General features: G+C 39.3%; 2 protein-coding genes and 1 long non-coding RNA gene across 3 annotated transcripts; 2 read left to right on the top strand and 1 right to left on the bottom strand.

Moving 5' to 3' along the window:
* The first annotated feature begins 19,243 nt into the window (after positions 1–19,243).
* TYRP1 (tyrosinase related protein 1) lies at positions 19,244–28,762 on the top strand. Its single transcript, XM_005441033.4, has 8 exons — positions 19,244–19,408; positions 19,905–20,378; positions 21,756–22,078; positions 23,368–23,572; positions 24,518–24,685; positions 26,208–26,387; positions 27,749–27,895; positions 28,459–28,762. Exons 2-8 carry the CDS (start codon positions 19,997–19,999, stop codon positions 28,662–28,664), a joined length of 1,611 nt encoding a protein of 536 aa, XP_005441090.1. The 5' UTR covers positions 19,244–19,408; positions 19,905–19,996; the 3' UTR covers positions 28,665–28,762.
* A 24,215-nt stretch (positions 28,763–52,977) lies between these two features.
* LURAP1L (leucine rich adaptor protein 1 like) lies at positions 52,978–77,417 on the top strand. The gene is made up of 2 exons (XM_055699754.1): positions 52,978–53,537; positions 76,651–77,417. Exons 1-2 carry the CDS (start codon positions 52,986–52,988, stop codon positions 77,023–77,025), a joined length of 927 nt encoding a protein of 308 aa, XP_055555729.1. The 5' UTR covers positions 52,978–52,985; the 3' UTR covers positions 77,026–77,417.
* A 109-nt stretch (positions 77,418–77,526) lies between these two features.
* LOC114016339 (uncharacterized) lies at positions 77,527–119,301 on the bottom strand. The gene is made up of 4 exons (XR_003560747.2): positions 119,206–119,301; positions 118,809–118,901; positions 117,185–117,220; positions 77,527–80,804 (listed from the first exon to the last, which is right to left on the bottom strand). It is a non-coding gene; the product is annotated as an uncharacterized LOC114016339 (long non-coding RNA).
* Between the last annotated feature and the right edge of the window lie 24,878 nt (positions 119,302–144,179).

Raw genomic sequence — 144,179 nt, forward strand, 5'->3', positions numbered from 1 at the left:
AAGTTTTCACATTGGAGTGATATTCACACACTACATGGTCTTTATTAATTACATGTCAACACTTTTTCATCCTTTTCATTGATTTCTCTGCCCTACCAAAGAAAAGCTAATTTCCTTCCCTTCAAAGAGCCTTCTGTCCCTATTTCCCACCCTGCTGACCATGTCTCATTCACTACTGAAAATGACCATGTCATCTGTTTTTATCTGCTCACAGGGTCAGACATAATTTTCCCTTTTTTGAATGCATTCTGCTTTTCTTTCAAATTTTCCTAGCTGCAATGCCTACTAAAAAGACAAGCAATAAGTAAGTGTTTTTTCTATTTCTGTACATATACATTTTTATGTCCAGTTTGATTTTGTTCTGTGTTTTTTACAGTATTTGACACCATTAATTCCTAGGCACAGCTTCTAAATGCAATAATAATAAAAATTAATTGATCAATTTATCAATGAACCCAGTGTCACTCACACCCTGCCTTAGAAATGCAATATGAAATGTGATTGATGCACTTGCAGTTTTATGGGAAGAAGCAGCATAGATTAAACAGTGAAGTGAGAAAGGAATTTTCATCTGGAAAATGAAAGACATAGTACCTCCAAAATACTATAATGCATTCAAAAACCCTAGAAAGTGTGAAGAAACTGCAACATAAAGAGGAATCTTGTTCTTCTCTTTTACTAGTAGAAATGCCTTCTTTGTTTACTAGATTAAATTTTTCAGGATTCCATCTTTCATTTCTTGTATTTGACAGTATTTGGTTAGAGGTGAGCTCATTGTTTTCCCTGCATTCAAGTCTATACCATGAACAAGAAATTTTCTTTATATAGGCTGAAAAGTTGTGCAAAATGCATGCAAGCAGTACAGTTCATTGAAACAGGATGTTGGCAGTGCTGAGAACTTTGCCAGATTCAATAACAAATAGGGATTGCTATTAACAACTAGACTGTACATTCTGAGGGATCATTTCTGTTTGAGATTCCAGCAGGCTGGAAGTGTGCTGATGGTGAAACAGCATGTAAAAAAAAAAAAAAAATGGGGCAGGGGGGCAGCGGGGATGACTAGGCTGGTCAAATTCACATAATCCCAGGGGAAAAAAATAGGGAAAATTCAATAAAGTGTCTAGTTAAAAGAAGGTGAAATAGAATTATTGGATGTCTGCATCTCTGTATCAATACCATAATCTTAAAAAGAGGAGAATTTTTTTCTTCCACGAGCTACCACAAGCATATCAAGTTCATTTAAAAAATGCAGATAGATGTAAGCAACTATGGCTAAATGTTCTCTCATTTATGTCTGACACAAAATCAATAAAAGAAAGATTATTACCTAAAAAGATCAACTTACTCTGAAAAACTGAAAATGCATTTACAGTAATAACCCGTCTTAGGCATATTTCATTCATCAAATAGCTCAGCAATGTCTGAAGTTATGTATGTCTGCCCTCATTACACACATATTTGCCCTAAATGCTTGTTTGATCCTCTTGAGTTCTTTGCTCAGCCATTTTCTTCAGAAGTTATCACAGGGCTTTCTAGTCAATATTATGAAGTTTTAAAGCATATATGTGACATACCAGTAAATCTTTCTTCATATTGGAGCCATTAGTGCTCATGGCATTTAAAAGTACTCTGTGATCCATGCCTGAAATGCACACACACAGTTTTGACCATTAGTAGTGGAATCAGATTTCATAGCTGATTTTCTGTGAAGTGAGATCCCCTAAGGTTTTGCTTTAATGTGTCCTACCTCATTTTTAAATCTACATTCAGTTAAGGGTTTCTTAGCAACTGGTGACAGTTTCACCCTCAAAAAGATTTCATCATTTTGTCTCTTATTAACTGCCCACAGAAAGGAAGGTGAGTTAGCATTTCTTTTTGGTTTGCTCAGAAAGGTTTTGTTTTGAAATACAAGCAAAATAGAAACCTAAAACTACTTAGACAACACTAAGAAATGGAGTAAACATGCAGAGAAGTTAAAACTGTGTTCCTAGCTTGTCAGATTTTAATGTGTAGAGTTTCTACTATGTTACTGGTGGCTGATATGTTTTTATAAAAGAAAGTTTTTTTCAGGCAGGTATGATAGTTCATAATATACAGTAGGGGATAATATGAATATCCTCCACAGATCATCAGGTACATCAAGGGCTTAGCTTTGATCTGTGACCTTGATTCTACCAAGTATTAGTGAGATTTTCGAGGACTGCTCAGTAATGAAAATTCCAAGGGCTTTAGTTAGAGTTATGGGACTTAGTACTCCTTTAACATCCATTCTTAACATATATCAACTTCAGCCACAACTGGAATGAAACACTGCCCCATTTTCAGAATGAATGCCTCAGTAACAGCACCATAAAACAGTCTGCATCTTGAAACGAAGAGAACTATCCTATTGGTCTGAAAATACTGAGACATTAAATGGGTATAATGCAGTTGTTCAGACAATCGTTGACCAAGGACCCCATCATTTTGTTGCAAAAATATGTCACTAGAACTTAGATATTCATAAATATCAAATATGAACTTCAGTTTCAAAATGGTTCTGCAGATATTTCTTCAGTAAGTAAAGATTCAGCACTGTGCAGTGGCAAAGGATAGCCTTAAAGGACAGACTTCCACTGTTATGTCATTAACATTTTGACTGAGTTGTGAGACCAAATCTACAGTAGCTGTAAAAATGCAAAATAATGCTTTGTATGGTAATACATGGGGTTTATGTATTATAATAAGCACTTCTTTTTCCTCTAATAATTTCATTCATGTCTTTTAGTCTTCATTTCCAATGCACCAGCATCATCTTCTAACTCAGCAACTGAAAATACTTCTAAAGCTATTGGCATGACAAAAAAAAATATCACAAAGTACACCAAAAGATCTTCACCCATTTAACCCATAAAAGGTAAGTGGTTTTCATCAAAGCTATTAAGCTAAGGCCTAAAGCTTGGCAAAAGGGATTTAATATTCTGTTTCCTAGAGCAAACCACTTGTGGTTGAGTTTCAGGAATTTCTGTCAGTCATGATAGACCTGGTCTACAATCCAGCAAAGGCAAAAGAAAGGCTGCTATTAATTTCAGTGGGCTCTAAGGAAAGCATTGACACTGGAGACAGTAGCTATCAGTTAGTTGTGTCTTCTCTATAAAAAAGTTTAGCAGCTTTTCCTGCACCAAGCTTCTGTTTTCCACCTACTTCGAAAATATATTAGTACTTATTCTTTAAAGATAATTGACAAAGCAATAACATCTTAGCTTGGTACAATAATTCTCTACAAAGTATTTTTACCTGTGAAACTTAAGATATTGATCCTTATTACCCAGTGCACTAATTATTTGCTTTACATAAGAGTAATCCAGGAGGTCTTTCACCTTCTAATACTGGAAGATTGTTTTTCAAGGAACAACAAAAAACATTTCAGCAAAGAGGAAAATAAGACTGAGTTTCTTAAAACAAAGAGAACTTGATTCTCACTAAATATAAACCACTGTCATTTCTTGGACATCAATGGCCGCATCCTGAACAGTACAATTTTTTGGACCTAGGAGAGTTTAAGCAATGATCCAGCCTGTTGTGCCTTCAATTTCATGGTGCTTTATAATGGACAAAATGTGTTAGGCAAACTCTACCTTTGTCCTTGAAAAGTATTCTATCTGAAAGGGTAGGAAAGAGGATACTATAAATCAACAGAATCAGCTAGCTTGCTTTTGGTTTGTCTTACTTCAGGTTTGTTTGGATTATGGGGGGTTTTGTTGTTAACTTTTTAAGCACTAGCAAAACTCCCTTTACTTCAGTAGCTCAGGGTCTTGCCCCAAAAACATCTACAATAAAAACAAAGCACGTAATGCTAGCACTTTTCATAAGTAGTTCCTCAGAGTGGAGGCTGAGGAGGAATTTCCACAACGCTGCATTGGCAGGTGGATAGAGGAGAGCATGGGGTAGGGTGGCAGGTGCAGGGCTCTGTTGGTGATGGACACCTTAATTGCTGTAAACTCAGTCTCTGTGTGCAAATACTCCCTGACCAGGCCTCATCAACTGTCATTTTGGATTCAATGACCGTATGAAAGTATATTAGAAAATTTCCTATATTAAAGTTCATTTTTACATCGCCCAGCTGCCATTGCAGTATTGCAAAACAAAACAAGATGTTCAGCATATATGCTCACAACACAAAGCGAGCTTTAATATCAGGTTTGTCCCTAAGTTTATAACCTACCTTAGTTCCTTCATCTTAGGCTGCTAAAAAACTCAGATTTCATCAACAGTCACTTACAAGTAAAATTCATTACTCCAGGTACATTGTATGCATCACTCTAAATTCAGGAGAAAAACAAACAAACAAGAAAACCCCAACAAATTCTTTTACTACTTTCTAGAAGCTCTATCCAATCTTGTGCCTTTGTCAGTCAACTGTTTCTCTGAAATACTGATTTCAAACTTACATATATCTTCAAGAGGCAACAATGTGTGCTATTTCAGAGCCATTTCAAACTCTTAGACAAGTGCTACTTATTTTCTTTTTATGCTTATCTGCAACACTTTTCCAGGTCTCACTCATTTCTCTGTAGGCAGTCATTTGTCACTTCTATTGCATCATTTTGAAACTGCAGATCTCTCTCTAGGTGTGTTTGGTGAAAGTAATAAAGACTCCAATTACTTATATAAGTTTCCCTGCTGAAGATGAACTCTTGAACTACAGACACAGACTAAATTTTCTGCACTTCAATTTGGAGAAGCCACTGTAGGCTCATTTCATCTTTCATCCATACTTAAGTGTATTGATATCATTCTAGAATACGAAACACAAGAGAATATGGAGAATATGTTCAGAATTTTTTAACATTATTATGACACACACACCTTTAAGTACAGTGGCTAAAATTTTTGTTTACTTGAACTGAACAGTGTTTAACACATTTTATGAAGTAATATGACTGAAATTACTTATTCTGGTTTAAACTGTGTGCAGCCAATGTGAGATTAATTATGAAATTTTGTACATTAAGAAAAACAATATCAGTCTAAAATATGTTATGATTATTTTTTTTAATCAGGTTATCCAAAACATCAAAGAAAAATCTTGTCCTTTGCCTTATATATTTTTCCTGTATGTGACTAATATAAATTTTCTCCCAATTAAAATAAAATTTTCATTTGCGGAAAAAAAAAAAAAAAGCAGTTAGCAGGAATCTGAAAAAAACATCTTTCAGTCTGCTGGGTGAAGACGAGAAAAATACTGCCTATAAGACAAATGACTGGTTAATGTTATTTTAATTATCATTAATCAAGATTTCACTCTTACAGTAGAATACAGTACAATATCTACTTGATTTTCTACAAAAATTAATAATATTGTTCTATGTGTGTGATGTCTCTGCATAAATAAGGGACTTTCAAAATCTGACACAACAAAGGGAAAACGTGACAAAGAGACTAAACAATTTAAGGTGTGTGTAGAAAACTCATGTATAATCCAAACCATGCCAAAAAATATTTTTATTTCTATTCTTTCAAAATGGTTTTTCCAATTCTGTAAGATTATGCTAAGCAGAGTTTTATGTTGACCACTTGTTTGACTTTCAATTCTTTAATAAAAAGGAAAAGAATATAGATTAGCACAATACATAATAACAGGGAATCAATGCAGTTTCTTTTAACAATAAGTATTACTTTTGTGATATTCTAGTTGCCAGATAAACCTGCTAAAGGTTAACATATGCATATGAGCCAAGTCTTCATTGTAATTTGCTAAGTTCCCTCAGGCTCAAAGTAATTCTGTTATTAAAACCAATGAAGCTATGTTGATTTGCATTATCTGGAACTGGCACACTGTCTCTACCACCACAGCAAATTGGTTATTTAATAGACCACTAAGGTTTAAATGTTTATAGTTGCACTCATCAATTCTAGTTGGAAGTGATTTGCTAAAACCTGAAGTTTGTGCAGCTAGGAGAAGTGACTTTTACATGCTCCTTATGATTACGTACTTTTACAATTTGGACAATAAATATCCGTAAGACCACCTTGTATCAGTATCATCTTTTATTAGCATGGGCTAATCTGAGTGAAAGATTTCCAGCAGTAAGTTTCCCATTGGTTGTTTATCCAATTATAAACAGAAATTTATATGCTTTACATCAATTAATGTCAGTGTTGTCTGTTGCCCTGTCATTTCATAATTTGTTTATAAATTCACACTCTTCTGCACCCACATGTTCTGTTAACGAAACTCCAATACCATTTCCTTGTTGCAGCTCACTCCAAACTATCAAGCTGCAGCAAAGTCTTTTACCATCTCATACCAGCATACTCTTCATGCCAGTCCCTCTGCTGCCTTCTCCTCATCTCACCTCATCCAGGGCATGCTCTCTCTTGCTTCATGCTCTCTCTGCTTCTTCCCTGGCTGCACTCTCTTCATTGGCTCTCAGCATCTTAACCAGCCACAGCTGCACCTTACCTACATCAGCCAACCCACTGCCTCTGAAGCCAGCCCACAGTTGTATATTATCAATGCTAATTAACCCAGCTTCACTCCACTACATTTCCTGAGATCTGGATAATTGGTGTAATCTCTGCTGCTGTCTACTAATGCCTTGACATAGTAGATTTTACTGGTTACTACATATTGTATGCTAGAAAAACAATAATATGATAGGCTGTTCTTTTATTATCTACACACACACACACATACACACGCTACCTTTTTGGGAAAAAAATTATCAGGTGAATTTTGCTCTCCTTTATGTTAGCCTTGCTTTGTACTGTTGGGATGCACCAGCTAAAATTAGAAGAAATAGCCTAAACCTCAAAATGTAATGTGCTTATTTAAATGTGCAGAACTGAACGAGCCTATCGTAACAAAGAAATGCAAAGAGATGGTTTATCTGAACAGTCAACCTTGTTCTGCTACATATTCCCTATGAGTTTTGTTGATAAGTATCTGCTTCCTGGCACTGACCTTTAACAATTTTTTAAGGTACTGTTTCATAGGAATTAAAAAACATGTGAAGCAATATCATTACAATCATATGTCTTTTCACATGTTCAGGAATGGAGCTTATGAATGACTACTGTGTTCTCAGACTCTAAACAAACAGATGTGTATATTCCAGCTCCAGACTTTCTGCCTGCTTTGAAAATGTACTAAAAAGCCTTTATCAGTAGGCTGCTGTACAAAAGATGAGCATTTCATCTGAGCAGTATCTTCTATGCCAGATCCAGCCTTATTTCGGAGAGAAAGTCACCTTGGTTAAGTGGTCTTGTGTAGTATTCAGTGCTGCCTTTCAGTGCTGCCTAATCTGTTGGATGATGATGATGATTCAAGATGAAAGCATTTGAGTGCAAGACATTGCAAGAGATGCTGAACTGATCCAAGATGAAAGCATTTGAGTGTAAACAGCAGACTCTTCAGAAGTCTATTTAAATTTTACAGTAAAATCTATGAAGCTAAGCAGCTGGAGAGGAGAGAAAGTGAGGAAGTTACAAATTATTTAGTATGAAGTCTGGGCTGCATTTTAGCAAGTGATGATTGGTGACTCCCAATTCAGGAGAGGTTGAAAACTTATGGTATCTGATAGTGGAAGGATTTCTTGTCTGCCTTGACAACTTAATTTTCACAACTGTTGTAATGTCCAAACAGCCTGGGAAGAGGAACAAACTCTGCCAGAGGAGTTTTCAGAGTCCATTGCACCTAAGCACTGAGCACAGGAAGAAGAAAGGGGAAGCAGCAGTGGTTGGAGATTCTCTCCTGCAGGGAGTGGGGCATGCACCTGTCTGTTGACCTGGCATGTTGTCACAGGTGATTTGCTGATTGCCACATGCTCAGATCTGGGATGTTGGAGAGATACTGCCAAGATCTGTCTGGGTCTCAGACTAATACCCCTTGCTGGTTATCCATGCGGGCAACAATTGTGCTGTCGAGGGACACTAGGACTAAATGAAAAGCTACTAAAAAATTCTGGAAGCAAACATAACTTCCAGACATGAGACCTAACAGCTACCAGTGGAAGCCTGAGTAGTGTTCACCTACATCCTACAGATGAAAAGGAAAGGATTGAGTAGAAAAGGGCACAACTTTTAAATTAACAGCTAGCTGAAGGGCTGGTGTTACAGGCAGCACTTTGGCTTTAATGGTCATGAGTCCCTCTGTAAGGAATGAAGACCACTAGCAACAGATGGGATCTGCCTGACAAAGTGCAGTAAGAGCACCTTCCTCAACACGCATTTCAGCCTGGCAAGAGGATTTTAAACTATGTACCATGAAGGCTGATAATAGCTGTTTACAACTAACTCAAGAAGCAGAGGTTATAGGCAACATATGCAGATGGTACGAGCATCTCTGAATGCAGTCTCTGAAAAGGGTAAAACAGGTTGAAAGGAGGTGCACTTCAAGTGCCTGCACACAAACAAACACGGCCTTGGAAACAAGTTAGGGCTCCACATGTAGTCACAGAGCTGTGCCATGACTAAAATGACTTGAGACACTCCGCAGTCATGGAGTTCTCTGATGGTGGAATACTGGTTGTTCAGGCAAGACAGGCAGGAATGACAAGGAGGAGGGGGTTTCCCTGTATGTGATGGAAAAGTTCAAACGTACGCTTTTATAATGGGATGGATTACAGGCCCAGGACAATAATGGTGACATCATGGTGGGAGTGCACCCACACAAACAGGGTGAAAAAGGGGGCAAAGCCTCCTGCAGACCACTGGAGAAAGTCTTTGAGTCAAAACTCCTGGTTGCCATAGGAGATTCAACCTCCCTGACATCTGCTGGTAAAGCAGCATAGTCAAGAAAATTTCTGTATAAGATTTCTGGATATCAAGAGTTTATGAATGATAGAGTTACTTGATGATCCAGCCAGGACTGGCACACATTTGGATCTGTTATTCACCAATAAGGAAGAACTGTTTGTGGATGTGATAACCAATGGTTGTAGCAACAATGAAACAGACAAGTTCAAAGTCCTGAGGAGAGAAAGGAATGAAAGCAGCAAAGCACAGACCCTGGATTTGAGGAGAGCAGACTTTGGATTATTCACAGAACTGGTACGGTGAGGCCCACTGAAGGAAAATGAAAATCTGGAAGGTCATGAGAACAACAACCTTCAGTCACAATACCCATCCCTCTTGATAGAAAAAGCAACTGTGACAGCAAAGGAATGTGTATAGGAAATGGAAGCAGAGCCTAGCCACAAAAGAGGAATAGAAGAAGGTACCTGCCTAGGTATGCCAGGATGGTGTTAGGAAAACTAAAGCACAGCAAAGCTGAAAGCAAGTGATATCAGGGAAAAGAGGAAAAGCTTCTACTCTCACCCTAAAGGTAAAAGGATGAACAAGGAAAATGTGTTCATGCTCTGGTGAGTAACAACTCAGGTACCAGAGTTTATTCAGGGACTTGTACTGTTTGACATTTCTACCAGTGAGCCAGAGGAGGCAACAGAGGGCAAGTACCTCAAATTTACATCTGATGCTAAAGGGTGGGCAGTCACCAGACTGAAGAGCCAGCCTTTAGTCCAGTGAGATCTGGACAGGGGGAGGAAAGGGCTGACAACACCATGAAAGTCAACAAGGGTGAGGCCAAGCCCTGACTTGGGAAGGGAAAGCCTTGCAAGGGTGCAGGCTGGGGCCAGCAGGGCCAGGGAGCAGCTGTGGGGGATGGATATGGACCGTCCTCTCTGCCCAGAGTTCATCAGATCCCCACATAAGTACAGAGGTGGCCACCAACATCGTAAATCTGGAGCCCTTGCCCCACAAGGAAAGGCTGCAGGACCAGAGCTGTTACAGCCAGGAGAAAGGACAGCTTTGAGGGCACTGACCAGCAGCCTGTCAAGGTTGGCTGCTGAAAACACAAGCCAGATTGTGGCCTAGAATAAAGACAGCCCAGCAGTGGAACTGCAGTGGGGAGAGGTTGTGCCATCTCCATCCTTTGAGTTTTCTAAGATCCAGCTGGATAAAGACCTGGAAAACCTGTGCTGAATTCAGTGTCAACCCTGCTTTGAGCAGGAGATTGGACTGATGAGATCATGTCCCTTCCAGCCCAAGAGATCCTCTCTCATTCTGTGCTTTTGCTCCTTTGGACCTAAGGTCTAGACAGCTACCTCAGCTTCTTTTGTATTTCTTCTTAAAAACATTCCAGGTCAAATCACTGGTAATATTAAATTCAACAACTGGGAGGGGAGGGGAGGGGAGTGAAATTTTATGTATTGAAACATCTTCTTGACTACCTATAATGTCTCTTTATAAATGTACAAATGTATAAATGAGTATCACTAGTATAAAATCTAACAGGGTATTAGAAGAGCAAGAAAAAACAAGCGAGTGTTTGTAAGAAATACAGATGAGGGAAAGACCTGAAAAGCAGACAGTTTTTTCAGAAAAGGATAACAGAATTAGAGACAAAGGCCTGATTTTAATCATGCTTGGTACTGTGCTTTGTAAACCACTAACAAAATCCACTGAGGTTGCAGGTGATGAAGAACCAGTGCACTGAGTGTGACTCACCACATGCTGCACCCACATGTTGTATTACACTGGCATTGACCCAAGGTGAGCCATACCCTGCTCAGAACTAGAACTAGGTCAGCGAGATTAAGTGGGGGCACCAAAGAGTGGCCAGAAAGGCCTAGGACTGCCATAAACTGAAAGAGGAAAGACATTATTCAGAATCCTTGTAAGGACAAGCAATAAGAAACAACACAAGGACCCAGCACAGATGCTTGCAACACAGAGAAAAAACTGTAGAGTATAAAAACAGAGCTTTCAAAATAGAAAGTGAAAGACAGGATACTAGAAAGAATGGAAGAGAAAGAGCAGATCTGTAAGAATAGAAAAAGTAAGTCAGCTTCATCAGAGGTCCAACTTAAATGCCTCTATGCAAACGCACCTAGCATGGGGAATAAACAAGAGAAGTTAGAGATGTGTGCACGCCTGCAGGGCTATGATCTTATGGGCATCATGGAGACATGGTGGGATGGCTCCTATAACTGGAGTGTAGGAATGGAAGGATACAGGTTCTTTAGGAAGGACAGGAAGGCGAGATGAAAAGGGGGTGTCACCTTCTATGTCAATGACCAGCTGGGGTGCATGGGGCTCCGCCTGGGGATGGAAAGAGAGCTGACCGAGAGTTTATAGGTCAGGATTAAAGCAAGGGCAGGGACACGTGACATTATAGTGGGGATCTGCTACAGGCTGCCTGACTAGGAAGACTAAGAAGATGAGGCCTTCTGCAGACAGATAGGAGCAGCCTCATGTTTACAAGCCCTAGCCCTCATGAGGGCCTTCAACGATTCCGATATCTCTTGAGGGACAACATAGCAGGGCACATGCAGGAGCGGGCTGGAAATTAGTACCGTGCGTGGCAATCAGTTACCTGAGGGGAATGTGGTCGAGCTTGTAGGTCACGAACCCTGGGAGGACAAGGAGTGTGAATAGACACAACAATTAACATGATGAGTCATGCTGAGAGAGCATAGGGGAGTGGGGGACGGATGGTGCCCAGGAAAGGTAACACCTTGCTGTTAATTGATGGTAGTTAACCACCAATCGGGGATTGCCTAGTATGCAATGCTTAGCTTAAAGAACCAATCTGTTTAAAACGCGCAGCTTCTGAAAGTGTATAAAAACTCGTGCTTCTGTACAATAAATTGACATTTGCTTGCATCAAGCTGCGTCCCGTCTCTCCATCACAGCAGGCACAGGCAATGCAGGAGATTTCTGGAATCTTTCATAGTACCTTCCTTCTCAAAGTGATAGGGAGGCCGACAAGGAGAGGTGCTATGCTATGCTATGCTGGACCTTGGTCTCACCAGCAAAGAGGGGCTGGTGGAGAATGTGAAGCTCAAGGACAGACTCAGCTGCAGTGACCATGAAATGGCAGAGTTCAAGATCCTTAGGGCAGTGAGGAGAGTGCACAGAAAGATCACTACCCTGGACTTCAGGAGAGTTGTCTCTGGCCTCTTCAGGGATCTGCTTGGTAGAGAGAATACCATGGGATAAAGCCCTGGAGGGAAAAGAGGTCCAAGAAAGCTGGTTAATATTCAAGGATCACCTTCTTCAAGCTCAGGAGTGATGCATCCCAATGAAGAGAAAGTTGGACAAAAACCCCAGGAGGCTTGCATGGATGAACAACAAGCTCCTGGACAAACTCAAACACAAGAAGGAAGCTTAAAGAGGATGGAAGCAAGGAGAGGTAGTCTGGAAGGAATACAGAGAAATTTTCCAAGTGGCCACAGACTAGGTTAGGAAAGCTAAAGCCCTGGTAGAATAAAATCTGACCAGGGACATCAAGGGCAACAGGAAAAGCTTCTATAGGTATATTGGTGACAGAAGGAAGACTAGAGAAAATGTGGGCCCTCTGGAAGGAAATGGGAGACCTGTTAGTCCAGTACATGGAGAAGGCTGAGGTACTCAACAAGTTTTTTGCCTCAGTCTTCACCAGAAAGTGCTCCAGTTACACTGCCTAAATCACAGAAGGCAAAGGCAGGGACTAGGAGAATGCAGAACCACCCGCTGTAGGAAAAAATCAGGTTAGAGACCATCTAAGGAACCTGAAGGTGCACAAGTCTATTAGATGTGATGATATCTATCCACGGGTCCTGAGGGAACTGGCGGATGAAGTGGCTAAGCCACTGTCCATCATATTTGAGAATTCGTGACAGTCCAGTGAAGTTCCCACTGACTGGAAAAGGGGAAACATAACCCCCATTTTTTAAAAGGAAAATAAGGAAATGAGGAACTCCTGGGAAACTACAGGCTGGTCAGTCTCACCTCTGTGCCTGGTAACGTCATGGAGCACATTATCCTGGAAACCATGGTAAGGCACATGGAAAATAATGAGGAGATTGGTGACAGCCAACATGGCTTCACTAAGGGCAAATTGTGTCTGACAAATTTGGTGGCCTTCTACGACGGAGTTACAGCATTGGTGAATGAGGAAAGGGTAACTAATGTTATCTACCTGGACTTGTGCAAAGCATTTGACACCGTCGCGCATGCCACCCTTGTCTCTAAACTGGAGAGACATAATTTTGATTGATGGACTGCTCAGTGGATAAGGAATTGGCTGGAAGGTCACACTCAAAGAGTCATGGTCAACATTTCAAGATCCAAGTGGAGACCAGTGACAAGTGGCATTCCTCAGGGAGTGGTATTGGGACTAGCCCTGTTTAACATTTTCGTCAGCAACATGGATACCAAGATTGAGCGCACCCTCAGCAAGTTTGCTGATGACACCAAGCTGAGTGATGCAGTCAACACACTGGAGAGAAGGGATGCCATCCAGAGGGATCTTGCCAGGCTTAAGAGGTGGGCCTGTGCAAACTTCATGAAGTTCAACAAGGCCAGGTGCAATGTTCTGCATGTGGGTCAGGGCAATCCCAAACTCAAATACAGGCTCAGTGGAGAATGGATTGAGAGCAGCTTGAGGAGAAAGGCTTTGGGCCATTGGTAGCTGAGAACCTTGACATGGCCCAGCAATGTGCACTTGCAGCCCATAAAGTCAACTGCATCCTGGGCTGCATCCAAAGAAGCATGGCCCGCAGGTTGAGGGAGGTGGTTCTCCCCCTCTGCTCTCATGAGACCCCACTTGGACTAGTGCATTCAGCTCTGGAGTCCCCAACATAAGGACATGGGCCTGTTGGAGATGGTCCAGAGGAGGGCCCCAAAGATGATCAGCGGGCTGGAGCACCTCTCCTATGAAGACAGGCTGAAAGAGCTGGGGTCCTTTAGCCTGGAGAAGAGAAGGCTCTGGGGAAACCTTACAATCAGCCTTCCAGTACTTAAAGGGAGCCTACAAGAAAGCTGGAGAGGGACTTTTTACAAAGACATGTAGTGATAGGACAAGGAGTAATGGTTTTAAACTGAAAGAGGATAGATTTAGGTTAGATATTAGGATAGAAATTCCTTACTGTGAGAGTGGTGAGACACTAGAACAGGGCGTGTGGAGAACCTGTGGATGCCCCATCCCTAGAAGAGTTCAAGGTCATGTTGGGTGGAGCTTTTTGTAACCTAGTCTAGTAGAAGATGTTCCTGCCTGTGGCAGGGGGGTTGAAACTAGATGATCTTTAAGGTCCCTTCCAACCTAGTCTATGAAAAACAATACTTTCAAAGTGAATGGTCTGGCATTAATGCCAGGGGGAGGGGAGGCAAGAAGTGCCTATGAACCAAAAAACATAATCGTAGGATCCAATACAGCTACTGTATGCTGACAGCTTCTTCCTGATGATGTAGATGCATGTGCAAGTAAGTATTTTATTTTTGACTAGTACGCATTTATCAAGGGTCACTGTCCAACAAGAAGTGTGGGAAAACCTGGCTTGTACTGTGAGCAGCCAGGCTTCATTTTTCCATCTTGGTTCAGACACATCAGGAGATATTCCTTCAAAAGTATCGCATGAAAAAGTGGAAGCTGGGGGCTGGGGGGGGGGGGGGGGGGGGGGGCGGGGGGGAGGAAAAAAAAAAAAGGAAATAAGCTTTACAATATTTGTACTGTCAATACTGACATATCAGGACCTTGACATTTACCCCGAAAGTGGCTTTAACAAGTGCTTACTGCTGTTATCAGCTATCTGTGCCATCAGTCTCTGCACGCTTATCAAAAAGCCCTGTTCTTTTGGAAATTCAAAAGTTTGGTTGTTTATTAATATATATTTTCATTGGTTTTAAAACTGTTTTGTCATTAAATTTGTTATTTTGTAAGATGTGAGATGTTGTCAATTGGTTCCAAAGTCTGTCTAGTTCATTTTGCATAAAAATCTAGATTTCTTTAGTTTACTGCAGTACAATGGAATTGTCTTATAGTTAAAATTGTAAAATCTATTCAAATATGTTTGTATCTGAAATTTTTCATTTCTTCCCAAAACTGAAATTTATGTAATTATTTTCTTTTTCAGAAAAATGCTTTTCAAAGGAACATCTTATAAAAATCAAACAAAACCCAATGATCAAAGTGGTTTGTAGCCATGCTATCTCCTGCAAAATATACTGCTAGGCTTGCCATGAAACTGGTACCATAATCAAGACATTTAATATAATCTGTGTCTTAAAATAGGATACTTTTCCTGCAGGTATGAACATGTGTTTGGTGAATGTTAAAGTACAAATCATTAAATTCACAACTTTAACCAATTTGTTTCATATGAACTCATATACCCTTCAACTACTTCAGTTATCTAACCATGCAACATTACACTGTGATGACATATATAAACAGGTAAACATTGCTCTTGAGGGATGCCCAAGCACAGCTCAACAGCGAACACAGTGCAGAGTCCCAGATTCCCTCCCTGGGTAGCTCAGAGCAGCTGTTGGGCTTAGAGCACAGTGGCACCCTTGCAATCATAGACGCACAAGGGTGGAAGGTGAAGGTGTCGGACCAGCAATAGCTGGCTGCTCCCCATGGGAAGGGAGCCAGGAGCTGAAGGTGAATGTTAGCCAGCCTGGGCACAGACAGGAACTGCTGAGCAGCTGCAACACGGCTCAGACAGGGTAGCAGGAACAGCTTCTGCTGAAAAGCCCTTCCCCTGGCTTCTGGCTTCTCGTCAGTGATAGAGAAGTCCTTCAGTTTGTGCTAATCAGCACCTTAATGAACATTGCTGAGGCTCTTAACTCATCCCATCGAGACCCCCATAGGGAGTGTATGCACTTAGGGTGTTAGTGGAACATGGAATCCCACTCAGATTTTTCACAAACATTTCAGAGGTTCTGCCAGCTTTACTGGAGGAGCTGGTCTTCCATTTTTGCCCTCTAAAGTCCTTAGGAGAAGTTCTGTAACTTCAATTGAACTCTTTCCTTTGTTGGAGGGGAGAGGAGGAGGAATGGTTAAAATGACCTTGTTTCTTTAACTTTGAATGTGAAAGCCTCATTTAGTCAGAAAAAAAGAAAAAAGTAATTTCATATTTTCCAATATGTACATCACCAGTTATCTCAAGAAATACTGACATTTTCAAGTTGAGGTAAAGGTCTGGGAGTGCTGTATGATCCGTGAACAAATTCTAGCATACCTACCATCTCAGGTAATTCCTTTCCATGAAAAATGCAAGTTTACTTTATAAAATGATTGACAAAACTATCTTTTTTCCAGTACTCTTCTCCTTACAACTTGCCTGCACTTTCAATAAACCTTATTTTATTTATGTGTAGCTATAAAGCAAAGCAAAAGTGAGTCATCTGTGTTAATAATAACAACAATCTCTCTATAAAACACTAGAACTGTATACCATATGCAGTGCATAGAAATATCATTTTATATAAAAATATGTGAAAGTATATTTCCCAGTTTAAATGAAAAGTTGACAGTGGCTTCTCATACTCATTTTAACATTTTTAGAATCTAATAAATTAAAAATCACTTTCCTTGAATTTTGGTATATAATATATACATTTTCATTCTAGAAAATTATATTTTCACATTTTCACATCTAGACACAGATGAGTATTAAGTGTCCTCTGGTAACTCACTTTTCAGAAGGAAAGATCCCATACAGCATTTGGATTCATGTGTGAACCCAAATTTTCTGAACATTTGTGTTGTACTAAGGTGTTTAAGAAGCAGAAGGTCAGTTCTGACTCATCTTCAAAGGCACCGCTTCATATAAGTGATATTTAGCTCTGCTTTTTTCATAAAAGCAGCATTATTTTGTTCTACTGGGAAGGAAAAAAAAAATCAAAACAATTCAAAGTTGGCTCTAAACTGAGGAGCTGCTTTATTTTGTGAAAATATTGACTAATGATGGTACTTACAAGAAGAAAACAAAACAAACAACACTAAAAACTTACAAAAAGAAGCTAAGGCATTTAAGACTTAGCCAAGATCCACAGGTGATGCAAATCGTCAATCAGTTTACACCAGTTGAAGATGAAGCTGTTGATTTCTAAACCCTCGGAAGGTTTGGAAACCTTCACCCTAAGACTGTGATGGTGAGGATTACCACAGTTGTATCTTCATTTCAGATGCTCATTTGTCCACTGCTAAATTCACCCACTTGACCACTCCAATATTCCATTCACAAACACTAGTAGTGTGGTGTCATCACACCAGAAGTACTACACAAATAACAGTAATAACGCTAAACTTCTTCCCATGCAACTTAGGTGAAGTCAGCAAAATCTAGTTTTTCTAGGAGTCCATGTGTCTTGAGATTGGGCAATAAAAATCTTAGTTAACTACACTAGCTCTCAAAGTACATAATAGTTTAAAGAATTTGTAAATCTTGGGCACTGAGTAAATATCTAAGGTAGCTCCCAAAGAACTGATGGTTGACTCTGTAGCTAATAGCATGAGGTGAGACAGAACCAGCACATCAGCTTTCATTATCACTCAAGCGCAAGCAGAACTGGCTACATTTTCGTAACATCCTCCAGTAGGTTAGACTATAGGCCACAGCTAAACCTCGTGTGGCTGCATACAGACCTGGTCTCAGCATCAAGAACTGTTTACACAAGGAAAACTATGCAAACTATATACAAATGTCTAGCATATTAACTAACTCTTTTTGCAGGACTTATAGTCCACACAGGCAATTAGTGAGCTAGAGGTTCACACACTGACATTTTCCGCATTATCTTGCTTATGTAGACAAGCTCTTTCTGAACAAAGACACAGAAACAGATGTTGTGCATTTGGATAATCTCCAAAGTCAAATCTTTCCAGGCACAGTAGGGGAGCAGGAGTCTTTAAGGGCAAGAATATAAAAATAAATACTATAAAAGGGCTTGCATACCGCCAAACTGTTCAGCGAGATTTCCAGCAGGAGACCCAGGGGAACATCTAGGTGCAAAGAAGGGAAATGATCCTCAGCTGCACAGCTCTAGTAGCTTGCTGAACAAAATTCATAGGTGATGGCTATGCAGAAGGCTTACAAAAGGTGTGCATCATGTTCATCATTATAAGGGGAAGTTTTATGATGGCAGGCAACCACAGTCAGTATATCTGTTTGCTCTTCTTAACTGGGGTTTTGTCTAAGGAGCTGGATTTTTCCCTTCTAAGTTTGTTATGAATTTGCTGTCTTTGCTGATGTTCATAGCTAAAATCTGTATGCTGCTTCTTTGATCTGAGAGTTCTTTTCAGATAAAATGTCAAGAATCTTTTTACTAGCTCTGGTTTATGTTCTGATGCAATAATAGTGAATTTGGGTCGCATGTTCCAAAAGACATGTTCAAAGAGAAAAGGTTTGAGCTTGGAAAGAAGCAGGGTACAGAACGGGCTACTAAAGAAGAGAAAACAGGCTCAAATGGAGAATAAAATGAAAACCAGAAAAGGGAAGAGTTTTATTTAAGGATTATCAAACATTCCTATCCACAAATGGAGAATGAATGAAAGATATGGAGAAATGTGCTAAAAGCCTTCATGCCACACTGAAGCAAGCTATAGCATGGTTGGTTACACAAGACCCAGATGGCAATGTTCACTGCTGTGGTTCATGGCAGGCTAGTAAGAATAAATGCACAAAATAACCTATTACATTGGCCTGTCAGAATTGTGTGCACTCTCACATTTTGACTTGCATATAGAGAAGCAGGAGTAGATTATCCATTTTCTGCCCAATGTGAGTTACACTGTGGCTGAACCTTTTTCCAGAAAACTTGTTGATGTGCTTTGTTGGTGTCAGTTCAGATGCTTCTTGACAAAATATCTTCATCCCTTGAAAGCCACCCTTATTGATAGATAAGAAAGAGAGCAAAAGCTTGAATAAGGCCAGTATTGCTCCACGGAGGTTGTCCTTGCAAAGAATAGAGAAGCATTTTGTTAATTTCAGATATTTTTTTTCTGTTTCTTTATTTCATTACCTTTCATAGCACCTTCTCAGAATTTAGCATTTCATTTCATACTTCAATATGATAATTGTCTTACTATTTGATTATCAAAAAAATAGTTAAACTTAAAGCTGTACATTTAAGATTGGAGTGTTTTATTTTCTAAATAATGTATCTTTATCACTTACTTTGGCCTGATCTTGGAAATGCTATTTGAAGAATTATTTTTTTTAATGTCTGTTGAATGTGAATTTCCCCAGTGTTCTTTGTCTGTTTTCAAGTGAGCCTTTCTTTGCAAGTAATTAAAAGAAAAAAGGAAAAAAAAAAAAAAAAACCAACAACCAAAAACGTTCACAGTTGTTCTGTTTTGAATTCAAGTATTTGTCTCTGACCTTTGCTAAAACTTGGAAAATCACAAGGAGATAAGCATGAAAGAAATCATGTGCTGTTCAAGTACTTAAAGTCCAGGGAAATGCACTGAAGTAGAAAGGGGATTAATAGAAGAAGGAGGGTGAGGCCAAGCCATACTGTGTTGGTAGGAGAAGGATTAGTAGGCAGACTGAACAAGGAGAGAAATTAGCAGCGCTTATTTCGGGTTAGACACAGCCATAGGACGTGCAGAGATAGAACAGGATCTCAGCAGAGGAGAGGTGCCAGAAAGAAAGAACAGGTACAATGCATGAAGCGTTGTAGCTTCACTTTCTGGTAGAGCTGCCGTTAGACAATAGCAAGGGAACACAGACGGGAACTGCTGAGTAGAGAACAAGTTACACTAGTTAAGTGCAGAAAAGAAGGGCAAGAACGGGGAAGGGGAGGGAGGGTTGGGAAAAAGGGTTCAAAAAAACTCGTGCCTCAGACAGGTTTTAGCATTTTGTGGTAGTGAAATAAATCTGGCTGGCAGATGTACAATGCAAATGAACATTTGGGAAGTCAATGATCAAATATAGCTCCGGGGTGTTATTGTCTTTTGTGCAGATAATGAGAGAAGAACATTAGTGTCTGTAGTCAGAGTTTGTTTTTTCCAGTTAGAATATTGAAGTGCAGGGTTTGGAGGAATGTTCTGGGGTGGAAGGGGTAGCCTGGTGGTTTGTATCACTTTTTTTAATTACCCTTTCTCTTTCCCCCCTGCTCCCGTCATCCCCATCCCCACCCCACCCACCCTCCAGAGGGAGCTGGGTGTCCCATTGCAGGAGAGAAGAAGTCAGCGTGTGTGGACAGCCAGCTCTTGGAAGGAGCTGGCTCTGCCGGATCCACCATCATGCAGTTCCCTGTGCTACTGCTGCTTTCCGTGCCACCGCTTCTTAGCATTCTTGGGCAAGCTGGAGCTCAGTTCCCTCGCCAGTGCGCTACCGTCGAATCCCTGAGGAGTGGCATGTGTTGCCCAGACTATTTCCCGGTGTTTGGGCCAGGCACCGACCGGTGTGGCGTGTCTACAGGGAGGGGTCGGTGCGTACAGGTGACTGTCGATTCGCGGCCCCACGGCCCACAGTACATCCATGATGGGCGGGATGACCGTGAGCAATGGCCCATACGCTTTTTCAACCAAACCTGCCGCTGTAATGGTAACTTTTCTGGTTACAATTGTGGGTCGTGTCGCCCTGGCTGGAGTGGACCTACCTGTAGCCAACGAATCAATATAGGTAAGAGCATCAGAAATATAACATAAAAATTGCCTCTTTGCAGTGCTTGCTTATAAATGTACTTAGCGTATTTCTTTTCTTTAAAATACAAAATGCCTCTTATATTTATTTAGCAAATGTATGTCATCATAGAGGTTATTAAGGCAGCTATAGATAACTTGTTTAGTCTGCGTACGAAGCACCTGCCTTTGCTACCCAATAAAAGGCAGAAACAAAACCTGTAGTCATTGCAGGATTAGGACCAAGCCCATTAAGCAATAGAACATCCAGGCTGAAAAAACTGTATTCTTTGGAATTATTTAAGAGTAAACCAATGTATATAGACACGTATGTGTGTTTGTGAGTATGTCTGGGAATAATACATACCTAGATATCACATTTAATACCTTCTAGTATATCTGACTACTTCAAGTGTGACAGAAGCTCTTTTAATTCAAAATCCCATAATTAATTTCTAAACTATGTACCCGGCCTTGTAATTTTTTACTTACCTAGTTGTTTTTGATGTCTTTAGAAGTCTTAATCCATGACAATGAGCTATTCGGATGAATCAGCACAGGGATTGATGGACCTTTCTGAGAGTTCTCCAGTTTCAGTTTAGTCCAGAATATCAGTAAAGAGATGTCTAATGTTCTTTTAAACAGATATGAAATCCTTATGGGACTGGAAAAATGTTGAATATTGTAGGTAAATTTAAAGACAAGCAAGCTTGGAGACTGATCCTTGTCAAGTCAAAACCATCTGAATGAAAAAGATTTCAGTCTTTACTAGTGAAGGTTTAAAGGTGGTTTTGAAATCCAGCAAAATCCATAATCCTCCCAAATGAGTGATGGGTTCTGTTGACATGTGAAACAACAGGTCTCTAGCACAAATGTGCAGTGCCTCTTACAGAAACAGAAATCAGCACTGACATTATTTTTAACTGACAGGAAACACTCCATGAACATGAGTTTGTTCCAGCAAGGGTTAACAAAGGATGAGTTACCAATTCAAAAGTTTAACAATAAGATTCCTTAAAAACTACTTTTTGAGAGCTGTAGGAAAGATCTTAGGTTTTTATTCATCCTTTGAGCTCCAAGAAGCAAACTAGAAAGTAGGAAGTATAACTGATGAATTGGATCTGCTAAGCCAGATTGCACCCCCTGACGCTCTGGCCTGTTCTCATTAACAATGATATTCTGATAACAATGATTCTGATAATAAATGACATTTTCAATTTACACTCAATACTCTATGATTTGCCCCAATAAAAAATGGATGAATGCTTGAGGAAGAAGGGACTTACCTGGGATTAATAGGAGCAAAATAGATAAATCCTGTGATATCAGACTTGAGTGTCTATTACTTTGGTAACTTGCTGCTTCTATATCCTGACAGTCAGGAGGAATCTTTTGGATCTGAGCGCAGAAGAAAGGAGGCGTTTTGTGAATGCCTTACACGAAGCCAAGGTGACGATCCATCCTGACATTGTTATTGCCACACGAAGACGTGAGGAAATATTTGGACCAGATGGCAACACACCACAATTTGAAAATATCTCCATTTATAACTACTTTGTGTGGTCTCACTATTATTCTGTCAGGAAGACTTTCCTTGGTCCGGGGCAGCAGAGTTTTGGAGGAGTTGATTTCTCTCATGAGGGACCAGCTTTTGTCACATGGCATAGGTACCATCTACTGCAGCTTGAAAGAGACATGCAGGTAAAGTTCACATTAATGCTGAGCCTTGTGTTCATGCTGTGTTTTGTACAGTTAAAGAGATTATCCCCATATTCCAACAAGCAAAATTATAGCAGCTCTTTCTACACATAGAAATAATTCTGCTTGAATTTCAGTAACTCATTATGTATACTGCAATCCATAAAGTACATTTTGACTTTAGAAATTTAGACTGTCATTGTTAAAGAGGTGCATTCCTTCGGAGCAATGGAAAACATAAAAGCTACATAAAAATCTCCTGTAAAAATAGATATAAATTCTTGATATATCCATAGAAGGCATTTTATTAGACCAACAAAAGTTATTGTCAGCGTTATTTTTAATATCAAGGCCACGATTCTTGATTAAGTTAGACTAATCAAAGCAGCAGAAATTCTAAAGTATTACAGAGATTGCTTGGGGATTCAGAATCACATTTTATTTGCATAATTAGTGTAACTGGTTAAAGAAATTGGTTTTTCGTTATACTCCGTTCCACAAATCAGTGATTCTTTTGTTTCCCTTTCCTTGTGTGGACCTATCCATAAAAGAAATACATTCTTTTATGGACCATCATCCTTCTTAAAGAAGAGAGAATTAAGTTTTCAAGGTCAGGATTAAACTGTCTTTGAAATCATTTCAAGTGTTTCTACTAGCGTCAGTGGCTCTGTATCAGGCTAAGGCACAATCTCCCTTCAAAAACACATTTGACATCAGTGGCATTTCATTATGTGGAAGCCCTGAGGAGTTCTAGCTTTTGGTGATTTAGTACATATTCCTATTTATGTCAGTAAATGTAATCATTAGTTAAGCTAATTTGGCTGGCCAACACATCCTGTTATATAAATATTGAAAGTCAGGACACACTCCAGAACTTTTCCATCTGCTCAGTCATTCCACAGTTGGCTTAGTTACTTTGTGTGCTATAAACACTGCTGCTGTTGACAGGCCATTAAAAATATTTGGAAAAATGGGATATCAGTATTAAGTAATGTGTATTAGTATTCATGATATAGTTTCATGGAAGAAACACTGTCTTATTTAATGAGGGAGATCTATGACTCAATTCAATAGTCCAATTATCTGTTTTGTTGAAAAAAGGCATCAGTGTTAAAAACTACCAAAAGCTTTTACATTGATTTCATGGATTTTCCATAGATTTCCTATCCTCCATAAGTCAGGACTCTAACTCTTACTAAGATGTGTTTAACCGTATTTTAAAATCCTTCTAGCAGTACATATTATAGCTTTCTGGGTCACACATGTAGTAACACCATATTTATGTGGTTTAGAACATGCTGCAGGACCCCACATTTGGGCTGCCTTACTGGAACTTTGCAACAGGACAAAACACCTGTGATATCTGCTCAGATGACTTGATGGGAGCTAGAAGCAATTTTGATGTTTCTCTTATCAGCCAGAACTCAATCTTCTCTCAGTGGCGAGTGTTGTGTGAAAATATAGAAGACTATGAAACATTGGGAACTATCTGTAACAGTAAGTATGACTGCTGACAGATATCTGGAAAGAAAATCCTTTTAATAATAAATACATAAAATACTTTACATTGGAACGGCTTTTCCAAGCCCAAAAGTCTTAAAGTGATATTTGAATACTCTTGTTCTGAGTTTCATCAGTGTTCTGAGATAGTACATGCTCATCATCTGTCTTGCACTGAGGCACCAAGCAGCTCAAAATTTGATCAGGAGCCTGTAGTACAGGAAAAGCTAAATGTTTTGACTTCTTTCTTATGCAGTATCTATTCATCTCCTATACCATAAATAATTAAATCTAGCAGTTGCATTTCTTAACTGAAGCTAAAGTTTTCTTCTGACTACTCCACTTACCACCTTTACAGCATTCTGCTCCTAAAACATCTAACAAATCCCCATGTTAACTATGTGGAACATGTTTTGAATGTGAAGAATATTGAATCCAAGCACATCTACCTCAGCTACAAGAGCTAAAAAATACCAGCGAGATTCTTGTATGGTCATCACCTTCAAGCCACAACTCAGCATCTTCAAGGAAATAGGGGAGGAAACAGGGAAAACCCACAATACTGGGGTTTATTCACCAACATAATCAACTATAGTCTTTTCCCCAGCTACTCTATCAGGATATCCTCAAAACCTTTGTCCTAGTTATCACCAAGAAATCACATTTAAAAGCTATAGAAAATTTTCCCAGAGCATTTACAGAATCACAAATTTCAGTAACAGTTTTCTAGATGTTTTTTTAAATCCTGGTGCAAAGGATCTGACACACAGGACCCCATGAAGATTCATGTCTTTGTCTGACATAAGGAACTGACCCCTTCGCTCAGTTTAAGTGTCATTTGTGAGGGTTTGAGGTTTTCCCCCATGGCTGCCATTAGAAAGATGCAGACTCTTGCCTACTGTTTTGCAGCATTATTGTTTTCTCTCTTCTCTCCACTCCTAGGCACTGAGGGTGGTCCCATCCGAAGAAATCCTGCTGGAAACGTTGCACGGCCTATGGTACAGCGTCTCCCAGAGCCTGAGGATGTTGCTCAGTGTTTGGAAGTTGGTGTATTCGACACTCCTCCTTTCTATTCCAATTCAACAGACAGTTTCCGTAACACAGTAGAAGGTAACTATGGCAAATAAAAGGAACTCAGACAACTCCAAATAAGTCAAGGGAGCCAGCTTGCCACTTTTCGTATTGGAAGTATGACTTTGGAGACAGTCTATTGGACACTAAGAACACATTGTTCTTAGCATAAAGTATTAGTTTAGTATTAAGTGGAAATAAATTACTTTATAGCTTATGTCAATTCTTTCAATGTTTAAAAGCCTCGAAAGTCTGTCACTAAGTAAAAACTAGCTGAGATCAGTTCCTTGCAAGTAATAGGTTGCCATTGCTGAAAAGAGACAGCCTTTGCCTGCTTATTGATTCATCTGCATCCTTAAATGAGGCAAACAAGTGATGATCACTGTTACTTTTGTATATGAATTAAAACCAACAAAAGCAAGTAATACAAATTGTTGCAAGCCTTGGTAGTGTTTAATGAAATGGTACTGAAGTAGTAACTGATGTCTGGATACAGGATGTACTGCTACATGTTAGTTCTTCTCTCTGAGCCGTATGACTTGTTCTTTAACCTCTACACATATAAAATAAAATTTTCTGTCACTGGTATCTGAACACACATACACTAGCACAGAAATCAGCCTAAAGATTTGATTCATGCTGTTCAGCCATTATCCTGACAACTGCTTCTGTGCTTTATAATCCAGAGTTTTTAACAGGAAGGACTAGGATTCATGAGAAAAGATTACCAAGTCACAGTTCATATCCTTGCCAGACCTCCCATAGATCCTCTGGCTCTTTTGAAGAGGGGTAACACCTATGATGGGAAGGATCTGCTCCATTTTCTTTCTCTTGGAGAACAAAACAGGAATCTACACCAACCTTTTAAGTATATATGAAGGTTTTAGATACTTACCACATTTGACAAATGGGCTATCAATATCTAGGTACATAAACAAGGCTTTAGCCAATGAACTGCACAGACCCTTCTCTGCAAAGTTTGGCCAAAGCTTGAAAACAAGAGAGGTTTTCATGATGCTTCAGATCCTGACATTGACATGAGAGTTATGAGGTGTTCCGCACTAACAGAGTTGCATAGGGTATCTTCACTGAAAAAACAGCACATGAAACTTCCTGAGGTGCGTTCGCAGTAAGCTTGGAAATGATGTATTGAAACATAAAAGTTGGCTCATTAAGATAGATGGCAACATATACACACTTAAGTCAGCCGTAGGAAACACATGCAATCATTTCAGTTATGCTGAAACATGTAGGTCGCAAATATATACCTTTATTTCCATCCTATGATGTGTTTATTTTGGCCATTTTTTGCATTAGATCTCAGCCACCCCATATTCTACATTCTCAGCATTCTTTTGTAAAGACAATTTTAATCTCAAAATTATGCATGCTAACGACATTTCTCAAATGACAGTAGATAAAGAATTAGCTACTTCGTTATGTTAAGCAAGGCAACGTAACGTGACAGCCTTTCAGAGAAAAAAGTATCCAGCTGGGACTGCGGTTTCCAAACAAAATCTTCACTGGGATATTTTGTGTTCTTCTTTGTTTGCATATTCAGGGTACAGTGATCCTTCAGGGAAATACGACCCAGCAGTTCGAAGTCTTCACAACTTGGCTCATCTATTTTTGAATGGGACTGGAGGGCAAACTCATTTATCACCAAATGATCCCATTTTTGTCCTCCTGCACACATTTACTGATGCTGTTTTTGATGAGTGGCTGAGAAGGTATTCTGCAGGTAATGTGTTCATGGACAGAGGCAGGATGGGTGGCTGTCAGTCTTTGTAGTCACAGGAACTCAGCTGCTTGTTGTGGGACAGCAAGATGCCCCTAAGCTTAGAAAAAAGGACTAGTATTTTAACAGTATCGTTAACAAAGGTAGTATAATAACAGGCAAGCTCCCTTCATCACCTCATTGACATCCATTTTCACATCGCTGTCTGTGAAGGGACTTGGCCAGAGATACCAGACACAATTCAAGAAAAGGAAATGTGGAAATACATTGTCTCCATAAAGCAAAAACAGTGTAACCACAGAAGGTCTAAATATTTCACGGAAGTTCTGTTGCTGTGCAGAGTAAATACCTATGTTTCTTCTTGTCAAAGATCAGATGCCATGCACACCTTCGTGATTCATTTTGACCACCTTTTTTACTACCAGCATTCCATAACCATTTCCATATCCTTTCAAAGGATGGTCAGTGTTGCTGCCCTTGCTTCTTTAACTCCAAAAAGAAGAAAGAAAGAGAATACGGGAGTAATTGAAGGAGAGGGAGGAAGAAAGTACAGAAGGAAAGAACTTTACAGAAGGAAAGAAGGAAGAATAAAGAAATAAAGAAAGAGGATATTGGCATCAGTGAACTGGGGGTAGAAATCTGTGTAATCCTAGTGTCTGTGCATTGGTCTGCACAAAACAGTGACTGTATTCCTCTTAGGACAATCCAGCCCCTCTTCTTCTACAGAAGATAGCTGCTGATGTGCAACTGAGACTTCTTTGTGCAGCTTCCACAACCTACCTCATGTATTTTTCCCATATCAACTATCATGTCAACTAGATAAATTGTATCCCCTTGTGGTACTTACATGTCCTATCACAAGCTTTTGCATCAGCTTACCAAGATGAATTTTTTCTTCCTTTTTTTTTTTTTCCTTCAGCTGACTTCCTCCTGATTTACCATAACATTGAAAAAAACTTCACCAGAGTTCATATCAGCTGCCCTCTTGAACTGCATGAGAGTGCTCTTCATCACTGTTTCAATCAGACAAAGCCAGACTATAGCAAAAAGGTTTTCCAAGTCCTCCATATATATATTTGTTCTTTTCCTTGTGAGAAGAAATGAGAAGCACGAGACAGACAGAAAGTTTTACAATTTACTGGTGGTCTCTGTTAAAAAAAGTGCGTTAGTGGTCTTGATTTTGGACAGAGCAGAGTCCTTCATTCTCTACCTGTCAACTGCAAAACCAATCCTTCTGGATAAATTTAGGTTAGGAAAAAAAAATAGGTACTCAAAACCCAGAGTAGTTCTTGGAAAACAAAAATGAAGTAGTGCAAATTGTTTTGATTTTTATTTAAGAACTGTGATCTGACTTTTAACTTTAGATATCTCAACATATCCACTGGAGAATGCCCCTATTGGACATAACAGACAGTACAATATGGTGCCTTTCTGGCCCCCCGTTACCAATAATGAAATGTTTGTTACTGCACCGGAAAATCTGGGATACAGCTACGAAGTCGAGTGGCCAGGTAAACTGTCTAACCTAGATACTCCCTCTTTTTTTTCCATCATGCCTTTCTTCCTTTAAGTTTATGCATCGTACAAAAAAGTTGGTTCAAATTTCACAAACAATACTTGATGCCTTTGTAAAGGTCTGTTTCTCTTTTCTTTTCTTTCTTGGCTTTCCAAATCAGTTGTGTTTGGGATTTAGCACAGCTAAACAGCTACTGATTATAGATTGTTCCTACATGAAGCTCTCACTATTCACTTCAATTTTGGGAGAAGTACTCATTTGGATCTAAACCTTGCAGAAGGTCCTTGTTCCTGTACCATACGCCTTCATTAAATCACTACAGAGACTGCAAATCCCTCACAAACCAGGTAGCAGAAGGAAGGGCCAGGACTGTCTTCAGAGTGTTACAAGAGAGACTGAAATTTTCTCACATTTTGGAACACATATTATCGATCAAAATTGAAATATTTCTACTTCATGACATATTCAATAATGACAGATACTGAGCTTTGTTCTGTTCCTCTGATGATGATCCATGTACTTGACATGTAATTTTGCCTGTTGCTTTCCTTCCTGTAGGTCGAGCTCTTCGTGTCACAGAGATTATAACTATTGCAATAGTGACTGCACTGGTTCTTGTTGCAATTATCTTCGCTGCTGCTACATGTATTGTACGTGTCAAGAAAAATAAGGATGAGTTGCATCAGCCTCTTCTTACTGACCAGTATCAGCACTACTCAGATGACTATGATGGCATACCGACACCAAGCCAGTCTGTTGTTTGAAGAGATGGCACTTTCTTGCATCTGACTGAAGCCGTTTATTTTGATGTATTTTATAAATGGTGGTCATTCACCTGCTTTAAAATAAAGAGCATAAACTGTCAGCTGTCTTGATATGTTTGCTTCTAGCTCCTCCTGTTTCATCACACTTATGCATTAATATTTTTAATTATTAATTATTAATTAAATTAAATTAAAATTTAAAATAATTAAATTAACAATTAATAATTATGCATTTATAAGTTACTTTTGCAATGCTAATTCTGTGTTGATTTTAACAGAACTCTGCTAACTCTTCAGGGCTCCCCTGCAAGCCTTCTTCATAAAATCTGGTAAAATTTAGTTAACTTGTCAACAGCCAGCTTCTGATTTCACCTAGCCTTTATACCCAGAGTTCTTTTATGAGGTACTTTTATGAAAAGGTCAAGTTTAGAATGGAACAGAAGCAGAATCCAAAACACAAGTAGACACCTTGGCTAGGTGAGTGGAAATGTGTTTCAACACAGTCAGCACACCAGACAGGGAGCTACAACGGAATTCTGAGGGGAACAGTGTGTTTCATATCCAAATTTATTCACAGAACATAGTTTTTATCTTACTGCTGCTTTTAAGTGGATCTGTGAAAAGAGATCCACCACTATGCAGCCACTACGGTATTTGGACACTTCTAGCTGTACATTCAAACACAGCTGCCTGAAGGAGACATCCATGTGACAGGCCAGCTGGCAGCAGTTTTAATTTTGGTTTTATTTTCATTTTTTACTCTCTCACTCCCTTTCTCTCACTATCCCCATGGTAGGGCATTCTCCCAAGCAATAAGAAACCTTGCTTCAATTCTCTCCTGTGGGAATTTAAGCCTACATCTCTTGTACTTTGAGAGAAGACCCGAGGCATCAGGGTGTAGAATAGACTTGGAGGAACAACCGTATGCAACTGCTGTTGTGTTTGTTTATTCAATGTGAACCTGTTGAAGAGCAACAAAATGACATCTGCCTTTACAGACTGAGGTAGGGCTTGAGGAATCTGGCTTCAAGCCTCACCCCCTCTGTCACATCATAACTGGGTACCAGTAAGTCAAATCAAATCTAACTCAGCTGTCATTAGCTGACACACAGAGATGTTCCTGGGTTCAGACTACTGGATCTGACACCACGTATTCAACCCTCTAATTGACAGACTATATAGTCAAGCTGTTTCTTGTCTCTCTTTCTGCCTGACACCATCTTCAACAGATGGACTGAGCTCCTTCAGTCTGTGGTAGCTCTCCTTGAAATTATTAGGCAAAAACAAGGACCATGTTTTCTACATGCTGCATTAACCTCAGTGGTTTCAGTGAGTACCAGGTGTGCTCAAAGCACGCTTACTCCCTTACAAGGAAATTTGTAATTTATACATTGAGAATGATGTAAATAGAAAGACAAGTACTCTTGGCTAAGTGAGGGGGAGATGGGTTATCATCCTAACCATCTTATCAAGCATGGTACATGGACAACACCAAAAATTTATACACATAACTGATACTTAGGAAGAAAACTTTCACCTGTGGCACACAAGGCACCAAGTAAATTAGGCAAATGTCTTTTGTGTTCTGCTTTTGGTTTTACTTACAGTCTAGCCAAACCATATTTCAGGTACACAAGCACCAGCTAGAATTTCAACTTAAATGCCTGTTTCTGCCATTCTTGCTTGTACTAAGTAGCAACTTAACAAGTCATCCACTTCAGTGATTTCAATGGATTAAAGCAGGGTGATCCAATGTACTTTGGATTGAGGTCAAGAGACCTGGGTTTTATTCTTAGCTCTGTTACTGACCTGCTGAATGTTCTTAGCTAGCATATTTTTACCTCTGTGACTCATTTGACTCATTTATAAAATTAAGATAATAGAGCTTCCTTTTTAAAGTGTTTTTACTTCAGTGGATAAAAAGAAGTACACAGAACCTTGATAGGAGAAGGAAAATGGCATAGCAAAATCAGATCTTGTGAAGAGGACCTTAGCCATTAAAGCCATTCAATCTTCAAAGCAAAAGCATACGCTCAGGTTTTGAGCAGGCCATCAAGTCCTGTGGGTCAGAGAATGAGGAGACCTACCTGCTAGTTACAGCTGCCACACATAAATGAACGAAGCAAGGTAGAATTTTATAACAGACTTAAAAATAAAAGGAACAGTAAGCACAGGAATTAGAGGGAGAAGGAATGTGGAGAACTGTGTGTGACCCATTCTTGGTAAGAGTCTCACAAATCTTCCTTTCTTTGGTCACTATTTGCAGTTCTATGAAATATGTTGGGGTGTGGAGAAAAAGTTCCTGCCATTCATTGAAGCTGCTTGATGTTTGTCCCTGAGCTAATCTGATGGGGAAACACTGGTTTAGGTTTGAAATGTGAAATGGCCAGCATATAAGAAAATCAAGAAAAATAAATAAACACCAGAAAATTGTGACTATAGACTTTTTACTTCTTACATGGAGGCAAGAACAGGTAGCAGAAGTCCCGAGGTGCAAAGAAGTGAAAAGCTGGAAAAAATACTTAATGAGACATCCTAGGTACAGCAGTTATGAAGTGTGTGATGTCACTTCTCCCCATGGGTTTTTCTTCCTGTTCTTCTTACAAAGGTTTATTCATATAAGGGTTGTATAAGGCAGCTGTAAAGGATATCTGGAAATCATAAGAAACTAGACATAAGTTCATGTTGAACTGATGACCACGTCAAAAGGAACAGTGACACAGGTAGCAAAGGGTTGGCATCACTAAGAAAAAGCTGAAAGGAACCTCAGATTTGGATATGAGCAGAGATCTCTACAGTGTTGTCAGACAGAAACTCTCACACAAATTAGAACTGTGTAATTTACGAAAAATTTGGATTGCTGAATAAATATCGATAATGATACTAACGGAACCAAAAATCCATGGATGTAATTGGTCATAGACCTTTTTTCCACAAATAGTTATTGGCCTAATAAAATAAAATGTCATATTGTTATTGTTTTGACTTATACTGCAGTGACTGTATCACCAAAAAAAAGAAAAAATAGTAAAGAAAAGAAAGAAAAAGAAAAAAAAAAAAGGAAGAAAAAAAGAAAAGATAAAGGGTTTTAGGCTTCTTATGTGTCCCCTACAGCTGGGGATGTTATTGATTTTTTATGTTTATTTGCCTTCTTAGTTCTCTAAAAGTATCTAATAGACAGTGACTAGTGAATTCAAAAATGAAACAGTAAATCAGATTCTCTCCAGACAATACTAAATTAATAGATGTTGAGAATATGCAAGAGAGAAAAGGAACTAAGATCAGGAAATTTAAAAAATAAAAACGCCAAAGCTGCATTTGACCTTGGAAAGGAAATATTCAAAAGATTCTTTGACCATATAAATGAAAATGCAATAAACATAAAGTCAAGATCAGCAGGAACCAGATACATTTTTCTATGTCAGTGATAGTCGACCCCTGTTTTCAGTAAGATGAACTATGCTGATCTTCTACAGAAAGAGTTAAAGGCTTGTGCAATTAAAGACAGATATTGCCTTACAAGACAGAAACTAAACAATATATCTGCATTCAAGACAGCAAGTAATTTCCATCCACGAACCTAAAATTACATACAAAACTGTAACTCCATCTGTAAGGTGTTTGAATGATTTTATTAGGTCAGTCAAAGTACTGTGCAATTGAGAGCAGCAATATTTTATGGGAAGGAGAAAGTAAAGATGTTCTGTGCAACAACTACAAGCTTATTAATTTAGACTCAATAGCATGACAGTCTCCAAAACAAATCATGAAAAAACAACTGGAATCAAATATGGCAGAGGTTTATCAAAGTTAGACCATGCTCACCAGCTTAATAGCTTTCTTTGATAACTCAAAGATTTTATATAGGAATTATATTGACATTGAAACCTTTCATAAAGTTCCATATGCTTAAGCACTTAAGTTGGGAATTGGAATAGGATCTGCAGACTGAGAAGGTTAACTAGAGGACGGATGACGATACAGTATTGAAAGAAGTGCAAGGGCTATAGGCTAGTCCCTGTAGGCTAGTCCCTGTAGCCCTTTACTAGCAGAATTACAAAGACAGAATCACCTTTATTTAGTTCTTTCAAGAGAGATGTTGATGCACAAAACCACTGTGTGGACAGTCATCACCCCTAGGACCATACTGACAGAGAACATACAAAGGGATAAGAATAACCTGCAGAATAGTTTGTGAACCTGCAGAATAGTTTGAAGAAAGGAAGTGAAACAGCACAGTAATAGTATCTCCGCTCTTCCACTGCATTCCAGTAACATGAATTTCTATTCCCACATGCAAAATTTTCCAGTAAGGAATAAAAAAACATTGCAAACCTTATGCCACCGATGTCATATTAGTGTGAAAAAAAGCAAAGGCAGTTGGTCATATGATGTAGCATAGTTTGTTCAAGAAATGTAGCATATACCCTGGAAGTTTAAAAGATTCTCTAAATTGGCTTTTTACAACAAAGGCAGCACCTGGGGAAAAATTTCCCTTACAAACTGGTATTACTACAAGAAAGTAAAGATTTTCAAAGGCAGATTTAAGAATTTAGTGGAAACCAGTGGGTGATTAAGCTGTCCAGTTAACTTCCTCTTACTGGTGGTTAGTAAAATCATAACTTACATTAACATCTGCTTTGGACACACAGCTGAACTATTTTTTCAACTTAGAGAAACATTTTTAACCCCAGAATTTTCAGCTCTCCTGTGTATGGAAAGGCTAAGCAACACTTGTTAACAATGGCTTTATGTTGACATAGAAATAGAATGACACCCAAATCAAGATATATTGCTTGCTGAAATGTGTTCAGTTTGTCATCTTAATATTTTTATTGTCCAAAAAATGCCTCCCAGCTAAACATTTGACTACCAAAAGAATAACTTTGCAAGCAAACCTGATGAAAAATGAGACATATATTTTCAAAATCTTAATTTGAAGCAAAATATATAGATCTCCTCTCTCAAAACTGAATTTTAAATTTAAATCTCATTTAGCCTCCAATTTTGAATGGAAATGCTGGCTTGAGCAGATGCGTTGTTCAGGTGCTGTTTTATGGGAAAGGAAAATGGCACAATTCTAACTAAAATAAACCTTGGACTGATTTCTGTGTAGATTTTTAAACAGAGAGCATAGTGTGCTTTTTTTTTTTTTTTTTGTCATCATGCCAGTCCCACACTTAATGCTCAGAGGATTCCAAGCCACTGCCAATTCCAATCATGTGCATCTCTTTTCCCCCTTCACCCCTCAGACACTCAGGGCAAAGGAGGGGATCTAAACAGTAATTTTACAGTAGGTGAGGTTTGAATGTACATAGAAAATGACTTTAAGACCTCTGGCAATCAGCCAAGGATGGATTTGGATTTTATAACTAATAAGAATGCTTCAAGGAATAGGACCAGTATTTTGCTGAAGTCAGTGCCCTTGTTCAGTACAACAGCGACCCATGATCATTTGCTTGAAGCAAAGGAATCTGCAAAGGAAGACAGAAGTAATGTGCCAAATTAAACATCCTTAATTTGAGGCTGAACTGGTGACAGGATGACTGCCTAAAGGATTTTAAGCTGTCCACAAAACCTGTCTGTTTACTACAGGTGTTCAGTTTTATTTTGCTTCAGTGCAGGAAGGTTGAGAGAAAACTACCGATATAGATAAAAGGCCGTGTGCTGAGGAAAATTTTTCTAAAGGAAAAATCTCAAAGGAGAAGAGATGAGGGGGAGAAAATATTTGTTTAGAAGCGGAAAGTTGTGTTGTGTTGTAGCTGAAATGGTCTCAGGCTAGTAAGCTTGAAGTTTGCAGGAAAAACAGTATTTCTCTCTAGACTACCAGATAATACACGACAAAAAAACTAGCTCCAAACAATATCATTCCACCTAAAGCCTCCAAGTGGAATTTTGTCTCTTTTCAACACCTTCTACAAAACATATATAGGAATGATTCTCAGTATGAGCAGCATAGTTATAGACAAAGAAAGAAATAAATTTAAATAGTATCAAGTGATTGAATTACTATTTCATGCATGAATCAAAAGTGAAGATAGTTTCAACTGACTTTGGATGACAGTGATCATCTGTACCCCTTATTTATTGATTTATATTGGGGGGAAATGTCACCTTGCTAATACCTACCAAGCAATTGCATTCAATATGAGCATAACGCAAAAGTCTTATCTTTAAAATAAGGTGAATCTTGTGGTTTGAATCTCCTTAGGAACAGTGTTCTTCCTGGTACCATGGCTTTAATACTGCTCATAGTGCAAATCTTCCCTTTTGCCCACAGCCAAGCAGGGTTTGCAGGAGGCGCCTCCGCTGCCAGCAGCGCTTGCTCCTTGCCACAGAGAGGCCTGGACCAAACAGTTCTGGCTGCTTTCTCAGAAGAAATAGAACTAGAAAACTTCTCTACTTAACTAAAGAAGTTCCTTCAAGTTCTATACACAATTTTCTAAAAAGTTATTTTAATTTGTCTCCCTCATCTTGCCATTCCAACAGGAGTCCAGCCCCTTTTAATCTGGGACACTATTTAAATTGTTGAAGGCTCAGTTTTAAAAATGTTTTTAAAAATCTTTAAAAACAAATCCTTAATAGAAACAGTCCGTGCCTAACTGTCTAGTATCTGCCATTATTGGTTCACAACAGTAAGTAAATGCTGTCCATTGGGGAAGGTTTGGTTTGGGTTTTAAGAGGCACAGAAGTGATTGTCATATTGTGGGGTTTTTTTGTCCCTGTATCTACAAGCAAGAAGAAAATGAGGGCCTACTGGACACTGATACTATTTGATATTAGAAATTTCTGATCTGAATTTGTCCTTTTGGCACTGCTCATGTTTTTCTTCTGGCACTCTTGGAAGACAAATCAGCAACTGCAGCAGCATGGCTTGCAAAAATAGCATTGCTTCTTCAAGTGAATAAGGATTCAGAAAAGTGATGCTGATAAAAATCAAGCTGGCATAAAAGTGTCCAGATAAGATTTTTTCAGCTGGACACCATCCCTCGACAGCAGCACCTGGCCTGGATTTTTACCTCTGTTTGGTTTAGGTGGAAGTGCTGGCAGCAGCCTGGAGCAGTCCTGTTCCTGCAGGCTCCCTACAAGCCACCATGCAGCTTCTACCACTGCACCTGTCCCCGGTGGCATTCTCTGTGGCAAGGGTGAACAAAAGAGATCGTGGTCTCACCACGTAAGAGACTTATTCACCCATTCTTGAAGAACTGTATGGTATTATTAATTAACAATAATTTGGAAACAGGCTAAATAAAATTAGGCCATGACCTAAAGAAAAGAGGCTGAAACAGTATTTCACTGATGGCATTTCCTTTTCTGAATTACTTTGCCACATGTTCTGTCATCAGTCTGGGGCTTGTTATAACTACCTTTTCTGGGCTCTTTAAAATATCTTTTCTAGGAGTGGAGACGGGGTCAGAGAGGGAAGTACTCCACATTTCAGCGTCTTCACAGACAGCAAGTGTGGTTTCCACACAAAATTACCTCAAAACTATTTCTTATCTAAGGGCAAATAGCCATAAATGTTAATTACGGCTCTTACCCTTCAGATGTTAGTAGACTGGCAGGAAAAATAAAGTCTGCCTCTTAGCTATGGAAGATGAGATAAGGTAAAACGAGGGACCATGAAGGATAATGACATGGAAAGCAAAGTTCAAATGCTCTTCTTGGTAATCAACCAGCAATGGAAACCTGACACAAATGCTGTGAAGCCTGACACATCAGGGTTACATCCTCTGTCATCTTCAGGGTTCTGTTTTACATCCTGCAAAGGAGGAGCCTCAGCTCTGGTGTTGGCTTGAGTCATGAAAGGCTGTAGGAGCTCCCCAGGGCTGACTGGCTGGTGTCCAGAGGTTCACAGAGTAACAGAATGGTTGGGGTTGGAGGGGACCTCTGGAGATCATCTATTTCAACCCCTCTGCCAAAGCAGGTTCTCCTAGAGCACATTGCACAGTCACGCGCAGGTGGGTTTTGAGTATCTCCAGAGAAGGAGACTCCACAGCCTCTCTAGGCAGCCTGTTCCAGTGGCCACCCTCCTTTACTGTGAAAAGAGCCCTCCTGTTCTGCCTCCTCTCTCAGCCCTTCTTCAGATGCAGCCCGGCAGCACCAAGGCTAATGGGTTAGACCAAGGAAAAGGGAGAGTTTGCTTTTCAAATTTGCCACCGGCTTGCAGGCCAAGACTTCACAGGCCCTGACACTTGTGAAGAGGCAGTGGTAATGCCAGTATTGGAAAGCTGGACAGGTTAGGAGAGCACCATAAGCAGGGGGCCCGAGGAAGACAGTAAATATTGCTGGTTCATTCAGGGGCAAGTTATCTCTGTGCATAACGCCCTATCAGTGTTTTCAAAGGGCTCATGATGGCTGGCACCATGCCTTCCTGAAAGCAGGCACTCTGCCTGTAGATGAACTTCACTGATTTGAGGGGAAACATTGCCTTCCAGAAAAATATTTTCTTCCAAAATTTTACCTTTAAAATTTCCATGCAAAGTAGGATAATTGATTGCTTTGCTGACAAATGAAAAAAGGAATTAAAAAAAATAAAAATAAGAAAGATTGAGGAATGGGAGGCCATAAAGGAAAATGAGACCTAAACTTAAATGAGTTTTGCTTGCTTTAATCAAGTTCTGGGAAGATGTTTAAAAAAGAAGTAATGAGTGTGCCACCCTGGAAATATTTGCGTTTTTAAACAGCTGTAGTTTCCCTCCTGCATGGGTTTTTTGTTCAAGGAGCTTGTAATGTATCACTCTAGCACAGTCTTCTTGTCAGCATAGCAAACGATCTTGTTTGTTGCTTGACTTTCATGTGTTTTGTGCAAAAAATAATGTGCTATGCTTCCTAATAACTTTCTCCAAATCCAAGCTGAAGTAGCCCTTCCCATCGCCCCTTCCTGCAGGCGGCAGCCACTTCTAAAATCCCAGGAGGAAAGCAGCGCAGCGCTGGGAGCCCTTCCCCCCCCCCACCCCCCAGGAGCTGGAGGCAGCACTCAGCGCCGCTCCTGTTCCCGGGGCCGCCTTCAGGGTCGGGGTCGGCACCCCCGGCCGCCCAGCGGCTCTGCGGGACGGACGGCTGCGGAGGGCGCGGGGTCCCGGGCCCGCGGCCGGGCCGGTGCCCTGTCACCGGCGACCGCCAGATGGCGCCGTTCCCGCGCGGCTGCGGCGGTACCCGCCGGGGCCGCGCCCCTGTCCCGCGGCGCCGGTCGGCCTGTCCCCATGTGCCCGGTGGGGCCTGTGCCCCTGTGCCTCAGCTCCTTCCACCGCGTGTTTCCCTCCGGGCTTTTCACATGCCGATCGGCTCCAGCTCCTGCGGTCAGCCACGTCCAGGCAGAGCTTCTTTCTTAACTGGCCTGCATGGCGTTTCCCACTGCAGAGGAGCGCATGGGACCCAGTAGCTCTCATTGTGTTGCTTTCCCAGGTAGGGGCAGTCTGGAAGAGGGAAATTTTTATCACCTACCACCAGACACTGGTGCTGCTGAATCTGCGCTCGGCGCTGCCTAGGGGACGAACTGCTGATAGCCCCCGAGAGCTGGGTACATCATAGGTGGTGCATGCAGGTACCAGACATGACTCTGGCACCTGGGGAATGAGACTAAGACACCAGGGAGAGGGTGAGATCACAACTGCATTTTGACTGCAGCTTTGCTTCCCCCACAGGAATGCAGGTCCAAAAGGCTGTCTGTGGCATTGTAGAGCTAGTCAGTGAGGTATTGCATTTATTTCTGGACTTCTGCTTGCTTCAGTGAAAGGGGTTTATTGAACCCAAGACTGTACTTTAAAACTAAAACAGCTTCAGAATAACATTTTGTGGCCTCAAAAGCCAAATGCTTGCATGACTATTTACTTGACAGCACCATGTATTTTTAAGTGACAAAATGCTTCCCTAAAGATTCAGGTTTTTTAATGACTTTATCATTGTATAAGAAAAATGCCGTTACTGTCTTAAGTCAAAAGACTTTCTGTATGTCTAAACAACACATGAGGTCAGTCTGTGGAACCTCCAAATCGCTCTACCCCAGGCTATTCACTGGCATAGACCATGCTTCTGGACCTCTTTTTATGAGGCACAGATTAACTTCCATACAAAGCAGAAAGATAATTTACATTCTTAAATCCATTCTAAGATCAGCATTTGGGCTGACACATTCTCCAGCTATGACTAGCCATAGTGTTCTTCTATCTAAAATCAGTGCTTTCAGACATCACCTTGTTAGATACAGGTTAGCAGAGAAATAAGCATAAAAGAGCAGATCAGCTATGGGAAAGGTTAGTGCCAGGAGATCCTCCAAGAACCACACTTAAGGTCTGCAAAGACAAGAAAAGTAGGCTTGAGATATATGACTGCATTTGAGACCTCACAGACCCACCCAGAGCCACCTGGCAAAATTTGTATCTGTGGTGGCAACAATCAGCTGGCTGCAATTAACCTTAGTCTGAAATCAAACCTAAATGTGATCACCTGATCTTTAGGCTTAGTCACCTCATTAGGCTGCAATCTGGCTCTTCTCCCAAGGCAGGCAGAGTTTGATCAGGATCAGGACACCAGGAGAGGTGATTTAGGCTACAGTCCCTTCCAGGTAGCATAGCTGCTACCATCAGGGGCTATTAATCTTCTTACTTGCTTAAATAAGGCAAGTTATGGATTAACCTCCAGTAGGAGGGGATCAGCTGGATTTAGAAAGTTAGGCATCGTAGGGGCTGCCCACATAAATTTAACACTCACAGTGGCTTGTGTTAACTACGTAATTCTAGGTCTAGGCTGTGCAAGCACCACCAGCTGAGGTAAAGCAGTAGCAACGATACCACTGTACATGTATATGTAATTTCAGATTACTGCTGATAGGCCAAGTCTAGCAGGGTTAGAGCTGCTCAGGGTATGGGGGCGGACACTGGTAGGGGACTGCAAGAAATTAGGATTACTTACCTGAGCTGTACATCTGCAGCCAGTGCTGTAACTAGAGACTTTACTCCGACTTGATTAATTGTGTACAGTATTATAACTGGTTTGGAAGGCTTCCTCCAGGTCTTACCTCAATTTATAGAAAGTTGATGGGTTAAAGCAATGATAGTATTGGGATTAATATTCATGCTGTCAGGGAAGTCAAGCAGTAAGAATTACTTTTTTGAAGAGAAGAGTTTTCAGGAGTAGGTCTGTGGTTAGTAAAGGTGATGGGGAAGGGTAGTTGGCTAAGGTCATCAAGGGCTGTCTGAATACAGGTCATTGTGGTTAGACTGTCCTGGTTGAACTTGCTGGTTGGATGGTGGCACAGAGCCGCTGTGCTGAGGATGAAATGAGGTTGGAGGTGTGCTGCATACTTACTGCAGTTGGCATAGATCTCCACATGAAACCAAAGGGCATCACTGACAGGGAAGAATATTTTGGTTGACCTTAATGGACACTGGTGTATACCATTAATTTGTTTATACCTAGCAATGGTATCAGCTGAAAATCAGCTGAAAATTGCATGTAATTAGGTCAGGAACATGCTAGAGTTTTCATGTGCTTTACCTATCTAGACAGGAAATAAATCAGCCTAGGAATTTTTTTACCCTTTGATCCTTGCCCGTATATGTAAGTGAGGTTACTGTTAAAGGCTGACAACAGGAAGACTTGATTCCACTGTGTTTGTTCCATGTTAAATATTTTCCCAGGAGATCTGGGGGGGATGGAAAGCAATTCAAGCCACTTACATTAATGAGCTATTTCCTCTCCTTCCAGCACTTAAAATAATTGTCTTGGGAGAGGGTGAGGAGTCCTTCCTGGCAATAATTGAATGGGTTCTCATTTTATTCCTTTCAAAGATATTGAAGTTGTCCATACAAAATGTCTCTTAATACCTGGCAGCTTTGATAACACTGTTCACTTCCCATAATAAATAGGATCAGCCTTCAGCACCACTTTCACTGAGATTTATCTTGTGAGACTACAATTTTTATCAGCGCAAGGCTAAACACAGACCTTACCATGTTTGTGGCTGGTCTTGAGCCTGTCTGTATAGATGCTACTGTCAAGACAGTAGCTCCCTTTATCTAATAAGCAAAGACTAGCTGATATCAAGTGTCATGCAAAGGAAAAAAGGAAAGAGGTTGCCCAAGGACTGTATTTAATAAAAATGTCAAAAATTAATCTTCCAACAGCAAGATAAAAATTGGGACAGCAATCATGACCTCCTTTGCATGCATTTCCTGACCTCAAATGCTCTTCCACTGCCTGTCTGGTGAGGATGAGAAGCCTTGTGCTTTGAATAATGAGTCTGGTATCTTTGCTAGGAGAGCACAGAAGATTCGTGCCAGATCTGGGTTTGGGTTGCTATCATCTCTCCCTCCAGGAGACCTTATTTATTTGCAAAACTCAGAAACGGTAGAAGAGCTAGTAATATGCTCCCAACAAAGAGTACCGCTGTCCTACTTCAGAAGACAAAACCCTTCTGCTGGCATCTTGAAATTTCTGAGACGTGAAGTTTTGTCCTAGCAGCATGCCACCAGTTAATACACATTATGAAATCCTGTAAAACCAAGAAACTATTATAACTTACCAATACAAGTCTATTTAACGAAGCAAACTTGTATAATATCAGAATCCAGAGGATTTAACCAAAAAAAGAATCCAATATAGTGTCTCAAAAAAATGCAACAACTTCATTCATTTGTATTTCTAATGTAAGGGGGGGAAATCCTTTGTACTTGAATTTAAAATAACTTTTCAGTAGACATTTTTGGAGACAGGCTGGAAAGTAACCACACCTTTAGAAGCTGTACAACTTCAGGTGCTGTCAAAAGCATTCTGTCTCTTTTGAGTCTTCCTTCCACCATCTGCCCCACAGCCTTCCCACAGTGGGTGGACACAGGAATGTTTCTGTTGGAAGTTTGACCTGCAAAACAGTTTTTTACTGACAGCCAAGAATACACAAATTCTTTTTTGTGAAATTAAACATGAAACAGAACAAACTTTCAAACTTCTCAGCTGTTATCTAGGAGCCATGGCACCACAAGAGCAATTAAAGGTTCTGAGGATGAAAGATCAACAACAAATGTAGAGATCTATTGAACCACACTGCATGAAGGCACTCTGGAAGAAAGGGCTGAGTGGCAGAAGGAAGTACTGTTGCAAATGATGAGCAGTTTCCTGGGGTAGGGGGAGAAGTAAGGAGAAGTAAGGGCACAATACCTAAATTGTGGATTGCAGAAGAATTTACATGGATCTTTGCATGATGGGAAACAATCCTAAAAGTAATCAGACAGTCTTAATGAGTGTCTCAGTGTCAAGTTACATCCCCGTGTTTTTTTCTGTGCTAAGACTTCTACTGCTTGGACTCAATAGTTCAATCATATAAAAAGAACTGAAGACTACTCTCCCTAAAGACTCAGTTGAGGGGGGCTAGGAATAATATGCCTTACCTCCTGTTGAGACAGTGTAAGTTCTGGTGATGTAGTTTTGTCCTTTACAGCTGTGATTCTTTTTCTTTGAGTTATTTTTGCCTTGAGTACGTGACCAGCATCTCCTGCTAGGAATATAGCTAACCTGGATCTTTTTATTTTGAAGTCTAGAAATAAGCGTAGCACTGGTGATAAATATATCACTAAGAAGAACAATCTTGTCTTCCACTTCTTAACATGACAAATGTATGGAATACGTTATATCTGTGCTGCCGGAACAAAGAAAATACCAATGGGCACTTTATTCCCTGTGCTTTTGCTGGAACTGAAAATGTGCGCCTTTACATTACTCTGTTGAATGGGATACAGGATCCTGAATGTCTTTATGGTGCCAGAAAGTACATCACAACTGGCTTACAAAGCCACAGTTTTCTCTGCCTAGCCAAGCTGAACAAAAAGAAATTTGAACAGTTTTGCAAGCCATGTGTTTCTTATGAATCAGCCTAATAAAGGGAGTCCTACACTGCTCTTTGTTTATTGGTTAGAGTGGCGCAACTCTATGTGTTATTATTTGGCTCTTTGCATTAATGCTTTCGCTTCCCATACCTTCTCTTTTCATCTTGTGCTCCAGGCAGGATTTAACTATTTTGCTACCATTTCCAAGTAAGCAGGCTTCATTTCAATGTAATATCAAAAGATTATTCCATTTAGGTCTCTCAGGTGGAAACCAGGGTGTGGTTTCTATAGCTTACCCTGTAAGTCAGACCTAACTGGCCTCTGCATGAACCTAACACTACTGAACTCCTTTGGCATTTCTCAGCTATATTGGAATGGCTGGGCTCCCAGCAGTAGTTTACTGAGCATGTGAACTCCTTTTAGCAATTCTTGAAGCCCTGAGTAGCTTCACATTGCCTGCAGTCCAATTCTGTGCCTATCAGTAGTGATAGCCCTTTCTTAAAATAAGCCTTTCTTTACCTCTGTCCATCTTGGACAAGTATCTGCAAATTAATATGCAGATTCATATATTTGGTAAATATGGCTGTTTTTTAAGAAGACTAGTTGATTCAACTTCTCAATAATCCACTATATCCCAGAGGCATAACTACAGTCTTTTATTCATAATTCTTTCCAGGTTCAGACCACAATTCCTAAAGCTACAGAATGGTTTTTATTTCTGTAAATCTATTACAAACTGTTTCACAGCACTATTGGATCAGCAGATGCCTGGACATTCCCAATAGTGAGGCTGAAACATGGAATAATATTGAATTACTAAAAGAGGAGGCAAGCTGCAAGGGGTAATATAATTGGTCTTCAGGGCTGGCCATGGAGAGTCAGTCACGGCACTGGCATGCCCTTTTGGCCTGCTGAGCACAATCTACCTGCAGGAACCTTGGACAAGTTTATGTAGCTTGGACAGCTACTGAAGTAAGATAAAGGCAGATATGAGGTTCTTTTCTCTTTGTTTAATAGGGAAGAGATAGAAAAGATAGACAGAAAACTCAAGACAAGATGTGTAAGAAACAATGCAGCATTTTACCAGGCAGAAGAAGATGGTGGAAGGACTAGGGAAAAAAAAAAAGAAACAAAGTGACAAGACCTTTTTTTTTTTAAAACATTTGGATATGTGCATTACTTTTTCCTTTAAGAAAGTGTTGCTTCTTTTCTAGCACCTCTTTGCTTTCCAAGTAAAATGTGTATAATATACCCACAAAGCTTGTAGACCTGACTGTTGTTGAAAAGGGTATCTTACCTATCCCCAGCTGGCTTTCTCCACCCTGAACCGCTAAACCCCTCAATGATTTATGCTCCCTCATTTAACATGCTTCCTTAATGAGCAGAGGGGCTTTGCTCTATCCTTTTACTATGAAATACAGTGAGAAGGCACATACAGCATTAAGTCGCTCACTGACTAGGACAGAACCTGACTGCTTTTGGCAAGTCCAAATTTGGAGTCAGATGCCAGATCTGAAAGCAGAAAACTGCTCTCTTCTTCATTTTTACTGAGCCCAACATGCTGACCTCCAGGAAGTAAGGGAAAGGAACACAAACTGTATGCTGCAAATGCGGGGGATGGGGGGTGGGAAGAAACAAATCCCCAAACCTGGAAGTCGTGTGTAGATTAAGGAGTGGGAGAGTCAGAGTGAAAGGGAAGCAGTTAGGTGGAAGATGAGAGGGGAAAGTGTTAATAGATGAAAAGTGAACAAGGTTCTGGAGAAAACGAGCACTGGCAAATGATCTAGAAAGGAGCTGTGTTTAAGCAAAGAGATGGAAAATGGACAGATTTCTGGTGTTAAGTCATGGTTCTTAATGGTTGGGAAGTATAATAAAGAATACAACAGCTGGCTGGGCTGTAAGTGGAAGAAGATAAAGAAGGAGAAATGGGGGTACCGTTGAACTTGGACTGGGATCTGATTAGCAGAAGGGAAATTAGACATTCAGCAGCAAGGTCAGGAGTAACAGGAAGAAGAGCTAAGACTGAAATGAGAAAGCTGAGAAGACAGCAGGAACTAAAAGATGTGGATTAGAGAAATGATGCTGAGTATGGGAGCAACTGAATGGGAAGAAGTAAGATGTGGGTGAAAATAAAGGCTGTGATCATATAATTAAAGGTAATATTAAGAGTATGCAGCAAGACAGTTTCAGTTCAGCTGCACAGTTATATGTATTCTTGCAACACTTCCCAAACTTCTGAGTGCTTAATTTCTGGGACCACTACTGGAGTGTTGCAGAAAGAGATGATTTTGTTAACAAGGAAAGAGGTAGTAGGGCAAAATCTTAACTGAATACTCATGCTGCCTAGTGACTGCCTGTCATGGTTTAACCCCAGCTAAGCCTCACACAGCCACTTGCTCACTCCACCCTGGTGGGATGGAGGAAAGAATCAGAAGGGTAAAAGTAAGAAAACTCATGGGTTAAGATAAAGATAATTTAATAGGGAAAGCAAAAGCTGTGCATGCAAGCAAAGCAAAACGAGGAATTCATTCATCACTTCCCATGGGCAGGCAGATGTTCAGCCATCTCCAGGAAAGCCGGGCTCCATCACACGTAATGGTTACTTGGGAAGGCAAAACACCGTCCCTCTGAACATCCCCTCCATTCCTTCTTCTTCCTACAGCTTTATATACTGAGTATATTTGACAAACAGTCAAATAATAACTGAATTAGCATTCAGGAGACCGTACTTCAGTGTTCTGAGGCCTTCAGAAGAATCACTTCAGGTCTGTATATATCATGCCCCTATCTGTACAGTGACTTAAACTTGGCCTTTCAGTAGAAATTTTACAAATTGCATAGTAAAACCTAAGGACATAAGCAAATCTTCCATAAGAAAGAAGGGTTTCAAAGGAGCCTTACTCTGATAATTCCTGCTTATCTGGATATAGAATAATGTATCTTATTATTGTTATAGAAGTTCTCATTACTTCCGTTTCTGGTGCTTTGCTTCCAAAACGTAACTTAATTTGTCTGTCTCTGTCCACAAAGGGAAGGAATTTCCACGCTACTGAAAACACAACCACCTTCGTGAGGCCCAGAACACAAGGTCTTTCCTCACATAAACCTCACATACCTTCATGAAAGCATCAAGTGTATCCCACCCAACTGCCAAAAATACTCTTGCACACATCAACAGTTTGTGTTCAGCAGTCTTTTGGGGTAGGATTGCAATGATGCTTCCTGGGTGCCAAGGGCAAAGCTTTCTAGAAAGGCTACAGCATTTTTATTTATTCTGTTTTGTGATTTAAACTTTCTGGTCTTCCACCTGATCTTTTCACTGCGGATGCTGGATGCTGTTTTCTCAAATCTCCGCACAGGCTGGGATTTTTAAAAGAATAAAAATACTGGTGCTTGTGTGTATGTCCAATTCTGTCAGCAGTAAAAATTAAAATGGCTTCAGCAAAGTAATGGTGTCTGGAAATGGTGTTGCAATAAAATAATAACTTTCAATTTCACATTAAAAGTAATCCCCACACTCAAGTTTGCATTGTGATACATCTGTGATATCGGAAGGGAAGACAATCAAAAGATTTAGACATTCCCCTAAGCAACTCTCACATTTCCTCCTGTAATGTGTCGAACGATGAGCACAATTCAGGATGCTGATATTCTGCTGCTTCCTTATGTGTCAGATCTGGCTGCTTCTAGAAGTTTAGTTTGCTTTCTGCTGTGGATGCAATGTAACCCAATGCTTGGGCCACAATGATGTGAGGGTTTTGGCACAACTGTAGGGGAAACTGGGTGGTTGGAAATTTTTTGTCTCAGTAAAAAAGGCTTTAGTCTAGACTCTTCATGGACTGCAGTTCTCTTGTTTATTTTATTTTTAAAACTGATACACATTATGAATTTCACAGGAGCTAAAGGACTTTTTTGTTGGTGCAGCGGGAACAGAGTTCGTCAAAGTAGTTTTTCAGTCAGTGGCTCCCAAACCTTTGGAGATCTGTGGACTGTTTCTTTGTTAGGCTTGTTTTGCTAAACAGAGTGTTAAAACTACCGTCGGTAGATTTAAAGCTATTGTACAGCAACATATCTTTTGCAGGAAAGTATTACAAAGTTTGCAATTGGGGAAAAAGCTTAAACCACTGGATTTGGAGGTTGCTGAGATGGCTGCATGCTCTTGGGTGTTGACCAGAATTCTACACACAATTCACAGTGTGGCTTACAGCCTTACATTACATAAATCAGTGTAGTCACCACTCTAAGACAGATGCTTACCACAACATTTAAGGCTTTTATATTAAACTTGACCTATAGGTGCAGTTCATTGTTCCATGTATTTTTAAAGTAAAGGCTGGGTTGTATAAAGATCTACAATCTTTACACAGTGGCAGCAATAGCTAATGGAATCATGTACGTACATAGGCAAAGCAGCAAAGAAAGAATAATAATGCTTTGGATATGCTTCTGGGTTCTCTACGTGCAATGACTAATGCCTCTGAAGTCAGTAGGGTGCATTAGTACAACCTGCTGTGAGCACATTGAAAAACTGGTCCTTCTCTGTACGCCTTCGGTTGATTCACTTGGGTTCTTGTACAAGCCTGTGTAACAGCAAGGGCAGCACTCTCATCTCCTCCCTTTAAACAAAGCCAAGAAAATAGTAATCTGTGTTCCTAAATGCTATGCCTGTGTTCCTTTTTCTGCTCTCTTTTCCCAGCACAAGGCAAGGAGCTTGGAAAAGGGAATTAATCACTTTTAGAAGGCATTGCTGAGACAATGTGTCAAAACTGACAGAAATAAAATGCCCTGCTCCTTTCTCCACCACCATGTTCACATTCCATCGTTCACAGGCCTTTGGGCACAGGACAATGCATTGCAGCAGTATTCCTGCTGCTGCTGAAGTAACAGTTTGTCAGTGCAAGGTGCCCTTGGTAGCCATTTTCAGCTTTCACAGTTCTTTTTCTTACAGCAACATACAGTCTTAAATTTGGGGAAAGTCTGTTTTGGGGTGAACTACCTACATACTGCATTGCCCCAGATGAAAGTTTTTACTTTGACTGGTATGACTCAAACTTCTGGTCTGTAAGCTTGTACCAGGATATTATTTTTTCCTAGTGGATTTGAGTAATATTCACCTTGATGATGATTATTAATGGCTTCTGTTAGTCTACTTGACTATTCGTCTGCAGTAGTTCTTCAGCTCTAGAGTATCTTCATTCCTAAGGGACCTGCTTAAGAAGTTCAGCATTATCCTGCCCAAGCAGGAGTCACTCAATGTGACACCAAAGCATGACCAATGAACATCCATCTCAAACTGCCTCACCCTCCTCTGGGTGTTGGTTTGAATAAACAAATAGTGATTGCTTCCTAGAAGCTGCTGACAAAGTATTGGCATTAGTGAGGTAACTAGTTGCAAGCAGGAAAGGCAGGACTCCTGTCTACCACACCCTTCGCTGTCATGTGCATGGAACTCTTTTAATGCTCCTGCAGCCTTTGAAGACAAGATGAAGGCCCCACTTCTGTAGCCTGTACTTTCAAGGGAAGGACTACTTAGAGCAGTTATTTATGTAAGGTTTATTTACTTCAGTGAGACTGTGGGATTCCGTCAGGACCCAGACTACTAAAACTTCATCTCTTACAGTTTATTCATCAGAGGCCCCAGTTCCTTGGCATAAGCAATGTAAAGAATATTTTCTCCTCATTATATGTGGTATTGTCTTTGTCCAACACTTAAGAAATATACTTTTTTACTGGAAATAGTCTCCTCATTAAAAAAGTCTATTTTATTACAGTACAAAACATAACCCCCACAAAACTGGCTGTCTTCCAGGCGTATTTTTTTTTTTTTAAACCAACCCTTACTCATCTACAGTCTGTTATGACGTAACTCCAGGTTAAATATCAACCAAACTTTCTGCTGTACTGTAGGAATCTGTCTGACACTGTCAACAGGTTAAGGAAGTAGAAAACTTGTATGGACCTAGGTACATGCTGGCTACTTTCCAAGACATTCTTCCAGTATAATTTTTATAAAGGGAAACTAGTATGATACAGTATCTGAGCACTTGGCTCACTACGGCTAAGCATTTTATGTTGGCCAAAGGTCAAGATCAGTCTGATTGCCCACCCAGTTATGTCGAAATGTTGAGCAGTCTCTGGACTGGGCTAATATTTCCAACATCATTAAGTCAAATTCATCTTGGACTGCGCTCTAGCTGAGGGAGGGCTTGACTATATGTGCCTCCTTTGGATCTGGCTTCAGGAAAGTTCCCACATTGAGGATCATATTACAGCTGTTTCTGACCTCTCAGACATCTTAAAGACTTTATGTAACAGAAAATGAAAATAAATGTACTATAAATAGATACATTATTATTAAAACCAATTATAAAAATAACTGAGCTGCTGTGTCTCATCCCCTAAGTATAACATCCCTATAAACAAATTTGCTTTTGCTTTGCTGTTCCTTTCCATTTTGAGTTCTAGCACTCCTCAACAAGCACCACCTTTTATGGAAAGCAAAAGAAAATACAAACTGAAAACAAACTTCTTCCTTCTCAAGCTGCCCATTGTTGTCCTGTTTAATTAGTTTTTTCCTCTGATTTCCCATGTGATTAGATTCAGCAATCATTCAAAACCTAAATCTGCAAAAAAATGCCATTAAAACATGGATCCTACCTTACAGTCTGGAAAGCAGTTACCTGTTTAACCTACATGCCCAGGGTTCATAAAATCACGGTGACAGTGGATCTTTGGAAAATGCAGGTGTGTTGTGTGGCGGCACTATGGTTTTGTTTACAGCATTTTCACCCTTCTGGACAAAGACAGTACCACGTTCCAGACCTCATAGATTTAAGGTGTCAAGGAAAACTACACAATGGAATCATTTCAGGATCACCAGTTTATGTTAAAAATGTTTACCATAACATCCACTCTCCAATTTCTTATGTAAAATCATGGTTTGACCTAAGGTAAGTCTAAGGCAGTGCTCAGTAGTCACATGAAGAAACTTATTCCTTGACTCTTACACCCAGTAGAAGATGCAGATGAGATTGTGTGACAACAGAGAACCTATCTAGCAAGAGCCTGAACAGCCTCATTTCTTGTCTATGCAAGCATTCACACTTGCTGGACTGAACTATTAAGACTTCTACTACAGAAAGGATGAAGTTGTTTATAGGAGGATTTAACAAGTCATTAAAATCACTGAATATGTCTATCTGAACTTAAAAAAAAATGCTAGCAAAGACTGATATAAATGGCCTTATTTAGAGATTCAATTTAAAAGATTAAAAAAGCTCTGAACCTCATCCAAAGAGTGGGCAGCACAGGGCAGAAGAGAACAGGGCAGCAAGGGTGGACTACAGAGATACTGTTTTCCACTGTAGGGAGAATATTAATGTGGCCAAAGCTCGATTAGTGTTCAAGCTGGCCAGCACTGTGAAGGACAAGAAAAACGACTTTTTAAAACATGTTCAGAGCAGAAGGAGGACCAGAGATAACATTGGCCTTTTACTTGATGGGGTCAGTCACCTCACAAATGGAGATGTATATAGAGCAGAGATGTTTAATGCCTTTTTTGCCTCTGTCTTTAACACTAATGATGGGCCATGGGCCCCCCAGAGCCCTGTGTTGGAAGACCATGAATAGGGTAATGATAAACTCTCAGCTGACTCTGAACTACAAGACTTGCTGCTCCAGCTGAATGTGCATAAATCTATTGAGCCCGATGGGATTCATCCCAGTGTGCTGAAAGAACCGTGTGATGTCTTTGCAGGACTCCACTCCATTATTTTTCAACAGTCTTGGGAGTCTGGAGAGGTCTCAGTCCACTGGAAGAATGGTAAATATTGTCCCAGTTTTCAAGAAAGGTAAGAAGGAAGACTGATAGCTACAGCCATGTCAGTCTCACTTCAGTGCCTGTTAAAATTATGGGGAATGTTATTAAGTGAGTTACTGAGAAACACTTGAGAGACTGCAGTCATTGGTCATAGCCTGCATGAGTTCGTAAGGGGAAAGTTCTGCGTTACTAACTCAATTTCCTTTTATGACAAGATCACCTATCTAGTTGGCCAAAGGAAGGCAATGGATGTGGTTTTTTTTTATTTTAGCAAAGCTTTTGATACTGTCTCTCACGATATCCTTTTGGACAAAATGTTCAGCATACAACCAGGCAATCCCATAATATGTTGGGTGAACAAATGGCTGACAGGTTGGGCTTAAAGAGTTACAGTTTCAGGCTACATCAGACTGGTGGCCAGTTGGTGGCCACCACTGGGGTTCCCCAGGGCTCAGTTTTAGGGCCAGTGTTCTTTAATGTTTTTACAAATGATGGGGACACAGGAATCAAATGTACATGAAGTAAGTTTGCTGATGATACTAAACTAGGACGAGTTGTGGACTGCCTTGAGGGTAAAGAGGCCTTACAGAGAGATCTGGATAGACTCCCCCCGAAGTGGTAACAGCGCCAAGCCTGTCAGAGTTCAAGGAGCATCTGGACAATGCTCTTAGTCATATGGTTTAGTTTCAGGTAGTCCAGTGAGAAGCAGAGAATTGCACTCAATGATCTGTATGGGTCCCTTCCAACTTGAGATATTCTATGATTTTAGAATGAAGATAGAAGATCTGACACAGGATGAGAATGCAGTTTAGATACTATTTGATGTACATGTTTGTGTTTACCTACAGAGAGAACTATTTCCTTGAAATACAGATTAGTCTACCAAATCTGATAACCCTGAAGATTTAAAAGGGTGCCTTTAACAGGCGTATCTTTATATCTTTGTAATTCAAGAGTAAACCCATTGACTTACATGGTGTTATACTGATGCAGAGCCTGTGTGAGGTGAGAATCAGTCCATCGGGTAGCAAAGCATAAACTAATGAACACACATGCTATATTATATAGTTTACTTTCTGAATGTTGCTCGTATGGAACAACAGAAAGAATTTATTTTCATTATTTTCAGATTATTTACAGTAGGGTTCAGGAAATCTTTTTATCAATAAGAACACTTAAACTAGCATAAAAATTTGGATTATTTCTCCTTACATTTTCATTTTAAAAAGCCTGATAACTCAGGTAACCTGAAATCTTTAAAAAAATTAGTCTTTCACATGTTGTTTTTAAAAAGTGTCTTCAAGAAAAATTCAAATACAGTTGAAACATGATCCTTTTTATAAGGTACTTCTTGTACAGCAAAGAACCCTCCTTTTATAGTTCAGTATTTTAGCAATAGTAATATAAATTTTTACTTAAAAAGATGTTCATAGTTCACATGGGAAGAACTTCAGCATGACACTTGTTAATTTACAAAATAGAGGAAATCAATATTAATTTGAGGTTATATAAAAGCTGTTCTCCAAATATTCATAGATTAAAATAGAACTATAGGACATATTTGGGGGTGCTGGCAGTAAGGAGGATTCTGATTTTGCATGTGTGACTGCTTTTGGCTTTCTTTTCTGATGGCTTTTTGATACCTGAACTAAACAATCCTGGCAAATACAAGAGACATAAGTGTCTTTGCATGTGTCTTAAGCAAAGGATTTCCAGATGGTCTGATTATATTGATGCAATAAGGGTCCTGGTCTAACATCAAGGCACCTATAAGATTATTATATGTCTGTGGGCTTTTGCTTGACTGTGCTAAACCCTTGCAAAGTTCTCGATGAATAACTCTTATATTTTAAAGTGCTGATGAAATTATTTCATAGAGAACACCCGGGTTGCTGCAACGATATTTTGTTTGCCCAAGCTCACCACACCACTTTTTGTGATTCTCATGGCTACAAAGGGCCTGGCACCCTCATGGAGGGGCTGGCCTCACTCTCTCAACCCCCGCTGACATGTGTCAACTGCAGCTCCATGGATGGGGCTATTCATACCCCAAGTTTCATGCCTAAAAGGTTTTTCAGCACCATGACAGGTGTATGCAGCAACACCCCGGTCCATGGAGCAACCGGGCGCTCCCAGCGCTATCTGCACAGCCGGCACATGCCTTGCCAGCAGAGCTACAGTGGTGGGCTCAGCTAGCAAGCTCTGCTTTTTAGAGAGGAGGAAGTGGGTACAAAAATAGCAAAAATAATGAGGTGGGGTGGGGGCTGAGTTAGCTTGCCTGGAATAACACCTGTTTGAGGAGTGGGAATAACTGCTGCACGTATATTCCTGTCGCATAAAACATTATTTTATGTTAGAAAGCATCTAGGGTCACAGAGCTCTGGTGACTGCCTTATTTTATTTTCTCTTTCCCTTCTCTTCTCCTTTCGTCGCCCTTCCTGTTACTCTCCTCTGTCCTCTTCCCTCCCTTCCTGCCCTGTCCCTTTTCCCCTGAAGGCACAGGCCGTTCCCGAGCGCGGCCCGGCAGCTCCCGGGCGGGGAGGGCATTCCCCGTCGTGCGAGGGCGCCCCGCCGCCGCCGCCCGTGGCGCCTCTCCTCCAGGCATTACGGTAGGAGGGCCGCGCCGCGCCGCTTCCACCTGCCAGCGGGCTTTAAAGTTGCAGCTGGCCGAGACGCGCGATGACTCGGGTCCCGGTGCGAGCGGGCCGGCAGGGCGGGCGGGCAGGGCAGGCGGCCGCCAGGCAGCCGCCGGCGGGGCGCCCCCCGCACCCCTTGGCTTACGCGGGGGGGTTCTCCGTCGCCTCAGCCCTCCTGCTTTTGTCTCTGCGCCCGGTGGCACAGCGGGGCCGCGGCAGAGCAGGGCGGCGGGGGGAGGGTCGGGCTGGCCCAGGAAATCCACATGTGTGCGGCGGGTCACCTGCGAGGCTCGGCCGCCAGCCCCGGCGCCACCGCGGATTACCGCGCCTCCGCGCCCTCGCGGCGGCCGGGCGGCCGCAGGTAGTGCTGGCGCCGCTGCCGCGGGCCCCTCCGGGTCAAGCCATGGAGCCCGGCGTCCCACCAGACCTCCGCGACGTCGAGCAAAAGCTGGGGCGCAAAGTGCCCGAGAGCCTGGCGCGGCCGCTGCGCGGGGAGGAGCTGCCGGGACGCCCCGCCGCCGCAGCACCCGGCAGCCGCCGCGCCGCCGCCCTGGCCCGGCTGGAGACGAAACTTCACCTCCTGCGGCAGGAGATGGTGAGTGGCCGAGGGCCCCTCGGCGGCGGGGTTTGGCGCGGTGCGGTGCGCCGCGTCGGGTCGTAAGAGGCGCTGGCAGCGCTGGCAGCGGGTACAGAAAATAACGCGCGGCCCCCCCGTTGTAAATGGCTTTTCTGCATCGCACCTGTTTCCTGCTGATGAGTAATGCCTAACGAGGTGCTGGATCTTTTGGGCTGAAAATTTGGCCTGCTATTCAGTGACTCAATTTCTGGACGTTGGTCTTCAGAGACTTCCTTAACTCCAAACAGGCTGCAGAAGATGCACAGTGATTCTTGAGCAAACAACTACTGGTAATTTGGCTGAGAGGGTTTTTTTTTTTTGCCGGTGGTCTGTGATGGGACAGTGCTGTATTTAATTCGGAACTGATGATGTGCCTGCTGTCTTAATGCAGGTGCTTGTCCTACTTGGTGTGACACCATCTCAGTATTAACTTTTTTTTTTTTGATGGTGCTGTAAAACTGGCATCATTTTTTTAAGGCAAACAAACTTTTTGCAAGCAAGTGAGCAAGCAACTAGTGAACACTCAGCAGACAAGATTCTGATGATGCAGAGTATTTCACATGTGCAGGCGTAGTTGGCTTCCACTTTTTATTAGAGTGTCGTTGTTATGTGAGGTCCCAGAAGACTTTCTTTGGTAGCAGTTCTTTCCATAGCTCTTGCCACTAAAATTATTTGAAAGCAGTATGGAATTTGATCTTGTTGGGATGAGGATTTTGTTGGCAATCTGTTGAGATGACTGTATGCAACTATCTTGGAGCCTAGCCATTTACAGCAAACAAAGCAATCTCATCCTATTTGAACAAGTAAATGCCATACCATCAGGCCCTGTGCAGCCTTACATACATATAGATAGATACATATATACACAGATAGAGAGATAAGCAAAAGGTGGGTGGGTTTGTAAGAGTGCCTAAAAAAATAAGCATGTTGGGGGGGAGAGAAATCAAGAATGGATATTCTGAGGGGATAGCCAAGATGATGATGTTAATCTTGAGATGTAACTTACAAATCACGCTTGCTGTTCTGTGGCTTCATATGGTTTAAGAGATCCTCACAAATCAAACTAAAAATCACAATGATCGCTGTGAATTTCAGTTTTAACACTGATCCACATTGTCAGCATATCTCATGTTTATTTTTCAGTGTTAAGCTTGCACAAGCATTGTAGAGTGACCTGCAGGTAAAAAACTGTTAGGGATGGCAGACTGCAAAGGAAATAAATAAGGTAGCCAGAGTACGTGGCGTGGCTGTCTAGACATGTCATGACAGGCCTATTAAGGGGGGCAAAAAATGAGTGACTTGCCCTCATCACCTTTTCCTTTCTAATTGGTCTCTTCACCTACTTGACACTTGCAAGTTTCATGTTACAATCTTCTATCTGCCTCTTCTTCCTCCTGCCACTTGGTTTCTTTTTTTCCTCCCTGCCCTCAATGTGAAGGTTTTAGTTCCAACATCCTTGACCTCTCCTATTCTTTGTCACTTAAATAACTGACTTTCACAGCTGAACTCATTGCTCATGCCAAGTAAGGGGAATTCTGTTACACACTTTTCCCCTGTTTGATTTCTAGTCTCTTGTCCAGGCCTTTAAACCACCAATATAATGACTGTTTGTAAAAGGTGAAGCATGGCTACACTATGTCTTTCATGTTTTCAGCTGTCTTCAGTAGTCCAGAGTATGGAAGTCTTCCTGGGGTTTTCCTCTACTCTCTTTAGCAACGTAAGGATTTTCCTCTATCCTTAAACTTTCTGAAGGTTATTAATCTGTTGCTTTCCCCTCTGCAGCTTGCTTTGTGACATTTTACAGATCTGATCAATTTAAGAACAATATTGGGTAAAAATCGTAGTTTCCTTCTATGTTTCACTTTTTTTTTAACTGCACATCATTCCTAAAACAGAACCAAAACTTCTATCTAGCTTATTATTTTACACCACTTTTTAACATATTCTTCTTTGGCTTTGCTGCAAGGCCTAAGAGGCCTTGAACATGTAGCAAAGTAGTTTATAGCTGCTGCAGTAGTAAACTTCCAAAAAATGGAAAGATTAGAAGTTTAGAAAGTCAAGTGTCATCCATCAAGCTTTCTTTTTCTAGTTGTGCTATGATGGCAGCTTCTGCAGCCCACTCACTGAACTTCAGGTAGTCACATCTGTGCTTTTTTTTTTTGTCTGAAGTCTGAAGCAAGCAAGCAAACTTTTTTGTAAGCATTTACAAAACTAGGTTATTCATGCTTTCCTCTCTTGGTCACATATAAAAACTTGATATGGACTACTGCACTGGCATCTTGATCTCTGATGCCGAGCAGTGCTGTTTCATTATCTTCTTGTGTTCTTGTTCTTGTTAATGAAGATATTTTGGACAGATGTGGCTATTTTCTGTTGTGTTTTGTTGTGGGTTTTTTTAACTGCTTTATACAAATTGTGCAGTTGTGCACCTCAACTTCTATCCTTTCCCACAGCTATTGTTAGTCACAATGACTGTGTCTGTACTGACAAATTTCAACTAAATCTGATAAACAAAGATACTGCCTTAGTATATTTTGCATTATCATTGTGTTTAAATCATGCTGATCCCAAAGCTCTTGACTGTGTGTGCTGGTTGGGGTGGGGTTAATTTTCTTCATAGCAGGTTGTATGGGGCTATATTTTTGATTTGGCCTGAAAACAGCATTGATAATACAGGGATTTTTTCATTATTGCTGAGCAGGGCTTACACAGCACCCAGGCCTTTTTAGTTTCTCACCCCACTCTGCCAGCAAGGATGCTGAGGGGCACAAGGAGCTGAGAGGGGACACAGCTGGGACAGCTGACCCCAGCTGACCAAAGGAATATTCCATATCATATAATGTCATACTCAGTATATAAAGCTGTAGGAAGAAGAAGGAATGGAGGGGATGTTCAGAGGGACGGTGTTTTGTCTTCCCAAAATGGAGCCCGGCTTTCCTGGAGATGGCTGAGCACCTGCCTGCCCATGGGAAGTGGTGAATGAATTCCTCGTTTTGCTTTGCTTGCATGCACAGCTTTTGCTTTCCCTATTAAATTATCTTTATCTTAACCCATGAGTTTTCTTACTTTTACCCTTCTGATTCTCTTCCCCCATCCCATCAGGGTGGAGTGAGCAAATGACGGAGAGGTGCTTAGCTGCTCGCTGGAGTTAAACTACGGCACAGTACTCTGCTAAGGAGGTATTTTACTGTTTGCTATGTTCTCTCATTATTTTCTGGCTCATAGCTACTATAAAATACCACTGTGTTCCCTGACATCCTGTTGATTGGCCCCTGACAGTAAAGAACAAGGAAAGCTTACCTTAACCTGTTTGTAATGCTCGGGAGTAGACACCAAGCCTTATCTCAGGCTGCATTTAATCCTTCCAGTGCCCAGAGTAAATTCAGATGTACAGGAGTGGAAGTAGGTGGAAAGTTTCATTCATCTAAAACTAGTGGGCCATCTCCTTTCCTGCCAATGCACACTTTGTCCTTCCAAATAAAATGATCTTCTGTTCTTCCATCTGTCTGATATGTGAGAAACTAGTGCTTGTCTTGCTTCAGAACAAAGTAGTGGTAGCTGTTGGACTGGATACTTCTTCAGAAGAGAGATATGGTGGAAGCTTTGGGAGCTCCCTCTCATCAAGTTGCCATGACCTTGGGCTGGAAAAGCGTGAATGAAATGGTGGAAGTGATCACCTCTCCTGTGTCATCTGCTGCAGGGGAATGTTAAGAGATAAGCATATAAATGTGTCAATATTTGATTTGAAATGCTGTTTTTTATTGTAAGTTGAAGCACCTTACAGGTCAGGGAGGGGTGTGTGTAGCAACAATACATCTGCTAACTAAAGGCCTTGAGGCTTGCACCTTGCTTCAGATCCTTTTGCTGCTCCCACTGTATGCTTCTTTTGCCCTCAAGCTTTATTTTTGCTGGTAGTCACTGGATCACACAAAGCACCATAGAGTACCTTTCTTGAAATATGGACCTGCCAGGCCTCCTTCCCCTCCTTTACCTTCAGTTTGCCCCACCAAGGCTGTGGTGGAGACTCTGTTGGATTCTGAAAACCTTTAAGGCATAAGACCATCAAATAACAGGAGAAGCAAGGTGTAACTGCCCATGTGGGTCAAAATGCTGTGTTCTGGTCAGCCTAGGACGTGAGGAGTGCCTCCTGCTAGCCAATGTGCCCTTGATTCAGTATTAAATTTGTCACAATTTTAATATTAAACTTTTTCCTCCTGTGGTTTTTTTTTTTTTACATTGAATCTTCCACTGGGGCATTAATAATCCTTTATAGCTGCAGTCCTGTTTGTGTTGTGTCATGCTTCTAAGGTCACCATTCAATACACATGACTTCAACAGCTACGCACTGCAGTAAATTATCAGTGAGGTTCATTCTGCAGCCCAAAATGATACTGCTTAAAAATCCTCATTTCTCCTTCAAAAGTTCTGGGGATACTCAAAGAGTAACTAAAGAAAGTGTGTTTTTTCTTCTTTTCATTCAAGTTTCCCAAATCAACTCTTTGTTTCCTTGAAAGCCAGAGTATAGTCTGCATTACATGCAGCAAAAAAAGTAGCATGCTTTGCATAACAATATTTTGGGCAGAAAAGGTAAACTGTGTCTTGGAGGTGAGAGGTAGATTGCATTGCTGGGACTTTTAGCTGAGATTCCTTCCAGTAAGCACTGTTGAGGATCAGATACTGTTAATGAGTCTGAAGGCTGAACTGGGTATTCTCAGTGCAGCAGTTCTTAGGGTGAAGGGATAAAGAAATGGAAACAGCCCTATTCCCAAGAAGCTGAGTGTGTCAGACTTAAGCTTAAGCTTACTTGGAATAGAGGCATGTTCCTATGCTTTCTCATTAGTTGAGTTTTCTCCCCCTTTGTTCTTCTACTTCTGTGTTAGTGTATTTGTAAAAGGCTGATTAATATGGAGCCCTGACAAAAGTAAAGACCAAAGAACTAAAAGTATTTTTTATTGATTGAAATTAGATAAATATGATCATTACAACGCCAGTCCTTTTCTCATTCTTACGTATTTTTTTTTAATATAGTCTTAGCATGGAAATGAAGGTGCAGGTTGGAGGGCAGAGCTGCTTTGACTCTATTCTACCAGCTTTTAAGAGCTTGAACAACTTAAATTTGCGTAGATTTGTTAGATCCACAGTGTGGGGGGTCTGCCTTGATTAGATTCTTTAAAGAGCCTTTTTAAAAAGTCAACAGCTGTGACTTGAAACATCTCTTTAACACATGCTGTAGGTACAGGCTGCTACTTCCACTGTTTTGTGTGATAACACCAACTGACTTAATTGAAGCCAAGATCTGGTTCAGTATGTCTAGTCAGCAGTTGCAAAGCTTTGTATCAGGTGCTGGTTTTCTATTAGATTAATGGGAATTTTTGCTTAAAAACTTGATTGAAGATAAAATCATAAATATAGAATTACTAGCGGCTAAGCCTCAAGCCTGTGTAGTAGAGTCTGATTAACCTTGGTTAGTGATTCAGTGAATCCCTGAAGTGAGGCTTTTCTTGGAAGTAGAAAGAAGGCATACAGAAATGGAAATATATCCATTTCTCCAAGTCCTCTTGAAGTGCACTGAAAAAGCTGGTAATCTTGGGTCTTGCTAATGAGCTCTCTCCTTTGTACCCTCATATTTGCTTGATGTGGCAGAGGAGTTTGTAAGTTTTATGTATGATTGGGCAGTGATATTGGGATAATTGTGTTAAAAGTGATTTGTAGATAGATCCTTAGGGAAAATGATCCAATCTAGCAAGAAAAAGTTGTAACCTAATTATAGTACTGGAACTTTACCAAGTTTTCCACTTTTTCAGAGTATCTTTGGGAGAAGGTGAGCAAGTTTATTTAAATTAATGCAATTTTAAACATATCTTTTGACTGGCAGATCTCACATGGTGCCTGGCAAAAGGATTTGAATTGTGGAACCATCTCCATGTTGCTCTTAGACCTTCCAGCTGTTCTGATTCAGCTGTTGAAGTGCTTACATCCCCAGGAAGTACTGATGAGTATGTGCTTACGTTTCTAGCTACTTCACCAAGAGTCTGTGGAACATTGCTGATACCTTATCTAAGAGCATCAGTGCGAGATACCAGGTGCTTCTGTCCCATGCATGAGTTATCACAACAATCAGAGATACTTCACTCAAGGCTTCCAGTTAGACTGCCATGTGTGATACTGGAGGAATTTTACCAGTGTGCTTAACTATAAGTGTTGCAACTGTGTACCGATGACATGGCCAAGCTGAACAACACTGTATTATATAGTTCAGCTACTACTAGAACGCAGTACTGTATAGTTTAGCTACTAAGTAGATAAGAATGGGTCTGAAACCAAGACATGAGCCAAAAGTGCTGAAACAGAGCCAGAAGAAGAGAAGGTCATGAAAAGAACAAGAGGAAGATGGAAAAGAGGATGAAGAAAGGATGAAGATGTCCCAAATTACCACCAGAGGACCCCCAACCCATTGGGCCACACACATGTAGTAAGAGTGTAGATACAATAAGTAGTTAATGGAACTGTAATGAATATGCTAATGGTTTCTCAGAAATGTTATTAATATGTATAGATCAGCCATAGAAAGATAAACAGGGAGCAGAGTTAGTATGCATGTTGGACAGAACTTATCCCCCCATGCATCTGGCACTGAAAATAAAGAATGCCTGCTTTATAAAACTCCAAACCAAATATTAGAATTTTGTCTTCAACTTTTCAGTATCATGTACAGGTAGACTTTTGCCAGCTCTCATTTCAAAGAATATGTCTTACTGTTTCATGATATTTCTTTCCTGATTACTTTGTTTCAAGGCTAGAGGAAGTATTTTGTCTCTGAAGTTGCCTTTTAAAGTCTGTTTGTTGATAATGTGTAATGAAAAGACATGAAAACTAAACCCTTTCTGCACAGAGCTCTGCAGTTTAAGTGACTTACAATAGCTTTTAGCAAATAGATGACAAATTTTCTGATTAAATCAGAACAGCATGATTTTAATAGTCTGGACTGGAAAAGGTCATCTGGTTCAATTTTTCATGCAAAAGAGAGTCTGGGTGAGATTATGGAGCACCCTGTCCAATCACATCTTGATGACCTCCAGCAATGGGGACTCCACCAAATCCCTGGGAAGGTTGTCGTAGTGGTTGGTTGTCCTCACTGAATGCATCACAGTTATATCAAAATGAAACCTCTCTAGGTGTAACTTCTGTCTTGTCTTTTCCACGTGGCTCCTTCTGAAGGGAGAGCCTCCATCCTCCTTGTAGCTGCCCTTAAAGTACTGTGATGAGGTCCACGCACAAGACTTCCCTTCTCCAGGGAAAGAGGACCTAACTCCTTCAGTCTTTCCTCATAAGGCAGGTTCTCCAGCCCTTTGACCATCATAATTTTGTGTGGGTACTTTTTTTTTTTCTGTGGATACTTACGGCTAACAATAATTGAAAAGTACCTTTTCTGTGTAAGCAAGAAAAACTTGAAATGCACAATACCAACTAAATATACTTAACAGAGGTGATGGCCCATAAGTGCATTTCTAGTCCTTGATACTTTTTCCCCCTAACAGTAAACAGTTAAAAGACTATGTTTTAATTCATTTTTTAAAGGTTACAAGATCATTTGTCTGTTCTCTGCCTTCAAGCTCAAAACCTAGGAAACCTTCCACAGTAGACATGTTGATTTCCTACTTGTCCATGGCCTGGAAGAGGGGCTGGATGCTGGTATCTGGAGCAAATGAGGACGAACTTACAGAAGTAAAAAGATAGAGGATCTGAACTGATGGAAAGCAATTGGAATCTCATAAAATTGAGTACAATTTCTGTCTTGGATTTTCGCCTACATTTATAACCATAGAACTTGGGCATCTTGCACGTAAGCAGTTCCAAAAGATGGTTCACAGATTATTGTTTGTATAGGTGGAAGAGCTCTGAACAGAAAAAATATGGTCAATCTCATAGTAAAAGGGGAAACTTGTTATAAAGGCAGACTTGCAGCCTTGGTTTTCCAGCCCTCGCTGTCGTAAGTGAGGCTGCTAGTTACAAGCATTTACCCGTGGTGGATTTCTTTTTGCCTTCACACCAGTTGTTCTCGGTGTTGAATTTTGGCTTCAACCATGCAGTTATCCTTGCTGGTGTGGAATGAGAGCTAGTATCCAGTAGGACAATGGACCCTAAGATGGCATGGGTGTGTCAGTGTCTGTATTTTGGAAGTAGCAGTGCTGAGGCCACCTCCAATAAAGAAGATATGTCCCCTACACAGTCTGTAATCTTCTCTGTCAGTATTTTTAAATTGTTAGTGAAACACAGGGAATAGGCAATACTTGAAACCTTAGCATGGCTTTTGTGAATGCAGACCTTCTGTGCTGGAGGGATAAAGGAAAGTGATGACTTTAGAAGTTGTGATGACTCAGAAGTAGCTTGACCAAATACTGCTCTAGAATAGTTTCAACAAAAATGGCTTTTTGCAGGCTTCTCAGAAAGCTGTTACGTTGTTTACAATGCTGTACAAGCTGTTAGTTGCAAACGTTAAAATCAACTAAAGGAGGAAACAGGAGAAACTTGAATTTGAACTGAAATGTGAGGGTGTCCATCAGCATAGCAACTCTGAAAAGCAAGGTTATCCAGTTTTGGCCTATTAGTTTACTAAATGCTTGGGGGGAACCACCAGCAAAAAAACCCACAACCCACCAAACTCTGTAAGGTTTTCATTTACCTTTTTTCCTTGTTAGTGTGAGGGTATTTGGTCGCTCTAGCTGTTCTCCCTTGCATCCTTGTACATACTGCAGTTGTTTTCAAGCAGTTTTGAAATAACATCCTTGTCATTGGATAACTTCAATTAGTTGCAAAAGGGAATTGTAATACTAAAAATTTTACACCTCTGAATCTTGATCTCTTTAGCTTTTTTTTGTGGCAGACAGAATACATTCTCAAGGACTGGAGAAGAATTGGAGAGAGAACTAGGTAGGAGTGACTGCTGCAGAGTTTGAGGAAGAAGTTGAAATACTTGTTCTGAAATATATGGCTGCAATAAAAGCCAGGGAGGAGATTAATAATTAAAGTAATGATGTTTCTTTAATGTAGAAGATAAAACATTCCTGCACATTTGGGGTATTTCCTTTATCAGTTAAATGGCTACAAACCAGATCTAGCTGGGAAACCTTCTGTACCTGCACTGGCTATAGTAAAGCTGGTTATGAAGGAAGTACACCTTGCCCCAGGATTAAGTTGCTTTCTGAGCTTGATTTTACCCTGTACCATGATGCTGAGCCATGTGAGTGTACAAATGGCCTTGGTACCCCTAGAGCCAAGTATGCTCTTATTTTGAGTCTTTAGCAAACTGTAGCTGTGTTAGGAGTAAAACCTAGAATGACAGAGAGAATATTCTTGTATGCATCCATTGAAACTGTTGTGTTGTAATCAGCATGGTATTGCTCTTTGTTTGCCTGTAGCGGATAGGTGTCTGATTAGGATACTGATTTCAATAGTTGTTGAATTCACAACTATGTAGTGGCTTATGTCAAATTAAAACATCACTAAGACTGGTGTGTGCAATGGGTCTAGACTGTTCTGTAAAGTAACCAGTATTGGAGGATGTGGTTTAAAGACAGATTTTTAACTGACTTACTGAAATAATCTTCTTTGTTTTTCACAGCTTTTAACATGCTTTCTTTTTGTCATCAGCCATTTAGAGCTTAGGTGTCAATGGATGTCTTTCCATGTCTTTGTCTCTAGTGAGAGCTGGGTTGTGTCCAAAGCAACTGGTGGGCTTGGTAGGTACATCCTGAGGCGTTCTCTTCAATGACTTCTCAAAAGCTGTTCATTCAATGTCTCCGAGCAGTTTGCAAGCTTCAAGAGATGCCAGACTATGTCAGGGGAGTGTTCATGATTAACCAACTGGAAAGAACCCTAGTCTGGAGGGTAACCAAACTTAAGTGACCAAAATGCATCCAGAGAGCCTGTAAGCCACTTTGAGCAGTTTTGAAAAGTATAAACAACACAGCTCAAGGTTTTTTTTCAAATCTAGAAGCATATTTGGATGGTCATTTATTTCAAAAATAACCTGTGCTGTGTTCCAGCAGTGAGTTCCTCTGCCTACCTGCGGATGACTGTGTGGAATAAAATGTGTTTGAGGATTCCCCTCTCAAAGTTGCTCCAAAGTTTTGCCTCCTGCCATAAGAGAAAATAAGGAGAGGACAGTAAAGAGTATATATACATCAAGTGTTAAAGCTAGCTACTCTGTTTTGACAGAATATGCAACCTTTCCCAGAGCTTCCCTAAACACAAAGAGCAGCAATACTGGCACAGTTATGCTGCCCTGCTGTCAGCAACCTAATCCTTCTCTTTCCTCCCTACCAACCTGACATTTCTTAATTTTTGTGTTTTATCAAGGGAATGGTATGGCACATCTCTTACTTTAACAGGAAACACACACTAGCTAAGCTACTAGGAGAAGTTATCTGAATGTTTCATTTGCTGTGCTCTAAAATAAACTTCTCTTAATACTGTATGACCCTGCTGGGTACAGTACCAGGTGAAGCAAAAGCATTTAGTGTCTGCAAAGCAGTGCTAAATTCCTCTTTAACTACTGGGAGTTTCAGATTTTTATAAACAGTTTAATAGCTTAATTTGTATTTGTGTTCACTGTTGTTAGATACCAGCTGCATTCATGACTAAAATGCTTCCAGAAGGAGAGTAATTTTATTGCATTGCTGCTTTGGCCATGAAACTTACCTGTCTCCATACAGAAAGAAGCACACATTCAGGAATTATAATGTAAGAAATGTGCTGAGTGTTTCCAAGCTCCCACATTTTTACCTTGGGGTAGAAACAAAGGTAGAATAGCTCTGTTGCTTTGCATTTATCTAAGCGAGGCTTTTTTGTCTTACTACAGTTTCCACTGGCTTAAAGAAGTGTTTTATTTGAAAGGGTTGCACTGCTTTTTGTAACTCTTATATGTGCTTATGAAACATAGCAAACATTGGGCACAACCCTCTTATACATTTTTCAGTAAACAGTATTTTTTAAAAAAAACTTACGGAGCTTCAGATTCTGACCTTGACCTTTCCAATAATCCTAAATTACTAGGAAACAGTCCTGATAGCAAGGAGGAAACAGTGAAGCATTTCTGTGCCAGCAGAAGTGGGTTGTGCATTGGTTTGCCATCTCTTTAGAAAACCAGTGAAGTTTGGAAGGGTGGCTGGAGAAGGCCTGTTCCAGCTATATCATAAGCCTGAATTGGTCTATATCAGCAACCAGACCTATACAGCTTTCCTTTTTGGGCAAAAACAAATGATGTGTGTTTTGAACAAAGTACATGATAAAACAGTGGTAGTGTCATGTTTTAATGCAGTTGAATACTGAAGAATCCTTTCCATGGGCAGAAGGTTTTCTAACAGAATTTGGATGCATCCATGCTAAAACATGACAACATTGAGAAGTCATTCAAGGAGTCATGGTAAACTCTGACTTTAGACTATTGTTCTAGTCATCTTAAAACTATAGAGAGAAGCAATCATGAAGTCCAAGTGATAATTTTAGAAGACTTCTCCTGATCTGTGACTACAAACACATTTTGCCTTCACATGGCCACTTCAGCCACTGTAACCATTAATGGACTATCCATATATCATGGGACAATTGTGCCATACCCTGAAATATTTTAGCCTCAAGTGGTGGCCTGTGACAGATTTCTAGCATTACAGGGTTTGTGGAAAACTAAATCCTGAAACAATAGAAGGGAAAACCTCTTTGCAAGAGAAGAGCAATACTACTAGCATGCCAAAGCAATAGTAATTTTCTTAAACTTCGCATGCCTATGGAATTTATGTACTCCTGCATTAGCACCCAGCAGTGGCTGCTGTGACTGGAGGAATAGAGTGGAGGCACAGTTGGTTTCCCCATAGGCACATGAGGTAGCTCACAATGACCATCAATGCATATAGCTAATTATGTGCAGAGCAGCAGTCCTCCCATTTCAGAGGAAAAAAGAAACGCAGCCCAAACCACCATATGATATGTAAGATTTTGTCATTTCTCTCCTTAATTTTTATTAATTTGTAGTCTGTTGAAATTTAATGGTGAAATTACTTCAGAAGAGCCTTAACAGCCCTTTTTGAATACAGCTGTATTTCTCTAGTTCAACTCTATTGTGTCCCTTGTCATCTACTTTCACTTCCCAGGTCACTCTTGATTATTGGCAAAGGCGGCATTTGTCTTTTCCTAGCTATCTGGTGCAAGTCTTGCACCTTATTTCTGCTTTACAACTAGTTTAGTAGGTAGCATTTCCTCAGTGGGAGGAGAAATGGGAAATGTAACCAATGACCCTGATTCCTTCCCCTCTACTCATACCTCTGGTAACTGCACTGATGGCTATGATTAATATTCTTTGCTGGACTAGGATCAAGCCATATTGCCCCAGTAGTCAGCTATGTAGAAATCTTTACCAAGAGCAGGTTTAGGTATAAAAAGAGCAATGTGATATGAACTAGAGTGGTGTAGGAGAAGCTACGCCATATGGTGTGAATGATGTTTACTGGTTAGAGGAGGGATCAAATAGTATGGAAAGGCTGGTACCTAGAGCGCCTGGGTTTGTTCTGAGGTTTATAGTTCAACACTGATTACTGCTGCTACCTTCTTATGAGGTGACCTTAGCGACAAGCGTAGGATTTCTGTTTATTTAATTTATAATATATCCTTTCGCTTTATGATCTGGGTAATCTTGCCTTGTGGCCTTGAGAACGCGTTACTGCAGTGTGTTCTGTGAGAGCTAAAGGGTCACTGGGCTTTTTGAGCCAAAAGGGCTCAAAAGCTGCAGCTAGGATAGCCTGCAGCAGCCTTCCTGGCTAACTGTTTTGACCAAATTCTGTGTTTCAGCTTGCTAAAAATGGTTCTAGCCTCTTGTTTACTTCTATCTTTTTAACCTGGAGATCCTGGGTGCAGGTTGGCAGCTAGCTGTTTGATACAGTCTTAGCGAGTGAGAAAGAACTAAAGTAGTTAACTATTCATAGATTATTGGAAGTTTGGAAGGGTATTTTTGGTGAAAAGATTCAAAATACTCAACTTTGCTTTCTTTTATCTGAAAGATCTCAAATTTGCTGCCACATTCAGATGGGCACAAAGCCGATGTACAAAATGTATTTTAGCAGGATGGTGATTACAATGGGAAATTTGGTTGAAGTTTTTGATTTAAAAGAAAAAATAAGACTGAATCTGAAAGACATGCAACTTCAAATAGAGCACAGATTAAAATTAGGGAAAAAAAAAAAACAACCCCAAACCTTATTTGATAAGATGTTGACTCATTTTTATTCAATAAGTGAAAAGATTTAGTGCTGAAACATGGTGATCATAACTTTTTCATAGGGGAAGAAAAATCCAGTGATCAGCACATCACTTTCTAACTCTATTAAAGCAGTTCTAAGAGGACATTTGATCACTTAAAATTACAAGGCTGTCTTGAATTTCCTTTTTATTCTTATTCATATAAACCTTCAGTAAATACAGTGGGATTTTCCTCTTAGTAAAGATTTGGTTATTAGGTTAATAATACACTTTTAACAGGACCTACTTAATTTCCAGGGCCACAGAATTATTACAAAAATAATCTAATTTTGAATTCTGGGGAGATTCAGACAAAGATGTTACACTTTTTTAATCTTACGTGTCTCTGCAGTGGTATTATGAAAGTTCAGATTTGTCTCCAGTGTTTTATGTTCAATAATGTCGCGTCTCAGTTCTGACTTAAAACAAGTTGCAAGTTTTTTCTTGATTATTTTTTTCCCTTCCTTTTAAAAATGATAATGAAGTGAGGATCACTGTCTTGGTAAAAGCAACATTTTCAAACTTTGAATATACCTGTAAGCAAAACCCATTATATTCTTTCACTTGTATTTTAGTTCTATGCTTTTGAGCATACCTACACAGTGCCAGTACTGATATTAAGGAATTTTAAAGGGATTAGCAGGTCTGGAGTGCTCATTAACCAAACCTAATTCAGAAATTAACAGATACTTTATCCAGCTTTTGCGCTCTATTTGTAAGATCATGTTTTGGTCAAGTCAAGCATAAATGAGGCAGAGAGTTAAATCCAATGGTAAAAAAAAAAAATAAATAAAAATTACGCTGTTGAGACCCAGTGCCATATCATGTTGGTGTGGAAGATGTATATAGTCCTGTGTGGTGTGGTGTCTAGAACACCACTACAGTGATGCTGTGATTGTCAGTCTGCCATGACACTTTGACACCCACAGCTGATTATTACCACTGTGTATTGACCTGAACATTTGTGCTGTTATTATCTCGTCTGTCAACATATGTGGGTCCATAGTATGGATTTTTCTAAGCATTTTCACCTCTGTCACAGCAGGTCCATTTCTAAGGTCAGATGCTGCTTTTATGACAGCAGTAGGAGATATTTGGAAATGTTCAGTAAAAACTTCCAATAGCATTAGAGGCTTTTTGCTCTTTGGAAAATCCTACGTTTCCTTGCTGCTCCTTTTAATGTTCATTGAACTAAGCTTTAAAATATTTAGGACCTTCCTTTCATATTCATTCATCCTTCTGAGGCTGGATATTTCTCCCTCTGAATTCTGATGTGTTTCTGTATTTAAAGAGCTGATTTAGGGTTTGGTTTTTTTTTTTCATTTGGGGAGGAGTTGATGAAATAGGGACTTAACTAACTAATGGCGGGGTGGGGTGGGGGTGGTCCTATTACTTGCTCTCTGATTATGGCATGTTTCTTTCCGATAATCATAGTCATACTTACTTAGTAGGTATTTGAACTGTTTCTTCTTTTTCACCGTAAAATAAAAAGATGGCCAAAAATCTAAAACAAACATCCAAGAAAAAGATTCTTGTGCTGAGAATTTTGTGTTCTACTTAAGCATAGAGGATACCTTCAATAGTATAAATATATTAAAAAAAAAAATAGAAATTGTAGCCTACTGAGTAAATGATTGTCCTCATTTCAGCTGGGATAGAGTTATTTTTTTATTCTTGGTTGCTGGTGCAGTGCTGTGTTTTTGATTTGGTATGAGAACAATGTCAATAACATGCTGATGGGTTTGGTTGTTGCTGGGTGATGTTCATACTAGGTCAAGGACCTTCCATTTCTCAGGCCCTGCCAGCGAGAGGGCTGGAGGGGCACAGCAAACTGGGAGGGGACAAGCCAGGACAGCTGACCTGAACCAGCCAAAGGGGTATTCCATACCATGGGGTGGCATGCTCAGTATATGAACTGGGCGGGGGTGGCCGGGGCCTGCCAGGCACTGCCTGGAGACTGGCTGGGCATCGGTCAGCAGGTGGTCAGCAATTGTATTGTGCATCACTTGGGTGGGTTCTTTTCCTTTTGGGTTTTATTCCTCTCCCCCCACCCTTTTTTATTACAATTGTTGTTATTATTACTTTTATTTTATTTTTATTATTAAGTTGTTCCTGTATCAACCAACAAGTTTCACCTTTTTCCTAATTTTCCTCTCCATCCTGCTAGAGTGGCAGGGAGCAAACAAGTGACTGCATGGTACTTACTTGCCAGCTGGTGTTAAACCATGATGATGATTCATCCAAATCATTGAGATTTTACTGGGTGTTAATGAAAATGACAAGCTGCCCACAGATGCTCCACAGAAAAGGCTCATGCACATTTCAGGGAGGTAGAAAGATGCCTTTAGATCCACTTTTTTTGTTACAGAGATAATGTAATTAAACAGTTGCATAACTTGTTATGTATTTTCCTGTGAAGTCAGAAGGAAATTAGTATGTATAAAATGAACATATCAAAATATATTGGTATTATAACACAAGAGTGTTGTAAGACGAATGTAAATCAGCAATATTGGGATTTCCTATACCAGATGATAACCATAGTAGCACAAATAAATGTCTTTGAAACCTGTTAATTTTTTACACTCACTGCTTACCGAGTTAACTTGCTCCTTCATGAAGTTGCTCTGCCTCCTGATTATTCTGGTGGTGGCTCAGATCTGAACTGCCCGCTTCCTTGCTTTAGGTGATGGGTGTTTGGTACGCTCTGTTTACAGAAGGGGAATCCTCTTCTGGCTGATGCCAAATCACACTGTCTGTCTTTGTCTTTCCTAGTTAAAAAGAACTGCTCACAAAGCTGTTATGTTGCTGCCAAATTTTATGGAAGGAACTGTAGAGGTATTTGTCATAAGCATTTGGTTCAGGATCGCGCTGGAACTGCATCAGGTTGAAATAAGGTCATGACCAGGCTAGAGCTTCTTAAGCCAGCAAGGTCAAGGGTGCTGTTAGAAACTGAAGACTTAATGACCGTTCACTTTGTAAACAACTGGGACTTCAGTGATAATAACAAATGCTGCCTAAGAATCTACTATGAGGGTTTTAACAATTTTGGAGTCTTCAAGAGAAACAAGAGTATAAATAACCAGTTTTGCAGAAGAAGGCATGAATTAAGTGATCAGGACTGCCTCTGTAGCCTGCCACAAGGTTTTTATTGTGACTCATGATGGAAGTATGGCTGAGAAGGGTTGGTGTAACTTGCGCAGTTTGCAGAAATAAACTAGGTCAGCAAACTGCAATGACAAATCAACAGTGGGTCAATTTACCTTTTGTATATGTAGGGTTTGTATGTGCTGCCTCATTGTCTGAAGATTACCACAAGCCTAAAAAACATGAGGAAAGAAATGGGAAAACGTTCCAGCAATAAATTATAACACAAAGCTGTGCTGCAAGAAACTAGATGCACAAAAAGCTGTTGATCTACATGTATTACTGTTGACTGAAATGTAGTTTACCTAAAATAGTGGTGAGGTAAATCAGTCGGACATACATGGCATAATGATGAACAATGGAGCACCTACGCTGATTCACTGTTGGTTCGATCTGTGCCAGACTTTGGTTACCACATCCATTGCTTATGCATATGAAGACATGAGAGAGCTCACACAGTGTCAGGTTGATTAGGTTAGTTCAAATTATTGTAGTGCCTCCGTTATTCCAAGCAAGTTGACTTTGCGGTAGAGTGGATGTAGAACATTCACACAAGCACTTATAGTTCCACCCGTGCATAGATGATCCCTTCCAGCTACAGATAGTAGCCCCGTGTTCTTACACTGTGTCACCTAAAAGCTTCCTGGCTTTTTGACAGTTGATACTGAAGATAGTGTTCAAATTCAGAAGTCAGTCTAGGCATTGTGCTCTGTCATCTGGATCCTGAAATGCCATCGCCCAAAGTGGCTTAATTATATGAAGAAACCAATGCAAACTTCCTGCATCAGTGGGAAAATTTTGAAGTAGGCAAGGGTTTTAAAGTCCTGCGCATGCATATTTACTAATTAAGTAGGATGGCATTTATGCACAGCATATTCATCAACCTGTGTGTTCATGGAGCAAAAATTTGTCCCTTATCTGTCATTTATATTTTTATTTTACGCATGTTAAATGCAGAAAAAAAGCATTTTGTTAGCTCACTGGTGTTCAGAAGCAATTGTAGTATCATTCTGAACTTGCTAGCCTTCAGGTGGCATACCTCATACTTTAAGGTGGTTGCTTAATAAACAAAGCTTCTGTGTGTGTAAGTGTGTGAGTTAGCTCAGTCACTCCAATTAAATAATCTTGCATTCACATATTCTGAATTTTGTACTTTAAATTGATTGCTTATGGTCTTTTTAGCTTGTTATATATATTCTCTCCCATAATTGGTTGATGAGGTTTAATTGACGAGTTTTATACACTTTTGTATCTGCTTACTAAATCTGTATCTTTGTAAGACTCAAATAATTAAACGTTGCGAATCAATGTTTATTTTATTTTTCACACTCACACCTTTCTCCTTGGGAATTAATTTTCTTAGTTACTCTAAAAATTGTTACTCTGTAATGACGAAAGTGGAATAAGATTAGCTTCTGTGACAAAAGGGATACTCAGAATTCAAAATGAATTATTATTTGGACATTGTTACAAAAATATTAAAAATCTAACACCTCAAATTCCATGGAAAAGTGAGGTAACCTGCCTTTAAAAAAAAAAGAAAAGGGAGGTAGGCATAGCTGGGTAGCCACAGAGCTGTTCATCCTGAATGATATGGGAAATAGAAGAAATTGAATGTGAAAGTGGAAAGCTGTCTCTGACACACCCTAGAAAAAGGAAAACAGCAGTAGCATCAATACTTCTAAATTGTAGTTGTCATGCACACCTGTTTGCCATGGAAAGATTCTACTGGTTTGAAATTCTGTTTGTAAAATCAGTGATACAGACTGGTGTAGCAGTGTTTAACAACAGATGGAATCTGCTCCAGTTTCATCTAACCTCTTCACTTGCTAATTCTCTTCTGCTCACACACTGAACCTCTGAACAGGTTTCAGTAGGGTGCCATATTTTGCTGCTGTTTCCATCCAACATCCATTTATTGTGAAATATCTGTCCAAAATTATACTGCCTTAAAAACACAGATTACATAGTAGCCAACCCTAGATCAGTGTTTGAATCCTGCCTGAGATCATAGGCAGAGCAGAACTTCTGAGCTGAGTGACATAAATAGCTCCCTGAATCCATTAACTTCTAAGGGGTTTTTTATGTCTTATAGTGACTTATTTCTCTGTGCTCTGCCAAAAAGATTTGTCTTGAAGGAAATACCTTGTTATTCAAACTCATTATGGGCTCTTTACAGCACACAACATAAAGGTGTTGAGGAAAAAATGAAACTAGTACCTTTAAAATAAATTTAGGAGTGTCTTTTCCTCAGACCACATTTTATGGTTACCATTAATATCCCTGCAGACTTCCTGTAGTTAAAAGAAGCAGCAGCATGTGACCCCCAGGAATCTAGAAGGAAGTAGTCTGCAGAGAGGGACTGGAGGTGCAGTTTTGAAAGATTAAAAGGATATATTGAACAGAATTTTTAGCTTAGTCATTGGGGGTGGGGGGCGGGGGGAAGGGGACCCGCTATCTTTGGAGGTGACTGGAAGCTATATCTGCAAGACATGCAGCAGAAAAACAAGTCTGTTCTGCCTGTAGTGTGAGCGCAAGTGCAATTTTGATCCAAAAGGAAAGTGATCAGGCTAGGGACAGCTCATGCACTATTTTGGGAGACTGCCAGGAAGTGATAATTGTCTTTGTTAACAGCCCTGGTCATGAAGAGTTTTATTCTAAAACCAATAATCTACCCAAATCCTTTCTTAAAAACACTGTATGTGTAAAAATAATATGAATACTTGTATATTTATGTGTATATATGTATGTGCACAGACGTCCATATGTTTGTGTATATATATAACGTCTCTTGTATAAGGTACGACAGTGTTGCACATCATCTTAGGGAAGACCATAAGGCTAGCTGTGCAAGGAAAAAGTACCTTGTTAGAACAACTAGTATGAGAGGGAGGGAGGCACAGGCAGGTGCTTAGGCCAGTTATCCTTTCTAGACTGAAGGTCTGGTTGTGTTTGAATGCTGATCTGTTCTGTCCACCTATGTATGATAGCAGACTGCATTACTTGAAAGATGCTGTCACTTCAATTTAATTACTGTTCTTTGCCATGACTAGCTGTTCAATGTTAAACATTTCCTGGTGATCTGCACTATTGTGGTTATATAAGCTAAGCAAAAAGATACAGAAGCTAGCCTGTAACCAGAATTCCTTTCTTGCTGTCTTGTCAGAATTTCTGTGTACACCACAAGCTTGTGCTGAGGACTGATACATACTGACATGCACTTTCCCTGTGGTGGTGCTGTGCTCTACCTTTAACTCAAAGAGCAGCTGTAGAAACTGTTCTGAAATACCTGTATTAACCATGATAAACTCTTAGAATATTTCTGAAGTGCATCTGTAACAGTGCATAAGGAATGGAGCTATGAGACATGATGAGGTTTTACTGTGTTTAATCCCTTTAGCTGAACCATCTTGGAACTGCCTTGTGTACTCTAATGGCTACATTAGGGTTGCAGCTACATAAGTCAGTATGAGCTAATGTGATTGTATCTGTGCTAAAGCAGGTAAGAGGCAAGAGATGTAGTGACATTTTTGTATTATCAAACAGATGATTAAGTAAAGCATATTAAAGAAAGATGAGAGTGGGCTACTTTTTAATGTTTGCTTTAGGAGGAGCACGCTGTTGATATGGGAGATTTGGGACAATAAGGTAGCTGGGTGGAGGAGGACTCAAGTACGCAAGAATGCAAAGAAACACTGCCAGTAAAGGCTATTCTGCAGAAACGCTGAAGCTATATATGTATTTGGAGCAAAAAATTATTCCTGTGAACTGAAATATGTGAGACATCTACTTAAAAGGGACTGTTTGATTAGAGGCATATTGGTGCTAGCTCTGTTAAACATTTCCTTCATTGGCCTGTTGGGAAATTTGCTGTCTCCAAGCTGGCTTATATTCAGAAAGTTGCTGAGGTCTGTAGTTGTATTTGAGAAGTCGGGTAATTTACTGCTTTCATGACAGCCCAGTTGCTGAGCAAATGGTTTATCGTGATTTATGGGTAGGAGTAGCAGAACTGGCTTGAGCAGGAGGGCTGTGAAATGGTCAATCTGTTTTCAAAACCTCACGTCTGAAACAATGATAGATGGGCAGTATTGTTAAAACTGTGAATGGTAAAGCTATTTTGCACAGTGCCAGGTTAGCTATGTTACATCCTGTGATAGTGGATTGAGGATAATTCAGGAGTCATTCTGGGACTGGGGAGGGAGGCTGGGAATGCATATGAGAGTTACATAGGCAGTTTGTTACTAGCTATCCTTGAAGTATGTTTGTGTTGGTTTGACTGGCTGGTAACTAAGCACCCACCAGCTGCTCGCTCACTTCTCTCTCCCCCTCTGGTGAGATGCGAGAGAGAACAGGAAGAACAAAAGCAAGAAAAACTCACGGGTTGTAATAAAGGTAGTTTAATAAGTGAAGGAAAGAAATTAAAATTAAAAAAAAGTGATACAAAGTCAGTCACTTACAGTCTCCTACCAGTATACCAATGCCTAGCCAGTCCCCAAGCAATGGCTATGTTGGAAAGGTGAAACCCATGGGTTTTATTGCTGAGCACAACATATATAATGGGCATATAGGCAGGGAATTGGTTAGTTCTGGTCAACTGTCCCAGCTCTGTCCTATCCAAACGTCTTTCTTAGCCCCGGCCTATCATTGGGGGTGCAAAGTGAAAAACAGAAAGGCCTTGAGGCTATGCGATCACTGTTCGGCAGCTGCTCAAATGCCGGTATGCTGTTAACGCTGTTTCAGTCACAGATACAGAACACAGCCCCATACTGGCTGCTGTGAAGCTTCCCAGCCAGAACTAGTACAATCCCTTGCAGTATATAACAGAATAAAACCACATTAAAATAACTTCTTCAACAATGGTACCAGGTCAGTGTAACTTCAGATATTGAGAAGACAGCATTTGAGTATGGAAAGAACTGTGTCCATATTGTACTTCTGGCAAAACGAGACACAGTCTTTGCTTCCTGACAATACCGATTCCGTTCCAGTCCATTGTGGCTGAACAATACAGATGCTGTATTTCTGAATAATGGTTGTGGACAAGGAGAATAGTATAAAACATCTATTGTCTGGCAGAACAGATCTTACTTCTTCCTTGTTTCTCAATTGAGTGAAGACATTGAAATTTTTTATATACTGTGTTGTTTTTTTCAAATTAATAAGCTGAAAGTTAAGATGTTAGTGTCCTTTGGAAAAGCATGTAATGAATACACATACATCAGATGTTATGGCACACATTTTGTAGAGAGGTACACTCAAATTATGTATAAGGGCAAGTATTTTCTAAATGCATGTATTAAATCAGTGACATCTCTGCACATATTATGCTTGATAAGTACAATTGAAGGGTATAAGAACATGTGATAAAATATGACACAAATTACATGCTACACATGGTATCCCTATGAGTTAATCTGAAACGACTGGCATCTTTTTCCCAGTGGTTTTAAGCGTGCATGCCCTATGTTGGCAGTATGGCAAAAGTTCATAGAGGTGGAGGTCTTACTGTGGAAGTGATGAGACTGAAGGTGTGTCTGTTGTGATGTCAAACATTTAGTAGTGCTGAGGTGCTATTAGAAGGGGCTGCAGAGTAGATTAGGTCACAAACTAGTGTTATCTTCTCACATTATGGGTGTAAGCAGCTTCTGTCTCTCCACACTTGTTATTGTGGTCAAACCTAGAATCATCTTCAGTTCGTCAGGCTGCCTCTTCACTGTTTTTAACCTCTTTCATGTGATGAATAGGAGGTCACACAGATATTTTTTTTGTTTTCTTTTTTTGTCAATGCTTGTGATGTTTCAGATCAGAAGAAAGAAGCAACAAATAAAACTCTTAGGCCTCACCTTTGTGTAATCTTGTGGAAATTCCCTGAGGAGAAAGGCTTTGGGCTGTTGGTGGCCGAGAACCTTGACATGGCCCAGCAATGTGCACTTGCAGCCCATAAAGTCAACTGCGTCCTGGGCTGCATCCAAAGAAGCATGGCCCGCAGGTTGAGGGAGGTGGTTCTCCCCCTCTGCTCTCATGAGACCCCACTTGGACTAGTGCATTCAGCTCTGGAGTCCCCAACATAAGAAGGACATGGGCCTGTTGGAGATGGTCCAGAGGAGGGCCCCAAAGATGATCAGCGGGCTGGAGCACCTCTCCTATGAAGACAGGCTGAAAGAGCTGGGGTCCTTTAGCCTGGAGAAGAGAAGGCTCTGGGGAGACCTTATAGCAGACTTCCAGTACCTTGAGAGGGGCAGTTTACAAGGGCATGTTAGTGATAAGACACAGGGTAATAGCTTTGACCTGACAGAGAGCAGATTCAAGGTTAGATACTAGGAAGAAATAATTTACTGTGAGGGTGGCAGGACGCTGGAACAGGTTGGCTGGAGAAGCTGTGGATGCCCCATCCCTGGCAGTGTTCAAAGCCAGGCTGGATGAGGCTTTGAGCAGCCTGGTCTAGTGGAAGGTGCCCCTCTCCATGGCAGGGGGATTGGAATTAAATGTTCCCTAAGATGCCTTCCGACCCAAATCATTCTATGATTTGTCCTAGCTGTGAAAGATGGATTTTTTTGTGTGGGGTTTTTTTAACCCATTCTTTTCCTTCAGCTTGCTATTTGGAGTTCCATTTTGAAGAAAATTAGTAATATTTTTATTCACTTTTGCCTTGTAGGTTAATCTCCGAGCCACTGATGTGAGGCTTATGCGCCAGCTACTGATCATCAATGAAAGTATTGAATCAATCAAGTGGATGATTGAAGAGAAAGCCATTGCCAGCAGAGGTAGCAGCTTGAGTGGCAGCCTGTGCAGCTTGCTGGAAAGTCAGGAGACGTCCCTTCATGACAGCTGTAACAGTTTACAAGACTGTAGTGATGGACTGGATGGAATATCAGTGGGGAGTTATTTGGACACCTTAGTGGATGATGTCCCTGGTCACCAAACCCCTTCAGATATGGAGAAGTTCAGTGATTCTTCTATTATGGAGGACTCACAGCCTCTGCATAGGCATCCCAAAATTGATTCAGATGAGTACTACTGTTTTGGTTAATAAAGTTCCAGAGGGACACAAATGCACTTGTACTTACCCTTTTGTACTTACCCTTTTTCTTTGCTGCTATTTTATTTCATATGCAAACTCCACCCCCACCCCAACTTCATTTGGAAGGAAGACATAACATGATACTTTCATTCCACTTCATAGCTTTTCTGTTGCTTCAAATACATTTTCTCCTTTGTCGGTTGGGCTTTCCTCTTTCTCAGCTTTTCTTTTTCTAATTTATTTTTGTAATTTTTCTTCTGTGTGTTTTAGTTTTTTATAGTGCTGTATTTACAGGTCTTTAAAAGTGGTGAAGGAAAAGCTTTGTCTTTAAAATGAGACATCCGGGCATGACAGCAACAGTTTTGTTCTTCTTGGCAATAAAGTATCTTCTGATACACATATGTTGTGGTAAATTTTCTTGACTACCAGGTCTGGCCTTTCCAAAGACACTTCTTATTGAGCCTTAAATCTGAATGTTGAAAATACCTCTACAATATAATTTTCCTTTTGTAAGCAATGATATTTGATTCTGTTAGGCTGTCTTCACTTGGAATATAAAATATCCTAAACTTTTCTCTGGGGTTTCTTTCATCTTGAATGTTCTCATCCTTATTGTCTAATTATGATTTTAAATTCTGTGCTTCATTGGTGTCTTGCAGTGATGCATTCCAGTGCTAGAAGCTCTGCCTATGAGTATATTTCATGTTTTGTGCTTTAAACCTTTCATTTTCATTGAACCTACTATTTTATAGGCATAGTCTGTATCCCTTAAAAAAATGAAGGGCATATCCCACAATAAAAATACCCAATTCTAATAGTTTGGGTTCTGATCCGAAAGTCCTCAGTGGAGTTACTTTAAAAACACAATTTGAATTTTTGAAAATTTTTACCTTGAAATGTTGTGGGATGTGGACAGCACTGGTGAAACTTTTTACAAGAGGCAACAAGCTAGAAGCCCCAACCTTAACAAGTTGATTTTGCTTTTACCAAATATTACTAAAAGAGAGTGTTGCCCTGCTGTGTTTTTGTTTCCTGTTTTACAAATAAGAGTCTCCTTTAACCTTTTTATGCCTACTGGTAGGGTTAAGAGGTATGGCTAGTCGATCATATTGGAAGCATGTGAGAAGAAAAACAGGAAGAAACTGCTCTGTGAGAAGTCTCGGCTTTGAGCCATAATAATAAAATAACAAATAAACAAGGTTTTTAACCTTCTCCAGTAAAGAAGAAATAAGAATAAAAATAAAAGAAATAGAATGGAACTGTACACTTTAACAGATTAATGGATGTGTATTTCCAGTTTCCAGATAATGAAAGAGGTGTTGATACTGATACATCATCTAAAAGTGTCCTGTCTTGCCCTGTCTGTATACCTACTGCCAGTAAATCGTGAAATTCCCTCACTGAAGAAACTAGTGTTTGCCAAGTATAATACAGGCTCCCTATTCAAAATACATTTTATGCATTCTGAAGGATTAAAGCTAGTATATGCAGCAGTCAGCATATGTTGGTCTGGTTCATTTTGAGAGAAAGTAATAGTCCAGTAAGATTCTGCTCATTCAAAACATGTCTCCATGAATCTTTCTTGTCCAGCCTTGATCAACATCGAATGTGGAGAAAGGGTAAAAACTCAAGAAATTTGAAGTGGCAGTTTGTGCTTTGTGGTTAGCTCCATTGCTTCTCAATACAGTAGATGTCTCTGTCCCCCAGAATTAAAAGACAAGGTATGTATATTTTGCATCAAACATCATGATTTATTGAGATAGAGTGAAGAAATATGTGGTTATCAAGAATGAGGCTTCTCATTTCCAACTTCTGAGATCAACCAAGATATTGCAGATAGCTTGAAGGAAAACAGAGGCAAGCCTTCAAATGCTCACTTAACATTTTCAGGTTTTTTCAATCCTTCCCTAGCTTATTACTGCTGGACATATTTTGGAGAAAAAAAAAAAAAAAAAGGAAAAAAAATCTTGTAAAAAATAATTTCTTGGTGTGACATTAAATAGAATATCAACTGTGAATTCAAAATAGGTTTTATTACTTTAAATTATTTGAATCTAGGGAACAGAACTAGCTCCCTGGTATAAAACTCTGACTCTTTAAAGTGTTTCTACCTTTATTGCTTGGCATGAAAGTTAAACATCAGGATGTGTACTCCCTCTGAATGTAATGAATGTGCAATATATACAGCCTTTTCTTCTCCAACTGAGATTTTGGGCAGTAGACCAAGACACAGATAAAATTTTTCTGCTATGAAGGAAATTCAAAAAATATTAACATACCTTCTGCAATAGCCACTAGAGTTATGCTGAAATTACTTCAAGGAAAATACTGGCTGTAGCTGTCACCCACCTACTCACCACTGTAATACTGGATAAAGAGTAATTACACCAGGGATAGATGTATCATGTTGTGATTAAAAAGTTCATTTAACTGGGAATCAAAGCTGGCAGAAAAAAAACCCTACTACAAGAAGTGGTGAAATAAAAACTATGTGATTAGAAGCTTTTATTCCTATATGTCTGCTGACTGGATGTACAGAAAGAGTACAAATGACAAAAGAGAGATTCCAGGAGACTCTTAGAAGGAAACAAGAATTTCCAGGTGCATGTTTCTCATATCCAGGAACATAAACACCTTGGTTTTTATTATTGAAGCATAAAAACTTCAAAGATTTAGGCTTTACTTACATTCCCTTACTGTATTAATAGGACTTCATAGCAAAAAGATAATAATCTACTCTTGACTTCCTACTTTAGACAGACCATGAAATTTTATTATTTCCTAAATGAATCCAATAACTCTCAAATGAAACTTTACTATTTAGGCAATGCAAGATGTTCAATATTCCTTAAAAAAAAAGGGTACCTGTTGTGTAATTAATTTTGCTTTTAAAGGGTTTACATATTTCTTCCACACACCTCTTGACTTGTTTCGCCTTGGTCTTGCAAAGGTTTTGTCATGTCAAAAGGGATCTGGATGCCCTCTTCTAGCATTTTGTAGAGCTGGGTTCTTTTTTCCCTTGAGTGTCCTTGCAATATTTTTTTTCTGATTTACAGAACTAAAAAAAAATAACTCGGCAGTATAGGGCAGGGTATCTGAAATCACTTTAAAAAGCTATGTCTCTTTCAAATAGATAAAAGCAGCATATTAAAAAAAAAAAGTGGAAAAATAGCAAATAGAATTCATTTATTCTCTGTCATTTTCTATCATCTTGGCTCTTCTGTCACGTAGTTTGCTTCCAATTTCAAGACAATTTGTGAAATCACAGACAATAAGCAATACCCAGTTTGTTCTTATTTCCGTACTGCTAAAGTTTTGTTTTTGAAAGACATTCCACTATGTAAGCTGTGTAACTCCAAGAAAATAAGGGGCAGTCAAAATGATAGATTTTATACGCTTTCTATTTTAAAATAACTGTTACCTGCTAATAATAGGAACCAGCTAGTAAATGGATGTGCTTTTGTTGACAAACTGTTGAAGGAGAAGAAACAAAAATAACATTCAAACTTGCAAATCTGAAAACCATTGTGCTTTAAATATTTGACCAAGACAGCCTAGCTGTGAAGTTTTGTTGCATTTTCAAAAGATAAATGAAAATTCTTTGAAATCTCTCTGCCATCTGCTGGCTGTAGTACTGATCTCAAGGTAGCATGGCTGTGTCTCCACAAATGCTGTGAGAGGATGGAGAACCAAGCAGGAGCTTGTGGATCCATCAGCAGGCCAGAAACATTGTACTGGGATGCTGAAGACAGAACAGGCATCGCCTTTGAAGGTGCACTACCATTATCCTGCAAATTGAAACAGGATGATTAAAAAATGCAGAAACGTGGTGTATCTTGTTAAAATGAGTCCTGTCTTTTGAAGAGAATGGTAAAACGCTGAAAGTGCTGTCAAAATGTTTGAAAGTTTGATGTTTCAAAAGCCTTTCGTTGCATTTCCCGTTGGAAAAAAAGAACTGGTTAATCAAGGTGGGTGAAGTGCAGTCTGAAATAATGTCTGGTTACACCTTGTAGCTACATCTCATGCCATGGTATATAATCCATTGGAAACTTGGGAGGGGGGATGGCGGGGGGGTAGTTACTTAGTAATCTTAAGCAGTTACTAAACTGTCTAAAAACCCTGCGCTAGTGTTCACGTTGCCAACACTTCTGGAACCAAGCCTAAAAGATGTGTCTTTGATATAGAGAATTAATACGTACATAATAAGCATGAGATCAGTAGAAAGCATCCATGACCTTGCAGCAAAGGAGGCTTTGTTTCACTTTAAATGTGCTCTGTTACAGCAATTTTGTCATTCTCAGAATAGCTATGAATTTACTATAGCATCCTGTTCTAAAACAAATAGAAGCTTCTCTCTCACATAAATTAGAGATAAATGCTACCTGAACTCGACCTTTCCATTGGTCAGAGATTAAATTTATCTATTAAGTATATCCAGAGTGAAAATAAAACAATTTTTTTTTTTCCTCATTGAATTTTCTATGCTATGGCATACCACAAATAAGATAAACGATCTTCATGAAGCCTTTCTAAAAGTGTGCTTTTCCAGCAAACTTGTCTGGTCTTCAGGGCTGACTGTTCCCTATAGTCTTTCCTGGTTTTGTTGGCTCAGTACCAAAAGAAACATGTTTGAACAGATCTTTTAGTTACTGTTAGGTGACTACATGACACAAATGCCTGGGAATAAAGCTTGGTAACATAATTTATCTTTGGGGGTTTTTTTTCCCCTCAAAAAAAGTTGGCTGTAGAAACCGTGTTGGTATTTCTGCTCAATTATATTTTTTTTACCTTGTTTTTATATTGACATCCACACGGAAAGAAAGCAGCAGATTAAGCCCAGAGCTGAAATCATGCTTTTACCTGTGGACTGTAGAACACACTTACTCTCAGTGCAAACTTGTCAGCTTTGCTGTGCCCAAAATTTTGTAGCCCACAACTATAACATTATGATAAATTCAAACCCTTTCATATGATCACTGTATCAGTCACTTTCTGGAAACCTGTGAGAACGCTGAAACCTTTTTCATTTGGAAAGGATACTGCTTTGATTTTGTGAAGGAAAATATTATTAGAACAGCATAAATTTTGGTTATGAATAATGAACTCAAAGGAAAACTATCTACACAATAAAATTGAAACTCTCTTCAGGTAGGTACGTGTCGTAGCAGTAGGCTGTGTTTCTCTTCAGCATTTTATACCACCTGAAAATAAAAAGCAATTTATTTTTCTTCAGATGGCATTATGTGAGGTTTAGTCACAACTGTTCAAAGTTGTTGTAAGAGCAAATAGTAGTCCCTTAAAAGAATGCACCCAAATACTGATTTAAAAAATAGATTTTAAACTTTAGAAATTTTAATTGTAAACTAACTGTTTATTGTTGGCCAATTTCATTTTAAATAAAATCTTATTGTTTATGCTCAATATAATTTTTATTAGCATTCCAAATTAAATTCTAAGAACCAACATAACAGGAGAACAACGAATGCTATATGTGAGAGTATTTGTAGAAAATGGCTTGGTTAATCCTTTGTTCAAGTTTTTCTCTCAGAAATGTTCCCATCATCTTACCGCTTGTCTAAACAATAGTGCATGACTTACTAGGCAAATCAGAATTAAGAAATAAAACATAAAGTAGTATTTGTAATAAAGTGATTGTGCTTCCTTTTTTTTTTTTTTTGAGCAGGGGACACAAAAAAAAACCCCAAAACCAAACCAAAACCAAAAGCAAAGCAACAAAAAGCCAACAAAACAATAAACATTTCTTTAGGAAGGGAAGGAAGAGAGACAATGACAGAATAGTTACTAACACACCCAGTCCTGTGTGCATCCAAATGATAGTGGATCTCAATAGGTTAAAGACAGATCTGACCTATGACCAACCTTGCAGGAGGCAGCCTAAATGCTGTACACATAGAAAACAAATCTGAATGCCTCCTCTGCATTTTCCATCATAAACCATTTTCTCAACTCTGCCTAAAAGTGTTTGTTAAACCAAGGAAAAAAAAATTAATGAACCTAGCATTTGGTAGCCTGGCTTCCTAGATTGCTCACTCTAGCCCTAAGACTGATTTCCAGGGGACTGCTCACATGTTTGAAGATAGAATGCTATAGTTGTCTTAAAGTAGTACATGAATAATAATTTAAAAAAATGTTTCACAGGAATATTTGGTATTTATTTTCCCCTTATCCATTTTCTAAGAACTTTATCTTATTCATGGTTGGTACCATTTGTTTTTCTAAAAGGCAGGCTTTTCCTCTGAACATGAGAGGACTCTCCCAATAGTTATATATTTTGGAATCAAATTATTCAGGCAAAGCTATCAACTGCTCAGTTGTTATCACAAATGTCGAATTAGGGAGAACCTATTTACTTTTTGTGCATCTCTGAGAATTTTTATTGCTCAGAAGACCGTCTCTTTCCCACAGGAATACAGTGCCCTTTGTTCCCTGACAACTGACTGTCTCACACAATTTGCACAGTCAAGTAATCCTAAAAATGTTTTGATGATGGGGGAGGAGAAGGGTAGTTAAAATGCTCCTCGGGTTTTTGCACAGAGAGGCTGTGTTTGGAGCAGTGACATAATCCGTAGGACAAATATGGCTTTCACTGTGCCACCCACCTCCCCATTGCCTGAAGTAATGTAAATATTTGCTTCAGCCCGTGAAGCCACCCAAAGTCATTGCTGGGTCACTTCTTGCTATTCAACATGCTGTTATCAGCATAGAGATTTCCAAAATGAATCATAGTGCTGTACAGGAAGCTACCAACTTGTTTTAAACTTTCCATAGAGCAGATTGCTTCTTCAGACCACCGTCATCAGGAAAGGTAGAGCTGAGAAAGGCCTTTACGTAATAATTCTATTTTAAAAAATAATGTAAGCCTAGGGATTTCAGCCTTATCGTTCCACTTATCCTGTAGCTTAAATTACTTTGCAACTGAAGAAAGGTGAAGGATGAGTTTCAGGTTGTAACAGGAAAGTTGTGATTTATTGATGACTATGTGGAAGCATAAGTAAAAGAGAAAGATACCACCAAAAATGTTATGAAAATACTGATACTTTTTCCTATGAAATTATTTCAAATTCAGATTATACCCTTGGATTTGCTGAAAGGTTTTGGGGGGTTGTTTTTTGTTTTGTGAGGGGGAGGGAGAACGTAAGCTCTCCAGGGAGTGTAGTTTCTTGGTAAACTGGGACACACAAATAAAGGAGTGAATATGGAGAGAACAATTTGAATAAACAGAGTAAGCTGCTGATCCTGGTGAAGTATTCATTAGCAATGGTCCTGAAAGCCAATTAAAATCTGAATGGATTTGTGGAGGTGAACCTTACAAAGGACAGGGAATTTGATACAGTATTTATGGAGACTTCCTACTGGGTAAATGTTTGGTGACGGTGGGTTATGGAGCTTGTGTTGGGGGTTTTTTTGATTCTTTTGTTGTTGTTTTTTTGGTTGTTTTTTTTCCTTCCTGAATGGTAAGGTAAAAACCTTACATTCCTACAGTCTATAGGTTAGGAAATCAAATACCTTCTCTTTTTCTATCTGTATTTTCAAGTGCTTGGCTGTCAGAGCCAGTAAGGCATTCACTGAGTAATACTAAACTGTTAACACCATAACTGGAGTTGGACTTTCTGTTACAATGCTGACATTTCTCTACCTTTAAATAAGCATACAAGAAACTCAGCTTGAAGCAATTTACTGGAGAAGTCATTGTATCAAGGTTTCCTTACGTTTTTGCACAATGTGAATTTGAATTTTGTATCTCTCTTTTCCAAAATATGATAAATCCATAATATAATAAAATCTAGAGCTCTTTTGCCATTCTCATTTGGGCCAACAAAATTCCAGCAAGACTGTTAAGCTCTTGTTATTTCATAAAGATGTAAGAATCATTTAGAAAGACAGAAATTTACTGGTTTTTTCTCAAGGAGTTAAAAAATCGTATAGGACTTACAAGGCAACATCCAAGTCCTCAGCTTTTTTAGTATGGCAATCAATTAGGGCAATAAAAAGAACAATTTTAGTTTACTTCACATTTCTATGTAGATGTTAATCTTGATGTTATGGCAGAAACATTTAAAGCCTGAATTGCCAGTTTTGCTATGTCATCAGGCTGTTGAGCCATTGACAATGTAAATGTGACATATTTTCATGGTTTAAGACTATACGATCTTGCCTGGGAAATGCTTTCAGTGAGGCAACCTAGGAATGGCTGATTTGTGCTACCAATCCCCAGTTGATTTTTATGTTTTTATACAGATGAATATTCATTAATCAGATAGGACCTGGGGTGGTATCTGGAATGTACAGTACACAGAAGACTGTATCATTACAGTCTATCATGAACAATGTGCAATTCATTCAGTTTATTAATGCTCTGTTTCCCCTTCAGGCAAATCATTTCACCAGTGCGTGATAATAAAGGGCTTCAGACACTTTTGACAAACATAACATGTTTTGGACAGAAGCCATGTTCTCAGATGTAAACTTACAGCTTGGTTTGCTGGGATTTCTCACAACAGGCCTGGAAAAGGAAAACACCTTTCCATCAGTGCCAGATTATGTGATGCTAAACATCAGAGGCTGTTGGCATATGTATGATATTGAAGAGAACTGTTTAGCAAGAAAGATTAGGAGTTGGAGAGAGAGAGGAGGTAAAAAATTATAACACAGCAAGTGACAAAAGATGCTGATGGTGTGTGGGTTCCAGATGGTGGTTGAGAACCAAGAGCACAAAGCAGAATCCACCAGGAAAGACAGGAACCAGAAAAAGTGTTGCATCTCATTTGTCCATTCCATCTCCTTTCCACCATTGCAGATCTCATGGCTATGTACACTCGCGGGGCAACCACAAGCCATCATTCCTTTTCACTGGCTCTTTCTACACATATAGGGGATAATTTAATGAACCCCTTGAAATGCTACAGCTTGTTTGCCTTATCTACCTCTTATCCCGAACCACTTTTCTTTTTCACCATGGGAAAAGCCTGGAAGAAACCTTAACCTGTATCTCTCAACACTCAGGGAAGGAATCCTGGCAGAGAGAGAACTGGCCACTACGCAACCCATCTTCCTATCTCAGAACTGCACTGCAGGCCTTGCCAGCTGCTGATTTGTGTTAACCAGTTCAGTAAAAAGAGTTTTATTAATGAAAAAGTAGTGGTGATGGCACAAAGTTTATAGGTTTGGTAATTTCTTAATTCAGCAATAGTCTATATTTTTGTGTTTCAGCAGTTTGTATACAAAATAGGGCTTTATTGTGCCAAAGCATCACAGTAGCAGGTAAGGAAGACAAGGCTTTGCCATGAAGAAATTATTTTTAAAAATGAAGAATTATCTGTGTTTTTGATATGGAACAATATGGTACAAAGGTTTGTCACTTTTCCCTGATAACGAGGGGAGCTCAAAGTACAGTTTGGAATAAAGTCCAGAGTACCTGAAACCACATAACTTTACCAAGGACTACCTTTTCCTATTGACAAAATACTGTTCTCTGCTGTAGGTATCTTATTCTCTAACGTGGCTTGTGACTTTCATCCTCTAAGAGAAAAACATGATGTACTGTATAAACTTTCATGTTTTCCAAGTATTTTATCCTTTATGTATAGAATGGTGGGGTTTTTTTCAGATTAACAAGTCATAGTCATTTCTTAGCCTCATTTTGGAAATTAAGCAGGTTTCTGTTCTGTGTACAGGCTCATTGTCCTTCTGGTGTTTAAAATTATTTTAAATGGATGACTTCTGTATTTTTTTGGAGCTTTTTGTTTTCATAATGCTGAAGCATGGACATTGATTTCTCTCTTTTGTTGCTCTAATTGAGGTTAAATAAGAATAAATAGTACCATCTTCCCTTTCAGCTTCAATTCCTTTCAGCTGAGAGGCTGATCATTGACAGTGATAGGGAACTTTCTTTCAAACTCCTAGAATAATGCTGTTAGGTTATTTTAGCCTGTTTGAAAAACAGCCGACATGAATAACATTTTGCAAATCTTGCAAATCAATCAGCACTTGTTCTTTAATTTAATTTTAGAAGTGCTTCCCAGGAGTACGATTTGCTACAGTAATAAGCTCACTCATTAAGATTCAAATATGACAAAATCAAGTCCAGAAAACAATTGGCAATCTTGACACACAGGGCAAAGTGGAAAAGGTTGCTTTATGCTCCTGCATAATCTTCTTAAAAGAACAAGGCAAAGGACTATTTTAATTGTTTTACCTACTAGCCCCTAGCTATCCTGGCAGTTCAGTGCGGTGGGGGAACATACCTTTTCATGGGAAAGCTCTGAGAGACTTTTCAAACATTACAAAGCTGATTCTTAGCCAGTCTCCGGCAAACCAGTTTGCTACTACCGTTCTGCAAGCGTAGGCGTCCATTTCAGAAAGATACTTAAGTATGTGGTTAACTTCAAGTAAGTGAGTAATCTCATTGAGTTCAATGGGACTATTCATGTCCTTAAATGCCTGGCTGGATCTGGAACTAAATTGTCCTGGTTATCCTTTCAGCCTGCACAGAGCTGACTGTGCAGACACTGAATCTTTCCAAATGAAGCTTTGCCAAATGGTCTTCACTTGGTATCCCAGCTCATTGTTTTCACTGCCTCTGAAATGCCTCTGTAATCACCGTATGACTGGAAGATAGTTCAACTTTCATGTGCTTCCTTCTTAGTCTTTACAGAGATCATCATCTAGCAATATTCTCTGGTAAATAACAATTCTCTGATAAAATTGTGACCATACCAGGGTGTAGTCAAAAATAAGTCAGAATATGAGTTTGTTTTCTTTTTTAAAAGCCAATACTTGTTTTAAGGGGCGTACTAATCTAGGCCAATTTTTCAGCGAGTCTTTCTAAAAAAATGGAAAATTTGCATCAGGTCAGGAGTAGGGAAAATAGTAATCCCTCAGCCACAGATAAATCAGTACTACTTTATGTCTTGGCACCTCTTTAAGCTGTTTAAAATTTATAATTTCTTTGTCAACTTGCCAGACATCTTCTAATTAGCCAATGAAAAAATGAACTATCAATGGCTTTTTTTTTTTTTTTTTTTTTTAAGGATAAGGGAAGCTCTTTCATCATATTGAGTAAAGACTGCTCTTCTCAGTTCTTTCAGTGAAGAGCAGTGCTACACATTGCTGGTATGTACTCATGTGAATTCTGTGCTAACACACGCTGTTGTGCCTGAAGACATTACATGTGTTCTTAAAATCCAGAAAAGTGAGAGCAGGAGAAGGAAGGATAAATCTATTTGTATTCTCAAATAGAATACAATTTCTATTCTCATACTGCTCTGTATGGATGCTGTTGCTAAGTTTCTACCATACTTCTACTGATGTCCTCATTGCATTAGTTGTCAGCTGGTAGTGACTTAGATCAGGCTTTTGACAAAAGCCTTTTTGTTTGGTTGGTTTTTTTGTTTGTTTGTTTGTTTGTTTTAATTCTGCTTTTACTGCTGTTGTCTATCTACAAGAAACAAGCAAAAAAACCCTATTCTTTTTTTTGTTTTTTGTTGTCTCCTAAGGAGCCAAAGGAGAAAGACCTAAAGAGCCTATGAAGTCATGAAACTATCACAGACAAGGGAGAGAAATGCAGCAGAATGTATACTAGTTAGGGTTACGCAGCAGAAGCAGTATCACTGTGGAGGACTGTATGTGTCTTGTGATCGAGAAGTTCAGAGCTGTTACTGGACTTTTCATACAGTGCCTCTGGAGCTGGGTATAGATTAACAAAAGGAGTTTCCTTTTTCCTCTTTAAAATGAGAAGGAAAAGTTAAATGTGTCCCAGCTATCTTGATGTTTTGTCACAGACCCCATAAACACAAGACAGGTAAACTTGCTAGTTCTAGGGATGAGGAAGCAGAAATGTATAGAAATAGCTGGCATTTAAAACTAAAATATGAGAGTAAGATCTTAGTGTGAACTACATCCTTCAAAGATGCTTGAGGACTAACCCTCTTTCTGTCAACAACTACACATTTGCTCAGATTTATTTATCCAAATGTCCCAAGGACTTTTATAGAATGACTTCTGTGTGACAGTAAACAGCACACAATACACCAAACCTTGGGCCCCCACAGTGCGGCCAGTGTAACTTATTGTTTCCATCTGTTATGCTGTCTTTCTCTTGCATATGTGTGTTGTAACTGCTAAAAATCATATACCTTGTAGAGGAAATCAAACCTTAATCTGAGAGCATGAGCACCTACGTAGTGTAAATTCAGAAGGTGCTGGTAGCCTTGTAGCTGCCAGTCTTCTTACAAAAGAGAAAGGAGACCCAAACCTTAATTTTAGAGATCAAATCTATTTCTATTATGCATTAGTTGTTTTATTTTAATTGGAAAACTATTTTGCAAGGAAAGTTCCAGTAATTATAGCCTCATCTCTTTAATATAACTCACATTTTAATTAAAAAGGTGATTCAGTCTTACCAGAATCTGCATCTATTTTGTTTTCAGTGGAAATACAAGATTGTTTAGGGAATGCTTATTTGATTCACTGTGAAGCTCAAGGACATTCAGACAAATGGTCAGCTGGATCACATTTAATGGCTTATACCAAATAGAGTGCAACAACCAAGAAACCTCTGGAATTAAATAAGTATTGACCAATGTGGAAGGAATCAATAGCTGTTGAAAAAAGAATAATTACAGTACACTGCTTCCCCAGGACATAAGCTTATAAGTACATGCAAGTGTTCGAGCTTTTGAAGCTTTTTTCTGTTTAGGCACCAGAGCCTAGGAAAAAAAATTGGAATTGTTACCTGATCTGATCTGATGATTGTTTTCTCTGAGAGGGAGAAGCAGTATAGAGACTGTTGTTCTCATCAAAATATGATAATATATTTGTGGCAAAAAGTATGGGTGGCACAAATTCTTTCAGAATTGTCTAAATGTTTACAAAGGGTTGATCCAGTTTGACAAGAGCTGAAATGTATGTGATGGTATTAGGACAAAAATATCAATTTATACTCACTTCACTCTGAAAAGCTATGTAGTAAATTGTCTCTGGGAGATTCCATGCTGATTACATGGAAAAGGCTTCTAGATCATTGTGAAAGAACACAGAAGTATTTTGGGCCAGCATGTCATAGATGTGTAGGACTAAATCATAAACATTATCAGCATAGATAGACAAAACACAATTTGCTTAGCCAAAAAAGAACTATCTTTTAGCAAAAACTAGAGCTATCATACCGTCTTCCAAAAAATTCTGTCATAGCAGTGTCCTTGACATTTTTGTACTGCTTTTTGGAAATATTTCTCTGTGTGACATTCATATTTATGTTTTCCTTACAGAAAGTATGTAGCCCAGTGCTTTCAAAAGAGCATAGAGCTACAGTCAATTATTTTTCAGTGTGGATCTCTTATATGGTTGATTGACTTCCTCTGTCGACAGAAATAGGTGAATATTGATGTTCCTGCCAATATTATGAGATACAGTTTAACTACTTCTATTGAATTCAGTGGGAATTTACCTTTGACTTGAATAGTTGTTCTATAATAAAGGTTAACAGCTTAAAACTGGATTGTCTAAAACTCAGCAAATAAATCCACATTTACTTATGCAAGGAAGTGGTCCAGCTTCCCAAAGCACTAAGCAGCAATGTGAAACTACATGCTCATCACAGTTACACTTTCTACTTAGCAGAAAGTATTGCCAGCATCTTAGGAGAAAGGTAGTAACAACTTAAATTCTCTGTGTCTGGGTATGTGTAGCAAGTGAACAAATAGGGTATGCATAGTGAAGTCCTTGAATTCTGTAAAGCAGGCCAGAATTTTTCCCAGTTAGATTGAAAACTTTGGCTCAATTGTGTTCATTAGAAGTCCTACTGATATGAATGGCTACGTATTTAACTCTGGCTAGTTGCATGACTCATACCCAGATTGAAGGTCTTTTCACTAAGAAAGATTAATTTTACCAGCTCTAAGTCCCCAGTGTGGAAGCCAAATTCAGAATGCCCATTAACTTCATATTAATCGGTTAACCATGTACATGACTGAACAGCTCCATTAATGATTTCACTCCATCAAATTCAAAATTGACTTGGACTTTATAAATCAGTTAAGCTGTGGATATGTGTTGGATAAACAGGTCTGCACAGGATGTATAGCCTAAACGAGTTCTATGGTAGAGACCTATTTTTGTTTCCTGACTTGTTTTATAGTTGTCTTTGCTGAGAAATGCCAAAAATTCCCATTAAAGCAATTTATAATCCATCCCTAATTCAGTTAATGATTTAGTTCGAACTGAAAGGAAAATTATGTGGGAGATCTCAAGGAAGTTCATTTTTACTTTCTGTGAATGCACTGTTTCAAGTTTCCAAGCCAGCCTTAGAAAGGGGACCAAAACCCCATCTTCAGAATAAATTAGAAGGAAATTCTTCCAACAGAGTTTTTCTTCTTGAAGCCCATTATGCAGCCTGACATTCAGATGTGAAAATCCTGTTTCAGATCCATTCTACCCCTGATTTCAAGTCCTTTGCCTTTAGATACTTCCCTGTTGAGTGACATGGTTTATAGGTTAAACCAATCCCATGGGAACTGACACAACTGTTTTGGTCATGCTGTCAATAAGTATGTATGTATTTTGTACAAAATGGAACCACATATTCAATAGAAATTGAAGGACTCATAGAGAATACCTCCTCACCTGGTTCTAAGGGCATTCTTCCATGAAATCGCTAACATTTGTCCTAGTGTCTTCTCTTAAACCAAGCTGAAAAGGACGTAAAATAATATTTCAAGCTGGATAAAATGTTTAATTTGACCTAAAGCTTTTTTTTTTTTTTTTTTTCTTTTTCAGTTTGACCTTTATAAACACATTCATTTTTGAGGGGGATTTGAAGTAACATGAAAGAGGTCGTCTGGAAGACAACACAGAAGGTTTTTTCAAGCATATGGACATTATGAAAGTAAATGTAGAGCCAGATCTTCTGTGCATCCTATTAATCTTCTTCTTTGATGATAAGAGTCCTGAAGTGTTTGAAGAATGTAATCATATCCTCTCCTAGTAACTGTTTAGCCAAACCAAGGTATTTATTTCATTTAAGCTTTCATAAATTAAACCCTACAACTACATGTTTATTTCTGTTGCTTTCTCTGAACTCACTCCAGCTTACTGAAATTTTTTGGCACATAGGTGCTTGTAACCATAAGCGGTATCTGTGGTGTGGTCTCCTTTATACTATGCAGACTGCATCTATCTTCTCCCTGCTCCACAGTATTATGCCTGTACACGTACAGCCTAAATTTACACTGGCATTTTTTGTTGCTGTGCTCCTTTGCAAGCTCCCTTATAATTTGCTATCCGGTGTCACCCTGAAGGATTTTGGCTGAATCCCTCTGCTGCTAAATATCTGTGTTTCAGGTTAATTTTCCCCTTGATGCAATAGCCTGCATATTTTCCAGATTGGACTTCATTTTCTCATTTCCTGCCCAAGTTTCTAAGCTTTCTCATTTCTCCTCTGGTTTTAGTATTCTTTTACCACAGCAAACCTTATAATATGTAGATCTCATTTACATTCCATTTCATATGGGTTTTAGTTCATTAATGAGTAAGTTAAATGAGACAAAATTTAAGGTGGATCTCTTTTGTGTCCACCACCCTCTCTGTTACCGGCTATTTTGTCACATAAAGCATAATTTTTTTATTGACATTTTTACTATAACCCCTAGCAAAGTCTGAATGTGTGCTTTCAGGTGTCTTTTTCTTGCCCAACGCCTTTTCTGTGGCAGATGGAAAAACAAGAATTCAGTTGTAAGCTGACTTTGGTACTTACAGGTGTAACTGTGTCAATGCACTCTACCCTAAGAATTTATATGTACGTATTATTTTTGCATACGAGAACCTCATAATTTCAAATTTAATTAACTTGTCGTTCTTACTGTCCTAATGGGAATGCAGGACTAGGGCACAAAAGACTGAAGCTATGACTAACAGGAAATCTAGGTTTGCCATGCCTGGACCCTAACCACTACATCATATTAATGAACAGGAAATCCTTGTCCTAAGTAACTCTCATAGGAATTTAAATCATTGTAGAGAGTGGATGATATGATTTCATTAAAACAAAATAATGAAACAGTTGAAAAAGATATCCTGGAAAATGCAAGAATGAAGAAGCTTCAATTACTATTATAGAGGTTTCCCCCCAGTGGGGTAAGAACTATGTATTCATATGTAGAAGGAGCAGTAACGTTACAAAAAGGTTTAATTTGACCGTAGGAACGTTAATTCCAAGGCTTGCTTCAAAGTACTTACGCTGTAATCACTGTGTTGTCGAAAAAAAGAGGCTGGGGCAATACAAAGTCACCACTGAGCTATTCTGAGCAAGCATCAAAAGGAGTTTAATAACAGTACTTGCAAAGACTTTGTAGATTAATAATAACTGTAGAAAAACTTGTTATTTCTTAAGGAATGAGAAATGGTTGATATGGCTTTACTTGGAATGTGGGAAGGCGTCAGTTTTATTAAGTAGAAGTCTGGATTTCACTTTCTTGTTAATGGAGAACCATTGATGAGGTGGGTGTCTATGATCTGAAGGGGAAATAATATTTTATTTGACACTCTTATTACAAATAGAATAGAGAAATGTGCCCCAAATGTTTTAGAGGCTTACTTAATCAGAAAAAAAACATACCAAAAGGTTTTCATCAGGAAATAAAAAGAAAATGTAACTTTAAAGTTACATTTTTGAAATGTAGATTTATTGGATAAGGGGGGTTGATTTCTTTTTTGGGGTTTGTTTTTTTTCTTTTAGGGAAAAATAATAATAATAAAAAATTAAAGTCTTGGAAACTTAAAGTGGTACCTCTAAAAACTGTGGCTCTGAAACCTTTTCTTAACTGCTACCATGGAATTTTACCTTGGAATACCAAGGTGCCATGGATATTTCCAGAAACTTATAACATGTCAAAAACAACTTCAGGAAAGTGAAGACTCCTTTCCTTGAAAGACCTAACTCATAGGCAGTGAGGTATTAGTGTGTTATTAATACATGCACACTACACACATATTGTTGAAGGTATTCCACACCTTCGTGTTTAGTGAAAAAGTCTGAGTTCTCCTATATGAGGCAGCTAATTGCTGTATACTATTTTACCCTATCATCTCACATGTCCTCTTTTTTCAAGAAATACTCTAGGAATTCCATTCCCAAAAGAGTCTTGAAGCAGAGTTTTTCAAAATCCACTAATCCTGCAAAACCTTATGGAGAGAGAAATGTCACAACAGGTCCCTGGAATCTTGCTTGGCTCCTTTGCTGAACTCACTGGGTTCAGACTGCCACTGTGGCACACAGCTGGGAACAAGGTGACTCTGTAGTCTGCTCCAGAAAACAGGGAAATTAATTCTTCCTGTTTGCTCAGCAAGAATTCACAAAATGAAAAGATGGGGGTATTTTTAGGTTCAAAAGTTTTACATTCAAAATATTAGTGTTTTCGGACAGAACTCTTCAAGAGAAAATGTTTGACTAGACCTAATTATAAGTAACGTTAAAACATACTTCAGTGCATTTGATTCTTAAATGAGGCAGAGTAGGAGAAGTTCAATCACCATACAGAAAGCCTTAAGAGATGTAGACATTGGTTCAGGCATTCTCCAGTGAAAGATTCATACCTATTTTTCTCTAAACCCAAGCTATATCACTCAATGTGATTTTACTGAGCCTGAGCTCTTCACTGTTCTTGAGATATGGTTTGCATGCTGTACTGCATGTCATACATTTTGAAGTGTTTACTATAGAATCTAAACATAATGATTCTTTTGTAAAAATGTGTTAGATGCTTTTTTTCAAACATCCCAGAGCAATGGGCTTTTTTCCCATGGAATTATATCTGAGTGATTTACAGTCCTCCTGAGAGTTCCTAAGGAAGGTCCTGAAGCTTGAATGCTCGTGTAACCAGCTCTGTGTTTAACATTTTATTTTTTTTTTTTTTTCAGATCTTGGACAAGTAGTTCCATCTCCAGAACTTCAATGTGTAAACCACTCTGATGTAAAACTCAAGAAGCACTTTTTCTACATTTCCACACATATTTCCTCATTGCTTTTCCCTTCTTGGCCTCAGAAAAACACCTGTGCTTGTTTCAGTGTTGTTCTAGGAGTGCAGTGAGGATGCAAGCTACTAGCGCGTTTGGTGAGAAGCTTTTGTCTAATAGCAGAGGAAGGAAGATATTACCAGTCCCATGAAGCACCACAGTGCAAGCACAACTGCTGTCATATTCTGTCACCCACCCTTCCCACCCATGAGGCAAGATGGGGTTTGTTTTGTTCAGCTTTCATTTTCAGAGGAAAGGGAAATGCAAACTGTTTTCTGTGGTGTTTCAGCTATGGTAGTGTGGCGTGTAACATCTCAGGCCCAGTGCCTTGTGCTCTCAACCTCTGTGTCTCCCTTAGCATGCAGAGAGAAAAGGTGAAGGTGAAGGAACGGTTACACCACATATGTTTACTTGCACGCAGTGTTTTGGGTTTCCCATTTGTCTGAATAGCAGTGTGAGGCCTGTCTGGACAGTTTTCATTTCCACCTGAAGGGAGCAACCCCTGTGTACTCAGTAAAGCTCTGATATGAATGATATCACATCTTCCTTCCATGACTCACGTGAATCTGGAGTTGCAGAAATCCTTATAGCCTGCTTGAGAGGAAAGTGCTGTAGACTGAAAATGCTGGGGTCCTTTATAGACTTCAGACCTTATTTTTTGATACTTAAAACAGTGCTGCAGGGTAGGGTGACATCTTCACTGTACAGAGAGTCAGAGCAAGAACATTTCTGGCTCAATTCACATATTCTGATTTCAAGAACATACCATACAGTCAGTATAGTCTCTATTGAATGGAAAAACTCAGTCAAAAAGATAAATGGGAAGTGTTTATCCAAGGATAACATGCTTTCTTAAAAGATCCACCTTTTTTTAAAAAAGTTGTTCTTTGATTTAAGAAGCTCAAGAAACAAGTCTCAAATATGCTGTGAGAGCAAAGCAGTAGGAGAATATTAGGAGGAGAAAAATGCGCTTCCCTTTATAGCATTAATGAGTCTATTACTGTTCCTGACAGACCTATTTAAAAGTAATATACAAAATTGGAAAAGGCCTAATGAGATGGTCTGAATTCTGAAAACTGGACTGTATAGGGTAAGCTTTAAGACCCTTCTACTGTGGAAGATTTAAGGTATCAATCTGTCAAATAATCCAACAGGAGGCTAGGATTTGGTTTTGAATCTTGTTTTTTAAGTATCTATGTAGGAGACATATATGGATTTTAGCAGAAAAACACATAAAGAGATCAAGAGAAGGAAGCTGGTGGAGATGAAAGCTAAAACCAAAATGCTGTATCAACAGTGGAGTGGTTTCCTTGCCGCCGAAAACTATTAAACCAATGCAAGCTGCTTTTTCTAAAGATATGCTATAATTCAAACAAAGTGATGGTTTTAGTGCAAAACTACCAGTGTTATGCAGTTGCTCAGAACTTGATTTCTCCTGTGTGGACTGGGAAGGTTTCAGATTGTAGCTCAGAGCTCAGCCTGTTCCACTGCCTGTGTCTGAGATTTCTTTACTTTTTGTGTGAGGTAACTCAGGAGACAGAATGACACAGGCAACAAGTCCTAAACACTTTTGCCATGCAGAGTGCTGTTTCTGATGTTCACAAGCTAATACTGAAGGTTTGAGATAGACACTGGGAGCTTTGCTTCTTGTGTGTTACCTAATAGGCATATCATCATTTCAGAAGATGAGACTGGTCAAGCTATATGAAATTATTACACATACTAAGACTTCCCATGGGCTCTACTTTCTTGAACTGGAGACAACCTTAAGTTGTCTCTCAAGTCATTCAAGCTTGTATTCCTCAAAGTGGAGATAATAGAGGTGAAATTGTAGAAAAGCTGCTCTGCACTTTTTAAAATGTGATTTCTTTAGTAACAGCAATGCTCTATCCCAAGACTTGTGTCCTTCCCAAACTGCTATTCTTTTCCCCAGAAATAGCTAGCTTCTTGTTATGTCTTAACCTTTTGAACAGTCTTAGGCTGACTAAGGAAGACTAAAATGCTACTCTGCAATAGATGTCTTCAGCTACTGCTTCATGGACATTTTGTACAAATACAGCTCATTTAGAGAAGTCGTCTCGATAAATCCATTTTACATAGAATTTTTTATATCTGTTTCCAGGTGGTCTTTCCAAATTACTCAATTATAAGATAAATAAAAATGTTCTGAAAGACAATATTCCATAGCCAAGGCATATTAAAAATTTCATTATATCTCTTTCTTTATAAATTACTTATTATCTAATTGCGTTCCTGGTCCTTTTTTTTTGTGTCTTTATATTACATGATTCTCTTTTTGTAATGGTTTGGACTAGAAGACAATAAAGTGTTCCAAACAGGTGAGAATTATTGAACTGCTGTTAAAATGTGTTGCTTTTAAGTCCATAGATAATTTAATTATATGGTAGAAAATTAAGGCATTAATAACATATATAGTGAATTAATACTGTATTTCTATTTGACTGTGACTTCAGGTGTGCTTGGTGTTGGCTTAGTATTCCAAATCAGTGCTAAGGATGTTAAAAAATAATAAACTATAATACCTAATTCCCTATTAATTTGTTCCTTATTAATGAATGGTTCTTTGTAAATTGCTTTGACACATGCAGTTGAAGGCACAACTATTCAAGTCAGTAGAACAGATCTTTACCTACAAACAAGAAGAACATAGAGAGCAGAAAGGAAGGACTAGCAGATAACAATGGTCTCATGAAGCTGCTATCGCAACTGTATATCAGAGAGTATTAGGAAGACCTTTCCTCAAATTATTAAAGTATAATTATGAAAACCTGGCATCTTAGTGACTGGTGAAGGAGCTAAACAAATCAGGTGCATTGCATTCCAAGGTCATAGCCGGGGGTTTGAGTGTTATGAAAGTCAAGATTTTAAGCAAGGTTGCTTTAGACCAAGGAACAGACATAAAGGTTTTAATTCTTGTTTCAAGGTTCATCTTTTCCTCTGTTTCTCTTAATTCGATGACACATTTACTTTGTCTTTCTCTCCACATCTGTCTACAATGTTTTCTTCAAAAATAGCTCTAGAAGAGAAGGAAGGAAGTGGTCATACTCTCATGAACAGTTTCTTCCCTGTTCTACATTCTATTGCAGGGGTCCTCAAACTACGGCCTGCAGGCCCGATACAGCCCCCCAGGGTCCTCAATCCGGCCCCCAGTATTTACAGAACACACACACACCAGGGGTTGGGGGGGGGGGAAACCAAGCAGGCACAGATGGCTGCCTGCCACTGCATCCGTGCGCCGGGCCCCTGGTTAAAAAGTTTGAGGGCGCCTGTTCTATTGGCAGCAACAGGTATAGTTTTTAGATGGTCTTTACAAATATGCATGGTGGTTCCATTTTATGCTAGCTCAAAACTAAGAACAAAGCCTCATCTTAATACATGATCCTGTTATCATTTAATTGTATTAATTTAGGTCTTTTGACATTGAAATTATCTGTGTATGTTAACTCTGTCACCATAAGAATCCCTGGGGGTAAAGTACTGTAGACATCTAGATGAGGTCAACACTACACTCAGACCAGTGTTCAGTTTATGTTATTTTTCTCACAGTACATACCTAGGTGACATAAGGATTTTAAAGTCAACCTTAGACTAAGCTACATATCTTATCTTTCCCCATCCCAAAATAAGGAAAAAGAAAGGACATCCTGCAAGTATCCTGAATGCTGTGCACTTTGCAGTAAAGACAGAGCCATACATTAATTTTAGAAGACAAGCTCTTAATTTTCTGACAAAATGGAAGACTTCCCTGATGGAACTTTAAGAAAATTATAGATAAATTTATTCTGAATCTTTCCTAGAAACAATATTTAGTTTTTTCAAACTGTACACAATGTGACCCAGTGGCCTGAATATAACAAACTCCATCCCCTAATTGGTCCACTTAACTTCAGTGAGAGTATCTAGTCACTTGTAAACAAGACAGGGATATTTTAGAATATTGTGGTTTTCATTAGCAGAGAATAGTCATATAAATCTTAGCTGTTGGCATGCAATTGGGGAAATTAAAATATTTAATATATGGTATCTAACCTTATTACCTGCTCCTTGCTTTACTTTTTTTCTTGTACCCTGTTGTTCTATCATCCCTACTGTATATCTGAGCCACTAAGGCTTTTTAACGTAGCTATCATGATGGTGTGAATTGGCATAACTCTGGTTAAAAGGACTGCTTTTGATCCATGTTAGAGTCTGATGACATCTAAACATATTTCAGTTTACAGCATCTATGTACTAAAGGCAATTTAGACTTGATAGTTGTTTTACATAATGTTTTTTGGTTTTATGTATAAGAAGCAGAATATATCTGAAATAAATTTTATCTAAAAATTCATGGAACACTACCAGAATGGTTACTGTGTGTTCACCTGCCTCCATGCAAACTACAGCGGCTCTGAACAGAAACAGGTCTGTTTGTACCCCGAGGAAGAATGCTTAGGAATGTTTAATGGAAGGAATACCAAAGACAGAACACTAGGTGAGTGTCCTTCCCTCTCTCCTCTTTTTATTCCTTCCTCCTTCCTCTACTGGCTCTCACCTCCTCCCACTCCCTTGTGTCAGTTTGCTGTAGCTATTTAAATCAAGATGAGAGAGAAACTACAAACCTTCATGCTTCAAAGTTACTTCATTACAGGTTGAAACACAATCTTGGATGCCCACCTGTGTGTTAATCTTCACTTCCGAAACTTACGCACAGTAACCTAAAGAGCCCGGATTTGTTCTCCATGAGTAGCTGACAGTAACTATTTTCTCTCTTCTGGTTTATATAGCTGTTTGTGTTTATAATTCTGAGGGATTAGCCTAAGCCTAGGGTAGCAAGTACTTTTAATTAAAAATAGATGGAGTAGGTCAATGAACTGTAACACAAAATCCTTGTGAACTAAGAGCAATACTGAACCTAAATAATATTCTTTCCTATAGAACTTTCAAACAGGAATGGGTTTGCTCTTATCACCGACCCTTGGTTTTAGAGCACACAGAATGCATCTTTATTATATTTTACATTTCACAATTTATTCCTAAAACTCAAAAAACTCAGGAAGGCTGAATATTTGAATCCCCATGTGTCACCTATCTACCATCTGTAAAATTCTGTTTATTTGTCCAGCCCTGTGAAATGGCAAATAATATATAGGTATCTAATGCAGCACAAGGATAGGTCTATTGTATAAGCACAACAACTAAAGCATAATATCTTGCTACTTACTCAAAGATTTTTACAATGTTAGAAATTCTAGTCGTGGCAGATCCTCAAGTCAAAATCTTGAAATACAGAAAATTACAAGATTAGTAAGATTTTCTAGCTGACAGCCACAGGTCTCTTCTGCTTCCTACGCATATCTGTACAGAACACATTTCATAAGACAATCATGTAATAACATGATGAAAGACTTTAAAGGTGAGTAAGAGTCATTCAGCCATCTCAAGGCAAGACAGAGTTGCTTTCCTGTTCACCAAGCTTTTACACAACCCTTTTTCTTATCAGTTTTTGCTGCCTGCAGTTTCTCAGATCATGAGCCCTGGGTCACTAGACTCAGAAAATAAATAAGTAACATGTAGAAATATGGTAGTATAAAGATATGGCTTCACAATTCTCCTCTATGGAATTAGTATGAATACCTTGACCTGTAGCAATGTATCTGAGTCAAACGATCTCTTTTTTAGAAAGAAATCACAGACTACATTTTGGCTGTGATAAAATGCCCTGGTTTAGGACAGGGATCCTTCTTGTAAATGTAATTTCAGTTTCCAGGAAATATTGCTGGGCTGGTTTTTCCTGCAAAAGATGTCTATTTTCTAATTTATGTGAATTCAGACTTGTAAGCAGCAAGTTTTATTCCTATCTGATTTTCACTTTTGTAACCAGTGAAGTTTGGTATTTGTCAAATGTCACTTCCATTTTTTATTCCATCCAAAATGGCAATAGTATGCATGAGGATGATTTTGCTGTTTTTCCTAATGACAGTCTCTGCTTTTAGCACAGGAGACCCTGTTACCAGTCAGCTGCATTTTCTACAGGATGTCAAGTAATAAGTCACTGCAGCTCTGAGGCAGCAGAACTTGGGACAGTGCTTTCCAGGTTTTCTCTTACCTGGACAGTCACTACTGATTAATGAGTATCAGATTAAGTAAATTTTTGAAATTGTTGATCAACAGCTTATTCATTTAGAAGTGTGGCACACCTTGAACCTGCCTGTAAACAGCCCTCACCTGCTGGTTTAGATATTATAACATTTACTCGAACTAGAATTGGGAAGGAAGAATGTAATCATGATTCTGAAAGGAATAGGTAGGAGGAGAGCTAGAAGAAAACAAACTGACCAAAGCATCTGCAAATTGATGACTGCCCTAACTACTAATGCTATAAAACACTAGGTATGTTTCAAAGTTTTACTGCTTTCTAGTCCTGCCAAGAATCATTATGACCTTACATGAGTACTGTGTTTTGTCTCTTTTAATAAATACAGTACTTGTGGAATGCAGACTACCCTTTATCTGTAAACTCCAGCAGAACATCTAGCTTTAAAATACTCCAGAATTCCATTTGTTTCCTTAGTAACCTGTGAACTTCCAGGTGCTCTTGCTGTTGCCACTGCTAATGTCCTGTATCAGCCCACCAGAGAAGCCTCTAGACAATAACAACTGAAATATTCCCTTCAAAATCAAATAATATATAATCACGAAAAAAATCATATAAGGTCCTATCAAAACACTAATTCTTTCAGAACTCATTATCATACATATAAGGGTAGATCTGTATGTAAAATTGACAAGGTTTTAGTTTCCATATTATGGTTCAAACTGAATCTTTAACTTCCAGGAAAATTGTTTAGTATTAATATTAAAGTTTTTCAACCTTTTCTGTTTCTCTGGATTTCTTCAGGGCTGGCCACGCTGATTTCAAGAGCAAAGTGGCATTTCAAATGGGAAAGATTACAGGATTCTCGTACTGGGAGGCTCTCTTGGAAGATGCTGGTGTCATTACACAGAATCCAGGTGGATTACTGCTGGCTCATTAGTACATCAAAACATGATTGGTATCTTTAACAATATGAAAGAAAGGAAGGTAGTTTTTAGACAAGTAGATTTATTTACCTGTTTAAAATGAATTTAGGTATTGGAAGATTGCTACAGGCCCCCAGACAGAGTTAGAGAAGCAACTTGGTATGTATTTCTAAGAGATTTCAGTGAAATTGAGGACCACATTAAGATCAACTTAATCCTGAATACCTTCATGAAGCTTGGTCTGCACACTTGAAAAAAAGCCATTGTCCACTTAGATACTACTTTGAGCCCCACAGGCACAAGCCATTCCACAAAACATTCAGTAATGCAAATAATACTGGAAAAGGACTGAGCAAGTGTTAGGAAGGTAAAACTTCACCAAACGTGTCTTTAAGGACTCCTTCAAAGCACTGTTGTGTTTATCTGTTTGGAGGTGCACCAGCCTCATGGCTTGACAATGTAACAGGAAAAAAACTTGTGTCATTAGGATAAATGTGTTGCTTCTTTCCTCATACTCTCCTTTTAGATACCTAATGCAGTTCACTGCAGGAAACTGGAAGTCTGAAAAGCACACAGCCTTGATACTCTTTTCCATTGAGTCACATGGACTGAAACTTCTCCCTGTATAAACACTGAAATACCAGAAATACCACTGCTGAAGAAGCTTATCCATCCTGAGTTTTACAGTGTCTGTCTGACTGGTTTGTCAAAGAGATTTGCAGATAGAAGGAAAACAGAACTATTTTGATGCCAGGTTTCTCAAAACAGCTGTCAAAGCAGTAGAGAGGTATGTGAAATAAATCAGACCATGAAAGGTTCCTAACTTTTCACTTTTCACTTTTTCCCCTTTTCTTTTCCAGTGCTTTGGCACATCTATGTCTCCTGAGCAGATTACGTTTCAGATTCCTCAGTTTACATGAAAGGAAAATCTGAAATTTTCCACACAGAAAGGAGTTTTTGCAGTCTGCAAATGATGTGTATGTGACATAGTTGGTTTCTCCATCATTGTGACTTTGAAAGAAGCCTGAAATTTATGATCTTTTTTATAATCTAGCATTTGCCAGAGGTCTCCAGTTTCTTTCCCTAATTATTGAAAATCTGGAACAGAAAGGCAGACTTTCAAGATAGCTCAGAAGCTAAACTAAATCTGTAGAAGGGAATGTCTCCATTTTCTGAGAAAGGGGAGAGCATTAGAAGGAAATAAAGGACTAAGCTAAGGAAACTTTCATTTGTGTCACTCAAGGTCATCTGTCTAAAAAAATTAGCTTAGTCTGTGGTTGCACACAGTGGGTTATTTTGTTATTGCACTGAGCTGTAAGCAGAGCTGAAAGAGTTGTCTGGGAATCATGAAACAATAAAATACCTTTTGATTTAAGAAAAAAGGAAGAAGGAGCTGAAATGCCATGCCTTCAGATAGCTGATAAGAGACCATGATGTTGTGGCAAACCGGGTGGTTTACTCAGATGTGGAGAGCATGAAGCAGGAGAGGCACTAGCAACATAAGTCAGGCAGCTGCTATGGATGGCCTGGCTCTCTATGCTGCAGTAAAGGGCACAATAATAATTTTCTTCTGCCTGACAGATGGTGAGTGAAAGACTTTAGAGTGAACTCCAAAGACTAAGGTGAAGACGTGTGGGAAGCATCTAATCCTCTGATAAACATATTGTGCAAGTCTCATGCATTGTGACCTCACACTCTGTACATCTGCTTTGTACAGCTTTGTGAATCTTCCTAATTTCCACAAGTAATATCCATTAATAAACACTCTTTTTTTAATATTCACATGCATAAATGTTTTTACTAACTTTTACTTCCTATGTACTTGTCTATTCTGGGCTTAAGGAATGCAAACACCATTAAGTGAACTTCTAATTATGGTTAAAATGATAGCTAATATACAATTCACCTGCATAGCGTTTACTGTTCAGTGGCACAAAACTAATCACCAAGGTCATGATAAAAGTGACTTAAAAGGGATGAAAATGATGATATGCCTGAGTCCTGTTTCCACTTCGAGGTGATTAGAATATTCGAACATCACAGCAGGAAAACTAAAGGCAAAAGACAAAGTATTACATCTGTTATGAAAGAGGTTTTCTTCTAACATTCTTAAAACCAAAACAAAACCAACAAAACAAAACAGAACAAAACAAAACAAAACAAAAAAAAAACCCAAAAAAACCCAACAAACAAACAAAAAAGTATACAACAACCAAACAACAAAAAAACCCAACTGGGGCATTAATTGAAAGTAGCAGAACCAGAATCTAGGACACAGCAATTACTGTGCTGAAAGAACACTGATGTGGATGACATGCTTTGCCTCCATGTGAGCCAGTAGTGAAAGGACAAACATAGAAACAAATGTCTTGGTAGAGAAAAGGTTTGAGTAAACTCTAAAGTTTCTCCACTATAAACATCTTTGAAGAAATCTTGATTTTTTGCTCACAAATGCAATTAATTTCAATGCTGCTCAACACAGAAGTTTCTCTCCAATTTGTATTATGCATTCTCCTTGTAGAAAGAAACACTAGTTTTGGATAAAGGTCTACAGATTCTAGTGAATAAAAGATTTCTGTGATTTTAAAAACTTTTCTGTGAAAAATTTTCCATTTGTCTAGAGTCCTTTCTCATCCACAGAACCACGAATTCCAAGTACACTAACCCAAGGTGAGGAATCTAAGCTATCCTGTTCTAATACAAGGAACTGTAGCACTAAAAAAAACCAGTCTTAATACATGATCCTATTAAACTACCTCTGATTTTATTGTGAAGAATGAACATACAGAGATTATGACATAGAGATATTTACAAAATATTTACAGGCTATAACCACCACTTATGAAATCAAGCACCACCCAGTTAGCAAATGATAATAGATACTGGTTTCATGTATTTATTTGGGGATAGAACAAGCTACTGTATTCAATTCCTTCATCTGCTGAGATTTCTGCATATGCAAAAAAGCTTGTTTGAGTATTTATGTAAAATTGTAAATATTTGTTCTTTTTTTAAAGAATAATTTAGAGCTTATTTATTGGCAGGTTCATAACAGATAGCACCTCTTAACATCTTGCCTCATTACAGAGTTATCCATGACAATGAGTCTGCAAACACTGATAGCCTCCTACGATATATTTGACCTTTCATGTGTTCTGCATTTTGACGGTGCTTTCCAGTTCAGTGTGCATTACTGAAGCTATAAACAGAGCAGAAAGGACGTAAAGCTGAACAAACAGCTGAGTGGAATATATAACCAAAATAACAGATTTTCTTTGAAGGTATCTTTTATTAAGTACTGTAAGGGAGAAGGATTGGACAGAGTTAATAGTTTGCTTGACTTTCATAAATAGGGGAGCTGAAATTATGCTATGCATGCAAATGCATATCTGCAGTACACAGGTGGAAGACAAACTTATGCCAATACATTATGAAGACTTCAGAACTGTGTTTTTTGCACTGCCATCCTTTTAGCCAGCAAATTGCGATAGCGTAGGGCAGCTCTTCAGCCTGACAGAATGCATTCCTTTTTCTCTCAAAGATTTTCTTCTTCAGTAGATGACTACACCATATTGCACAAAACCAGCATACCTTATGCAGTGCAGCTGTGAAGTGCCTGCAGTTTTCCTCAGTTGGCGACAGTCCCCAGGGTACCTACATGACACTGGGGGAAATGGCAGGCAATATCAAACCTGGGAAAAATATTTGTTCTGCTTAAAGAAGCTTCAGTAACTTTTGACAGCAAGGCACTGCCTTATTAACTTGCCCACAAACTGCTGATACATAAATCATTTTAGCTTTTGGCACACTGAAAAGATTGTAACAATGTAAGATTAACCTACCCTTTGTATCTGTGTGTAGGTGTCTTGTAGATGGGGTTAGGAAAGGGATGAGGAGGATCTGATGGGTCTGAAAACATTCAGACTTTTGGATAATTACCAGTCCCTTGAAAAATATGATGAAAGATGCAACTAGCTGGGCATCTTAGTGGACATATTTGCTACATGAGCAACACCTGTTTTATATTACAATTAACAGAGATTTAGGGCTTTAAGTGGACTTGAGTAATTGCTTTTACTAACTTCTTATACTGGTATTTACAGCTGTCATTATTAAATGGACCAAAGTTTAATTTTACCCAGGGAGTCTATTAAAAATAGTTTTGTTTTGCTTTCTCAGTCGTTTACATTTAACAAAGGTAGCTAATGAAATCATCTTCCTTTCTCACTGCAGAAATACACTTTCTGTGATTAGATACTTGAATCACCAGCTTCATTGTTTCTGTTTGTTTTGACTGAGGCCCTGACTTAATTGAAAAATGCTTTTAATTACATTTTAGAAGTTCTACTAATAGAGTTTCCAGCCAAACTCATAATGACCTTGAAAACATTTCTGACATCCAAGAAGAAAAAAATAAGTAATCAAATACATGAAAGCTAGGAAAATCTTATTAATTCCAAGATAAAAGCATTTCATTCTCAAAAATAATAAAAAAAATCTTTTTCTAGTACCATTTCTTATGACTATCAACTGGAAGCAAGAACGGAAGAGTTTGAAACTGGGTATATTCTTATTTAACCAGCTTTATTTTTTGGGTAACACACATGCAGCCTTGTATTTCCTCTCTTCTTAAATGCAAACACATGGAAGACATAGATATGTTTTTGTTTTAGAATCCCAGACAGTCAGAATAAAGGCATATCTTTAAATTCTGCCCATAATAACCTAATTACTGTTCAATCTTACTCTTTTTTTTTTCTTTTCTTTTTTTTTCCCCGGCATGTATGAAAGGCTGATGCATTTCCTAGTAAGACTACAGAGATTAATACTGCAAACTAAATGAGGTTTTGTTCTGTCCATACAAATGCAAGGTCGCAACTATTGCAATTTTGGGACACGTCAGTTTATTACTGTCACATACAATTATACAGAGACAGAGCATAGAATTAGCAGGACAAAAGTAAAATTATCATTGATAGTTATCCTTGACAGCCAAAACCCAGTAGAGTGTAAGGGAAGAACATTAAAGCTATGTAAAATGCAATTTGGTCAAAGAAATTTGGTCAGAGAAAATGTCCTGAATATAAGGGAGTTTTTATGTAGTTTGGGGACAGAATACTATAGATTAAAATCTTTAATCTTTTTCTTCATTCTCTTAACCATAACTACACAGAATGTAATTGTCTTTAAGGACCAGATTTCACCAGAAAGAGGTGCAGAGGAAGGAGCAAAGGCTGTATGGAGGGAAAAGTTACCTACATTTTCTGGCAGTTAAAGTCTAAGCTGTAGATTTTGATATGTAACTACTTTTGTGTTCTTTTTATTATTCACCTCTGTATGATACTTACATACAGAACTGTCCACCTTTGCTTTCAGTTAAGTTTTTCCACTGCTCCTCCTCACTCTGTTGCCATCTGCTATCATCTCTTTAACAAGGAAGCATCCAAAACGGTAATTAACATTGCTGTTCATTGAGAAATTTATGATCATGTTTAACTGTGCATAATAGCTATGCTGATCACGTTGGAGAAAGAGAAAAAACAAAATCAATTGCTTTGATTTAATCTGCTTTAGGTATGCGTAATAGAGGTGTATGTTAGTTATATTGGTCTGCTAAGTATAGTAAGAAAATGCAGTGTGTGTCTATTTGCAGTGCAGTTTTGCAGTTTTATCATTTAACCCTTTATAAGGATTTCTGGTTTTAGGATCCTCAGAGTCACAGATGCTTTCTAGCTTACAGTTTTCACATTTAGTGCCAAGGTATGCAGATTTTGCGGAAGTGCATATAGGAGTAAGAGTTCTGTACATGCAGAACAGTTATTCTATTCCTCATGTTTCTGTATTTCTGTCTTCTGCAGTGTTATTCATGCTAGAACTCCTGGCAGTAGTGACGCAAACATGCTTTCTATAAATGAGACCACATTTATATAGATTGCAGTCTGGTGAAATAGGAAAGCTAATGTTAGCATTTATCAGTGGTTTTCAGCTGTCTGGGAGCTCTATTTATTGGACCTCTTCTAGGCAAAGTGGAAAGCTTGTGCATGATCAATAAACATTTAAGCAATGGTAGTTTATATTCCTTTCTTTTTTCCCCCCAACAGTTCATTTACCATCTGAAGGTGATCTGTTGTGGAATATCCTGATTAATAGTATCTCTGTTCCTTTCGAAATATGGAGCTCAGCATAGAATGAACTGCTTAGAAAAAGAAGATGATGAGCTATATCTTCCTTCAGAGTTTATTTAATTTGGAACAGCCATATTCCTCTTTGCCTTTTTCTTAAAGGACATTATAGATAGATAGATGGATAGACAGACAGATAGATATGTAGATGTACATAATATATTATGTATTCATTACATATGGTTGTATATATGCATATACACGTACACTGGGGCTGTATCCTCTTGCCACCTTTCCTCTCAGAAGCCCACTACATTCCTTAGGAAGGCTGGAGTAGGAACCAGCATGGAGATGAACACTTAGGTTGGATTTCCTCTAAAGCCAATGTTGGAAGAAGTTTAAAGGGATTTAACACAGAAATCGATGCTGTTGATTTGTTAAAGATTTGAATTGTTGGTTCATTTGAAAACTGAACTCTGACCGTCAGAGCAATAAGTGTATTTTAAAGTATCTTTTCAGTGATTGATGATTCAATGGTACACACCCCGAGGTATGAATACTTGTATTTTCTATTACATTCCTTTTGTTCTTCCTTCCACTTACCTTATCTCTATGGCTTTCAAGATTATGGCTGAAGTGGCAGCTGATACCAAAATTAATTTGCTTATGGAAGCGGAGGAAGTCTTTGTTTACTCTGTTGATGCTCACCCAGAAGCCTGTCTTAGTTTGACTTCAGTGTGGGTCTGGGTTTCTGATCAGGCTGGAAGATGGAACACCATAGGGTGGTGTTGTCTAACCTTCAGTCCTTTTTCTGTTAGCAATCTGCTGCTTTGTAAAGAATGGCCAAGGGTGAATATTTCCTAAAGCAATCTCTCCTGAATGATTTACTTTTTCTAGATATGATTAGCAAGTTGTTAAAAGTCATGATTATTAAAGTGCTTTCCTTTCCATTCTAGCTGAATTTGTGGTTCTCTCCCTCTGTTATTTGTTGTATAGTACTTTATAAATCAGCTTTGTAGGAAAAATGTCCCATAATCCTGCAGTATGGCAACACAGATCAGCAGCAATTCTTTAGAGAAGAGTTAAAACATTTCAGCTTGGTGCTGAAAATTTTCATGTCTTTTATATATGAAACAATGAAGAGCATCCATGGGACCATTTAAGCTACTACTTGACTAGATATTTGAAATTTCATTTTAATTTATGATACTACAACAATCTTATATTTAAAGAAACCAGTTCTAAATGCAAAGGGGAAACCTGCTGAACATGAGATTTGAATATTGGTAAGAGTAACAAATCTGTAAATATAAATAAGGAAATGTTATAAATTTGGCAGGAAAGAGGGAAGGGCTGTGTGATCTAGCAGTTTACCTTGATCTATGATAATTGTAGGCATTTTTTATAATGTTGTTTAGCATAGCCTGAAGTCATATGTTTGGATGACTCACCAAAAAAGACACTCTTTTGCTCCTTTTTTAATGTGCTTGCTGAATTTCTTAGCTTTGCAAGAAATAACTACATTTTGGCCATGTGTTGTGTGTCCAACCCTGGAGTTAGAAAGATTGAGCTATACTCTGTGTGATCAACTTTTCCTAGAGCAAGCGTTCTACAGTGCAATGAAATCCTATTTCCTTAGATGAAAAGGATATATATAACATGTTGATATCTTGCTTTTTCAAATTATTTTATATGTTTAGTTCATCAATACACTTCTAAAAAATGTCATGGACTCTACTATGTTCTTTACATTTTTGGAAATGTATTTTCTCCAGAATGGCAGAAGGAACAGGTTCATTTGAAGTCACTTTCCTTTTTTACAGTATACACACACACACACACACACACGCCCCAAATACTTATTTGTTTTTACTTATATATCTGTTTTGATATATGACATGTAAGGAGTTAAAGCTGTAAAGGAGAAAACGCTATTCATATTAGAGCCTGAACACATTCTGTAATCTACTTTGTCTTGTCTGTCTTACTGCTATTTTGGGATGGTCTTTTCATGTGAACATGCCCATGAGCTTTTCTAGCTGAAGCATGAAATTTGCAATGTGAAACTGAGCAACATGCTCAATCTTTCTGATGTACTTCTGCTGGGAACTGTGCTGTTCAGTGCAGGGCTCCTATAGTAGCTTTAACAGGTATCAGCTGTGCTGAGGCAGAGTAACATTGCTGTCAGTGGCTTGGATACATCCCTGAGACATCCTGCCTTGGACACATCCTCAGATTCCCTAGGAAATTTAAGCTTAATTGGTTCTCTGGATCTGGCTCCAGCTTCCAAGTTACAAGCAAGTAACTTATTAGTTTTCCTTTTAAGTAGGTCTCTGGTATTTACAGCTCAGCACCCTAGCTAGTGGCAAGAGTTGATATTTGCTGATGACAAAATTCATTAAGACTAGCCAGTGAAAGTAGGCAGCCCTGTTGTCTTGTAAGTCTGACTTACAGCTCCTTGCAGTGTGGGAACAGTGCTCAGCCCTCTGCAGAGAGGACAGCTGCTATGAAAAGCTTTTCAGCACAGTCCCTGATGCCGTGACTGGCACCACACCTGTGCTTGCAAGCCAGCACCACAGCTGCAGAGGTGCCTCTTCATGTGGTCCATTTAAGTGACCTTTCTGAGCAAGTCAAAGGCTGATTGATGTCAACAGTTGTAAATGTAACAAGAGTCAGATGACCTTTCCAAAGAAAAAATGTGGGGTCAAACAGATTCCCTGAAATCAACATTACAACCTGCCTTCGGCCTTTACGATCAACGTTTCTTCTAGCACCCATAAAAACAAGATCTTGGATTTTGTATTAGACGGTGAAGGCCACAGTCACGGGGTGGTTTATGACAAGCAGTCCCACCTAAGGCACAAACACTGTCCAAAATTATCTCACCATTTCATTAACTCCATGCTTACCTAGTGGAAGGGACGAAGAAGAGGTTTTCCTTTGGATACCCACAATGGGCTCATCACCAGACCATCATTTATTATTGAAAATAATCGAGGTTTTGAATCTGCATATCTACAGCCAAACAAACCCCTGTGTTGACCCAAATACCAGGGCCTGTATCCATTTCAGCACCAAATCTCATCTTTCATAAAGCTAAACTGGCAACACGTAAAGCCTCAGAATCATGGGAGATGCTGATCAATCTTTTAGGACTGTTAAACCCAGTTTTCTGTCAAATTACAGCAAAGTGTGCTTTTCACAAAGCTAAGTGCAGGCTGCAGGTTGAGCTATGGTACTTTTTCTGTTGTCACTCTATCTTCCAGATTCAGTTTGTACCTAACAGCAAACATAAATGAAGGAGCAGGCACTGAGGTATTCAGGGAAGATGCGTGCTGTTTTCTCTTTTAGCACTTGCTTCTTACTGTCCAGTCTGTCTTTCCTCTGCCTTAATACCATACAGTTTTCTCCTAAGCTTAGCACTGACTATATGGCAACATAACCATATATTAATATAGGTCTTAAGAGCACTAATAATGTACAACTCAAACCCTGGGGACTATTATTGAGTTCTCCTCAGTGGCATCCCATTTACCTGTGGCTCAGTTTTATAGGGCCTAGACATTAACAGCTTGGATTTCTTAGATCCAACACTTTGTGCTAGGGGTAGAGTTGATCTCACCCACCTTTAGCTGTGATAAAGGAACTTCTCTACCTGTATAGATTCCCACTTTAGTCATTGGCAAACATCATATTCAGGATCCTAGTCACCCCAGCCTGAGACAAACGAGCCACAGGAGGTGCTAATCTCAGTGATTATCTCCAAACAACAACAAGATCTCAAGTTTTATTATGGCTGAGAGTATCTTGTGATCCTGGAAACGCTCCAGAGCAGCAACAAACACAGGTCTACAGTGCCTTGGCAGATCAGCTTTGAGACGTAGGTCTCAACACATAGAAGCTGTGCTTTATCAGAAGGTCCATGTCTGACAGTTTCTCCTTCTGATGCATCTGTCCTTAAAGTAATCTATGATAGCTTAGGTAACATTCAGCTTCCAGTTTTTCAGCAGTTAAAATCATCTAAACATAGGAGCTGAAATTCATTTCCTCTGAAGTCTGGATAAGTGTGAAATAAGTTTTGCCCAGTTCTGCCCAGTTAAGATCTGATTTCCATAAGAAGAATGATTGTTTGGTGTCAAGAAATAAAGTGAAGTGGCAAAGATCCCATGAAAGGCAAAGGTTTAATATACTATTCCGAACATAAGGCTGAACAGCTCCAGTTCATTTATAAAAGTGTATTACAGACAGAGAACAGACTGAGTGAGCAACCCTGTTTTTCTGTTAGTATATAGAAGATGTAAACACTTGCAGCATGATGTAGTGGAAATTTTTTGAAAACTATTACATTTTTATAAGATTTTATTTATAAAGACCAGTGACAATTGGCAGCTAAAACATTTTTAGGTTAGCAAACACATTTTCCAGAAAATTAAAAGGAGAAAGTAAATAAATACCCTGAGGAGATTTCAGCTGCAGACAAGGAAAATGTGTCAAGACAAAAAGTCTTACATATGGACTTTGGAATACAAGAAGCAAAACAATGAATGTAAATTGTAAGTAGCTGTTATTCATGACATATGCAGAAAGCAGGCCTTTTGGGTGACTCAGTAGAAAGGACAATGGTTTGTTTATCTGGGCTTATGCAAGTGAAATGTTAACTATGGACAATGTCCTGAAAGCTATACTTCACTGACAGAACTCCCTGTGTCATGGAAAAGTTCAATATTTTAAGTCAGTATCTTCTAACACCAAAACATATGAAAAAGCCTTAATGAAAAAAAATTAGAACAGTTACCCACAGATCAAGACTTGGATACATTAGTTTACACACAAGTGCTGAAAAAACAATATTTAAATATACTAAATGTCATGAGCACCTTTTCATGGTGGCCTGAAAAAGCCATACATTTGAAATATTAGAAAGCCATAGTCATGGTGGAAGACATGATGCTGCTGTCTTCAGATTAAGTTTCTTGAGTATTGAGATGCCTGGCCGACAACATCAGCCTTGAACACACACAGAAATGCTAACAGGACTAGGGGACCACATAACAGTGATTCCCAATATTTTGATTTATTTAGGAGTACATACTATTGGTAAGCTGCTTCTTGATGTTTACTGTTGAGCACTTTTGCCATTGGAACTGCTTTACAAAACAAATGCTGACTATGAAATTAGCAGACAGGAGGTCACTGCCTCCTGCAAGAAATCTTGTAATATAAATGACCCTCTTAGCTGACTTTTCCTTTGGTACTGACAGCTAATATAGTACAGACCAAGCTGCTGGAAAAGAAAACTCAGAGGATATACAACAAGCCAACTGTAACAACTGACATTTCAGAGAAACAATATTTTTCTGATAATCAGCCAAATCTGTAATCTCACTTGAATATCCCCTCCTCCGTCCTACCAACTCACTTGTCAACAACCCTCTGTCACAACTGGTCCATCGTCTTCACTCATATGCATTTTAAGATTTTTTTACGAAGATTTACTTCAAAAAGTAAACCTACATAAAGGGGCTGTGGGAGGAATATAAAATTATTTATCCAAGAAGTATTCCCTCCCATTAACCACTTTCCTACAATGAATATACTTCTATTTACTGATGTCTAGAAAAATTCAGTGACTCATGAATTGTTATCTAGAATACTATATGAGTAATTTGAATTATCTTTCAGGAAAATTTGATGATGTTCCTTTTCATCTTCATGTATTTTCTGCTTAGAATAAGTATGATGATGCCAGAATTAATGGGTGCCCTGGGGAGGTACTAAGTCCCATCCTGACACTCCTGTCAGATGGACAGACATCCCAGTAATTCTTTCATTTCCATTGTCATAACCCAGAAAACACTTTTAGGAATCAAGGTCGGAAAATTCCTAATATGTAACTTTCCAAAGTTTGTGAGAAATTGATTGATGGGCCTCTTAACCATCTTCCTCATAACTCTTACTATAACCCATTGACTGAGATGGAAAACAAGAAACAACAGAATTATCAAACCCCACAGAAGTAATGGTCAGGCAGTGTTTGATTTTCTTCCCTGTAGTTTACTGAGGTATATCACTTGAGAACTAGATCACTTCCATTGAAGGAGTTCACTAACAGTCTCTAGATTGAGATCCACCTTCTTTTTGGCCCTAAAGATAAAACTGTCCTGTGGCATTCTTTGCAGCTAGTCCAGATTGACAAAGTGGAAGGGTCGCTCCACCAGGCTAAGAGAGATATTCAGTTTACATGATCAGTGGGCGTGGATGTCATGAAACATAAGCTTTGCTTGAGGGTTTCCCACACACACTTTCTTAGCATCAGCCCTCAGGTTCTCATTACTTTAGGCCTCTGAATCATTTGTGTAATTATCAGGGTGTAATCATCATCCTCCCTCCAGAACAACCGGTTGACTGCCTTCTCTCCCTTCAGAAGCTTGATGTGCCAGCACTGTATTACCAAGGACAACATGCACCAAAGCTATCACACAGAAAAATGCACAAGAACAAACAGAGAACAAGACACTTCATTTTGTTTCTCAAATTACACTGCATAAAAATATAAAAGTCACTGGAGTATAGTTCTTGATAGTTCTCCTGGCCTTCAAAATGTAAAACCTTTCTTAAGGCCTGCAGAGTGACTGAATGCCTCTGCAGTAAAATTTATACTAAATCTTAATTATCATTCTCCTTTTCTTTCAGGGCTGTGTGTTGGGAGACCTTGAAATCCAGCAAGGCTCATCTACATAGCTCAAAAAAGGTTAGCTTTTTAGAAGACAGGAGGCTTTGCAGTATTTATTGATGCTCTGACCTGAAACTATGTAAAACACTTCTTCATTGCAGAGTACATAATTGCCATTAAACCTAAAATCAATCATTGTCTGTATTTGTCAGGCCATATGGCTACACTCTTGCCTAACTGTCTCTACTTTAAGCCTGATCTACCGCTAGACTGCTAATATTAATGGTATTTGATTTTCAGGATATCAACTGTTAGTTGATAGAGCAACCTAGGGGCAAAGCATATGCTGGACTTCATCACCCTTAACATCATAGGCTCCGTTTGTCAAATGGGAAGGTTAAAACTCTCCGTGCTTCTCTAACAGTTTGCAAGACTATGTGAAAATCTACATTAGTGAATGTTTCTTCTGAGTTTGTGAGGAAAAATGAGCTAGCTGACCTGATTTATGTCTTGGCCCTATCTATTTATGTCATTATCTATGTATCTATTTATTTTTCAATGACTGTATTTCTGGATACCTAGATATCTGAAGATAAATACCTACATACATGCACACACATATACTTATGTATGTATGGCATTTGTAGTATTAGACAGATGCCATACCTGTCTCTCAGTCTGTCTCTCTGTCTATTTACCCATTGTTTATCTATCAACAGAATACCTTTATATAAAACACATATTAAGGGCGTTCGTTTTGAAGAACAGGCATAGAGTCTGGTAGGTGTGAGAGGCTTTCTCTGAACATCCTCCTCAGCAGTTTTAAGACTAAATGAATCTGAGTCATTGACTTTCTAATTGTTACACTAGATACCTCTTAAAATAACAGAGCAGTAGATGATAGAGAAAATATCCCCCCCCTCCCTCCTTCAAACGTCGATGATGTGGTGGAGACAGAAGAGTACTATCTGTGGAAAACTGATTAAATACATGCCTTCCAAAGGCTATGTATGGAGTGAAGACCCATACGTTCAGTCCTGCACAAAAGGGTCATGATGCTATTCTACTTTCGTTATTTTAGTTATGAGTGACTATTAACCAGCATTAATTTACTTCTTGAAGACATGGTATGGCAACGGAGGGAGGATGGCTGGAAAGGGTAAGGAGACGAGGAATTCATGCTTTTCTAGACAGAAACTGTTTGGTCACATAATTTTTGCTCAAGTTCATTGTAACTGTAGAAAATAAAGCTTATTCTGAAAGATGACTCTGAAGAACACATGTGGAATAAACTGCTGGCCCAAAGTGAGTAAAACTCATGCTTTTTTTTTTATTCTAGTAAAATCAGGCGCTGATTGCATCAGCACGAACTCCTTTGTTTAGTGATGCTTAAGCAGATAACAGTCCTTTCCTCACCACCTCACCTTAAAAAAACTTAAGATGTGCCAGAGAAGAGGGAGAGAAAAATGGACTTAAAATATCAAACACACAGTGTTTTCTAGGGAGAGACAAAATAAAGTATTAAACATCACAAATAATTTTTCATTTTATGAATTCACCCATCTGATGCTTTCCTAGAATCCAAAAGTCCACTGTTCATAGATCAATACAATCAGTCAGATGAAAAGGCTCCAAATACACTTTCCCTGGTTCAGTGTATGTCAAAGATAGTTTCACTATGTGCATCATAGCACAGTCATCCAGTAAAAACAGAACTGAGCCTGTTGCTTAGGCGCCACACAAGACATTATCATACTGGTGATGGCATGAAAAGGATTGCACGTGCAGGATTGCACATGCAGGAATATAAGGACCTAGCTATCAAACCTTCCAGCATAAAGAAGGAGTCTAAAGTTGATTTTGTATAAGTTGTCTTAACAGACTCAGGATGTCCAAGAGTAAATATAGGAAGACAACTGTATTTTTCTCTGTTGGAAAGATCAGAAAATGTCACAGCAACTTTTTCAGACAAATTTTTTCTTTTGCTGCAACTACAGTATCTTCAAAAACTGTTCACAGACAGCTACTTTGGTATATAAATGCTGATTTCAAAAAAATAATCCTGAGCCTTGCTTGGCCTTATATACAGATAGTTTGCTATTGGTTTGTTCTGCTGAGAACTGAGTTTTGCAAATCTGAACTTGGGTAACAAGTGGGAGATGGACAGCCATGGCTTAGTCTAGTGGACCCTGATAAGGGAAAGGAGAAATGTAGTTTATAACTTGTAAAGCTAATTAAAAATTGAATATAGTGTAAAGCACAAACTTAAATTACAAAATAAAAACAGAAGAAATGTATTCACATGCAGAATTCAACTTACCATCTAGAGACAGAAGACTTCTGGGCTTGCAGTTCTCTGGAAAGAAGGAAGAAAACCCATCAGCTGAGCCCAAAGGAAGATTTAGCCTGAGACAGCCAAATTTTAATTAATCTTAATGAAAACAAAAGGAGGAGCACATTCACGAGCAGTTGAGGATTGCAGACTAAGTAGCCATTCTCTGTCAGTACAGCCACTAACAAGAAATGGGTTTCAGCCCCTTAGATTTTGCACACGACTTGATTTTCCTTGTAAGCAATATGTGTCATGTTTGCTTTATAGAGAAGTAAACCACACTGAGACACCTGCTTACAGACCTAAGGGTCAGTAGTGTCCAAAACGTTTATATACCTGTGGTTCTGCCTGTGTCCCCACAGTTGTAAAGAGGACTGACTTACCCGATTACTGATGTATTACTGATGTCATCATGACATGATTTCAGCCTCTAGAGCGGAATGGAATTAGAACTCTAAAGCTTTTCTTGTTCTGGGCCTCAGATAGGTCTCATGAAAATTCAGAACATTCCCAAACTTTAAGATTTTCTCTCTCCTCATAGCCAGCAACAGATTTTAAATTCCCCTCTGCAGTAAGAGGTACAGTCACTGGAAGTTCTATGGACGTTAGAGATATTTAAACAATTATAGTAACTCCTATACTGACAATAATCACCCCAAAAAAGGGACAAGCAACTGATGTAAGACAATACAATATTTACTGATTGCTTATGGTAACATGGGACAAAGCCTTCTCTATTAAAATGCAATCACTTCATTTATTCACATTGGGCATTTGGACCCAGGTTCTTCTGTGGGTTATACTAATGTGAATTTAAACTACATCCTATATCAGTGCAGTTAATACAAATTCACACAAATGTAACTGAGGCTGAAGTCTACCTGGCCAAACAGATTTGTTAGGCCTCTGAATTCCGGCTGTGTCCCCAGATCCTTCACTAGGTGGGATCTGACTGGCAAAATCCCATGTAAAGGCTTTCAATAATATAAATAAAGGATGTGGAAGAGCTGACTTCTTAAATGGTTATACCTGTCAATGCCTTGGGTTTGCATCCAATTTGGAGTAAAGCCTAATATCTTGAAGCTTGCTCCTAATGGCAAAATATGTTCCTCCCCAAATAATTCAATTCATCACCATAACTGCTATGTAAAAGCATGTGTTATGTTTTTTCTGTGCTATTATAAGATCAACTCAAACTCAGAAGTAATAACCTTTTTAACCTAGAAATTTTATTTCAGCTCAGAAAAAAAGGTTAGGGAAAGCAATTAATCTGCTTAGAGAATATTTCAAGAGAAGACAATAAGTTCAGGGTTTACTGTCTTCTGCTCTTTCCCTACCCTTGCAAGAAGGGAATATATAAGGGATTTATGTATAAAATATGGGCCTATTATTTCTTCAGCAATAGCCATATCTAAGGCTACCAGCCTTAACTGCAACTAAGTCTCTTGGAAAACAGCTTAATGCAGTTCCATCTGGCTTTTGGGGTTTTAAACCAAGATTTTCTCCATGGTATCACTAAATCCATCAATCCATATCACCAAATATTGTTAGTGACATTAATAGGTATAAGTACCTTGAACAAAGAACACATCCATAAAAGCTGCCAACCTACCTCATGGTAGTGTCGTCTTCTATTTTTGTTTCTCCCCAGCCAGACATATAATCACACTGATCTGGATCTTCCTTTAGTCTCCTGCTGCCAATCCTGCCAGCAGACAACAAATCTAGTGCTGAAATATCTTAGAAGTTACTTGTGATTTTTTGCTTTCTTTTGTTTCATTTTTTACTTTAGCATAGTGTTCAAGAACAGCAAGATACTTTTCTAAGAAGGAATGTCTCATTTCAACATAAGAAATAAAAAACCATCAAGTATGTGGTAGGAATGTTATTGCTGTATTGAGGTTAAAAAATATTATTGTAGCTGAAGTAATTTTGTAAAAGCTGGTGAGCATTTAAATAGCAATTATTAGTTAAACACCTGAGGTACTTTTGATAGTTTAAAGACTTACCATGTTTCCCAGCCTTAAGCTATTTGAAATTCAGGGTATTTCTCATGACAGTTTACCATAGGGTGGCTGGTGTTCAGCTGTTTTCCTAGAGGAAAGAGGAACTAAAATGAATGAATGCTCTAGCTAGTTTGAAAAAAAGAAGTGCGGTTACTCCTTGCACAGGTCTCTTCCTGGAGATGGATTGTGAACTTAGTTTACTGCCTGTCCTACAGATGGTTCTTTAACCTACTTTCCACAGTTAACTTGCAGAATCCAGAGACACAGGTTAGTTTTAAACTTTGGTGTTTCACAGCTAGCACACAAACAAAAGAAAATAATTTTTTAAAGGGGCTAGTTACTAATTCTCAGTGACACAATTAAATATATTTCATATTTTTCACAACTGAGGACTTCTGTCTTTCATAAGTTAAAAATGATACCTAAGGCCAGTTTCATTCATGCTCTTGTAATTTTCTTAGCCAGCTTTGCTATAAAAATTCATTTAAAACTCACTTTCTAATATCTGTAAAAGCAAAGTAAGCTGAAATAAGATTTTGATTCATTTAAGTGCCAATTTGATTTACAGCAATAAATACTTATTTTCAGGTTTCCAGTGTCAGAACCGTGTCATGATAATGTTGCATGGGACCTTTGTGGCAGAAATCTAAATTCAGCATTAGTCTGACCGTTACTGCATTACAAGATTCCTGTTACTATGAAGCAGAAAAATTTGGAATGCCAAAATATTCTTTGCCCTGTTTTTCCCCATTTCATTACTCACTCTGGAGCGGTCCACACAATGTTCCTTTTTGATCCTTTTTTTTCAAAGACTAAATGTATGCAGTAAAAAATCTTGAAAAATACTGCTTACTTCATTGACCCATATGCTGACTGGTACAATCTCATTTATCTCCTGTGCTTAAGAAGAGGAAGACATAGAATTTCTATTCCATAAAGTAGGATGATGAATGGATTTGGAATAAATCTGAACAAACTACATTTTCAAGTTGTTGTATTAGTCACTGTTTGTAGTTCAGTGCAAGGTTTTTCAATGTCTTCAGAGTAAGTGAACCAAAAGATGTTCACACTTGAGAATGAATAGAGAAAATAGAGATAGAAAAGAAAAAAATATAAATCCCTGGCAAACTTGGTGTTCTCTTTGCTCATATGCTTTATCCCATCCTAGTTATATTAAGAATGTTCCACTTCATTGTAAACACTGGAAGATGAAAATTGTCAAGCTGAAAATACACATTCTGCATTTCCTGCAGTCTCAGGTATGCGATAACAGTAAACCTAGGCCAGTGATTACATTCACATCAGCTTCTCTCTTTAGGCACATAACTAACCCTACTGAAACAAGTAGAACTGCTTGTGTATTTAATGCCTTGTTGGATTACCTCCAGTATGTAGTGATCTTTCATCATATGCTAGCTAAAGGAATATGCATACCACCTTAACTCTGCCTAAATTATAATGGTAGCTTGATTAACTTTAAAAAAATATTAATTCTGCTGTGTGTGAAATGAAAAAGATATAAGACCATTACTGGAGACACCCATTGACACAAGACAGTATATGAAAAGTTTATATTTAAATATCCGTCTCTTTGTTTGATCTCCGAGTCTAATTATCCCACCCACCACAAACCCAGAAGAAATATCTGGCTTTATAGTTTAGTAAGTCACCTGACATCTTAGGATTCTAGACATGGATATAATGCATTAAAAACATATACAAGTCAGTTCAAGTTAGTTCAATCTAAATACTACCGTCCCAATGAGCTATATTGTTTCAGTTTTGAAATACATAGGTATTCAAACTAAATAGCTCCAGGATACATACGCAGCACTTCCCTTATCATCTAACTCAAAGCCACTGCTTCCAAAGTAGGCTTTTTAAAGCAAAATTCTCACACATCTGCCCTTCCAAATTTTGTTGTGGAGTCTCTGGGGTTGTCTCAGGTATGCCCTGTTCTAGAAGCATGCCTGGCATTTCTTCTCTTTTAGAGAAAGTGGGTAACGCCTCACAGATTCTTTGAATGGGGAACAGAAGATTGATTCAGGATTGCCTGCATCAATTGGCAAAGGCATTCTGCCTAAACCTGTAAGAGTCCGTGCATGCACAGGTAACCTGGCACTGTTTAGGTGGTCTATGGCTGTTCTATGTGTTCGTCTTCATTGCCAGTGCCCTTCAACCTCCCAGAAGCTACTGCTTTGAGGAACTGAGACAGTAATGAGGAAGTTGCAATGTGTTTTGAGTAAAGCTGTACCAACTTGTTCACAGACTGTAGCAGAACATGTTTTCAGGATTCACACATCTACTGAACTAGTTTAAGCATGAATCCTTGGTATGTTTTTACAACGTATTTACATAGCATAGCACACTACAATGCTATTACAAAATGAGTCAGAAACAAGTTTTTTCAATGAGGAAGGCTTTTGCTTATTCACCCCGAAACATATTCAAAAGATTTTTTTTTTTTTTCTGTCTAGAAATGACGTCTGAAACACAAATTTAACCTACAATTGAAACAGTAACCTAACAGTAACAGAAAAGTAATTCTGAAGACAGCTAGTGCTTTTACAGCATCGTTTCAGTATGACTTAGGAGATAAAATAGAAGCCAGCAATACATGAGCAGTTTACTGGAGACTATCAGCCGAATTAAGACGCCAGAGAACACAGACCTCTGGCAGCCCCTGGGCCAGGATATCCCAAAAGCTAACCAGCTTGCCATTCACATGCTGTATTCTGAGCTCTTCTATCCCTGATTCACTTAACTGTGTGCCATATTTAGACTATAGGCTAACAATGACAGTGTATCATTCATAGCCTAGGAACCTCCTCATAGAAATATAGTGCTCTGTAGGGGAAAGGAACAGTTACCCATCATCTGCATTAAGAAAACGTGATTGGAAGCAAGTTCTGAACCACAAGTTGCTATTCAGAAACCATTATGTGTAGAAACTACACATGCTGTTCTTTTATAACCCAGTTTTTAGGTAGAAAACTAAGTTACTGGACTTTCACTTCACCAGAATATGGTGATGTTGTTGGATTTTTCCTTACTCCTTGTCTAATGTTAAAAATCTAATCACTAGGCAATCATCAACAACTAGGATTGAGAACAGCATGCTTTTCCTTTGGAGCAGTAAGCCACCAAGCAGATTCATACAGAAAAATCTTTGTCCCTGCCACTAATTCTGAAAAATATACATGTATGGTTTTATTGTGGGCTCCCCCTGGTCAATGGCCAAGCACAAACACAGTAGCTCATATAAAGAATGCAAGAAGACTCATGAATCAAGATAAAGACAGTTAAACAGATGAAGAAAAAGCTATGTGTGGAAGCAAAGCAAAATAAGGAATTACTTTACTACTTCCTGGTGGCAGGCAGATGTTTAGCTGCTTCCTAGAAAGCAGGGCTTCATCAAGTGTAGTGATTACTTGGGAAGACAAGTGCCATAACCATCAAAGTTCTGCCTTCCTCCTGTTTCCACCAGTTTTTCTTGCTAAGCAAGGCATCATATGATATGAGTTATACCTTTGGTCAGTTTGGGTCAGTTCTTCTGGCTGTGCCCTCTCCCAATTTCTTGCACAACCCCAGCCTACTTGCTGATGGGACAGAGTGGGAGAAAGATAAAGCCTCAGTGTTGTGCAAACACTGGTCACCTACAGCCAAAACACTGGTGTGTTATCAACATCGTTTAAATCATAGTTCTAAACCATAGCACCATACATACGGTCTGTTGTGCAGAAGGTTCACCTCATCCCAGCCATACCCAGCACAGATTTCAGCTGCCCTGTAGCAGTTAAGGCAGTACTGGCTTCAGCGTAAGCAAAACAAAAAACCCACACACCTCATTGAAACGTGAGATGAGAAAGACGGTGGTTGGCGAGCTGAAAAACCTAATAATTACACAGATCACCATTCAACTCTCTGTAAGAACATTAAAACAAGCCTTTTGGCAGCGTTTAGGTCAGGGAGCTACTGGCTATCAAATGCATTGAGAAACAAGAGCAAGGTACTCTACTGAAGCCTCCAAACCCCAGGTGCAACTGATTTATTAGAGAATGTTTTCATCATTGTTCCACGTAGTTCTCCTCCTGGAAGACCATCATGGTATGATCCCTGGATATGAGCACCAAACTCAAAAGACTTGCTCGTCTGTGGTTGCTTAAATACAGGCAGAGAGAACCGTTACCAAATTTAATACCTGACAATGAATGTATAAATTTTGTTCACACAAACCCACACGATGATGTTCTCTGTACTACATGCTGCTGTCTCCCACCACTGAGAGACACCTGCATCGATTATGAGCTTATGGAGTGAAATGACTTCTTACTTGTGGCAGTGTAGATAAATTTGAGGAACTTGCAATAATCTGTTTCTTAATTGTTCAAAAAATACAAAACACTACCCTTAGATTTAACAAATCATGCACATTATATATGGCACTGAAAAAAGCACCTATGTATTGAAAAATGGAGAGCAAATCGATGCTTTAACTGTGAGAAATTGCCAAGAATTTTATACAGCCTTTTATATTTTCTTCAAAAGCTGGGAGGAATATCAATTCATCATTTATAAGACAGATGATATTATTTTAATTTGGTGTTTAGAAAAAAGAAATATTGGGAGAATTTTTATCTTGTAACTCCTTAAAAAACATTAGCAGGATATTCAAGAAAGTATTTCAGAGCTTAAGAGGTCTTTGTTCCTCATTCTTCTAGATGAGATTTGCAGTCCAACTGTAAGGAAAACTTGATATAAATTTTCCATGACTAAGACATGAGAGTTTTACTTATGGTAGTCCTGTAGTATAAACTTTATTCTCTTGAATGATTAGGCTTTAGTAACTGTAGCTTTGGTCCTATTCCATTTTGTCAGATAAAGACATAAATCCAGTATTTCCAATTTTTAAATTAAAAGACTACAGTGCTGTATAACAGGTACTTAAAAAAAATGTAGTAAATTTAAGGTTATGAAAAATGAAAAGCGTAAAACAGGCTTTTCAAAAAGCAAGTAAAAAAGCATGGATGTTAGAAAGAGCTTTTAATTTTAGGTCTGAATCCTTTATGAGCATAATTCTAGATTTAATTTGCTGTAAGTCCATGTTTAACATTGTATGGTACCAATATTTTCACCTTGGTACCATATTTTCTTTCTCTGCTAGTGGAAGACTGAACTATTTGTGCTAAATAAAATCCAAACACTGTTTACCAGTGGCACGAGAAATTTCTGAAGCATATTTGTCCAGGACAACGCCACCAAGACCACCAGGAAGAAACACTTCAGATAATGTGTTGTAGAAAGCAAGTGCATCTTGATACAGTGTGTATCAACACCATGGGGTAGCTTTTCATGCTCCTGGGGGCAGCTATGTGCCATGTCCTCCCTCCCTCCCTGCCTCTGCAGCCAGCGGGCTTGTCTGTGGATGAATAGTCATCCAGCAGGGTACCCTGGAGGATCCACAGAGGGGAAACTGCTCTTCAGGCAGCCAGACAAGGTTCAAGGCTATTTGGGAAGGGGTAGTCGTTTTGGGAACTGAAGCTCCTAAGGGAGATCAGAAGCAGAGCTGCAAGCCAAGCCTTAATTCACTGTGCGGAAAGGCAAACAGAGAACTAGTCCTAATTAGATAATGGGAACCCCTTTTAATGACCTGCCCATATGCTGCTGCACAGATCACCTATTATTAACTAAATATCCTCTCTGGGATTTGAGCTCAAAAACAACACCGGGTAGCTCATTTCTAGTGCAGAGAAGGTCATACAGTCGAAATTTATAGGAGTAAGGTCATATAAGGTAAAAGCCATGATCAATTTGCTGTTGAGGCAATAGTGGAGTGAAACTGTGTTAGTTTTCCTGTACTTGGAGGGGATGTGCTCAGGGGATTCATCTGGCATCACTGATAGGAGGAGTTAGTTGTTACAGGGTAAGAGTAGTTGAGAAAAAGCACCATCCACTTCTGAAAAGCATGTTACAGCTTTTTCAGTCTTCACCAGCATTGTACAATGCATTTCAGATCAAACGCAAACCTAAGTAGCTTCTTGGGAAGTCACGGTCAGCAGAGCAGGTGCTTCTGAACATGTCACATACTGCCCTCCTTTTGCCAGCAGGTTCAGCCGCAGGACTGTATCTGAAGTTAAACATCCCCCTACATACCTTACTGTTCCATAGTAGGAGTCATCTTGACCAAGAAAAAACCCAAGGGCTGGTCAGGGAAAGCTACGCTTTTTAAAAAGGTGGATAATTAGTCTTTGTGTCAATTAGTCAGAGAAGAGAGCTGGCATTGGTCGCTGCTGTTGGCTGTCTCGGAGCAGAGGTAAGCACTGGGGACAGAAAGAGAGACCTATCAGTGGAGAAACCCCTGCTGCCCAGAGTGGTTGATCTCAGCCTCCCTGACCCAGCTTGACTGTCTGCAGTGGATACTGGCAAGGGGTGGGAGACAGAGAGCTCTTCCAGTGTCAGAACTCTGTCTTTCCACCATTGGCAGGAGCAGCACATCTAGAGGTGGGGGCAGCTCAACAATCCTGCCTAGGCCCGGTCTCTTTTCCTGACTCCCCTGTAGCAGGAGCAGACTCCCCCTTCCCTCCCCACTCACCAGAAAGCCAAATAGGTCTTACTGGGGGTGGTGAAAGAAAGAAGGAGCTGCCACCTCATATTCAATTTGTGTGGCAAGGTTTTGGTAGTGGGGGGGCTACAGGGGTGGCTTCTGTGAGAAGCTGCTAGAAGCTTCCCCCATGTCCAATGGAGTCAATGCCAGCTGGCTCCAAGACGGACCCGACACTGGCCAAAGCTGAGCCCACCAGTGACCGTGGTAGCGCCTCTGGGATAATCCATTTAAGAAGAGGAAAAAAACCCGCACAACAAATGGAGGCGAAAGAGGGGAGTGAGACTATGTGAGAGCAACAACTGCAGACACCCAGGTCAGTGCAGGAGAGGGGCAGGGGGTGCTCCAGGTGCCAGAGCAGAGGTGCCCCTGCAGCCCATGGTGAAGACCATGGTGAGACAGGCTGTGCCCCTGCAGCCCATGGAGGTCCATGGTGCAGCAGATCTCCACGTGCAGCCCGTGAAGGACCCCACACCAGAGCAGGTGGGTGCCTGAAGGAGGCTGCGACCCCATGGGAAGCCCATGCTGGACCAAGCTCCTGGCAGGACCTGTGGATCCATGGGTAGAGGAGCCCATGCTGGAGCAGGTGGCTGGCAGGACTTGGTGACCCACGAGGGACCCACACTGGAGCAGTCTGTGCCTGAAGGGCCGCGCCCTGTGGAAGGGACCCACGCTGGAGCCTGTGGGAAGGACTCCTGTTAGAGAAGTTCATGGAGAACTGTCTCCCATGGGAAGGACCCCATGCTGGAGCAGGGCAAGAGTGTGAGGAGCCTCCCCTGAGGAGGAAGAAGAAGTGGCAGAGACAGCGTGTGATGAACTGACTGTAACCCCCTTCCCTGCCTGCCTTGTGCTGCTGGTGGGGAGGAGGTAGAGGGGCTGGGAACGAAGTTAAGCCTGGGAAGAAGGGAGGGGTGGGGGGAAGCTGCTTTTAAGTTTGGATTTTATTTCTCATTACACTACTCTGATTTGATTGGTAATAAATGAAATTAATTTCCCCAAGTCGAGTCTGTTTTGCCCGTGATGGTAATTGCTGAGTGGTGTCCCTGTCCTTATCCCAACCCACACGCATTTCGTTGTATTTTCTCTCCCCTGTCCAGCTGAGGAGGGGACTGACAGAGCAGCTTTGGCGGGCACCTGGTGTCCAGCCAGGGTCAACCTGCCACCACACATCCCTTTTCCTTTCCCAGGAGAGCTCCTAAACACTTCCCACCCCACAACCCACAAAATTCTTACTGACTTTTCCCAGTCCTCAGAACCTTGTGAAAGGCTCCATGGGGTCCCATGTCACTTTTTAGCCTCCCCCAGCCTTTCTCCCTCCTTTTCCAGGAAGATGCTGATGTGCCATCTTTGAAGAATATGTACTGATGTTTAATTGGCAAGACCAAAATTCATATTTTCATGGCCCTTGAAAATTCCTTTGTAATTTGGAAATACACAAACCAGCTTTAAATGGAGTTTAAAGTAGTAATACTAATGTTTTTCTGACTACTGACAGCATAAAGCCCTTCTTAGGTAAACCTGGTTCTGCTTTGCCAATCTATACTACATCCAAAGCATAACTTCTGTACAATTTCTCAGCCAGCAGTTGCAATTTTCCTTTCCTTTTTGAAGTAGTTTGACAGTTCCTACTCCAAAGGGAAATATCCCTCCAAAACAGTGGTATAGTAACACAATGCTGATGACAGAGCAAGAAATACCCCTACTGTTAACAAAACACCTTTATTCAGGTCAGTCCTGTTCTAACATCTGGAAGAACTGAAAATGAAAAATCCTCACACATGATGGACACTTTCTCATACATTAATAAAATATGGGTGTCTTTGTCTGGTAACGTTTAAAACAGGAAGAACACCACTGTTTTCTAGGTTAGAGGACAGAATGCTTGAAACTTCAGTAAATACCCAGGCCAGCTCTGACAGCTGAAAGTGGACCCTCTAATCAGTTCATCTGCATCAAATCACTGGTTAAAATTATCTGTGTTGTTACTGTGTTCCCCAGTAACATACAGGGATCAAAGAAGAGGCAGAAACAGCAGCTTTAAAAAAGTTCAGAGGAGCAAAAAAGCTGGGAGAGAGCAAGCATCTGAACAGATGTGGAAAGCATTAGCAGTCAAAGAGGATGAAGACAAGCAGAAGGTGCCAGTGGCAGAAGCATCTCAAACAAGAGACTGCATTTCATACCCTGGGCTAAACTCAGGACTCCAGTTCCCCCTCAACCTGCTGATGTTGCTGCCAATAATGAGTGCTGTCATCTGCAGGCCCACAGATCACACAGGTGTTTAGTAACATAGCATAGTCAATAGCTTAAAATAATTTTACCATCTTTACAGAACACTTTCTTCATCTGGTAGGTTCGCGCACCATTTGTAGGGAGACAGCTACCATTAGAAATCTCTGCAACATCCTGGCAGGTCAAGCAGATAGCCTAGCCACTTCAGGGAAAATAAGGTTATTTCTCTAATGGCAACCAATGCAAAGAAAATCCCCGTGTTTCCTGCCTTTTGTTATGACATAGATGTAAAAGGAAGGCTAGGAAGCAGAAAGGTTGTCGGAGTATATTTCACCATATTCTGTTGCTGCCGTCCTCCTGGTAACAATCCTGCTCAAGTCACAGAAGAAGGGAGGTTTCCATCAGGGTGGTTTGGTGGTTTGGGTGTGTGTGATGTACAGGTGTTTATCTTCACTTGCAGTCAGTGGGGAATGAATTATTCACTTTGCCTCAATGTTTCTTAGTCAATGAGGAGAGACACTGTGTATTTCTCTTCTTTGCCAAAGACGTATGTTTAAGAGATGTTATGTGCCTTGCTCAGAGATCATGAGATATTAAAAAAAGAGAGAAAGGATGCAACTTAGTACTTCACAGAACAAGCTACACAATGTATAAGTGCTGTCACTATCTTGGCTGTCAGCCCAAAACAGTAAGATGGAAACACTAGGAATGAAGTCTCAAAGTTCCTATTTCATTTTGCCAAAAAGCTGAGTGTACTTCATAAGCCCCAGTTCTGTAGTTCATCATACAGAAAAAGACCGTCCACTCACAGCTGTAACAGGATGATCCATCCATTCATCCTGGGTCTAGCTCCTGAGCCCAATTGTCAGTGGCAGAAGATAGATACAATTTTATATTACATAAGATTTTTACTATTTAGGGTGTGGGTGTGGGAGGGGTTGGGGGTGGGGTGCTTTAAACCATGCCTTTGGGTGTCTTGACATTTCCTACTGCTCCTGCAACCTATACCAAATACCGGCCCCAACTCTTCTCAAATTCCTCTTCATTCAAAGGTTCTACCACATGGCTGTGAATGATCATTATTTTCAAACTTCTATTATTTTTTAAAAGAAGTCCCTGATGCACTCACAAAGGGAGATGAAGGTTATAAGGAAATAACATTCAAAAACATTGCAAAGCTCTTACTTCACTGCACAGTCTAATCAGGCTGGAAAATACATTGCATATTTATTAAATACCAGGCTTTACTCAGGGGTAATCTATGGGAAAAACAGGGGGAAATAATGCTTTTCTGCCATTCTGCTTCTCCCAGTAAATCAACATTAGTATTTATAAAAAGAAGAAGAGCTATTAACCACATGCTAATAATTCTGGCTTCATTTGACATGGAAATCAGTCTCATGCATAGGAAGATCTTCAACCCTTTTCATACAGATTGCCCATATTCACCAGTGGGAACTGAACCCTGGCAAACTTTCCCTGGAGAAACGTCTTTAACCTAAAAGGCAGAAGCCGCTGTGGGTTCACTCCATTCCGCCACAGCATTCCTACGTTTTCCCCTTGCAGAGTACCAGGCTGTCTTGTGTATGGCATTAACCCACTACAAACTGTGAAGCTGGGTTTTGCCCTCTACTCCTCTGCAGGCTGGGAAGGTATTCCCATGGGGATGTTACAGTACGGTCCCTACAGCATGTTATGTTCTGAACCCAAAGGTAAGCTCAGCACGGGATGTGTCACTCTTTATCCGAGTCAAGAGGTTTGCTGGAAAAGGACAGCTTGTACTCTAGAGACGACGCTACAGACCTGCTGTTAACACCTAAGAACATTAGCTTTTTCATTTGTAAGTAGTTCACGAAGCCGAAATTACCATGAAAGGTTTGTACCTAACATTTTTATTAAAATATGTAAAAAATGACCATAAAGTCACAAGACTGAATACAACATTCAGTCTTACTCTAGTTTTCTACTTGTGGAAGCGCTGCTACAATGAAGTGTGAAATACAGAGCTAACAGTAGCTCCAGATTTAATCATAACACATTGACAATAACTTTGCAGCTGGCCTGTTAACAAAACTTGAATTACAGATATATTAAAACACCGAGATCATGTCTTCCCACAGCAGCACTGCATCAGCAGCTTGTCACTTGAATTGCTTCTTTTTAATTTGCAAGGCCAGCAGTATGTTTTTAGTGGCTTGGCTCTGTTACAGGAATTAAATAATAGAGTAAACTAGCTAATGTGTGGCATGCACTCTATGCTTAACAGCAGTGAAATTGTTTCTAATATACAGGCCAAACCTTCCAGTTTTGCTTATTTCCATGGGTTTTGTATGAAATTACAGGTACGTTTCAGTGCTGCTGTGCTGATATACTAAAAACTGACGTTAAATTCCTGGCTGTATCATCTCCATCATCATACAATGTGCATGCATACATAAAGGAAGAAAATAAGAGACTACTGTTCTGTATTAGAAAAGAACCTGATTCAGATTTATGTGTGGTAATTTCTGGGCTTGTCAACATGTCTCCATGTGCAAAGCTGCATTGTGCTTCTTACAATAATGCAACTGAAATACCAGTAGTAAAACAGCCTTGCTCTTTATGCAGCCCCCTCACTTCCAGCTGGAGCACATGTTCTTTTCTCTCATAGCTCCTCGCCCACACAGCAGAGCATTTTTGGGAAAGGCCAGAAGAAATTAGATGCCCCCATAGCACTTTTATCCTTGCAGCATGAAATTTGTATTGATTTTAAGTGTGTATTTCACATACAAAGTTTTTAATTGAATCCTGCAGAAAGCTTTGAAGTTGTTAATTTAGTTTAGTTCATCTATCCAATTTTCCTTTTGCTCTGATCCTACAGTCTGCAGACTAGCACTTAAATGTCCATTCTTCTTTCAACGTATTTCAGTAGCTTGTTTGTATTTTTATGTGTAAACAAATGTGCTTACTAGAGTAGCTGGAGGGGTTTTTGTTTTTCTGTCATCTGGGCTTTTATACAGAGCAGGCTTGTAGCATAACAGGATTCTCTTTTGCCATAGATTTGCGGTAACAGAGAGTTTATAAACCTGTGACGGTAATATCACCACAACTCTCCCACCTAGCACACAGGACACTACCTAGTGAGGAACTTTTTAACTTGTTAATAGTAAAATATCATACCTGCAAGCCCAATCTGCTAACTGATATTTTAGAAAAGGGATAATTTGAAGACTAGCCATTTGATCTGCTTAAAAATATTTTAAAACCTGATATTTTTTTAATTCCTGGCAAGAAATGCCTCTACAAATGTTGTGTCTGAGATGACGACAGCTGACCTAAGATGCAACTCCAAGTACATTTTTCTATTCTGCCTTTCTCTCCCATACAGATATGCTTTTTTCTTTTTTTTTTAAAACCAAATAATATTTTTTTTAATGCCAGAAAAATATTCCATTATTTTCAATGAAACAGGTCTCTATGTTCTATTATGCTAGTCTGCAACCAAAAATTTACAAGCTCAAGGTCATCAGGACACAAGGCCATCAGTGAGAAAAGACAGTACATAATAGAACTGTAAAAATATAATTCCCTGTTGCTGTAGTGACAAGACAAACAAAAATGAGGCACTAAGAAACATTTTCAGATTGAGATGTCTGTCAAAAGTACACAGGAGGTTATTTGGTAGCTGTCTTATCACTGGGGTGCTCTGAGTGAGATGGAAGCCTGAGGAGCCACTGCTCAGTGGCCACACAACAAACACATTGCTGTAGCCAGCATCCTCAGAGCCTTACAGTCACAATCAACAGCTGCAAGTAGCTAGGCCAATGAAATCTGTGCACAATCAAGAATTAGTTTGGATTTTGGCATGCCATAATGAGAAAAAGGAAGATGAGATGGAGTCCTGCAGTAGTTGCCTTGCAGTCAAAATAGTTCATCTGGTGTAAATATCTCTGGGAAAACAATTTTTCCTGTTCTTCTGTTTGAACAATTTCATTATCAATGATGTCATTTTGCCTAGTTTGAAATAGATCTATCTAATGGAGAAGACAGTGTTTAGCCAGCTTTTGCTTGTATGCTTTGCTACCCAACTGATCACCAAAGAACGTGCAGTACCTGGCTATGATGGATTTTTAAAAACTAGTCAGGTGATCTGTTATCATTTTGCCCAGTAAAGCCACACTGAAGTTAAATTCTGTCATTTTACTGCAAGCAGACTATTTCCATTTGAGTTTATTTTCAGTTTATATTTATTTCTGCACTTTTAGGTTTGTCCTGGCATGCTTGCCTTACTCTGGTACAGATGTCACTATAAAACTATTAAGAACAACCAGGTTTCAGTTACACCTGACTTAAATTTACAGAAAAATTGTTTTAAACAGAAAAAGATATGTAAATCAATCTGGCTTAAAAAACAAAACTAGAGGAAAGTATAAAATTAAAGATAGTGAGAATATGCTGGACAAGCAGGTTTTGTTTGTTAAACCTTCATCTCTGAGGCAGTGAACACAAAAATTTTTGGACTTATGCTAACAAGGTACTCCTATGCAGCTAATTAATACACTTCAGTCTTTCACAGATCTTTGTATTCCCACATGTGCTATTTAACTTTTCAAAAGTGTAAGAAGCTGCTTCTATTATTAGTCTTTGAGAAGAAAAATGCACACAACAGTATATTTTGTGCAATTAATGTGCAAAAAACCCTATATAAAATGCAATAGTATTGAGGAAGTCGGTATATGTGAACTTTTCTGAAATTACATAATAAAAACCTGAAAGTTGCTCATTCTGTATCACTCTGTAATATTGCTGTTCTAATGTTTCATGGTCAATTGGTATTTTTTTAAAAAGTGAGGCAACAGATCTTCCTACTATTGCAGTCACTGAACTGTATGTTTCTAGGCAGAAAGGCACTAGCAAAATATAAAATTTAAAAACTTTAAAACCTCATAAACCTCAAGAAAATCCTTAGGATGTTCTAAGTAATGGAGACTGTTTAGCGTCTTGTAATCCTTTCCAAATATTTTTAGAACTCAGGCCAGGCAACCCTAGAAGCATACTTTTATCTATCAGACATCTTGAAAAAATCATGGAGTGATAGAAAGGATCTATAAAAGCAAATAGGAAAAATTCTATGGTGTTGGTTTCTCAGCTCAGAGCAGGTTATGGTGCCAAGCAGATCCATTGAAATGAGCAGGATGGAGTACTGAATGGTGTTCACATCAGCTTCAGAGAAAAAGAAAAAAACAAAAACAAAACCTCAAAAACCTCCTTGTGGTGGGCATGCCATTGATCTGGTGGCAGAACACGCAGCATGGAGAAAAAACATCCACCCACACCCCGTCATGCAGCTTGTTGGAGGAATGCACATCAACAGCCAGCCTGTGCCAGTAGTTTTTCTGCTGGCCATTTTGTGGGGCCCTCACTCCACTCAGTCACCTTCCCATTCTTTCACTTGTGGGAAGATGTAGTGCATTTCAACCACTTCATCCATTTGCATTCTCACTTGACCCATGCATGTGTCTTCCCCAAAGCATCATTTGCCACACTATGATCAAAAGACGTAAGAGAGCTTTTGTCCCGTGGAGCCCAAGTGTGCTCATCATATTTATGATGGAAACAAACTGTCCTCAACACTGATCTAATTAAAAGTCCTATTCAGCAAAGACTTAAAAGTAGCCATCCCAACGTCCTATAAATTCAACAGACTATTGCTGTTTTAAAGCATTTGCTTCAGTGCTTAGTAGAATAGGAATGCCAGAGCTGGGGGTCTAAACAGTTTTTCAAGACTGAAAACCTCCTCTATTCTAAGTTTTACATAAAAGTATACAACAACCCAAAACTCAAAACACACCTTTCCTTTACACATCAGATGCACTGTAATTTTTCTTTGTATAAGAGAAAAGGAAATAGTTAGAGTTGATTAAATTGCTGACAGTCCCTAGCATACACAACTGCATTGCGTTTCTTTCATAGATGATGTTAGAGATTAATTGGACTCTATCGGCAAACTGATTAGGACCTGACCTGATTCTAATGAAGTAGCAAATCTGGTTTTAATGGAGCACCTCTAACTTCACTGAAAGAATTTTTTTAAAAATTAGCTGGTTTTCCTTTCATTTCATGTTACTTAAACATCCCTCCCATGTTTTGCTCTCCATTATTCATTTCAGTTCCACTCCCTTGATAACTTTGGTTACAGAAACAACTAACCTGATGCACAATTAGTAAAGGCTGCCATAAAAGCACAATATTAAGCACTATACTTCCAAAAGAAGTGTTTCTTGTGAATGTTTACAAGTGAAGGTATGAGTTTGGGTAACATCAGATCATTTTGTGGAATATATGTCAGCTTTCTGTAGTATATCTGAAAAAGTCTAAAGTGGACTTCAAAAACCAACATGAAATTAAAAGAAAAACGAAACAAGCAAGGTCATATGAGGAATTCCAACCAAACATTTACCTTGATCGTATTTGTTTACCCATCCTGTGTACCACTGCTCTTAAGATTTACTTTTCAGTCCAATCCATATATCCTTCTCTTTTCCATATCTCAACAGTCTGTTTTCCTGAGCACAACCTGTTCTGAAAAATGCTTCCTTTTTTCACGAAGACATATTTATGCTAACAAGAGCTGCTAAATCTTCCTGCAGTGCCTCTTGCTAACCTTCACTGGCTTTTTTCAGGTTTTGTTTAAAATTATCAAGTCAGAATTAGTCAAAAGGTTCATTAAGATCAAATAAATTTACAAATAACTGCTGTTGCAATATAGTTGGCATGAAAATTTCTTGCATTTGTGTTATCCCACGAAAAATCTGGATTTTCTGTATTCACTTCCATGGATTTACTTTTGGATCTACCCCTGACTCACAAGCATTTAAGCTGTATTTAAATGACTCAGCAGACTGCATTGTCTGATACACATGGTCTGTCTGCCTATCTACAGATATATAGAAAGGTATGTGTATATATATCCCTTAAGAATATTTTCAGATTAGTATCCAATGGATTTTTTTGATATAATGATACTTAAATAGCCTTGGATCAGCAAGATCCAAGTACTTTCATGAGCTTGTACTCCATGTGAATAAAAAGGCAGAAGAGAAAGACACTGTGGAATGGAATAGCTCAGAGCAGTAAAAGGTCCATTCAGTCCATTTTTAAGCATTGTTAAGCTATTGTGACCATTTTCCAAAACAGCCGTCTTGAAAAAATTAATGAGTTTTCCATTTAAATCCTGCATCTGCTCTAACATGCAGGCAGCCTTGCAGGGTCCCATGTGTGTATTTCACACATAAACATGCCCCTTCACTACACACTCTAAATTAAGAAGATGACACAAACACTTGTCTTTTATTGTCCTTACTTGGTCTGTACAGCTTAAAGGAATAAAAAATTTCTGTGTCCAAAGTTGTGTGAACGTATCACAGACAATGCTGCCTTCCAATGAGTTATTTTCTGCTTGAGAAAAATTGCCCCCTTTGATTTGCAGATTATTCCCAACATCTGCTTTTAGTGTAAAAATCTGTCGGCTTATTTGCCCTTTTCTCTCCTCACATTAAAATTGTTGATTTTCTCATGCTTAGGCTAGCACATGTTGAATCAAAAGGGTCTGGCATGTTGTGTTAACAGATATGTTGCACACATCTTCCAGTGCTTTTTTCCACTGAAGTCACTTGCTGGCACTAGTATCTCCTGGCAAACACCAAAAAACCAGTGGGTGCTCCTTTTCTGTATTCTGTGAAGAGCACTGGGAGTGGGAGAGTCTGTACTGCTGCACTCCATGTGGATATAAACTTCCCATTACAGTGTTTACCATTGGTGACATCCTGCATTCTTGAAAGCAAGAATGAAAATGATGGATCTCTCCCTCATACAGTACACCCAATGAGATTTTTCAACCTGTATATATGAATCATACAGAAGGGAGATGAAACTACTCAAGCAGAGCCCTTTTCCAGCTAACAAGGACATGCACAGTTGCACCTTGCCAACTGAAGGTTGCAGGAGATGTACTGATTCAGGGAAGTGCAGCATAACAGTCTCTTCAACCCATTTTGGAAGAAGACTGAGACAGATCATGACTATGGCCACTTCCACGATGACAAGCCACTTACAGGATTGTCTCAGAGAATCTCTGAGATCACAGTATCTGATCTATGAAGGCTTTTTGCAAGGCTATTCTCAATATTCTCAGTGATTTGGTATGCCCAGATTGTAAAAGGACCTAACTCCATTTGCAAGGCCAAGGCTGTCATGTCATGGCTGTCATGTCATGCAAAGCAGAGCTCGGGAGCAGAGGAACACAGGAGACACCAAGATAAACATGTATGCTTGATACCCATAAATATTTATAGCTCTCTTTCCACAGTGCTGAAGTGTAGCAGCAATCCTCATCTTTCAATTTAACATGAAAACTAAAAGTGGGATGAAATTCAGCAACTGTGTATCCAAGAATACACAGGAAGCCTAAGAACTCAGATCTCAGAAGTGTTTCTGAGAGTTAGCCCAGTGACTTAAGCCTAAGCCCATCATCTGTTCAATACATCCCTTTGGTTATAGGTAGTAAGAAACAAATCTTTTTTACTCCTTATGGAAATATTTTGAAACCAACAATCTTTTTGCCTCTGGATGTCCCTTTCTTAGCAAGAACTTCTGAAAGAGGAAAGAAAGAAAAAAAGTCTTACTGACTTGGAAATGTGTGTTCTTATTTCACTTGCACATTTGTAGGAGACTACCATGTGTATAATGGCAACATCATGACCACCGACCAGTGTATTTGTTTCTCTACCTACTGCCCTTTTTTGCCTTTTATCTTCCTTGTGATACATGATGTCATGACTTTTGATTTTTCAAAGTTTTCTTATGAATCCAGTGTACCAAAGGATTCTATTGTTCTCCCAAACAAATTCTCAGAAACACCAATAGTAGCTTAAATTAAAGAAAGGAGAACAGATGAGCATTAGTATGTATAAGCAGGAACTAACCAAATAGAACAGCTCATTCCTTAAAACTCAAAGAATACAAGGGGTTAAGAAATTGTGTTTTCACTGACAGTCAAGTCCAGAGCACAGTAAAAGTTCTGGCAGATACTCTCTCAAAGCAAGGTGGACTTTCACAGCCTGGCTACTTTATTTCTGTGTGTGTTACCAATTAGTAGCTGCCTAAAATCTTTATTCATAGATTAGAACCCAAGCATTAAGACATCTAGAGGCTGCTGCACATTTGCAGCCAAAAGGTGGTTCCAGCTGATTCCCACTACGCCACTTGAGTCACCATTGCCCCTAGAGATGGCCATTTTCTGTTGTTGTTTTGAATACACATGGTGATCTCAGCTCTTGGCTCAAAAATTTCTGCATTCTTTTGTAAGCTCCTACACAAAGGCTTTTTTTGCTTTAAAACAGATGCTGAAGGGACTGTGTCATTGTCTCAGGAGGCTGGGCTACAGAAAGCCAGATGCCTGAAGAGAGACTGATGTCCTTGTGATAAGTGTGGAAGCTGTGTCCCTGCTCTTCTGGGAGACTCTGGGGAGTGCCTCCCCATGAGCCACCATCTGTGTGGCGAGTTCACACACGGGCTGGCTCACTGACAAGAATGAGCCAAGTATGTTCTGCAGTGGAGGGCTGCTTTCATGCATGTACTTTACCAGTCTGTGACCCCACATATTAGCAAACAGAGCAAATCTTCCAAATAAGTAGTAGTAATCTGGACAAGCAAGGCCTCCAATCCTCTCAATTTTAACAAAGGAGAAAGTATTAATTTGCTTTGGATGAATACATCACATCCAGACCAGGTAGATGGATGCCAGAGGGACAGAGAAAGGGACTTCCTCAGAGATGATCCAGTATCACATTACTGCTTTTATCATAGACTTGTCACTTATAACTACTGACATTTATTGAACCCCTTCCAGTAAAATGGTCTAAGAACAGAATATTTATCTTCAGGATGGCAGAGGAATGAAGGTCATAACCAGTTTTGAGAACTGCCAGACAGTGACAGGTTGCTCACACCATTTCTCCCTCCTCCCACCACCTCATAGTTGACATTAGGTGGGAAATCTGGTCTCCCAGCGAGATTTTAGCTACATCACCAGTTTTACCAGAATAAGGCTGGATCTGTTCTTTTAAGATTTGTTCACGTGACTAATACCAGTGTTGCCAGCAGGACCATTAATACAAATGAGCATTACTCCACACACAAGATGTACTGGATTAAGTCCTTACATGACAATACCATGGCAACTCCAGTCTGGATTTGCCCAGACAAACACACTAAGGAAGCAATAGCTAGACAGCTGGCAGTAAAATAAGAAACAAAATAGAAAAAACAAAATGCCACTCCATATTAGGTAGTGCTGGTAGGATGTTCCACGCCTGCTGTTTAACAACCCACCTTTGCCATCTCACATGTATTTGGCACCCTTCTCAAATCAAATACATACTGAATCCATACTGAACAGTTAGGGCACAAAAACCCCATCACTGGTCAACTGAGCCTATGTGTAGGTACAATTTTTACAAGTCCTAATAAAAAAGTACACCACGGTCACTGCTGGTTAACTTTATGCAACAGCTTGGCTGTCTCTTCACAATGAAGAAAGCTTCATTTTGTACTACACTTGTAGGAACAGGGAGAACCCAGAACTGTTTTTCTTCCCTCAGAATGAAGTTGTTTAATATTCTTTTCTCTCTACTTTTAAATGCACTTTAGCCTACCCAAGTTATTAAGCATGAATATACAAGATGAACACAGCTACACAGCATTCTGTCAGAAATTTTCAAAGTTTTGGAGGGTAACATCATCAGGTACAGGCCAAACACAAGGTACCTGCTATTTCTTACCTTAATCGTTTTTTTATTTACCAAAAGTTAGCATTTGCCAGCATCTCCTAAACTCTGGAGAGGCTTGCAGGAGTTGTCCGGCCAGCATCTAATCCCTGCCACCAGGAGGTAGTGATAAATTGCAGAGCACTGTCACTGATAGCAACATCATCTTATTGCTACATCCAATACTGGAGAAGAATATTTGCTTGGAATACCACCTGAGATGACCAGCCATGCCATGATTTTTATCATAGTCCAGTCTGGTAATTCTTCAGCAATTTTGCTCAGTAATCATGAGTCAGGCCATGACTTAGTAACTGAGGAGAAAAATGTTTTCAAATACTTTTGGGTAAATACAATTCCAGCTCAAGGCAAGAAGGTTCGAGTTTTTCTCAGTTTCCATAAGGAATGATTCTCACAGTAGGAAGGGCAAACATTTGCAGCTTACCAGAATTAACATCACCTGCTTGTTATCAGTAAAATGCAAAATTAAGCATGTGCAGTGTTTTCTGCTATCGGTTTTCCAGGGCCGCTGCAGGAACAGAAAGACAGCACTGCAGTATGTGATATTTGGACATTTTTCCAAGGAACGGGAAAGGCCAGAAAAGACACCTCTTAGGCTGTGCCTAATGAGGGGAATACAAACACATACTTCAAGCACGAGACTAGCAGCAAGCCAAACAGCAGGGAAGGGCAAAGAAAAAAGCATGTTTTGCATCAGCACTGGGAAGAAACAGAACTCACTTTCCTGAGATCTCTTCTGACTCCTGAACTCTGATATCTCATTTACTCAAATTGTCCTGTGTGAAAGAGGAAGGATAACAAACGAGATCTCATCAGCTAGCTGGGTTTCAAATCATTCAGTGGCCCCACACTAATAACACACATCAACAGGATGCAGGCAAGGCCAGCACAGAAAGTAGTTCGGACTACATTCTTCTTGTGCCTCAAGCTTTGAGTCTGGCTCCCAAATGCTGGGGGCAACACACAGACACCCAAAACTGTACTGCAAAATGCAATGTGTTGAGAGATAGTCCAAGCATGGATGGCACATTTTTCTACCACAGTGCAAAGCCCCACATACATACTGCATGTTCTGGACTGAGTCTTTGCCATATTCGACCTAATCAGGAGAAAGCTCCCCAAACCTAGAGTCTCGAGCATCATCTTCTCAACAGCCCAGCCCAGAAAACAGATTGAGTTAATTTGTTTCATCACAAACTTCAAACTTTGTCCAGCCAAATATTTTCATTGGGTTATCTTTTTGTTTTGGGGGTGGGGGGTGGGGTGCACAGTGGGGAGGGGGCAGAGGGGAAGACTTACTTCAGTATGCAGGTATCTTACTGCACCTGCTCAGCCATAGGGAGTATAAGTGAAATGTCCAGCAAGTAGGAAGGGTGAAAGAGGCACAGCTCAAATCCATCCTGGCTGTAATCTGCAGTGAAAGCTTTCTGCTATGGATTTACAATAAATTGACATTTTTTCTAATTTGCTAGTATATTTACAGGTCCAGTTTTTTAACATTCCTTATAGGAATATAGATAATTTTTTTTTTTTTTTTTTTTTTTAAAAAAAGAGGTATTCCTGGGACATACTGGGGCGCATGGACTAGTCAATACAGCTACAGTAATTTAAGAAGATTTATTTGTTTATGCCTATGTTGTAATATATTCTACCTGCTTTTCTATTACAGGTATTTTAATTCAAACTTGGTCACTGCCATTTATATATTTTAGGAAATTTCTAAAAAGTGACAGTGGAATGCATAGAGGTCAGCTAAAAATATTCCAGACAAATTAAAAAATCAAATGAACAGGAATGCATCATGCATTGCAACTTCATTTTAACTAAACAGATCAATGGTGTTCTGTCTGTAACCTCAGCATGGAAGGTAACTGATATACAATAACGAATCAATGTCCCTTGAATTTTCTGACAGTTTAACTGATGCTTTCAATGGGGATCATTTGCACTCGTTTAGTAGGAGACAAGAAAAGCTGTTTGCCTCAATTAATTGTAAACCAAGAAAATGGAGCATTATTCATACACCTAGACACAAGGAAGACCCTAAAGTAGCTTTGAGAAGGAAATACTATGTTCAGTTAAACAGAAGCTACAATGAAATGAATATTTCATACCACTGATACAAATTGGTGTGTATAGCTCTCCGTAATTAATTTGTCAAATATAATTTATGTGGTAGCCTTAAAGTAACGTACAACAGCCACTAGTAACATGCTTGATTCTTTAAAAAGTGCTTGTTTCATGTGAAAGATGACTTTTATTTTGGTTTGGGTTAGGGTTTTTTTTTTTGGTTTGACACTTACTTAACAAATCTTCCTTTCTAAAATCCATCAAGTGTAGTACCTGCAGGAAATAAATTAATTTCCTAGAAGAACAGTACTGTCCTTGTATTGCATGTGCACATTCACATGCCGGTATCACCGTGCTACACAGGTGATCAAACCATTTGACAAACCATGGAAAAAGTACTTCCATCAAGTTCTGAATACCTACAGACTGGTAGATTCCAGCAATAACTTTGTTGGCCCAATTCACTAGAAGAGAAAAAACTTTTCTTGTTCTAACCTGTGATATGTGACTGAACCAAAGAAGGAAAATGTGATTTCTTGATAGATACAAGCTACCAGAAAATTCAAAGTCAAATGAGAGCCCTTTTTCCTGAAAAAAAATCCCAATCCTAAACAGAAGAAAAAGATCCATGTCATGTCCCTCAGATGTCATTTGTTTCTTTAATAATGAAATACAACATGAGTAATTAGTTCAAAGAGAGGCAAATACATAGGTGTAGACAGGCATATATAGATATTTGTGTTTGTTTATGCACATGAAATAGGCATAAATCAACATTTTATGTGATTTTCATTATTCAAAAAATACCTGGTGGAGCTGAGTGGCAGTTTGACATTGAATTGAATGTTGGGGAGAATTTACTATTAATTCTGAAAGTGATCTGTGCTGTGGACAGGAAAGAAAAAAGGCAGTTAATGTAATAGAATTTTTTAAATGGACCATGCAAGGAGCCAAATAATACAAATACAATAGGGAAACCACACTGATTGCTTGAAAAATCCACGCAACCTACACTAAAATGAACAATCACTACAGCAATTAACCTACCACAACAGTATGAACAAACACTGCATAACACATGCTGTAGGACAATGCCACAAGTCTCGAAGAAAAGCAATGTCAGTGAAATAATTACCTAGTAGAAATCACTTTCAAGAATATCAGGAGTGCTTTAATGCTGAATACCTCCCTGTTCCCTGGGAAATAAAAGTTAATATGCAAAGGCCTGGGTGTGTGTGGAATTTTCTGAGTGCTCCCATCTGTCTTATACTAGTAACACAGGTCGTGTTTTGAGAGCGTAAGTGTGCCACTGAATTCAAAATGATCTGAGTTACGGCCGTCATTGAAACTGTGTTTGGCAATACATCATGTTAATCGACACTTTGTTTTCACACAGCAGCGGGAAACCGCTTCTCAGAATGGGCAGGCTGCTCAAGTTAGATTGAAAGATCTGGAGCTGAACATTTACATGAACAGACTATGGTTCCACATTAAGAGTCATCTCACTAAGTTGTTCTTTAACGTCCAGAATCCAAACCCAAGACCAACAGCTCTTGTTTTCTTCTACCTCAGCCTGTAAGAATGAAAAAGGTTAAACATACAGCATTTTGAATATGTCATGTTGAATTCTGCGAAGCATGTACCAGAATTAATCCATGAGTTCCTACCTGTTAAATCCAAACATGAAACCTTTCTTGGTGCAACAGTCTGAATTCATGAGTCTGTATGAACATAATACGTTTGTCACAGGTAACATAAATGCATCATTAGAGAACAGTTACAAATTAAGTGATGGAAAAAAATCAAGCAGTACAAAAGGGAAAAAAATGTTTTTTATAGCCGCAAATCACCAGGTTTCAAAAATACCATGAGGGACTGCCAGAGTCGCACCAGCTGCTTTTAATACATGAAGCCGGGAAGACTTTGATAATAACTGGTAAGGTACTAACAAGAAGAAGATAAATCTGAAGAATTAAATAACCAAAAGAGAGAAAAAGAAGGGGGACAGGGGGGCGGGGAGGGGCTGGGGGTAGAGAAAAAGAGGGGGTAGCCTATTTCCATAGAACAATTTTTAAGTAAAAATGGCAGTTATTGCCACCTGACTCGTTACAGAAATCTGCCTATTAACATGGTCAGAGATAACAACTCCTAACATATTTTTGCTGACCCAATATGTCTACTGTTGTTTCCACCCTGAACTCATGTATTACGAGCTTGCTTCAAGCAATGTGTTTTCAGCAGTCACACAGTTCAGACATTCAGTGTATTCAAGTCTGGCAAAATTTTGCAAATAAGTAACAATTCCTTAAAAAAAATGAAATCTTTATTCAAGTTGATATTTACCTTTTATAACAACGTTCTTCTGGGTGACTCTGGTTGGGCCTTCATAGCCCTATGAAAAGACCCTTCAGGCAAGACAAACCACAACTAAAAAAATATGAAACAGCTGTTTCTCAGTTGACACACACAAGAGAGGTAGGATTCAGGTCTTCTTGCCACCCTGATAAGGCACTCAAACATCCTTTGCTGGTGAGGCAAGCATTAGTGACATGGGTAGGGGAAAAGAGCCAGTGCCTGGAGCTCCCTAGACTTGATCCTCAGTGCTGCTGAGCTGCCTCTTCCACCAGCTCCATCCACAGGTTTTACACTGATGACTTAGTCACACCAAGCAGTCCTTAGAGTGACCCTCTCTGCTTTCTTTCTTTAGACCTTACAGTTCTCATGTAGGTGCTTTCCCTCTGGCATCCTCGCACAGCTGATGATCCTGTTCCAACCACCCTCTCTCTGTCTGTAATGTTACCAACCTTATCTCTCAGTAGATATTTTTTCTGCTCATCCTTGCACCCTCTTAGTGCTCTTACTTCTCTGAGACAGGGTTGTGCAACTAGGTGGGATCAGAGCTAGACCCTCATCTACTAGGGATCCCACCTCAGCAGCAAGGGTTACTGTGAGCCAGGGATCAGTCCTCCTCTGGAATAGGCACCTATCCCCAGAACACGGCACACTTTTCTTGTGAGTGTCAGTAGATGCATACCCAGATGTTTGCTTCCAGAAATCCTATCTGGAATTTTCTTCACTAGCTCAGGGGAAGTCAGACTTGGGAGTAACCAGAGAATCCCTTGGTGAGTGAATATGAATTGACAGAAACCAGGCCAGACTGCACACTGCTCTTACTTAGACAGAAGAGTGACCCCAGGGCTTGAATTCAGGTTTTAGGAACTGTAAAATGTACGCCCCAGACAAAAGGCAAA

Source organism: Falco cherrug, chromosome Z, assembly GCF_023634085.1.
Source record: "Falco cherrug isolate bFalChe1 chromosome Z, bFalChe1.pri, whole genome shotgun sequence".
In the NCBI taxonomy this organism is placed as follows: Eukaryota; Metazoa; Chordata; class Aves; order Falconiformes; family Falconidae; genus Falco; species Falco cherrug.

What these genes read in the sequence shown, in the direction of transcription:
- TYRP1 (XM_005441033.4), top strand. Translation starts at nt 19,997, where the DNA reads ATGCAGTTCCCTGTGCTACTGCTGCTTTCCGTGCCACCGCTTCTTAGC. An exon ending in ATTGGGAACTATCTGTAACA is followed by an intron (nt 23,573 to 24,517) that starts GTAAGTATGACT and finishes CTCCACTCCTAG; the next exon opens with GCACTGAGGGTGGTCCCATC. An exon ending in GCTGAGAAGGTATTCTGCAG is followed by an intron (nt 26,388 to 27,748) that starts GTAATGTGTTCA and finishes TTTTAACTTTAG; the next exon opens with ATATCTCAACATATCCACTG.
- LURAP1L (XM_055699754.1), top strand. Translation starts at nt 52,986, where the DNA reads ATGACTCGGGTCCCGGTGCGAGCGGGCCGGCAGGGCGGGCGGGCAGGG. An exon ending in ACCTCCTGCGGCAGGAGATG is followed by an intron (nt 53,538 to 76,650) that starts GTGAGTGGCCGA and finishes TTTGCCTTGTAG; the next exon opens with GTTAATCTCCGAGCCACTGA.